The sequence below is a fragment of the Xenopus tropicalis genome, chromosome 1, assembly GCF_000004195.4.
Source record: "Xenopus tropicalis strain Nigerian chromosome 1, UCB_Xtro_10.0, whole genome shotgun sequence".
Taxonomy (NCBI): domain Eukaryota; kingdom Metazoa; phylum Chordata; class Amphibia; order Anura; family Pipidae; genus Xenopus; species Xenopus tropicalis.
In genome coordinates, this window is record NC_030677.2 from 113,767,153 (window position 1) to 113,911,331 (window position 144,179).

General features: G+C 39.5%; 5 protein-coding genes across 10 annotated transcripts in view; 2 read left to right on the forward strand and 3 right to left on the reverse strand.

The window, feature by feature from the left end:
- Positions 1–1,714: 1,714 nt before the first annotated feature.
- On the reverse strand, positions 1,715–27,608 carry mau2 (MAU2, sister chromatid cohesion factor). Of its 3 annotated transcripts, none has more exons than XM_012961796.3 (19): positions 27,311–27,607; positions 25,648–25,665; positions 24,334–24,399; positions 22,785–22,880; positions 22,577–22,671; positions 20,934–20,961; positions 20,004–20,159; positions 18,743–18,889; positions 18,182–18,272; positions 17,127–17,230; positions 16,967–17,044; positions 15,780–15,845; positions 15,393–15,476; positions 13,770–13,819; positions 12,997–13,074; positions 12,767–12,878; positions 11,845–11,935; positions 10,689–10,816; positions 1,715–9,719 (listed from the first exon to the last, which is right to left on the reverse strand). In XM_012961796.3, the coding sequence occupies exons 1-19, from the start codon at positions 27,569–27,571 to the stop codon at positions 9,645–9,647; spliced, it is 1,824 nt and encodes a 607-aa protein (XP_012817250.1). In that variant the 5' UTR covers positions 27,572–27,607; the 3' UTR covers positions 1,715–9,644.
- A 3,798-nt stretch (positions 27,609–31,406) lies between these two features.
- sugp1 (SURP and G-patch domain containing 1) lies at positions 31,407–60,762 on the forward strand. The gene is given in 14 exon segments (NM_001015943.2): positions 31,407–31,428; positions 34,595–34,766; positions 37,847–37,944; positions 39,311–39,526; positions 43,700–43,823; positions 45,013–45,116; positions 48,689–48,800; positions 49,867–50,177; positions 51,533–51,639; positions 51,872–52,049; positions 52,181–52,287; positions 52,777–52,922; positions 58,045–58,174; positions 60,458–60,762. Coding segments are annotated over 14 exon segments (1,854 nt in total). The 3' UTR covers positions 60,485–60,762.
- Positions 60,763–62,744: 1,982 nt separating this feature from the next.
- On the reverse strand, positions 62,745–68,042 carry borcs8 (BLOC-1 related complex subunit 8). Its single transcript, XM_002936328.5, has 4 exons — positions 67,908–68,042; positions 65,501–65,613; positions 65,352–65,416; positions 62,745–63,848 (listed from the first exon to the last, which is right to left on the reverse strand). Exons 1-4 carry the CDS (start codon positions 67,942–67,944, stop codon positions 63,737–63,739), a joined length of 327 nt encoding a protein of 108 aa, XP_002936374.1. The 5' UTR covers positions 67,945–68,042; the 3' UTR covers positions 62,745–63,736.
- A 43-nt stretch (positions 68,043–68,085) lies between these two features.
- On the forward strand, positions 68,086–79,320 carry rfxank (regulatory factor X associated ankyrin containing protein). 4 transcript variants are annotated; one of them, XM_004911024.4, is made up of 9 exons: positions 68,086–68,175; positions 69,471–69,614; positions 69,721–69,798; positions 70,731–70,796; positions 71,278–71,378; positions 71,578–71,703; positions 73,081–73,147; positions 75,484–75,564; positions 76,964–79,319. In XM_004911024.4, the coding sequence occupies exons 2-9, from the start codon at positions 69,473–69,475 to the stop codon at positions 77,014–77,016; spliced, it is 714 nt and encodes a 237-aa protein (XP_004911081.1). In that variant the 5' UTR covers positions 68,086–68,175; positions 69,471–69,472; the 3' UTR covers positions 77,017–79,319. The 4 variants fall into 4 exon arrangements, with proteins under 4 accessions (XP_004911081.1, XP_002936373.2, XP_004911080.1 ...); XM_002936327.5 differs by having other exon boundaries at positions 68,089–68,175; positions 69,718–69,798; XM_004911023.3 differs by lacking the exon at positions 68,086–68,175 and adding an exon at positions 68,182–68,212 and having other exon boundaries at positions 69,718–69,798; positions 76,964–79,320.
- A 62,100-nt stretch (positions 79,321–141,420) lies between these two features.
- Positions 141,421–144,179, reverse strand: part of nr2c2ap (nuclear receptor 2C2-associated protein) — a 5,199-nt gene continuing 2,440 nt past the window's right edge. Inside the window, 1 exon segment of the mRNA NM_001016306.3 lies at positions 141,421–143,584. Coding sequence (NP_001016306.1) covers positions 143,477–143,584 — 108 coding nt within the window. The 3' untranslated portion in view covers positions 141,421–143,476.

A 144,179-nucleotide genomic window follows, 5' to 3' on the forward strand; every position in this document is an offset into this window, starting at 1 on the left:
CGTGCACGCTTTGACATGTACGTGCGCTTTGACGCACGCGCACCTGGACACGCGTGCGCAACGTCCCGCGGACAATGGGATGCGCGCGAGACCGGGACGCACGGGTGAGTACCCTGACACCCCGGTATTGTGGTATCTGAAAAATTAATATAGTTTAAAAAAAAAAAAAAACACCGGTATTCGGTATTAAACGGTATATCGCCCAGCCCTAGTTTATGGTATAATATTTTTTTTTATTGTTTTGTTTTATTTTATAACTCTACCTTGATCAGGAAAGGGATCCCTTATTTAGAAGCCTGTTTCCCCATTAGAGAAAAGGCACACCTTAGACTCCCTTTTAAGCAAATAATTCTAATTTGTAGATTTCTTTTTACTCTAATAATAAAACAACATCTTGTACTTGATGAGAACTAAGCTGTAGGCATGCATCCATGTGGTGGCAATCCTACAGAGTTAATTGTTTCAAAGATTTTTAGCTCTTAAGGCATGATGGTCAAAACTATGGGTCTGTAATACACCAGTTGTTGTGGTCCCTTACAGCTTAGCAAGAAATCTCCACTCCAGTGAGCAATGAAGTGTCCAATCAGACAGCACCCCTGTACTGCTACAAATAGCAGCACAAAGCCTACAAGGTCAGTGCCACACAGTGATTTCTAGATGCTGACAACTCTTTTCAGGCTGGGCTGGATGTGAACAATGGATCCACTGAACTAACAAATACAAATAAAATGTTTAAAAATTGTCATGGCCTCATTACCTTTCCTCTTTAAATATAAGATAGGTTTTGGTAGTTTATACAAATTTTATAAATATTTTCAACTTGGTTCACACAGGAACACTCAGAACTCCTAACCAAAATTGTTTCCAAAATAAACAATTAACATGACAATCTCTTATGGAATTCTGCCCTAGTAGCTACATTTTCATGGTAGAATGCTTTAAGGGGTGGTTCAGGTTTATGTTAACTTTTAGTATGTTTTAGAATGTCCTATTCCTAGCAACCTTTCAATTAGTCTTCATTACATATGGCTTTTAAATATTTGCAGTCTACTGCCAATTTTCAAATGAGGGACAACAAAAGGCAAAAGAATTGTTTGTCTCTGGGGCCACAATTTTTAGTTAGTTACCTATGTCATGCTTGAGCAGTGCCTTTGTGGGGACGACCCGCTTCTTTCAGGGTAATATCATAAAAATTGATTTTAAAGATTAGTCTACTGTTGTATGTGATATACAATAGGTGTTAAAATTATTTAAAAAGGAATAGAATGGAGGTATAATGGATTTGTTACAGTGGGTCACAGTTTTGACACACACTACTGTACTGCTGTATTAGACACCCTGGGATTCTGTTAGTAAGTATTCTTCAGCTTCTTCCAGTTCTCTAGCCCATCCATGTCATCTCACATTTAAAGCCAAAAGAATTCTTTGCAAAGATGTTTATCATGTAGAATTATTTCAAGTTTCCCATTTGATTATTTGGTGCTTAGGGCATATTGTTCAGATACTGTATGCTGAAGTGCCCTTGAACCCCAGTTTTCACTTTTTCATAACTTCACCTGCCTCTAATTAGAACACCAGTCATGCCTCACTGTGCAAAGATTAGCACTTAAACCAAAGTATGCCTTTCTTGGACATTTTACATAATACCACATAACAGCAAGTTACAGTGAAATTCCCCCCTTATGAAAATCAAGAATACAAGATACACCTGAAATCCTGAGATGTAGTTTTGATTTTATTTTCTATACAAACATCTTTACACTATCTACAGAAAGTAAAGCAGAGCATCAATAGTCAGAATAAATTCAAAATAATACTAAATTAAAAACTTTAAAAGAACTGTACAAGTGATTTGCCCATTGGGGAACAGGGCAAACCAATCAGAGTAAAGTAAGTACAAACTATAACACAAGATACATAAATTAAAATGTCTAAATTCTGCTATGCCTTAGAGATGGATTTTATTGCAATATATTCTTGCCACTGCAACAATCTGCAATACAGTTAGGGGGTTGTAGCTAGCAATCCAATGCTACAGAACTCTGCTGGTGATTAGAGGTCGACAGATTTAGCTAAAGGCAAACTATGCAATTTAAGTGTGGTCTGTATTGTAAGGTAATTCTCACAACGATTTTGTTAGTCAGCAAGTTAACAATGCCTTCCCTTTGGCAAATAGCAGCAACCAATCAAGCACATGTGTCTCCAATCATGTTACTACCTACAAAAGGTATCTCCAAAAGTAAGGCCCATCTGTACAGGTTTTGCCTGAAAATGTGTGCAGGGGGAATAAAGACTGAAGAGGACACCACTTCAAGACTATACTTGTGTTCTTTCTCCAAAATAGATCTAAAACCTCAAAAGATCAATTAATATGAAGACCATTAGATTTGAAAAGCTTCTGGACCTTAATGTCACTGCACTTTGGGAAGTTCTGGCCTTACAGGCATGCCATACTTGTGGGGAACTGAGTGGTCCACTATGGAATGTGATTGAAAGACTGTATGATTTAAAGCCAATCTCTTTTCCAGTAAAGTCACGGCTACTGAGCACAACATACGAAATCTCAAGTGACATTACCCTTACGGATGTTTCAAACTCTTAGGCCTACAGGAGAATACTGTTGGGCTATATATATATATTTTCTAATAAATGTAGATCCATGTGTTTAAATCACCAGGTCTAGCTTAACCAATCCACAAGCAGTTACTAAAAAGAATTATACTTTTGGTTATATTAGTTGAAACATATAAAGGGAATGTCTTAACATTTTAATATTTCACTGTCATTTTTATAATCCTAGGGTACAGCACAAGGACCCCTTAGGCACATATCCCACAGGCAAATAATGATTATTCTGTAACCAACACTCAACAGTCCATGCAGAGGATAAAAAAAGCAGTTGAAACCCAGGTATGTGAGGACACTTTTTCAAGAACACACCTTATCAGCAGTACACCAACTGCATTTTGCAGTGTCAATTACATATTTTATGACCATATTATGAAAGGTAATGAATCACTTTACATTAAATTTGATTTATTTAAGCAAGCCTGTATGACCCTCCTGCCACTGTCACACCTGAAATGTTTGCATTTGCATGGTTATTCTTGTTTGAGTGCTAACATATTTCATTCTGTAAGCACATGCATGGAATTGGGTCACAGGAAGAGTAAGCTGAAATGTGCTGAAAGGAGAGAGTAGGTTCATTAGGCTTAATAAGCTTTAAGAGGTTTCAAGTTGAGGTTAAAACATAACAGGAATAAGAAAGAAACACTTCAGTTCAAGCAGATCTGTTTGCTAGGTCATGTCTCTTAATACTTTATTGCAGCCTATAACTAGTATCATTTCATTCAACAAAGCCCAACAATACAAAGTACTGCAGACCTTGAAAAACACTATTTTAGATGTTTTTAAGAGACTACTAAAGTATGACACTATGACACTAGTTACCTTCTTAGAGGCAGCCAAAGCTGGCATACATACATAATAATATATATATATATATATATATATATATATCTGCCCAGTGACCAAATAAGACTGGTCTGAAGGCTTAATGACTGCATTAACATTCTGATCACACAGCATATCCACGTACAGCTGCCTGTAGCCACATGCTGTCCCCCCACATATCCAGACATCTTACTTTACCGCAGTCATAACTACTGAAAAGACAATAGTTTTAGGACCATACACATACAATGGACTGACTTGATCAAGATTTGCACTCTTGATGATAATCCCGCCTACCATGTTTGGCCACAGTAGGTGCCATAATAAAGTGATTTCAAAGAATAACTTTATTACGGCAAAACCTATTTGATATTTTACAAGTGAAACACTAACATAGAAACGTTATTTTAGAAACAGTTCAGTCCATAAAAAGGCCTCATTTTACATTTCAGTGTTTCAATCTCCTCACCTCTTAACATGACATAACACTGTCTAGCAGGGCAAGCAGTCCTCAATATATTGAAAACGAGGGGTAAATTCAGAGTAACTTTAGATAAACTAAATACTGTTCAGACCGCTCTTCTAAACATTTGCAATTTATTTATTTCCCTTTTATACTAGGTTTTTACACTGTTAATCTTATTAAAGAGTAAAGCACCCTACTGTTTTTTTGTCTGGGCAGCTTAAAGTATACATTAATGATGCAGAGCAACTTAAGGGGGCCATACACAAGCAGATTTCAGCTGCCGATTTGAGTGTTTCAAGCACACAGACATCTGGCCAAAAATTGTCCAGATATTGATCGGGCAGGTTTGATTTTTCCTGTTGGATCAGGAACAGCATTGGCTCGTGGATACAGAGTCCTTGGTCTGATGGCACCTATGCCTGCTGTTTTAATTGGATCACTTGGCCCTTGGGCCAAACAATTGAATTAGCCCAGGTAGGCATATTGGGGCGACCTTACCAAACGAGTAGATCACATGTATGGCCCACCTTTACTCCTCTCTCTCCTGATAAAATTGAGCAGAGTCGCTAGCTGCATCAGAAATAAGCATTTTTTTCTTTTAACAAAGCCAATATCATGATTACAGTTCATCTGTGAAGGGATGCCAATAGGTTTTATTATTGATAACATCAGTCAGAAATAGTAACCTAGACCAATGAAGAGGAACACCTCCTGGGGTCTGAGGTCAGTGATTGTAATCACTGGAGAGTGCCTAACAAATTGACACCTTCCCTTCAGTGATCCCTTCAGTAAGCAATCAACACAATGTCAGCAAGATATAGTGAATATTGAAAAGGCACTTTTCAAAAATACTGTTATCACAAGACAATAGTTTTCTGTCATGTACCCTTTATTAAACAGAAAAAAAAATCTGTTTTTCTTAAGGTGCTTTTGTTTGTAGCTTGTCAAAATGCTCCCTTCTTCACGGTTTACTATATCAGATGTACATAAAGGAGAGGCACATGAATCAAATTCCCTCTCTTATAAGGGGGCAAGTTATGGACTCCACACTGGGTGTGAACTTAAGAATCAATATTTGTCTGAAAAAGGCACTTCATAATATTTATGTGAAGGATTCTGTTAGGAAAATTGATAAATTCTCCAATAAATGTACTAAGGACATTTAGTAAGGTTTTTTTCAGAGATAATAGCCTAGTTTGTTTTAATTTTATCTCATTACAACTTATATATTTTATTTACTTTTGTAAAATGTGTAATTTGTTTGTTTCTTCATGAAAATAAAAATCAAGAACATAAGGAATATATTTAAAAAAAAATATATTAGAAGTCACCTTGAAGTCTACTGATCTATTTATATTGGGATATTACTCTAGGGCAGTTATAGTAGAGATTACTTAATTTGCAAGAGAGTACAGGAGGAAGATCAGAAAGCAAAGGGAATATAATGTACATTAAGGAAAACTAAATTATAGGAAAAGCCTTCTTCCAAAAGGAGAAATAAAACTCCAAATACTTCCAGAGCAACATTTTTTTCTCTCTCTCAATATGGTGATCAAAATGGCCACCCAGACAACAGCTTTCCATTCACTTAAATGGCAAATGTGCTGTATATGGCACGCACTTTGGTAGTAGGCAGATATTTCGCAGCAAGTTTCCCATTGTGTTTCCAAATCTACAGTAAAAAAAAAATCCTATGTGCCTGGGCTGAATACACAAGGTATGCTTTGTAGGCAGTTGAAATTGAATGGGAAACAACAACACAGCCACTTCTAGCATCTCCTTTTAGCATAAAAAGCTTAACAGAAATGTTTTCAGTCTAAAAAGCCCCAGTACAGGATCTGTCAGACATTTCCCAGTCACTTAAAGACACAACAAGGAAGCAGAATTTCAGAGTTTAAGCCATTTTTAAAACTGACAAGCATATGAAGCAATGCATGACAGGCAAATGTAAAGATAAAACACAGCTGACCAGTTGTACAGTGTCAGAGAGCATGGTCATGCTCTTGTATTGAACTTTTTCTGTTATTGCTTTATTATCTAAGGTTTCACATACACTCCGATATTGCAATGGGATAAGTAGAGACATGGGTCAAATCTGCATTCATATATTGTTTCCCACATGCATCAAACCACTGACTAAAAGTGCATACACAAATGCAGTCCATAATCCTTTGACTAACAGCAATGTAGAATCAAAGTTACTAGAAAAACAGTAACATAGCACAAGTGACATTGATTTTATTTTTCTAGATTACGTGAATGGAAAAAGCCTGCTGCTAGGTGATGCATGAACTTGTCATTTCTATATACACAAAATGGAAGCTAAGGGGCCACATTTCTTCCTGATGTTGCAGTACCAGCAAAAAAGTGCCTATGAAACACTGCCTTGATTTTATGTCAAAAAGCATAAATCAGCATGTTCATGGCAGCGAAGGAGCATTTGTGGGTAAAAGGCACCATATTTACGAATATGGGCGAAACCTTGTGCTATCATTTAGTGACTAACAGAAATCTGAAGGGGAAAACTACAATTTTATTTTATGTTAAAATAGTGCAGTTACATTCCTCCCTGCCAAACTCAAATGAGTTAATTCTCACAACTACACCCACCAATTCATCGGTTTAGTACATTAGAAAATACTCTGGCGACTGAAGGGCTGTCATATTTAAGAACATGGGCTCAGACATTTTGGGTAGATGAGGATGTGCAGTCATCTATAAAACATGGGCTAGCAGAATCTTAAGTACTGCACTTAGAAACCCATAGATCAAATCCTAGGTAGAAAAAGGACACTGCAACACTAATACAAGGTTCTCCTATGTATTTTGTATCATTTACAGACATATACATTTTAAAAGGGGATGTTAACATTAAGATTAACTTTACTATATTGTGGACATTGATAGACTAAGACATTTTCAAACTGGTCTTCCAATTCATGTAAAATGTCAGGCTGTTAGGTGTTACTAACTAGTCCAACATAAAAATCAAAATTGTTTGTTGACCAACAACAAATTGCCACAAACATCAACCCCTACAACATATTAAATCAATCGTTCTAAGATTAATTACAGCTGCTATACGAACTGTGTAATAGTTTAATAATGGAAATGCAATAAAAAGTGCAAAGTAACCAATCTAGACCAATCAACCTTTAAATATGTCACTGGTAAATATTACCTGCTGATTGGTTGACCCTTTTATTACATTTCTCCCTAAGTTAGTTGATTGTTTTGTTCTGCAGTTCCAAAGTTATGAATGTAAATGGCTATTTAGATAATAGGTTTACAAAAATATCAGTACCATCACTTTGTAGTCAACTTACCAAGTTGCAAGTAGAAGAGCCAAACTGATTTTAATAGAGAACTATGGTTGCTAGTGGATCTGTCTTTGTATCACATGAAATCCAGATGTACAGGATTTTTAAATCATATCTATTCTCTGGTTCTCTCCATATAAAGGGAATGACCTTTACCTTTTAGTAGTAAACAAAGCTCACTTATGTTTTTTAGCTCCAGATACACAGGCCAATGTTGGCTGCTAACATGACCAATCCAGACTGAGACAGCAGAGCACGGGCCCCTGTATTAAGCCTAAATTATGACCTGTCAACAATTATATTAAATGAAAGGATCCTAAATGGCCAGTAAGAGTTTGTTGGATGCAGCCCCCAGATTAAAGGGCAGATCAAACATCAAATAACAAAAAGTATCCCAAATTCAATGCAAAATTGCAATTTAAAAAAAATCATATACACTGTATATATATATATTTGAATGAAGATGTGATTTTTTAAATTGCAATTTTGCACTGAGTTTGGGATACTTTTTATTTTATGACCTGCCCTACCAGTATCTTAAAGGATCTGGCAACCATCTATTTAGCTTTGAAAAAAATTGAAATGGACCCGTTATGATTTCTTATTTACTTACTAATCATGTGGACTGTCTGCTTTCTTCAGCAGGCTTTTTTTTTCTTTTATATAGAGGCAGAGTAAAGCGGATCTGCTCTTGGGCGCCCACCTCAGTAGCTCCATTGACAGACCTGGCATCGGCCTGTGTGGAGCTACATAGAGCATATCAGCTCAAATATGCGAATGTATGCATCTTTGTGCAGATGTGCACTTTGTGTAGCTTCACACAGACCGACACTAGGTATGTCAATGGAACTATGGAGGTGTGCACGTAAAAGCGGACTGACTGTCCTCTATAAAAACCACCTGTGGAGGAAAGCAGACAATATGCTTAGGTGCTTTTGCCCTTAGTCACAAGAGACCAAATATAAAGACCCCTCATAATAATGATCTGCTGGGAAAGTTAAAGGAAGGGTACTGAAAGTTAGCTGTGTACACATTAGCCATTCTATCTGATGACTAGAAACCGTTTACAAATTTGCCCACTGTTAATTTTTTTTTTTATCAGTGAAAAGTGGAACATTCTAAATATTTATTACATATGATGGGAATTAGTTTTAAAACAAGCAAGCAACACCAGCACCTTTAAGGGTTTGAAGCAACTTAATTTAAAGTGCCAATTACAAGTCAGTTTGCATGACAAACACAAACTGTGACCTATTAAGGGTGAAACAGAAAAGATATCCTTATATACCTTTAAACATATTTGCCTGTTGGACATGTGGCTAAAGCAAACTGTGCCTGTAGCCTAAAACATTACCACGGAGAGAAAATGCAGCATGAAAGAATATTTCCCCCCATACACACAAATATATACCCAGTAGATTCACCATAGATCCACAAAGGATGGCTGTAAAATTAACTTATTAGTAATAGGGGGGAAACAGGATGCAAAGGAAAGGTATTCAAAACTTCTTTAAAAAAAAAAGAAAATCTTCAGGTTACAATACTTACAGGTATCATGATAAATAAAAAAAGGATGATAAAAGTAATTCCTGATAATTTAAAAAGTCAGACCTCAATCACGGCTTTTTTTTTTCTCTACTGAACATATCACCGTACTTTTTAAAGAGTCCTGAAACATTAACCCCTTCCATGACCACTAGCTGTTCCTTTGCTTAGTTATGCCAAGAGAATTAGTGGGATCTTGGCATATAAATATCTCCCGTCTAAGGCTTTTCTTCAACCTAAAAAAACTATATCCAAGTCTCAAAAAGGTTCCTATCCCCTGTGAATATTACATATTGATCCAAAAGGAAAAAAAAAAGCGTGAAGGGAAAACTAGGTCCCTCACAAAACCGTAATTCAGTAAGTAGAAAAGTCTTAACATTGATAAATTTAATATATATATTTATGAATATAAAACAAGCTAAAAATGCCCTTCTCTGTTAAATCTGTTAGGGAGGAGGGATACAAATACACTGAAGGCAGGTGTCAAACAGGATGCCAATTTGCAAGACCTTCCTCTATTCCTTTTTTTTTTTAGTGCTGTAAGGGAGGTGTATCCTCAACACACCATAGACATGGAGGATTAATCCGGCGACTCCTGCATAATGGAGTGTTTTCCAACAGGTAGATCTGCCCCAAAAAACGTCTCTGAAAAGTGACCCTCTAACAAGTTTGTTTCACCAGGTGTACTGATTGCCATTTGGGATCTACAACAGTATCCAAAATCCAGAGGCAATGTGCTGAACTCTAGCAGTGCTCCCAAGAATTGATTTCTGTTTTTGTACAAACTCTCTGGAATCAGTGTAGGGTAGTTTTTGAGTGAATGCTGGATTAGTCTTAGCATTTCACTGGGGTTGCCATTCTCACAAAAGACTGGCCAAGCTGGTGGTGGGACCATTCTGAGCTTGAAACTGTACTGGAGGTGAGCCATCTGTCCACTGAAAGAAAAAAAACAACAATTGATCTACCAGTCATTCAAGGCTATGCATGTTAATATAACACTGCAGTCCCAGGGGCAATGAACTGGCCAATTTATCTGTACACATGATCAGCTGGCAGCTACAGCTGTAGCATATTGTTGACAATTCTTAAAAATGTACAACTGTTGTGTGTACAGTGTCCCATTAAACATCCTTAACAGCTACTCTACAAACCCAATACAATAAATGTTAGTGTTACTACAAGCTTTCTTACATGTCTTTCATACTCAGAAAAGCAAAGTTTTATAATGTCATCTATATCTAAGCAGTAGTAAGAGGTGAATTAAAAACACCTTTGTTAATTAAGAAGCACTATACTTCCTTGTTCAACATGTATTTAATGAATAGGACTTCAATAATTTTGACTGTTGTAATCGTAAAAAAACTATGGTTCTACACAGACTGAAGCTATGCCATGTTTGGTCTTTGTGAGGTAAATAATTAGACCATCAGTACACAGAATGCAGTTGTGCAAAAAAAAAAAAAAAAAACAGTTACAGTAAAGGGTGAAGGTTGTATGATGGTAATCTTAATTATCTACTTTGCAAGGACCAAAAATGGAGTAGCTTCAGTTTCCCTGTTTACCTAAGAATAACAAGAACAAATATTTTGTGATTAAACAATGGGTAAAAAGTTTGCTTAGCACAAGCCCTACTCCTTGCACTCATGTTGAACAAGGGGATATATACTGTAACTTTAACAGTATCTTGTGTAATTTAACAAAATGTCTACTTTGTCCAAGGCACAACTATCTGTCAAGCAATGTCTGTTTAGCTTTATGTGAAGGTTTCAGGTATGTTAAACCTCTATAGAGGTCTCCAATCTAGCTATAGTGCAGAGAAGGGCACACAATGCTATCAAAATGTCCTCATGAAAGAAAGGGAAGAAATTCAGTCCAGCATTAAAATAGGTGCCACTCATACACACCGTGATCAAATTGTGTTCAGGAAGACTACAAGCTTCAATGTGATCCTGGAGAAGCTGCTGGGAGAAGTTTTGGTGCATTTGAGCTGCTTCATGTGCGTCAATATTATTACCACAAGCCTTGTTCAAATCTTTCCATGTAAGGAGTAAAAGAAAGGAAAAAAATAATAAATAAGATCACAACAGAAGAAATATTGGTTACCATCTATTCAATATCTCAAAGGACATGTCAACCCCAAAAATAAGATTTTGTCTAATAAAAGAAAACATCATTCTAAGCAAAAAATAAATATGAATTTATTAAAAATATTCAGTGCTTTTAAAGTTATTTGTAAATGTTATTGAAAGCAGCATTTGCTGAAGCTGGTTGTTTCTTTTTAAACAATGTTGCAAAGGTCAGTCTCCTCCAGCAAGTCAGGTCTGTAAAATCTGCTGGCTTGTGTTACATTGTTTCAAGAGTCAGAGCCACCACGGCAGTGAATAGAAAGGACAAACAGTTTTAATAGCAATAATATATACAAATAACTCAAAAACCATTACAAATTAATACAAAAAAATTACAAATTTGTGATGAATGTATATAGCAAAGTTGTAAAGTATATTCTGAGTTGACTTGTCCTTTAAAACAAGTCTGATGTGTACCTACGCCTGCCACCCAGCTGGTGTTTTACAGCCTAGCCGGTAAAGTCCCTGCAGCAAGTAAATAGAATTGGTATAAAATCCATGCGTCTGTTGCTGCTCCACCAGACATGTACAGTATTTTTTAATAAAGTCAGATAATATACAGCTTCCCACCATCCTTGACTACAGATCTTTGATTTCTGAAAGCATTCTAATATTTCAGTATAGCATAAGGTTATTTTTTTTTTTTTTTTTTACTTGTGTTTGCATGGAAAAAGTTATTTGGGGATGCCAAACAAGGATTGTGATAGCCCAGTGTGGACTGCTAGCCTGCAGGAGGCTTTGTTTGGAGTAAATCTGTATCTCTATGCTTCCAAAACTTGCCTCCAAGCCAGAAATTTATAACTGGGCACCTACGTTGAGGCCACTGGCAGCAACATCAAAGAGTGTGGTGAGCAACATGTTGCTCAAGAGCCACTGGTTGGGGGATTACTGGGTTATAGCAAACAAATTAAGAGTACAACTTAAGAAAACGTACCTCTCAAGAGAGCAGAAGACCAGAGTTGTACAGACATGTCTGGAATCTTGCTTGCCAACTGCATGGCTGGGACTACCATATTGTTACTTTCCTGGTAAAAGATATAGATATGTTAATGCAACAGTTGCCACTATCATATTAATAAAGCTTGTGGCCCTTAGGATTTAATCAAAACTGTGAAGCTGCCCTGTTAATAGTTCTCTACTTCAGCTAAACTATAACCTCTCTCTGCATGGGTACAAGAAACCATGCAAATAAGAAGGGCAAATTTAAACCCTGTCTTAAATTAACTATATTTTCTTTAAATAAAAGCTCATTGAAATACACTGGTATAAATTATTCTGCACTGTCAGATTCCTTTTTATCTATATATTCGTATTTATGTGCATTTACATTATCAGCTGACAAACTTCTTTGAATCAGTTATGGCTCACAAGTGCAGGAGGCACATATACATATGTGGGAGTCTACTAGCTGGAGTACTAAAAAGCTAAACAAGTAAAAAACATCATTCCCAATACTCAAATTTCATCATCAAAAACTGACTGCTAAACATCAGAAATTAGACAACTTTAAAAGCTGCAAGTCAAGCAAAAGCATTACAAATAAGCCAATACAGTCACAGTACAACCATCAATTAAAATACCCCTTAGGTAGCAAATTTCTTCCTGATACAAAATCTCAAAGAAGTGTTCCCATACTCCCACACAGCCTGCTAGTTTATAAGGCCAATATGCCCTTCTCCCATTTAAATAATCAAAAAACTAGTTCTAGAAATTAGTGTACTCTTCTCATGGTTTCCATTTTAAATTATCTGATGTTGCTATTTTCCCCTGTTTACTGTATAGCCAACACAGAAAAGAAAGGCATAGTCTTCCTAGTGATGAATGAAAAAAATTAATTCAGCAAAGGTAACACCTACTCTGTGGTTCCCGAGTACATAAAAGATGTGGCCTAAAAGAACCAAGGAGCAGGCAGTCAGCCGGTTTAGGTCCTCAGCATTTGACATTTTTAAGGTTTCACGCAGAAATCGCCTACAAGAGAAAGAGAAGGGACACTTTAAATAAGCACTTATTTCTACAGGTTAAAAAAAAAAAAAAACCTATATATATATTACATATATGTTTTGTTTTTTTATTAAAAAACACTTACTTTGCTTCATTATATCTGCCTTGGAAAAAAGAAAAGAGCCCACGGATGTAGAAGGCCGCAGCACGGAGGCAGTGAGAACTAGAATGGAAAGAGAAAATTATTCTACCTATATTATATAAATATCTAGTAATTTAAGCTGAAAATCAATATATGTAGCACATATCTTACATTAATGTATATCATCGCATCTTCATGCATTTGGAGAAAAGATGAATTCTTAAAATGCCTATTACAAATTTAGCTGGTTACTTGGTTGTCTATGGAAACTACCTTGTTAGAAGGTATTTAGAGAGATCTATAGTTTGTAAAAAATTAGTTTTGTACACAAACATATATACTATTGTTCCATCTATCAGGAAACAAATGAACTGCCAGAAAAAAAAAAAACATTTCAAAGGCATAGCAACACCAAAAAAACAAGTGTTTAATAAGTAATTAAAATATAATGTACTGTTGTGCTGTGCTTGTAAAGTTGTGTGTTTGCTTAATTAATACAATTATCGTTTATATAAAGAAGTTTCTGTGTAGCCAATAGGGCAGCCATTCAAGTAAAAATAGGGCTAAATGGCACAGGCTACATAGCAGATAACCTGTGTAGAATCCTGCCCTCTGTATTCTACAGAGCATATTTGTTATCTGCTAGGTAACCTGTGCTTTTTCTCCTTTACCACCTTTAAAGGACATGTAAACCCCACACACTCAGTGAACAGCCTGTTTAATATAAATAAATAAATAAAATATATATATATATATCCATAAAAATAACATCTTACCTGACTGGAAAATTATGGTCTGGGTTTATCCTTTCTAGTAAACTATAAAGCTTGGGTGGGGGAAAAAAAGAGAACATTGTGTTATTTTATTGGGCATGTAACTGACTATGTTTAGCATTTATAACTTACTAAATGAGTACAAAAAACACCCTCTCTACACCCATTTGTTACATCAATTTTAAGTTTTCTTTATAGAAAAATTTCCCACATTGATAAATATTTGATAAAATACTGTACATGGATTAATACCACAAATTAATACCAAAATAAGGTTTTATGTGGCAATAAATGTAAGAAAGATGAAGCTGCAGCTCAACTTTTTCCTTCTGGATGGTGCAGTTTTCTCCTAAACGAAAATAACCTAGATCAACCCCCAGAAACACTGCACAATGGGCCTGATTTACTAAAGTGCGATTTAACGTGCGCTATTTATAGCGTGCGTTAAAATTTTTACCGCATCTTAATTTTGGCGATTTTTCGCACGATTCACTATAAGCATACTCGCGCTTTTTTACGCGCGATATTGCATGCGTTATTTAACTTGCGAAGACTATTTCAATGCGGTATTTGCTGGTACATGTGCTAAATTACGCCCGCGAATAGTCACCGCATATGAATGGTAGCTTAGAAATAGTGTATAAAAATTGTCGCCGCATATAAATGGTGTATATAAATATTAGCCACATATAAATGGTAGCATATAAATGGTATCATATAAATAGTAGATGCTTATAAATAGTAGCCACTAGTGATGAGCAAATGTGTTCTGGTTATCTTTAGTGAAAATTAGCAAATCTTTCGAAAGATCCACGAAACAGCAAAAATGTTGTGCGGGCACTCTAGGGGAAACACATACTTGAATAAATAACACTGTAAGTCCATATTTTATTGCAAAAAATCATTTACTGTACTTTTGTATAATTTTTCGCCTGCCTGTAGTAGGTGTTAATTTTCGCATAGCCGAATGCGATATTTAGCGCGCAAAAGTTATAGTGAATCATGCGATCGTATTCTTTTCAGCACGGAAATGAACGTATGCGGTAAAACTAGCGCGAGAAATACCGCATGCGAAAATGCGACTTATCGCATGCGGTAATGCTGTAGTGAATCGCGTCTTTTTTTCCACAAAAAAGCGTGCAATAAACTTTAGTGAATCAGGCCCAATGTGGCTTACTGGCCCAATAAAAAAAATGTTTATCACTTAATTATCTTAATTATGCTTTTGTCCTTTTTTTCTATTTACGTGAAGTTTGTTTTGATGTGGCCAATAAAAAGCACTTAGGGCAGTAGCACACGGGGAGATTACTCACCCGTGATAAATCTTCACTATTGCGGGCAACTAATCTCCCCGACATGCCAACCCACCCGCAAGAATGTAAATCGCCGGTGGGATGGTATACGCATTGCTTCGGTTGCCCGAAGTTGCCTTGCAAGGAAACTTCAGGTGACTTTGGAAAACCGAAGCAACGCGTAATGACTGAAACATACATACTGGTACATGCACATAGGAAATGAACTGGGGATGCAAGAGAATGGCAGATTTGAATGGACTCTATTGTGTCTTTTGGTTAGTGATTTTTCTTGGCGTGTTAAAAATTAAGAAAAATATATCAGTCAGCTTACCTCCTGGTGCCTGTTTCCCTCTCTGATGTAAACACTTGCTAAATTTGTCACTATAAACGTCCACAACTCCTGGTGCGTTGTGAGCTGGGGAGATCAATGTCAAAAATAATTTATAAAGTTAACCGCACAAAAATTCTGCGTACAAGTACAACAGTAGTAAAGGTTTTAAGATTAGGCAGAATTAAGTATTTTTTCACATGAATATCTCCCTATATAAGAAAAGGCTAATGGCAATACAGAAGAAAACAAGTTTGATAGCAATATATGAACTGCATTGCATGCTTTGTAGGGTTGTCAGGAATATCCTTATAAGGGCTTGTCTTGATTTTATAGGAGGCTGTCAGTTTGGATCATTACAATGTAAAAACCTAGGGCAAACATACTTACCCTTAGTGCTGTTGTGAACTGTGCTTCTGCATTATCCATGCAATTTACAGAGATACAGTATAAGCCCTAGGACATAAATACAATTAGAAAAAATAAAGTGTGGGAGCATTTTAATTTAAAAGCTGGCAAAACAAATATTGTCATATGTTACAGTATATTAGTGTTTAGCACACATATTAAGGTAGATAAATCGCCACTTATTGATACAGCTCAAGTACACAGGTTCGATGGGGTTTAATGCTAGGTAGTCTCAAGCCAGCTCTCCACATGCCTCATATGTTAGTGTAATTAATGGAAGCATAAGACTGACTAAAGTTTAGCCAGTAAAGAAGGCAGGGGCCTTAGGTTGTAGCCAGTGAGCTACAAATCACTTTTTTAGCATAAAATAAGAGTTTGATAAAGTATTCTGGTATGTTTATAAAAAACTAGATCGCTTATTACACACCAAGGGGGAGATTTATTAAGACACGAACGCTCCGAGCGTATTTTCAGCGTTTTTTTCGCGCTTGCTCGACTTTTCGTACACCCGCGCAACTTTTTCGTACGCTTGCATGAAAAATTAGGATTAGAAGGTTCTGTCACTGTTTACAATTGTTCGGTACGAAAATTTTGTGACTTTCGGATCGCCAATTCGATATTATCATGACTAATAAGCTTTTTCCGTAAGCATTTTCGTGATATTTGCGATCTTCAGAAATTATCGTATCCAATCCGAATTTTTCGAACTCGTGTTTTAATGAATTGGCCCCCTAATTAGCACACTTAAGGAGAGATGACTTGAGGTAATGCTAGGTTGTCACTAAGACATTAAACCACTGTTCACCAGAACTTCTCGATTAATGGGCATACCCACAAACCACAGAAAATCAGCAGTGAGGTGATAACAGAGGGGACAAGCAGAGGATTTACTTGGAAAAACCCTGTGTTATTTATCAGCTGAGTAATAGTAGAGAGAATTTTAAAGTTGATTAATCTATCTTGTGTTATAATAAGGAAGTTTTACACAAATCTGTGGCTTCCTCCCAGATATTCTTCAAAATAGTCAGTATAATTGCCTGCCACTTATGGTGTGCAAGATCGAATGGGGAAGGCACCATACTTTAAATATTTAAAACACCATAAGCACTCTCCATTGGAAAAAAAAAAGTAGAACCAGTGATGTGGCTCCATAACTATTTATTACTTACCAGTAATGTGTGGAGTTGAGCTGCATGGTTAGAGAACAGACGTGGAGACTGCTGGCAGAGCTGGCATACCTGGGATATCTGAGAAATAAAGACAGATGTAAAATGAAAAAGATTTCACAGGCATCTGCAAAATTCTCTATTACCAGTTTAACATCTCTACCTCTTGTAAAGCTGTGGCTTTGTGTCCTGTCACAAGACGACACATGATTATATGTTCCAAAAGGATGACTTGGAAAGAAGATAGGATAGGACTGCTATCCAGCACTGAGAAGAAAAAATATTGGTTAATTTAGTATTCCAATGGTACACAGGGCATTGTGTCAACATAGCTGAAAATTCACTACAAAATTCCCCAATGCATGGGAGTTAAAAAAAAACAAAAAACCCCATCTAATTAAACATTAAAACCAACAGAAAAAGCTGCTTAGAATAGGTCCATCTTAAATACTGTTAATTTTAAGAATGAAAGTCTGACCTGGTTCCTCAGTTAGAAGTTAATCCTTTCCTTTGCTTCCTTGTGCAGAGTGAAGGCCTGCCCCCACTTCCTGTTCAGTTCTCTCTTCAATTCGACTACTCTAGTCAACCTGGAGAGCCTTCTGGGCATGCCTGGAGGCAGCAGGAGCCAGTCTGTGCATTAGCAGGTTTTTTTTTGTTTTTGTTTTTTTTGATGCGACACCTGAACAGGAAGTAGGGACGGGGCTTCACTCTGCACAAGGAAGCAAAGGAAAGGATTAACTTCGAGCTGAGGAACCAGGTCAGACAGAATGCTGGGACATTCTGGAGGCTGTTTAGAGTAATTTTACTGATATGAAAAAAAAAAAGGATTACCGGTACTTATTCTTTAAAAGAGGAAATATACCCCCCCAACTAAACCAATTTAGTTGAGCCTATTTAGAAAAAAAAACACACATCTGAACTTTCAGATATAAACATAAATGCATTCTTGTTTTACAAAAGCATACTTGATTTCACAAATTGAAAGACACCACCATAACTCCAATTAGTTGTTTCCCAGGATATGTTATGCTGAGAGTGTAATAAGGTCTATGTAAAAATAATACACATTAATATTTGTATCTGGAAGTTCATATATGTACCGGTTCTACATAAAGCCACCAGAAAAAGCTCATGCCAAAATAGGAGGTATATTTTCCCTTTAAAGACAGAATGCATTAACAGAACACAGAAAGGTAAAGGTTAAGTAAAAAAACTTACTTTTGAGTTTCTCCAGCTGCATAAGAGCCTTGTCTGTATATTTCTGAGCCTTTTCTAAATATCCAGCCTGCATAGAATGCATGACTGTTACCTGTAGGTGGGAATACAAGAGAGATACAAGTTTATACATCAACAGTTATATGATTAATATTTGCTAAAACACCACCACTATGATTAAGAACCAATAAAGTTGCATTTAAAATGTGTATTAACAGGTTTCATTAACCCCAAAAAAATCCAAAACATAATAAAGCACAAAAATGCAAGAAGGGAAAAATAAAACCACAATAAGAACAGTTTTCATAGGGAGCATACAGCAGGGTAGATTTTACAACAATGGTTGAATTATACCGGTTCCTGCATTTATACAGTCATCTGCTTACAGATATTACATTAGGAGGCAGTTGTATCATTTTAGTTAAACAGAAATAATTATTAGTTACCCGCTACCAGGTTTTCCTCAATCATAAAAACCCATGAACAAAACAATCTGTAAATATTACATTATACCTGAATAAGAGATGCTCCATTTCAGGTGGTACAAAATTAGACCATTCTTACCAAATAAACCAGAACACACATGTGCTCTTTGGGAAGCCAGTGGAACAAGTCAGCTGGATTACTGGGTAAAATCTCATCATCGTGCAGAGTTGAAATAGTTTGAATGCATTGTTGCAACTGTTTAAGGCATGGTTTTACACTTTTAACCTGCAAGACAAAGTTCCAAATCATAAACACTTTATATTCACTGGGGAAGCAATATAAAGAGAAAGGACATTCTGCATATATAAAAATTAAATGAAAGATAACTCTTTTGGGCTGCTTCTTAAAACTAGGATCTAAAAAAACATTTTTGCTTGACGGCATATGTACTTGACATTCATCAGCTATTTTCCACCTACATCACACAAACTTATACTTGTAAGAATTCCCTGTTTGCTCTCTGTCTAAAGTACAATTTTGTTCTCTGAAATAAGGTAACTATTTTCTAGGAATGTTTAAGAGACAAGAATATGTAACAGAATACATAACAGAATATGTATTATATATTCACCTTGTTTTATTTTACTGTAATACATAACCATTTAAAAAAAATCATTGTATGTTTACATTAAAGGACATTTGAGGTCAACCCTCAAAAATAATTTTTGCCTAATAAAAGAAAACATTCTAACCAACTTTGCAATATATATTCATTACATATTTGTAATGGTTTTTGAATTATTTGTATAAATAACTGCAATTAAAAGCAGTGTCTGCCTGTCCTTTCTATTCTCTGCCCTGGTGGCTCTGGCACTGGAAACAATGTAACCCAAGCCAGCAGATTGAATGACCTGTCTTGCGGGAGAAGGCTGGCTTTTGCAACATTGTTTAAAAGGAAACAACCAGTTCAGCAAAAGCTGCTTTAATAGCAATTACATTTACAAATAACCTTTAAAGCACTACAAATATTTAATAAATTCATATTGAAAAGATCTTTATAATTATGTTTTCTTTTATTAGGCACAAAATTATTTTTGGTGTTGACATGTCCTTTAACTGTTGATACGAAAACATGAATTACTGTAAAGGTGCCAGTAAATGTCAGAGCTGAATTGCTATGTGACTATTTACTATATCAGTTTTAGCCAAAGTGCCCATGCATCATAGAAAGGCACCTAAGCAGCTCAGAGAAATTATCCAATATTTTCACTGATATGTCTCAGCAGGTCATTTCTATTAACTGATGTGATGTTTAGTGTTTCAATTTTACATCATAATATATACAAGCAATTCATACTTATTTGTTAGTAGAGCATATTTCACCTTCTGAATAACATACCTGCCCTGCATCCAAATAATGTGTGACTTGCAAAACAAGGAAGAAAACTCTCAAGGATTCTTTTTGTATGGGGTTACCCTGCCAGTTCTCCACAATCTGTCCACACAGTGTAAGAAGCGGATGCACTTCTTGCAGCTTTCTCTCCATCAACAAGAGCTGAAACAGTGGAAGACTAGTAAATGCACACAACTGAAGCAAGCACCCTTACAAAGCTAAACGGGCTAATTTAGCACAGGCGGTCCATTTTAAACTTTTAGATCTTTGCTTTTACTTTATAACTTTTGGTAAACTGGACAAAACTAATTGCTCTTTGGTTTTTACTGGTAATTGCAATAAGACACACCTGTGGCCTGAAGATCAGTGACCTACAAGAGTCAGCATCTATAAAATATGTAAATAAACTTTCACTAACGTGTTTATTGTTGGATATCTTGGTGGAACTAAATATATAAAGGGCAGAACATGGCATATCACAGCAGAACTTACTATATAGAAAAGAACCACTGCTTGCTTTTTTTTTTTTTTTACGGACTCACAAGAATATAGGAGACTTGGTCAACTGAGGCTGCCCACTTACTTCAGCTAAACCTATTTCATAAACAATTAAATGAACCTGATAATGAGCCTGTGCAAATACTCCCAGTGATATTACTGCCTTTTGTCTACTGGAGTTTTGCAGAGTGCTAAACATGGAATATCTCACAGCAATAAATTGTATCAGAGATGTGCCTGAAGGATTTTTCGAAACTAATGCATTCTGTGCGTGTTCCAAACAATGAAAACAAACATTATACAACTTACAACACAGTTTTACTCTCTAAAATTGTGTTTTAGGTTGCACAAAGTATTTCTTGATTTTACTGCAATGCTGTTGGAAAGTACTATATGACTTGTCTTCCCTTGTACACAAAGAAACTGTAAGACACTTACCATTCCCTTGCTGAGTAGGAACAATGCCCTGAAAAAAAGTACAGAAATTAAGTCAATGCTGCTTAACACAACACACTTTAAAAGCAATTTCTCTGCTCCACAACCCAGACAGTGTCCCAAATCAAACCCTTGCCAGGTTCATGGCACACACAGGTATGCAGATTATGACACACATGGAGCATTGGGCAATCAAAGTATGGCACACACAGGCAGCTTGGGCAGGCAAGTAAGGCACACACAGGCAGTATAGGGCAGGCAGAGTATGGCACACATAGGCAGGGTAGAGAAGGGCAGGAGACAGGGAAAGCTATCACGATTTGCGTCATACTCTGCCTGCCCTTTGACCCTGTTACAATCACTGGGGGGCATAGGGCAGGCAGAGTATGGTGCGTGCACAGGTAGGCCCGTTGGACAGCACTTAATTTTGATCAGCACACTGATTTGGCCAGCCAAATGGGAAGTCATTTCATACTGGCAACAAATTCTCCTGTATGTCATCGATTTCATGGTTAGCAGAAAAATCCCATACACTTCTCTTAAAGAGTAAATTCTCCTTTTGCAGCAATCCTGGGGCTCGCATACGCAGTTAAGAAAAGAAGCCGGCTTCTCTCTACTGCACATTCCTACAAGACTGGAGGAAGAGGAATGCTCGCATACACCCCAGAAGGTGCAGTTTTCTCCTAACAGGAGAACTGGCTGGGGGTTTTAGATTAGCTATTACAATCATTGGGAAGTGTCCAACATTTTGAACATTGTGATTTCCTTCTCCTTTAAATACAATGAAGGAAAGCAATATCTGACAGCCCAGACTCCCATACCCTTCCAAAAAGCAGGTTTTCCGAAATCTGGAGAGGATTTCAGCATTGTACAGTTCAGAATGTTTTTCAAAACGTTTTCATTGCTAAATGTGCTTACTAGCCATAGACATGAGAATAGGAACCAAGCAGAAGAAACTGTTAAGCTACAATGTGACTTGGGTCCTATCGAAAGTACACTGAACAGGAGAAATAATTGGTTATCTGAAAGTAGTTCTATCTTGTATTACTAGCTCCTTCTGAAAGCTCAGAATCAGGCACAATGAACTGAGATGGCTGCCTACACACCAATATTACAACTATTAAAAAAAAAATATACATCTGTTGGTTCAAGAATAAAAATTTAAATTGTAGTGAATTATTTGCAATGTAAACAACGTCAATTAAAAAAAAAAAAAAAAAAAAAAGTACACCATAAAAATCATGGCAGAATCCCTTTAACACTTTTTGATTTATATTTTTTGTTGGGCAGCTGCAAGGCTTTGAAATTTTTACTCTTATCTTGTTGCTTTGACTTAATTATCCTTGTAACCAGAAAGCAGTTTGTATGCGAGAACAGCATAAGAATAGCAGACAGCCTGAACAGAAAGATAAACTATAAGTGGACAATGATTGAAGGTTCATTCTGTCATTTGGCTGTGCGGGTGAACCAGCATTTTTAGTTACAGGCAGAAAACATGCATTTTATTAAATTGTACAAGTTGCTTAGAATACATTAACGAAAATATAATTGGTTTCAAGGTGAATTATCCCTTTAGAAGTCTGCATATATAGCACCAGAATACAACAAAATTACTCCAGCCATAAAATCTCTAAAAAGCATTTTACCTTGTATATTCAGAGCCAACTACACGTGCATACTCTGCTCCAACTCCTAAGAGGTCACACGCTGACACCAAATCCTTTTCTAGAGTGTGTAGTTGCTGCAAGAAAACCAAAGGTAAGAGTATTTCTTCAAAAATGCCCTGAAGATAAGCAAATACAAAACAGGTAAAATGTTTGCTGTAAGAGATTTGGAAGTAATTGTGAAACTCACAGCTAGCTGGAAGAGTAGCCTGCAATGCCAATAAGGAGTCTGCTGGGAAATCTGAATCGCTTTCCGCAGAAGAGGTTTAGCAGCATCCACAGAGTTCTGGAAAAAAAAAAAAAATACACAGTTTAACAAGAAAACCTCTGGGTACTGTAGTCTGGCATCTATTATCCAGAATGCTCAGGATCTGGGGTTTTCCAGACAAGGTATCTTTCTGTAATTTGGATAACCATTCCTTAGATCTACTAAAAATAATTTAAACATTAAATAAATTCTATAGGATAATTTTGCCTCCAATAGGTAATAATTATATCTTAGTTAGGATCAAGTACAAGGTACTGTTTTCTTATTACAGGGAAAAAAGGAAATCATTTTTTAGAAAAAATGTAATTTGCTTATAATGGAGTCTATGGGCCTTTCTGTAATTTGGAGCTTTCTGGATAACAGGTTTTCAGATAACATATCCCATAGCTTCAAAAAGGAAACTTTATTATTATCTAGATTAAAGGTTTCCAAACTTTTTGGCTTAAACTACCCTTCTGTACAAAATACCACCTTTTTGAACAATTTTTCTAATATCTTGCACGAAACAGGGTTGGACTGCACCGGAAAAAAACCTAGTGGGCCCACTGGCCCAAGCATGATCCTAGCTGCCCTCCCTCACCCAATCAAGTCTACTTATGCGCACTAGCGGGATGAACAGGGCCCCGGGCCGCTGGGTCTCCCTGTGAGTGACCTCAGAGGGACCCGGCGCACAGCCTCTCAGCACTTTATCCTGCCTGCATACTGCTCGTGTCCCACCAGCCTGCCCATGTCCCCGCTCCCCCAATCAGCCTGAATATTGGGCATCTCAGTTGTGTGTGTGTCTGTTTTAAGGTTCAGTGACATAAGCAAACTTGCTGTTGAAAAGTTGAGTGAAGTACACAAAAGTCATACAGCAGTCACACAAGAAACTGGGCCAAACTGTGCCATCTTACTCAAAGGGCTCTAAAATTGTGAAATCTAGGCCTAACTCTTTTCTGTATTGTTTTGCCAACACTCATTTTTTGTTTTTTTACAATACATCAAGGCAACCTTAAGCTACAAGACAAGACAATTTTTACCTTTACAATTTTTAATGAAACACCAAAACATTTAAGTATTTTAAACTAATTAAAATATAATGCACTGTTGCCCTGCACAGATAAAAATGGTATGTTTCCTCCAGAAACACTGCTATAATTTATATAAATAAGCTGCTGTGTAGCCATGTGGGCAGCCATTCAGAGGAGAAAGGGCTCAAGTTAAATAGCAGATAAGCTCTGTAGAATATAATGGCATAATCGTTATCCACTATTTAACCTGTGCCATTTAGCCCAATTTAATTGCCTCCATTGCTACACAACATCTTGTTTATAAACTATAGCAGTGTTTCAGAAGAAAACAGATCAGTTTTACTATTCAAGAATTTAATATTTTAATTACTTTTAAACATACTTTTGGTGTTACTGTTTAAGTCTTCTAATGAGCAGAAATCCATGTTTTACACAAGAAGTATGAGCCACTAGTAACTTACCTCCTGACAATATAGCTCAGACAGAAGGCTTGCTGCTTCAAACTTCACATCTTCAAACTGTGGTATCTGAGGGCAGCAAGTTAAAGAAAGAAAGACTGGGGAATGATAAAAACAGCGGCCACACCAGGATTCCATTGATCTATATAGCCAAGGAAATAAGCAGGCAGCCCCAGTAGGGGCTTAAACTATACTAAATCTATGACGTGCATCAAAATCTTGATTAAAGGAGAAAGAAAGGTAAAAACTAAGTAAGCTTTATCAGAAAGGTCTATGTAAATACAGCCATAACCACTCACAGAAATGATGCACTGCCTTCTCTGTCAAAATATTTGTTGTGTCTGTAATTCATGTGCCAGAGACACACAGCTCTCTGCTCTCTCCCCTCTCCTGCTCCCCCCTCTCTCAAGAATGCTAAGAACTCACTCCCCCCTTTAGGAATGTGGATCTGAGCCAACCAGCAGGAAGCTGACTCAGTCTTACAAACTATGGGAGAAAAGACAATGCAAAACCCTGTCAGTGTCACATTGCACAAAAACTATTACAATTAATAGCAAAGAGGACCAAATATACTAAATGAAGCCCATGGCCCATATATTGGGAATACTCCCAACCTAATTTCTTTGCTTAAAATATGTTAGAGCGGTGTATTTATAAATGTTACTGCTAGCTTTCAGAAACAATATCCTCTTCCAACATAGGATGATGATGCATCAAGTGACTTGTTGATAATACTCCACGGGACACTAGGGACAACAAGCGGACATAAACTGGCTGAAAAAATCTTACGGGCAGGTGTACAGGGCACTCTGGACTGCCTGACGACAAATACCTAGACAAAGATCTGCTATATATCAAGCACACAGATTTTGTGCTGATTTTGACCTTATCTAAAGCATTGCACACACATTTTTAAATGTACACTCAGAAGAGGATTTTTACAAACACAGCTGAAACCGCAAAGGGAAATCTCCTTGCTTTGACTCCTGACAATGTTGTATGGCAGCTGACTTTACTTTACTAAAAAGGCCTAAATGAGATTTAGTTCCTGTAAGTTTTAATAGTAAGACCCGCTTTAAAACCAGTTGGGTGAACCCCTTAAGGGCTCCTAGTTACACACAGGTGTTTCACCCTGTGTTCCCCTTCCCCTGCAGTGATTCTCTCCTGCCAGATAGAAACGTAGCCTATTCTTCTGGATCTGACTGTACTCGTTCAGGTGCAACACAGGGTGGACGTATCGAGCTGCCCTTAAGGCGCATCCTACGGGGTGAGGGGGATAGGACAACCAGTAAGTTTGACCCACAAACAAAAGGATACTTGTTGCGATATTAACCACTGCAAGAAAACAGAAACAAAAGTTCAGTCTTAAAATTCCAATGTTCCTATATTCCTAAATTGTGATGTGGTTTCAAAAATGGATTGCTTTTAATATATCTATCTGGAGAGGTGAAGAGGCATAAAACTTTATGTCTCCTAACTCTGCCCAAGCCATGGGGTCATTGACTGTGTAAAATCTTGCTGATGTCACTATGTCAGCCTAATCAGAGTGGGGTGGGAAGTGGCCCCTCAGCTAAATATCTATGCAACCCTACTTTCTAGGGAGATATATTGAAAAGTCCATTTTAATGAAACCATGGTGCAAATATTCTTATATTGGCAAATTTACTTATGTCTTGAAGCTGAAATAAGGGTGAGCATCCCCTTTAAAGTACATACAATACAAAGCAATAATGACACGTTCACACACAAAAAAAATGTCCACTGACACTTGCCAAAGTCGACACTCCAGCTTGGTGAAAGGCTCTTCCGCAGTTATTTTATTCACACTGGGCTGAGAGTGGCGCAATTCTTCCAATAGTCTGGAGTATTGTTTACATTTTTAATTAGCCCATGGATGGACTGTGCCATCACCCAGCCCAGGGTGACGGCAACAACTGCAGAAGAGCCTTTAGCTATGTTTGAGCTTCGTAAGTATCACCGGGCAAGAGGCAGCAAAGATTTTTCATGTTACAACTCTTCATTAATACTAGCACATTCCTATGGCATTTCATAGCAACATGTCAGTATCACTTTAAACACAACACTATAAACAAATAAGTGATTTAGTTGTACAACCTTGTGGCAGCGGTTACTGGCATAACAGCCAAAGAAAGTAATTTATGTTGGGTGATGTTTATAAAATACCCTGCTGCTACCAGGTTCTGAAGAACAATTTCTGTCTGCACCTTTGCTTCAATTTTTAATGTGTTGTAGCTAAATCTATTCTAAGCAACTTTTCAGTTAGTCTTCATTACTTATTTTGAATGCTTTGGGAATTATTGGCTTGTATCCAGCATGCTGTTGTTGAGGGTCAGTGACACCAGCAACCAAAAAACAAACAAAAACCACAAAAAACTTTGTTTTCTTATTTTAATTGCTGTTTTTTTTGGGGGGGGCAAACTAACAGTTACCTTTTTTTGATACTGAAACTATTCCATGGCTGCCAAGGCAATTGAAACTTAGGAACAAGTTAACAGTTTACACTCCAAGGCTAAAAGACTGCAGAACAAAACAGGTGAATAATAAATAAATGAAGACCAGTTGTAAATTGTCATAAAATCCTTCAGTCTAAATGATACTATGGGTTACTGCTAAATAAATGACACCTTTATTCCCTGACGTCTTGGATAAAAAGCAGTAACCCAAAAGGTTAAGGATAAGTGAAGTACAAGACATCATTAGACACGAGAGATATTGGATCAGCTCTGACGGGACATTATGCTCTGAACTCAATGGCCAGTACCTCATTTTCTCTCAGCTGTATTAGCCAACCTACTCCAAAATTCCTTCTTACTGCCACTTATACTACAGTCCTTAGCAAGACAACCCCCCATTTCTGGGGCACCAAATTGCCGCTTTACATTAAGATGCATCCCTGGCACACTCCCCCTACTTAATTCCTTTTCACCCAGTACTTCGAAAGTTGCCCTTGCCGCCTCACCGCTTTCTCCAGGTGCTGCCGGGCCAGCTCGCTGTTCTTGGTATGATGGTACAGAACCGAGCCTAGCTGCAAGTGAGTCCGGGCCTCAATGCGCTGCGAGGGCTTGAACTGGAAGACGGCCTGCAAGCAGTGAACACACAGTCTGATTTTGGGCGGACTGGACGTACGAAAGTGTTCGGCAAAACCCAGCAGCGCCAAGTACCACGACTCCGAGGCCTCAGCCTGCGGAGCCACTACCGCCGTAGCCGCCATCACTGACATCAACAACAAGGCCCCGTACCCTCCTACCCCCTGTCCAAAACATCGCGAGCGCTAAGCCTGAGGATTTATGGGAAATGTAGTCCTTCCGTGCCAAGGCTGGACGGGAAAGTTTGGAGCGTGTATCAGAAATAGCTCAAAAATAGTTATTAATTAAGTATAAATAACCACGTCATGAGCTGGCTGCAGTGGGAGTCATGGCACATTTTACTGGTTTATTTCTATTTTTTTTTATTTTCAGCCCGTGTGCTTTTCCAGCGATTTAGGGTAAATGTTGACAGTTCTGTGATGAGCTACGTAAAACAGTTGTAATTAAAAGTTGTACATTCCTGGTATAGTTGCCAGCTGCAATGTTATCATTCCTCATTTTCTTCTTTTTTTTTTGAGTTTTAACTTTTTTATTGAAGATAACAAAGTGCATGACATATACCAGGGGTCTGCAACCTTTAAGACATAAAGAGCCACTTGGACCCGTTTTCGAAAAGAAAAAAAAACTTGGAGCCGCAAAATCATTATAAAACAAATCTTAACACCCCCTATAATGTGCCAGAGTCCAGGCCCCCCTATAATGTGCCAGAGTCCAGGCCCCCCTATAATGTGCCAGAGTCCAGGCCCCCCTATAATGTGCCAGAGTCCAGGCCCCCCTATAATGTGCCAGAGTCCAATAGCCCCCCTATAATGTGCCAGAGTCCAGGCCCCCCTAAAAGTGTGACTTACCTCCTGAGAGCGAATCACGTGCCTTCCTTCAGCCCGGTCCTCCTCTTCAGCGCAGCGGCAGTCTGGCGGCGCGATGACGTCATCGCGGTCCGGCGGCCTCTCTGATAGGCTGCCGGCCAGCGGCAGCACACACATCATCTTCCGCGGCGAGCAGCGCCTGAAAAGCCACTGAAAGACTAGTGACTAGTCTTTCAGTGGCTTTTCAGGCGCTGCTCGCCGCAGAGGATAGCCGCCCTGACCGGAGCCGCACCTAAGGCTAAAACAAGCCGCATGCGGCTCTGGAGCCGCGGGTTGCCGACCCGTGACATATACAATGACATTTCCAGTTGTATATAATTGTGTCAATAAAGAGTACAATTGTTGATCGAAATTGGTTTTTACATGTTGTTCCTTAAGGGGGGAAAAAGGGGGGTGGGAAGGGGGATTGGGTAGGTGGGGAGGGATGTGCAAGTCAGGGTCTTATTTTCTTCTTTTTTATACATTTTCTAGAGGATAGAAAATATTTGGAGGCTACTATAAGGTTGCCAGATTTTTAATGTAAAATCCGAGGACAGTTGTAAAATTTTTATTGTTTACTTTTTGCCTATTTCCAGTGTCGGACTAAGATGCCAGGGGCCCACCAGGAAACCTTGGACTATAGGCCCACTTTCTAAATTATTATTCCTCCCCTTCTCCCTCAACCCCTTTATTGTCCAAGTCTCTTTTCTCTATCCTTCCATCTCTTTTTTTCCCCACACAGAAATAGGGAATAACCATGCAATTGGCCAAATAGCTAGAAGCAAGAAGGCCCACTGAAACCTGGGCCCATTGGGAGTTTTCCTGGTATCCTGGTGGGCCAGTCTGACACTGCCTATTCCCAATTTGCCACACATGCACACAGTGTCACGAAGTTCAGTTTAATGAAGAACAGAACATAAGTATTTACTGATGCCTAAGGGCTCTGGCACACGGGGAGATTAGTTGCCCGCGACAAATCTCCCTGTTCGCGGGCGACTAATCTCCCCGAGTTGCCATCCCACCGGCGTAAATGTAAGTCGCCGGTGGGATGGCACACGCTGCGCAGGCGATTTTGGCAAATCGCCGAAGTTGCCTCGCGAGGCATTTTCGGCGATTTGCAGAAATCGCGCCGCTGCGTGTGCCATCCCACCGGCGACTTACATTTTCGCCGGTGGGATGGTAACGGATGGCAACTCGGGGAGATTAGTCACCCGCGAACAGGGAGATTTGTCGCGGGCGACTAATCTCCCCGTGTGCCAGAGCCCTTATACTTTGTGGGAGCTGTCACTGCTGCTGTAACATTGCTGCTGTTGTTGTTGTAACACCATACAGACTGTTACAAAGGTTAGGGAACTCTTGAGTATTACTAATGTATTATGAGGGATAATGTATACCCTAGTGTAAATCAAAAGTCAGGGAGCAGATTTGTGACCTTACTAAAGTTCCAGAACAGAGAACGCTAAGTATGACTTAGGCATTACATGACATTCTTTATTCTCTATTGTAAATGAAAAAGATACTTGAATTCATGGATGATATATGTGAGCATTTAAAAGCTTAAGACTGAGTCATACAGGCTAGGGAACTCTGAAATATCAGTTATGTATTGTACTTGATAATGTATTTATTACTATAAATTATAAGGATATTAGTATTTAGATTATTTATGATCATACACAAATTTTAGACTAAGCTTTACAGGCCAGAGAATTCTAAGTATCGCTAATGTATGAAGAGACTTTTTTTGGGGTTGTGGGGTTGCCATAATAAAATAACATAACTACATAGGTAATATAAAATCTTACCATCTGATTGAATTTTACTGTCCATTTTTATTTTTTATTATATGTAGCACAGACAGACAGACAGATTGCATTCAAATACTGTGTGATACAAGAGGCAAAGGCCCTGCTCATTAGAGCTCACAGTCTTAAAGAAATAGTTCACTGTAAAATGAAACTGGGTAAAAAATAAAATAGACTGTGCAAAATAAAAAAATGTTTTCAATATAGTTAGTTTGCCAAAAATGTAATCTATAAAGGCTGGAGTGGGCAGATGACTAACATAATAGCCAAAACACTACTTCCTCCTTTACAGCTCTCTAAGCTGTTACCAGTCTGTAACCCAATCAGTGACTTGAAGGGGTCCATATGGGACATAACTGTTCAGATGGTTTATTAAATCTGACCTTTCTGCTCACAAACTAAATGAACAATTATGTCCCATGTGGCCTCCCTAAAGTCACTGAATAACTAAGAGGTTAAAGAGCTGAAAGCAGGAAGTAGTATTCTGGTTATTATGTTAGACATCTGCTCTGCTTTTTTTTGGTTGTATTTATTTATGCTCTCAACACAAATTGTTCTGACACCTGAAACAATGTAGCAGAAGTCAGTTGCTTAACAGATTTGGAGAACTGATTCCACTACATTGTTTCAAGAGTCAGAAGTGATAAACAAACACTGTTTTTAATCACAATTATATTTAGAAATAACTTTAAACCCATTAAAATGATGTATGAAAAAGTTTTTGACCATCAACTTTAATTCTGTAGTCCTACAGCATGACTGAAATAAACATAGATGTACCTATATACTCATCTTTGAAACTGACTTAAGAAACACTGCACAAATATTAGAAGGCATTTAAGTTTTACTACCAACAATGTGCAGCATCTGTTTGCACTTAATCTCCACAGGCTTTTAATAATTAAAGAAAATATTTTAAAAATGAATAATTATTATAGGCTCACTAAAAACCTTAGTTTGTGCGATTTTTTGCGTTTACTGTAAGGCCAAGGTTGATGGAAAGCTCAGGAATTAGGATGAATTTATTCAGAAACGAACATACAAGGACCAGGTCATTTGTGAGGTAAATCTTTATTGTTCCCTATTTTAGGAAAATGAAAGCATTTCGTCTTTGGAGATCTTTAACCCAGGAAACTCAGATACATAGAGAATGCTATTTAACCGTAAAGTAAAAGTAGAAGAAGCCATCTGTAATGCTTCATACAAAAGTGGCAATGTGTTAGCCTTGTCCGGACTACATTTCCCAACCTGCTCCACGTTGGACCAGCATCCCTCTTGTAAGGCGGTGGGTGGGATCGTTTGATATAGGGTTTAGCAAGATGGAGAGAGCGAAGGCTCCAGGTAATATAGGCTGTAAAAACGAGTGTCGAGACGAGGGTTTATTTATTTATTTATTTTTTAAAGTAGGACTATTGCGGTGTGTGATAGTGATTTTGAAAAGGGGGTGGGGATAAGAGGCCCGGTGAACCTCGCAATGGCTTATATTTGGTTTTATGTCGGGATATGTTTATATGAGGTTGGCAAAGTCACAAGCATTGGCCCAGTCAGTATTTTCTATGTGTGCTGCTTTTATATCTCCCAGTACAAGCATTGTGTGCTATGTCTCTTTTAATCGGGGTTACCAATGGCTTTTGTTTGTTTCCATATTGTTTTGTTTCGTTTTTTAGCTGTGTTGGGCAAACCAAAGTATTACCATGCTCCTGGGTGAAACTGTAACGCAGACATATTAACACACTGTGTAATCACAGTCCCAGCCCTAGTGCACTTTCCAGTCTAAGGTCCCTATAATGCACATGTTCTAGCATCATATTTTATCAGGCGCCATTTAATATCCCTGTGTGTCTTTAGATTTTGGAAGGATTCATATGCAGTAATGGTGAGAAATGTAAAGGAAAACGTTATCCCCCAAACAATTTATTGCATAAAACAGCTCATATCTAAACCACTACTTCATGTAAACAAACTGTTTTCATAAAAATATAGTTTTTTAGTTGTATGTGCCATAGAGTAATTCAAAATAGAAAATAGCCATTTTAAAAATTAAGGCCTGCACCTTGGGATCATGCACACAAACAAAGCAAGGGCACACATACATGTTAGGTCACACATACATGTTAGGTCACACATACATGTTAGGTCACACATACATGTTAGGTCACACATACATGTTAGGTCACACATACATGTTAGGTCACACATACATGTTAGGTCACACATACATGTTAGGTCACACATACATGTTAGGTCACACATACATGTTAGGTCACACATACATGTTAGGCCACATCAGCCAATTAATGGACAGAGTTCTGTCTTTTACTCTCACTTTTCCCTGTTACTGTTAGAGATGTGTTTTTTCTAGTCATATGATCTCTGAGGGAGCACACAGCCCATCACATAATGGTTGCTCAAGGGAAAAAAAGGATGTAAAAGGGCTATATATATATATATATATATATATATTATTCCAGTTTGGTAAAATACTTTAATAGGCTGCTTTAATATGATATCTGTTGGCTAAGTATTCATTCTGGGGGTGTATTTTTCTTTTAATATGACTAGCGCCCTGACAAGTACAACACCGCCTGATCATGTACGTAAGGCTAGGAACAGGAGTACCCAATAACTAGGCCACAGGCAACTAGATCTTGCACTGACTCTTGAAACAAAGTAGCTGAAGTCCGTTCTCCTGTATTGTTAATCAGATGGCTTCTAATGCATTGTTTCAGGAATCAGAACCAGAAGTGAAGAGACTGTAGTTTAATTTACAAATCTAAAATTTACTTTCTAATCATTGACAATATGTATGCACCAAACATCATTCTATGTTTTTCTTTCTTTTGTATTTGAAATGTAGACAACTTGCTAAAAACGTTGAAATATTAAGCCAACACAACAGGACTATTTTAAGGGGTTGTAAATTCAGAAATTAAAAGTTAGTTTGCAGGTTCTCTGTTTAAAAAACATAAAGCTTTCATAAAAAAAATCCATACCTGTTTTCATTAAGGACGGGATCTCCTATCCTGTTCTGGTGGCAGAAAAGCAGTGAGCAGGGTTGTTTCTGGTGGCAGAAAAGCAGTGAGCAGGGTCGTTCCTAGTGGCGGAAAAGCAGTGAGCAGGGTTGTTTCTGGTGGCAGAAAAGCAGTGAGCAGGGTTGTTTCTGGTGGTGGAAAAGCAGTGAGCAGGGTTGTTTCTGGTGGCGGAAAAGCAGTGAGCAGGGTTGTTTCTGGTGGTGGAAAAAGCAGTGAGCAGGGTCGTTCCTAGTGGCGGAAAAGCAGTGAGCAGGGTCGTTCCTAGTGGTGGAAAAGCAGTGAGCAGGGTTGTTTCTGGTGGCGGAAAAGCAGTGAGCAGGGTTGTTTCTGGTGGCGGAAAAGCAGTGAGCAGGGTTGTTTCTGGTGGCGGAAAAGCAGTGAGCAGGGTTGTTTCTGGTGGCGGAAAAGCAGTGAGCAGGGTTGTTTCTGGTGGCGGAAAAGCAGTGAGCAGGGTTGTTTCTGGTGGCGGAAAAAGCAGTGAGCAGGGTCGTTCCTAGTGGCGGAAAAGCAGTGAGCAGGGTTGTTTCTGGTGGCGGAAAAGCAGTGAGCAGGGTTGTTTCTGGTGGCGGAAAAGCAGTGAGCAGGGTTGTTTCTGGTGGCGGAAAAGCAGTGAGCAGGGTTGTTTCTGGTGGCGGAAAAGCAGTGAGCAGGGTTGTTTCTGGTGGCGGAAAAGCAGTGAGCAGGGTTGTTTCTGGTGGCGGAAAAGCAGTGAGCAGGGTTGTTTCTGGTGGCGGAAAAGCAGTGAGCAGGGTTGTTTCAGGTGGCGGAAAAGCAGTGAGCAGGGTTGTTTCAGGTGGCGGAAAAGCAGTGAGCAGGGTTGTTTCAGGTGGCGGAAAAGCAGTGAGCAGGGTTGTTTCAGGTGGCGGAAAAGCAGTGAGCAGGGTTGTTTCAGGTGGCGGAAAAGCAGTGAGCAGGGTTGTTTCAGGTGGCGGAAAAGCAGTGAGCAGGGTTGTTTCAGGTGGCGGAAAAGCAGTGAGCAGGGTTGTTTCAGGTGGCGGAAAAGCAGTGAGCAGGGTTGTTTCAGGTGGCAGACAAGCAGTGAGCAGGGTTGTTTCAGGTGGCGGAGAAGCAGCGAGCAGGAAGCAGAACACATTTTATTTTAAAAACTATAGATTTTGTTAATGAATGTGTATCAAGGACAGTTTTATTTTTTAATAGAGAACCTACAAACAGATTTGATATTTTAAGCTGGCACAACAGAGCTATGTAACAAGAGTACCTACCTTTTGTTTAAATTAATATATACCGTAAGTTATTGGGGAACTCTTTAGCACCCCTAGTGATTTTACTTCCTCCTTTTTTAATATACTCTTATTCCTTCACAAGAGTTAAATCTGTGTTTCTACATTATGTTTAAATGAATGAGAAAAGAGTTTTCCCTTGTGAGGGATATGGGATAACATTCTGGGCTGCCATGTAAACCAAGTAGTTCTGTTGTGTTACATATTTTTTATGTTTCCATACAAAATATTCAGGGGTAAGTGCAAGATGGTTTGCCTCCACACGACCAAAACCAGTGAAGCCCAGCACATATATTCTTTATCAAGAAGAACTGATAGAGAAGAAGAAAAAGGAGATTGCAGCCAAAGCCCAGCATCAAACCAAGCAGCCGCAGCCACAGCCAAGTGTAGCACCTCAAGATTCAGTGTGAGTTATAGGAGCTGCTTACCCAAATATCATGCATTGCTTCATTTCATGTGTCAAAAGTTCAGTTCTATTTTATATTTTGTTTCCTGATTGTCCCAAGTGACGTGGACAAACAAGGTGGCCGCAGATTCCATTGCCAAGCTCTGCTATTTGGCCCTGGGTCTTGCCACAGTTCGTCATTCTGTGTAATTCCCTTCATGTCACATTGTGCCTATTCCACTTTCTAACTTGTCAAATTTAAAATAGCTGCTACATCAACCTGTTTTGAAAAAAAATCATTTAAATCCTATATTTAGTTGCGAATAGTATCCAGAAAGGACATCAATTATTTATTGTTTTATGACAAATATATGGTTAGTTTAAATTTGAAAACAAACACATTTCAAAAAAAGTTGGGGCAACAAAAGAATGGAAAGTTGTGTAAAGCATTGCAAGCAAATATTACAACAATTTAAATATATTTGGGGATTTCATCATCTATGATACGTAATTTTTGAAAGATTCAAGGAATCTGGAGAAATCTCTGTACGAAAGGGACAAGGATAAAAGTCTGTATTGGTGGGCCCTCAGAAGGTTCTGCCTTCGTCCCTCTCCCTCCCCCCCCCCTCTTCGAGCATGGATAATTAATGCAGGCAGGCTTGAGCGCTCTGTTGACTGCAGGACTCTCCCCTTACATTAACAGATTAGCAATGGCAGGTTTTTAGAAAAAAGTGTAATAGGCATCAGTATCGCTTTAAATAAACCCAATAGGATTGTTTTTCCACCAATAGGGATTCATGCAGCTTAGATCACATCAAGTACAATTACTGTTTTTGTTTTTCTTTAAAACAAGAGGTAATACAACACAGAGGGGAACATGCCCCTGTCCCTTCTTTTTTTTTTTTTTTTAACATGTTGCTGGTAGGGTTGCCACCTCTCCTGCACGGAAACTCTGGGCAGGGAGGCGGGGCGTGATTTCACTGGGCAGGGCAGTGACATCATCGGTGGAAGGCAGCTGGCATCACAGGGCAAGGCTAAGAATCCATGCTCCTGGCCAAACTGAATCCTAAAAATCACATGACTTTTTGTTGAAAAGTTTTCACTGTGCAGGGAGACCTTTAACCCTTCCGTAACTTAATTAGCATATGCTAATTAGGACTCAGGATTCAGTTCGCTATTCGGAGGAATCGTTTACAAAGGATTCAGGGTTCAGCCGAATTAGGTGGATCCCTAAAATAAATGACTTTTTGAATTTTATTTTTACCACTGTTGTCCTCATTATTGATGTTCTCTGCAATCAAGCTGTTCTGTTTATAACTAAGGGACTTCAAGCCCCAAAATGAATCACTTGCCAACAGAAAAATATTGTGGGAAGGTTTGCAATTACATAAATGTAGTCATCAATGTAATCATCACTGTCTGTGTGTTTATGCACCATTTTTATATAAGGCCATAAAATGTTTTCAGTAACTAGTTATTATTTATTTTTTAAGTTTTAATAATGGCGTGTGGAAGCCATCTCTTTACATGTTGCATGCTCCACTGCTTGTCTCAGGCGTTATTCAATGCTAATTTTTTCCTCTTATTGCTCTTTCAAAGTGCTATTCTCACTAGATGGCATATGAATGCATTTTTAACAGTGCATTTTCTTTATTGCAGATTTTCCAAAGAAACAAAACTTTTTTTTCTTTTTTTTAAACAGAGGAAAGAAGAGGAGGTTGGGGCTACGAGCAGAGCCCCTGAGGGAGGGGGTGTGTGGGGAGGGTATGGTGGGCTTCCATGTGTGCCTTATGCATTTCTGTAATTATTCAGGTTTGTGCCATGGTCTGTTGTTGTGTCCTTAAATATTGTGTCCATTTCCATGTAGTGTAACTATTGGGTTTCCTTTTGTTGTGCCCTGTTTGGGAGGTGTGTTAGCCTTCACAGTCAGTGGACGTCTGCCAGCCATTTACCCCATATCATGCTGAATTTATGTTAGCTTTTGGCTGGGGAGAGTGTCATTGACCAACTTTTTCCAAAAGCTCAGGGTGGGGGGTGCCGTTGCTTTCCAGGTCATTAGGATGGCCTTTTTGGCAAAGTGCAGGATTTGGAGAAGGCATAGTTCCTCATATTTATTAAGTGACAGTCCTTCTATATGTCCTAGCAAGCAGAGAGTGGGAGAGTGAACATTTGGGAGTCCCAGTACTGTGGCACAACAGGTCCGTGTGAAGATGATTTCTTAATGCAATCTTCCCCTGCCTTCAGGTAGCCTTATGTTTGGAAGGGTAGTGGTGGGTTTGCAGCGTCGGAACCCATTACCACTGACTGCATATAATATGTTTGGGGATAAAATTTCCGCTGCCTATGACTGTATTTAGGTTTTTCAGGGTGTGGGTACTCTCTGCCTTCCACGGATTCAGGTAGTCTGAGGCTAATGCCATTTGCTATGCATATGTTAGCTGGCAAAAAAAAATGCTTTTAACCACCCACTGTACTTTTTATTGACCTAAATTGAAACTGCTTAACATAGCAATAACAGATTGTTATTGGCCCACAAACGTGCATTTTATTAGCCACCTGTACTAGCAGTGTTTGACAAAACACTGTGTGCCACAGTCCTAATGTCTGTGGCAGATAAAATGCTTAATACAACTCCTTATAGTATTAAATAAAATGCACTTTGTCAAAATGCCCCTGCCTGCCTGTCACCGCTTCTGATAGTATCAGATGAAAAATGCTGTGGCTGATGCATATAGAGCAGTGATAGTGCTCTCCTCAGAAAAAAAAAATGCCTGGGAATGCCCTGCTCTCGCTCTTTACCACTCAAAGTGGATCCAAAATGTTTGTCCATACTTTCCAGTAATTGAGTGTTCGGGCTTTGATGTGCATCATTTTGACTTATGTATATTGTGGTGGCCTACTCTGACTGTAAGCAATTTGGCGTAAGAAACCCAGAGACAAGTAAACCTTGGATATATCTGATACACCAAGTGTTGAAATCATCTTCCTTTGCCTTTAGGTAACAACTTAGATTAATTTGGTCATCATTTGGCAGTAAGACACCATAGTGTCCAGACATCTGAATTATTAATTTTAATAATAACTTTTTATTTTTCTTGCAGCTCTCAGAGTGCATCCTCATCTGCATCCAACAAGTTTGCAAATGATGGCAGCTTCTTGCAGCAATTTCTCAAGTTGCAGAAAGACAAGTCAAGCAATGGTCAGTTTACCATCATACTCCCATTATAGTGCATGCTTATTGCTGGTTTAAAGAGAAACTGAAAGACATTTCTGAATGTGAAGTGTTCTCAGATATGCAAAAATCGTTTCTGTATGGTGCTTACCAATATTATTTTGCCTGGCCCATTTTAGCACATTACTGCAGCAAATTAACAATGTGCACCCATGGTTAATAGTTTAAGACATCGCTGGGTGACTATGCTTAGAGGACCATAATGGGTATTTTTGCTACATACAGTGTGGCATGGTAGTTTTGGGCTCTTCTGATATTGGGCCAGAATATGCTCCCCTTGTAATTCTTTTTTCATCTAAACTGAAATCTCAGATGTGGAAAGTTAGCCATAACTTTTGGAAGCACACATTACCCACTTTATGTACCATATGCTACTTTCAGGATGAAGCTGACTTAAGGTGGCATATACACTGACTTCGGCTCATTTGGTGACCTCAGCCTAATTTACCAACCAAAACTGGGATAATTTAATCATTGGCCCTGTGGTCCTCGCTCATTGGGGTTTTCAATCCTGCCTAATACATATTTGTCTGACTAAGTGCAGTGTATGATTCAATCTACAGCAGTGACACTGAATTAACAACAAGCTAGAGCCGTAGATTTTATGCTTACGTGTTCTTGGTTCCACTATGGATACTTCTAATGACAGATAAACCATACTTGGGCTTAAATCTGTGCACTTTCCATTAAATCAAATAAGCTTCACATGATTAAACACTTGTTTGCTGTGACACCTTTAAAGAGGCAAGCAGCAGAACTGGGCACTTTTGAATGGAATGTAAAATTTGTGGTACATATAGATTTATATTCAGCCAGTTGGTACATTCTTAGCAACTTTTCCATTTTTTTTTTGCATTTGTCTTCTGCCTCTTTCCAGCTTTCAAACAGAGGACACGAACTGGCAGTAAAAAAAAAAAAAAAAAAAACTATTGCTCTCTGAAGCTACCTTTTTTTTAATTTTTTTTTTAGTTATCTTTCTGTTTGGGCTCTGTCCTATTTATATTCCAGTCTCTCCTTTAAACCGCTGTCTAGTTACTAGGCTAAGTTGGACTTAAGCAACCATAGTTGCTTAAATTTCAAACTGGGCTTCTGAACAAAAAGCTAAGAAATTTAAAAAAACAGAAAAAAAATCGAAGTTGTAAAATTTTCTAACATAACAGTCTAGTCTACATCATAATTTAAAATGGAACTACCCTTGAACAATAATTTATTAGGAGGCAATTCCTGTCCTGTGGAGCTAATGTTATAACTAGGTCTGATCATAGCATAGGTAACTCATTAATATCATGAATAATTTTTTTTTAAAGAAGATCATGCATTTTGTTTCCTTCAGAAAACTTATCAAGCTCTTCTGGAAGCTCAGGAACCTCTCAGAAAAAGCCCATCTTGATAGGAAAGAGGCATGGGCATATAGAAAGCATGCTGAACCAGATGAAGAACTATTCCCATACAAAACAGACTCCCACATTGAACAGGCTTAGTGTCTTTAAGTCTCCTGAAGAAGATGATGATGATGAAGAGGATTATGAGCAGTGGTTGGAAATTAAAGGTAAGCAGAGGAAACAGCTCAATAGTAGTAAGTCAGTGAGGTTATGTTAAAATTATATTTGTACTTGCATACAAATGCACAATTAAGGCAAGGTTTTTGTTTTTTTGTTTGTTTTTGTTTTGTTTTAAATTTGTTTATATCCATCTTTAACACTTTATTGCTGCACCTCAGTATTTTAATTGAGACATATAGCATAACTAAATAGCCCCCTCTTATTGAGGAGTGGGATATTCAAAGAATTTCTGCCACTTTAACTTAAGGAAACTAGATTTTTTTGAGGAATATTAGATTTAATTCTTCTTGCCTTCAGTGGTAATGTGTAGAATATATACTCTTTATGGCATCTGTGTTTATACCCCTTAATCTATAGTGCTCAGTTCACTAATATCATTAGGATTCTTTGAGTGTTCATTGTAATCCCTTGTTACACACTAAAATTGACTGGCTTTAACCAGTGTTCAGTTGTGACTGAGTACAATCTGATGTGAGAAATATAATTCTCTGGTGGAATGGTGTATGAGCAACATCAGGGGGTGTCCAAACCTTTTAACAATGTGGGGTTTGCTTTTGGGATATTACTGTACAAGACATGAAAAGGGGAACTTCCTAAAATTTACACCAAGGAAAAACACACTGTATTTAAATGAAAACACCCATTTGTGGAGGCACTTTTATTAAACAATGTGAGAAGTAATTGGAAGTGTTACATAATGGGACTGGAAAACATGTCTGTGATCTACTGGAAGATTACAATGTATATATATATATATATATATATATATATATATATATATATATATATATATATATATATATATATATATATATAGTGTGTGTGTGTGTGTGAGAGTTTTTCTCATGGAATGCTCCTCGCCTATCCTTGGATCCTACCATGGATATTGAACAATTCAGTACATTAGCAAAGTACATGTATGGTATGGCAATACCTTTTCCCAAAATGTGCTTTATAAGTACAGTTTTTGTTTTTGACTGATATGCTTTTTATATGTAATAAGACTATTTGGCTTAAAGCAGGGGTCCCCAACCGCTGGGCCGTGAACTGCTTGGCACTGGGCCGCCGCTGTTCCCCCGGAGCACAATGTGCTGCACACCGTAAGGCGGAAATTTAACACACATCGCACATAATGGTGCGAACGAACGCACCGTAAGCAAAGTAGGAAGTGCAGAATTGTAGAGAATGTCATTGTATACTGTAGAGTTAAGCATTCCCTTTTACCACCAAACTTTACAGTTGACTTTGCACATTCAGGCAGGTAGTGTGTTTCTGTCAAAAAGTGCAATTCATCACCCCCAATAGTGCATTTCTGCTACTTCATATTCCAGTAGCGATGATATTTACATCACATCGAGCACCGGCATTTTGCTTGGTGATATTATGCTTGTATGCAGCTTCCAATCCAGCAAAAAACATTCTTTGATGACTTCTAGTCTTGATGCTGCCAGGGAAAGTTTGTAATTCGGTAGTGAGTGTTCCAATCTGAGGATATGTCATTTAGATCGATGAATTTGTGTGGCCAAAATGGGCCTATATATTTTTAACTATGTAGTGTATACGCAGTGTTAAATAGATTTTTAAAACATATTGGTAACAAAAGTGACAAAGGGGCAGTAATGATATACTGTATATATACTCGAGTATAAGCCGATCCGAATATAAGCCGAGGTACCTAATTTTACCTAAGAAAACTGGAAAAACTTATTGACACGAGTATAAGCCTAGGGTGGGAAATGCAGCAGCTACTAATAAGTTTCAATAATCAATTTCATTGGTATCAACAATGTGTTCAACTTTAAATTACTGTAATTAATAATTAACAGTATTCATCTGTACTAGCAATGCTGATCACATGATATGGATATACCTGATCAACATTGCTAATAATGGGAAAAACTGTACTTAGGTACTAATAATAGGTAATTATTGATTGATTAAAGTTAAATACACATGATATGTGTTTAACTTCAATCAAGTATGATTAACTATAATTAGGATCCATAGGCATCTACTATGATAAGAACCGTTATGTTATATACTGTATAAAGATATATATCTATATGACAAGTACCTGGAAGATGAGGCCATAATTAACTGAAGGGGCGTGTGATGTCAATTCCGCCCCAGGCGGTGCACAGAAGAGCGCACAGGTAGAAGGATAATGCTCAGCGCTTCCTATCACAGCACCTAGCTGTTGTGGGAAGCAGAGAGCATTAGAGAGCGGGACTGAAGAAACTTTAAATTGCGAGCGCCGGTATGTAAGACTGAAGGAGTTTTTCACTGTCCATGCTACGCATGCGTGTGGGGCTTTAGAGATGGTTGCGGGCAGCCTGTCGTGTTGGCGGGGTCAGTGGGAATCACTAGCAGGGGGTATACTTGAGTATAAGCCAAGGGTGAATTTTTCAGCACATTTTTTGTGCTGAAAAACTCGACTTATACTCGAGTATATACGGTAGGTCTTTACAGTTGTCATAGGAGCTCCTCACCTTGGATTCTGTTAGAACTGTCCGGGACAGTGCACATGCTCAGTGTGCTCTGAGCAGCTGTTGAGAAGCTAAGTTTAGGGTTATTGCAAATTATCAAGCTGAAAATAAGGCTGGCCTGTCATATAAACTGATGCTACAGGTCTAGTTATTAAATTCTGATGCTAATTGCACTGGTTTCAGAGCTGCCATTTACTTATTATGATTGAATACTGAATTATTTACTAATTAGCCTTATGTGACATTATGTTGTGTATATATACAGTATATTGTGCATTGGTTTCTAAGCTCAGTAAATCTGCTGTTGCCTAGGGCTGGTACTGTACAACATTTCAAGCTTTAGTTCTCCTGTAAGGTAAAAGGCTTGAAAGGCAAACTTGCAACCACATACAACATACGGTACATGTGTGTGTATATAGCAAGTTAATGTTTGCTAAATGTCACTTCACCTTTTTGATGCTGTCTATTATTTTCAGTTTATTTAACATTTGCTTTACTTTTGTTCATTTTTCCTATCTTTTTGTTCTCCTCTTCCTTTGTTTATTACCTCATCTTGTTCACATATTCCCCTTTTCTGCCCTTCCTTTTACTGTCTATCCTTTTCTGTTATTATTTTTCTCCTCTTTGTTTTCTCTCCTCTTTTGCACCCTTTTTGCAGCTCATCATTCTCTTCCTACTCACCCTACTACTCTGCCAGCATTTTATTCCGATTTCTTCACCTTGTCCTTTCTTATTACTTAACCAGCTTTGCTGTTCAGACCCCCAATATTTTCTTCAGTTTTTCATTCTCTCTTTAGTTGTTCCTTTTACTTTTGAACTTGCCATTTTTAATTTTTTTACTTCTGCCCTAGTTCCTTTAACTTATTTTTATTCTGGCCCGCTCTTGTCTTTCCCTCCCTTCCCTTTTGTTCTTGTTTTATTATGCTTTGTTTTTCCATTCTTTGTGTAGCACCAATAAGCAGAGTCTCCATTCCATATCTTTGGTCTAGCAGCACAAACCTTTCTGTTGGTGCACAGGGCTGCAGAAGTTGTAGGCTCTGTTTGGTTTATCATGCCCCCATGTCTGACAAAATTGTTGAAATCGCATTGCCCCTCTAGTGTTAAAGCCAACCACCTGAAAATAGCACCAGCAGTTGCAATTGTTTGCCATTTGATGCCAGAAATAATTAGAGCACAATAAATTTGCCATATACTGTAATTCTAAGCAGCACAGCTATCCAGATGATTTGGCCTTTTACAAGTGGTCAAATTTATAAAAAAAAAAATGGCCATAAGTCACAAATTGTTATGAAACTTCCAAAAGTCTGTGTCACATATTGATTAGCACTGTCTGGCCAGCATACATGCTCTGAAAATGTATCTATATGTGTTTGGGCAGATTTATGTCTGTGAATGTTCTTTTTCTTGTCAGCTAACCACAAAATATAGCTGAAATATGGTGTTTGATAAAATAATCAAAACACTGGACAAAACATGATATTTAGAGGTCTTGTATGTATGTGTGTAAGAGTTTTTGCTCAAAGCGATGCTGGGAGAGTTACCCAAAGAGCTTGCATCTTTTATTGTTGTCTCACTTGAGCTTCCTTCCTTTCCTGTGCATCAACCCTAGCAGTTAAATGCCTGTTGACTGTTTGCTGTGTGAATTGAATCCCAGTACTGACAGCCTCCTTAAAGTTTCACCCCCAGAGGACTCAGAAATCCGAAAGGTTGTGGAGAAGTTAGCCCGCTTTGTAGCAGAAGGGGGACGAGAGCTGGAAAAAATGGCAAAGGAGGATTATAAAGACAACCCAGCATTTGGGTAAGTTAGCAGTTACTGCATTCTTTTTCCAAACTGATATGAAGACAGTGTTCTATCTGTGTTTTCTAGTTCTTCAGTCTTTAAAATTATTTTATGAACTTCACATTTGTTTTTCTAAAACCTGACAAACTTTGAATGAAGATTTGTACCACCATGCATGTATATAGCAACATATTTTGCCTTCAGATATTTAGAAGTGCACTGTTTTAATTTTATAGTGGTACTTAAATATTAAAAATACAGGATTGAAAATTGTAGACAATATTCAATTCAATTATAAATTCTGTTTAGGGTGGATATCCAACTCTATAATAGTTACTTTTTTGCCTACATTAGACAGCAGTCATTAAAATAAGGCAATCCATTCTAAACATTTTCAAATTCCAAAGCCAAAACAGGTTGAAATTGGTTCCCCCAAGAAAATGGTATTGTTTATCTTTATTGAATTTACTCACCAGGAAAATTTCTGTTATGTTTAAAGGGCTTTCTTGCTTATACATAGGCTTATACACAGGCCACTTCATTTTCACCCAGAAAACTTCATTATGATTTTGCATTGAGGAGGGACATGCCAAAAAACATTTTATTATGATATAATAAACATGCAAGGATGGTGTTCAACTTGCACTTGCTCTATGGTGTTGTTTACTCTAAGGAGCAGATTTATCACCCACTTTCTATGCGTTCCTGTGGAATTTTTAAAAGTGTATTTATCAAGTGGTGAACTCTAACTTCTACCCATTCATAAATACACTTTTAAAAATCCAACAGGGATGAAAAAAATGGGTAAGTTTTTTCATGGTAAACCCTGATCGCACATTTTGATAAATCTGCTAAGTGTTTTGGAAGGGTGCAGATCCCGGCCATATGACTTATAACTGGCCAGGGTGTGCCGGTGCAGTTTTACATGTCTTAAATTTTCTTATGTTGACCCATTCTGCTCTAGACTTTATATTGTGTTTTTAGATCCACTTTAGGTTTCTGACAGAAGGGTTGTTTAGCTGGAGTTTCCATTGATGCATAGCACTTGTATGTCTTCTTCGAATGGGGGGAATCTTTTAACTGCCCCCCCCACTGACTCTTTGGAAAGCTAAAATAAACATAGAAATACTTTATAATTTAACAGTTCTATTTATTGATAATAGACTTTTTTTTAAAGCAATAAAGCTTTTCTACTTCAATTTTACAGATTCCTGCATGACACAAACAGCCGAGAGTTCCTCTATTACAGAAGGAAACTGGCAGAGTATAAAAAGGAAAGCAAAGACCCACAGAAAGAGGCAGCCAACAATGGTAAGAAAAAAAAGTTGCATAAAGATAGAATGGAACTGAAATATATTAGGAAGTCAAGATGCATTTAGCAAGTAGTTTTAAATCGTGTTAACAAAACTTATTACACAGAATAAGCAAGCAATATATTTTGCCCTTTTTAGGTGTGATTCGGAAATATAATTAAGAGCAAACTTCATTAATATGATTTCCTGCATTAAACCTAAAATATATAATTAAAGAAATATTAATGCTTCTATTCTACGTATTGAGATTATTCAAGCGTAAATACTCTCAAAATGTGAACAATAAGAAGAGTGCCCTTAATGCAGAATAATTGCTAATTTTAAAATGTATTGCAGACCATCAAACACAAAATTGTTCGGGGCCCTTAATGCCCTTTCAAGTGTCTGGTGGGGATTGATGCATCTGACTTAAAGACTCTGGCAGTGTGCTCAAACAACCAACTTGTGTTTATTAGTAGATAATCTAATTATCTACCTTGCAAGGACCAAATATGAAATAACTTCAGCTTCTCTGTTTGCCCTGTTAAGCTCAAAAAATAACATAAAACAATATTTTTGTCATTAAAACAATAGGCACAATGTATGTTTAGCTCAAGGGCGCAGGCTCCATTAGGCAAGTTGAAATACTAAGGCTGCAGCACCCCTGAAGTTACCAGGGCAGCAAAAAGCAGCTTCTGGTAACTTAGAGCTAAAATTCTGGTAACTTACAACTGAACTTTGGCTCTGCTTCTGCAGAGAACGATATTGCACTCTCTGCACTAGTGATGCAGCCCTTTCTGATGCGAGGGAGGACGACGTCCCATAGGCCACCTCAGGGCAGCACTAGGGGCTGCAATTTCCCTGCTCAAGCCCTATTCATTGTACTTGTGTTGAGCAAAGAACAAGGGAATCCCCATTCACAGACGGTTTCAATATGATAGGATTCCTGGGAAAGCTATGTAAGAGTTTGTTTATTCCCCAGACGGGTGCATTTTTTTTTTTCCTAAACGAAGCATCAGTTGTGCAAGAAACTTGATGCTTACTTTCACTGAGTGGTACTTAATATTGATGCTGGTTCATCAGCCTGACCCGGTGCATTGGCATTACACATATCTCTCCTTTTAACAATACAGTATGGGGCGAGACAGGTTTAAGCCAGTTGAGTGCATGCGGAGGAATAGTGAACAGTTTGGCTTGCTACTGCCTGTGACCCACTAAAATAGTGTTTTGCTAGCCCAAACCCGCACATAACTAGTAACTCATATTGGTGTCCCCAGTGAATAGAACATCCTTTGTTCTTTGTGACTCGTTCGGAACATCTCTGTAGATAATTTATGGGTAATAGTTCAACTATTTGAAGGTCTATTATCTATCTCTAATATTGTTTAACATACTGATGCAGAGCCCTGTCAACATGCTTTAGGGCTCTGGCACACGGGGAGATTAGTCGCCCGTGACAAATCTCCCTGTTTGCGGGCAACTAGTCTCCCCGAAATGCCATCCCACCGGCGATTGGATGGCATACGCGGCACCGCGATTTCCCTGAAATTGCGGAAGTTGACTTGAGAGGAAACTTCCGCGATTTCATTTACATTTTCACCGGTGGGACGGCATTTCGGGGAGATTAGTCGCCTGCGAATAGGGAGATTTGTCGCAGGGCGACTTATCTCCCTGTGTGCCAGAGCCCTTGGGGCTCATTTATCAACTAAAGGTATGTTTGCCTCCATGCAGTAACCCACAACAACCACAGATTTGCATTAGTTGCGTAATTTAGTTTTTGTCTTTTAAATTGCCTTAGCCTTATACTACAACATTTTTTTGCAGCCTGTGGATCTTTTGAGTAAGTAACACTAGTAGATCAGTAATTCATAGAGTAATTCTGACTGACATGCTTGTAAATCACTTGTGATCCTTTGTTAAAGGAACAGTAACACCAAAAAATGAAAGTGTTTAAAGTAAACATATAAGGGTTGATTCACTAAAGTGCGTTAATTTTTATCGCACGTTTTTTTGCGTTAAAAAAGACGCAACAATTCGCGCGCCATTCACTACAGTATTATCGCATGTGTTTATTTGCGCGCAACCGCATGCGGTAATTTTAATGCATGTGTTAATTAGCGCGCGAGAAAAGAATACTAACGCATGATTCACAAACACTTAGACGCGCTAAATATCGCATTCGACTATGCGAAAATTAACACCTACTTGAGGCAGGCGGTATTTATAGAAAAGTACAGTTAATGAGCTTTTGGCAATAAAATATGGACTTTGCAGTGTGATTTATTCAAGTCTGTGTTGGCCCCAGAGTGATGCAGCCGCCAGTTTGCCGCATATAAATAGTAGCCGCATATAAATAGTGCATATAAATAGTAGCCGCATATAAATAGTAGCTGCATATAAATAGTGCATATAAATAGTAGCATCTAAACAGTAGCCACATATAAATAGTAGCATATAAATAGTAGCCGCATATGTGGCTACTATTTATATGTGGCTACTATTTATATGCTACTATTTATATGTGGCTACTATTTATACGCGGCGACTAATAGGCGTTAATTAGCGCGCATGCGGTAAATGCCGCATGCAGCATCGTGCGTAAATTAACGCAAGTATGCTTATAGTGAATCGTGCGTTAAGTGGCGAAAATTTAGACGCAATAAAATTTTTAACGCACGCTATAAATAGCGCACTTTAGTGAATCAGCCCTATAATGTTCTTTTGCCCTGCACTGGTAAAACTGGTGTGTTTGCTACAGAAACACTGCTATAGTTGATATAAATACCCTGCTGTGTAGCAATGGGGGCAGCCATTCAAGCTTGAAAAAAGGAGAAAAGGCACAGGTTACACAGCCGATAACAGATAAGTACTGTATAATATAATTGGAGTTAATTGGTTATCTACTATGTAACCTTTGCCTTTTCTCCTTTTTTTCAGCTTGAATGGCTGTCCCGTTGACTACACAGCATCTTATTTATATAAACTATAATAGTCTTTCTGAGGCAAACACAGCAGTTGGACAAGTGCAGGGCAACAGTGTATTATACTATAATTACTTTTACACAATTTCATATTTTGGTGTTACTGTTCCTTTAGGGCTCTGGCACACGGGGAGATTAGTCGCCCGCGACAAAACTCCCTGTTTGCGGGTGACTAATCTCCCCGAGTTGTCATGACCCGCCATCCCACCGGCGAACATGCAAGTCGCCGGTGGGATGGCACACGCGGCGGCGCAATTTCCCGAAATCGCCGAAAAAGACTCACGATGGCAGGGGAAGGCAACTCGGGGAGATTAGTCGCCCGCGAACAGGGAGTTTTGTCGCGGGCGACTAATCTCCCCGTGTGCCAGAGCCCTTAATGCTCTGAAAATACCTCCATAGAAAGAATGAAGTTACATTTGTTGGCAGGATGATTAGTGAGTCTGTCACCTTTTTATGTGTGCAAACATATGGTTCATTATGCTGCCATGCAAAGCCGAACATTTAAACTTCTGGATACATATTAAAATACTGAATATTTACTAACCAGTCCCTGGGTTTGCATCTTTATATATGTAAATGGTGGTTTCTTTTCCCATTTTCGTTTTCTTAGATGATGAAGAAAGCAAGATGTTTGCAGAGAAACTAGCCAGATTTGTGGCAGATGGGGGTCCTGAGGTAGAAGCTATTGCTTTGCAAAACAACAGGGAAAATCCTGCCTTCAGGTACCTGACAATGCTCAATAAATTGCATGTGCAGTGAGTAGGCATATGTGTAGTGCACAGGGGCACAGCCAGGTCTGGACCGGGATTCAAAATGGGCCTTTCAAGTACACAGTGGCCCAAACAGCCCCTCACAGGCCTGCTAAATAGTGACTGTCTATGGCATCTTACAGCAGCCCCAAATTGCCAGGCTGGGCCTGGGCACAGCAGTTGCAAAGGACATTCTGTAGTTGCTCTTTAAAAGCTTCCTCTAGTAACCCTTAGTCCAGTTCTTTATATACTCACTTCATAAGTATCCCAATGTAAAAGGGAATGATGGAAAGCATGGGACACTTGTTAAAAACACATGAAACAGAAGCAGGTCTGTATATAGAAAAAGGACGGCATATTTTTTTTGAATCTAATATGTACACATATGGAAACTTATGTCTGTTGAGACACTTACTTATGACGGGTAAGTCCTTTATAAAGGGACACATAAAATCCCCCAGTGTCCCCTATAAAGACAACCCAAGGCAGGTGAGGTAGGAGATAAAGGTATATAAATATACTATATATGCAAGGTATAAAATTGAATATAAAAGCCTAGTATAACATCTTATAAAATCACAAGGGCCTGACATGATAGTGCTGACTAGCTAAGCCCCCACATGCACTTTGCTATTTGTACAGCTGTAACCACAGAGCACACAGAAAGTTGTAAAAGGGGTGTCTCATACTTTTGAGATAAGGTATGACATCTTCTATAAAAGACTGAACCTTTCAAGGTCTCATTTGGAGCTGTTAGTGACACATTTCAGTTGCCGTTCTGTGTTGCTGAAAGCTTCCACAAGACTCTGTGTTTGATTAATAAATAAATAATTTCATAAACTGAGAACCTTGTCTCAGGGTCTTGTTGTGTAATAAGGTTCTGGTCAGTTAAAATTACCAACATGTTGAATGTTTCAACAACTAGCAATGTAGTCTCTATGGTGTTTTTTTTGGTTCAGTGTTTGTTCTTGTTAGATAATACTGTTTGTTTATATATAAATATGTTATAAATATTATTTGTTTTCAAACAATTATGCAGATTTTTGTATGACCAAAATAGCAGAGGTTTTAAGTGGTATAAACTTAAATTGGAGGAGTATAGACGAGCCAAGCACCATTCAACTGATCCTCCATCGGCAACAAATTTCAAACATAAATTAACCCCAGAGACGAGCAACTCTGCACTTCCATCAACCTCGTTGCAGACCCCCACAGTCTCCGACATTGTTAACACAGAGCAAACAGCTATGAAAAGAAAACGCAAGAGCCGTTGGGGTCCAGAAGATGACAAAGTGGATATGCCACCTGCAAATGTATCAACAGACCCTCCAGATACCAGCCTTTTAACTGGTAAAGCACTACTTGTACCTATTGTATTCTGTTGTAAATTCAAGCGCTTTTGAGTAGAAAAAAAATGTAGCATGTAGCAACATGCTGAGTTAGTAAGTTTTTGATTGTAGATTTGTATTGTTACCTTATTAATTAAATAAAATGAATATGAAAAAAATAAAGGTGTTCATACACATTGTGATCGTTTGGTGAGTTCGCCAAATAAACATATTGTTCCTGATATGGCCACCTAGGGTGGTTGATATTGGGCTAATTCGATGGACGAAACGATCAAATTAAAACGGTGAGTCACACCAAACACCATATCAATGAGCTGATGCGGTCCCCGATCCGATGGGAATATCAGACCTGCCCGATTAAAATCTGGCCAATTTTAGATCTGCTAAATTGGTCTGAAGGACCCGAATCGAATCTTTCTATGTATGGCCACCTTTAGTTATTTGATCCTTTGTGTGTGACACTTTATCTAGTAATTATTGGGAAATAAATGCTTTGGTGACCTAGTGTGGGATGGTTAATGTTCCTTGTCCTTTAACCTATGGGTAAGGATACAAAATTGGGAAATTGGAATCCCATTTTGTTAATGGAAAGGTCTCTTATAATATGAAATGTCTTCCTACAATAAAAGGAGTATTAAAAGCAATACTGTAGCTTAATTTTGGTGTCTGGATTAAAAGGTAAAGTAGAGGAAAAGTTAATGACATTTGTTTTACAGCTGCTGTGCTGCTTTTAAAGTTTTTGCTTTATACATGTTCACCTCTAACTTGCACATCATGCAAATCAATTGTATAGGAAGGGTGCTACAGGTGGCCAACATAATGTAAACGCTGTTAAGGGAAAACTATACCCCCAGAATGAATTCTTAACCAATAGTTAAGTGACCTATTAAAGAATCACATGACCAGAAACAATGCAGCTCTAGCATGTATATGTGCCTTGGCTTGTTTGTGTGCACTGTGAATCCTATGATCCTAGGAGGCAGCCCTTAATTCTTAAAATGGCAATTTTCTATTTAGGAGTACCCAATAGCACATACTGCTAAAAAAAAAAGTATATTTTTATGAATATGGTTTATTTAGCTGAAGCAGGGTTTCACATATGAACTTGTTTATGTAACATATTTTTATAGAGACCTACATTGGTTGGTGGTATAGTTTTCCTTTAAAAACAAGGGCTATTATTAGACTTAAAGCTGTTCTTTAGTTAAGATGTACCAGCTTTAAATTTGTTAGAATTATTACAATAAGGATTTCCTTGGTTTTACTGACTGTACCATAGCAATATGCAATGTAGTCATATGTTCTGTACTGTAGCTGTGGATTGGAAACTGATAACTTGTTTTTCCTGCTCTACAGCTCAGGATCTAAAGGGCCTTGGGTATGACAAGGGCAAGCCAGTGGGACTGGTAGGAGTAACTGAACTCTCCGAGGCCCAGAAAAAGCAGCTGAAGGAGCAGCAGGAGGTAGGAATTTTGATGTTAGAATGTACCATTATTCTTTAAAGCGACACTGCACCAAACTTATTTTTCCCTTTATATTTTTCTATTTAGATTATGAGGTGAAATAATCTCTCTTGGCTTAACTATCTTGACATTTTAGTACTGTACTACTAGCTGTAGTTCAGGCTGGCTGCTATTTTTACTTTTGTTCAGTAACTGTTATACCATTATCTTCTTGCTCCTTTTTCCTGCTCAGATGCAGCAAATGTACAACATGATTATGACACACAAGCGAGCTATGCAGGAGGTGCAACTTATGTGGGAAAAAGCCATTAAACAGCACCAGCATGAGTATGATAGTGATGAAGAGGTTGACAATGAGTTTGGGACATGGGAGCATCAGCTGCGTCGCATGGAAATGGACAAAACCAGAGGTGAGTGATGGGACTGATAATTCCTGTGTATCTTCCTCAGCAGAAAAAATTGATGGCAGTAACTGGCCTTACTTTAGTATGCATAGCTGATGGATCTGATTTCATCTTTTACTTTTTTTTCTTACTGATAGAGTGGGCAGAGGAGCTGACAGAGATGGGACGTGGGAAGCATTTCATTGGAGATTTTCTTCCACCAGATGAGTTAGAGAAGTTCATGGAAACTTTCAAAGCTCTGAAGGTAAGAATTTAAGCTGGCCATGTTTAAACAAACATTTGCTGCTGAAGCCACACCAAGTTAGTAGCTTATTGACTCTTGTGTTGAGAATCAGCCAGATAAGTTAGGAAAGTTTTTCTAATAAGCACCCGTTTTGATCCAATTTACCACAATACTCTAACAAGCTGATCTATTTGCATATGGCAAGCTTTAGACTAGCATTGGGTTCAGTTTTGTCTAGGGCTTTATTTCAGTTTGGACTTCTGATAACCTTTCAACCCCCTTGCAGTTTGGCCCATGTACCTACGCAGGCCTAGCGGAGGGCCCTATTCACAAAGCAGAGGAGCTGCTTACTTGGTCTGAAGGGGCTGAAATTAGCAGTTTAAATCTGTAATGTATGTCTGCCTTAATGGCCTGTAAGTGAAATTTGACTTGTAAATCACAAATATCTGATAAAATCTGAAGAATGTTTGCTACAATACTTCAGTCTGCTATTTTCTAACACCATTTTAGGAAGGTCGGGAGCCAGACTATTCTGAGTACAAGGAGTTCAAATTGACTGTAGAAAACCTTGGATATCAGATGCTTATGAAGATGGGTTGGAAGGAAGGAGAAGGCTTGGGGACTGAAGGTCAAGGAATCAAGAATCCTGTTAACAAGTAAAGCTGTTTTCATTTTTCAGTTAATTGGGATTATCATAACTAGAGGCACTAGAGGACACTGTCAGACTTAGTAGCAAGCCTTTACATAGGGCCTTTCTAAACATATTCAGAAACTTGAATACTTGTTTCATTGTACACAAATTGAAATATCAGTCTTTTTTTTTTTTTTTTTAATTTAAAAACACTGAAGCTCAAAGGTAGCTTTTTTCCTTTCTCTAGCAGGTGTCTGTGGGACACAGGGCAATCCACACTCACCAGCATACCCTGGCCTTTCCACTCTGTTCCACCTGGTGCACTGCACAATATTAAGAGAGACTTTGGCACTCTCCACCACGATCCAAATAGCACAACAATACCGGCACAACAGGACTTATTTAAGCAGGATATACCCTGCTGATATTTAATAGCAGCAAACCATGTAACGTTTCAGGGGCACGCCCCTTCGTCAGACATATCAACCAGTGCAGCAGTGCAATATTTAAAGTTGTAGCAGCAATGACATCACATATTTAATTAACTCATTTGTTCCCAATAAAATACATAAAAACAAGGGGTTAATTAGTCCATAGTCCAAAGTCCTTTACCCCTTATGCTAATTTGAAAAATACCACCTGTGAAAAAACAATGCAGTATTTGAACTATAGCAGCAATGATATCACACATTTAATTAATTCCTTTGTTCCTGATACAATGCATAGAAACTCAAGGGTTAAGTAATCCCTAGTCCAAAATCCATTATCACTTGTGCTGTATGTGAGAATTACCGCCCAAGTGGATAGACACTGAAACCAAACAATGTTGCAACAAAGCAACTTTGAAAATTGTGGCAAGTAACATTTACATGTAACACAGGAGTTTAATAAGAAAGAAAGTAACTACTTTACCCTACATGACAGAAGGTGTAGAATCTGTCCCTGGTATAATAAAAATTCTGAATTTTGAATAAAAAAAAACTGACTTTTGGGTAAACCCTTAAAGGTTCCAGGTGAATGTAAACTGGTAGCATTCAATAAATTATTTCTATCCGTGGATTTATTATAGACTGAAGTAGTAAACCCCGATTCTGTATAGGTGATATCAACATTTAAAAAATGAAGGCAAGTTTTATTTTCTTCCACTGTAAATTTAATTGTAGAATGTACATCATTTAGGTACTCCATAAACCTTTGCAACTGTTCTGTTCTGTTCCTGTCCACAAAAAAAAGGTAACATCTACATACCGCATGTATGATTGGATATAGTGTTTGTACTCATTATTTGAAAATATGTAAGTGGTCTTAAACCAATCCATAAAAATGTTGGCATATGCTGGCACCATGTTCGCACCCATGGCGCAGCCTTGCAGCTGTAAGTAAAGTTCAGACCCATAACTAAAATAGTTATTAGTTAAAACAAATTCCAAAAGGCTGCAAATTAAATTGATCTGATGATTAGGTAATTTAGTGCGGGCTAGATACATGCATGTACTATGTATACCCTCACGATGTAATATTGATGTATATAAGTCCTTGACATCCAAAGAACATAGTAAAAATTCACCACTTGGGGGCACTATTTCAAAAAATAGTGCTCCCAATCAAAAAATTATGTTGTATCCTTAAGGCAAGGTTTTAAAGGACATGTAAACCCCGCACACAAAAATGTAATCAGTGAACAGCCTCTTTGAAATCTTTCAATACCTGCCACACTGGTTGTCCAGAGGTTAATAGTAAGGCTGCAACATCCCCTTAATCACTTAGATTTCCTTTTCCTCCTGTAACCCACTCGGCCCCCTCTCTCAGTTGTTCTAAGCTCAGATTACTAAACACGCCCCCCAGTCTAGCAGCCAGTGAAGAGATGGCATTGCTGGTTCCCATAGAAACTCATCTCTAGCTGTCTGCTTCAATTTTTTTCTCCTGAGCTCAGCTTTACCATTACAGTGCTCAAACAGAGCAGAACTTTTATCAAAGACAGTTGTGACTGTGTGAGCCTGTATTCTTGATGAAATGTATGCTGAATAAGGGTCTGTGTGTGCGTATGCTGTTTGCAGATTTAAATGTAATTGATTATGTATCAGAGGAAAAATGGCCACCGGGGGAAAGCTGCTATTTGCTTTAGGAAAATGTGATTGTGCTGGCAAGCGAAGGGGATATATGCAGTACAAATGATGCCATTTGGGTGGGGGAGATGTGCCCAACTGATATATATTGTAGGCAAATGTAGGCTTTACATGTACTTTAATGTCGGCAACACTTCTTGTAAAAATAAATCAATGTACATAGCTAAAGGCTGCAATACAGACCCTACGTTAGACGCTATGGGTCTGCCCGGTGGATTGACAAGATTTTTATGAATTTTTGGTAAAAAATAAATGTATGGTACCTTTGTGGGACACAGGCACCATGGGGTATAGTAGGTACCAGCAGGAGGCAGGATACTAGAATAGGAAGAAGAGATCCCTCCTACCTGCTGCTATACCCCCTTGTACTTCCTGTCTCCTTGTGGGACACTAGAAAAAAACTGGGGAAGGCAGGATCATCTCACTCTGAGTTTCTTTTTCTTCGGCCAGATTCAATCTGGCAACAGTGGTTGTCCTAGAGGTCTCCAACAGGAGCTCCTCTATCCAGGCTTCCCCCTACGTGGGAAAAAATGCAGGACGTTGGGGCCATTGTCGTAAGCTTAATGCATACAAGCCTTGCAGACACCCTGCCTCTGCTGACAGAGAGCAGAAGCTGCCCAGCATGTCCTGCCTTGCCATACAGCTCTGCCTTGCCGCCATGCCTGCTCCCAACCTTGCCATGCTACCAATACTGCCCCGCACAGCCAGCCTTGCCTCTCTCACTATCTAGCCCTGCCTGCCTATGTACTCATGGACTTCAGCACCCTGCACCGTCTCTCCGGCTCCCCGGAACCCGACAGAGCGATGCGTTCCACTCCCTGCACTTGCGATGACGTCAGCCTCTTCGCTGGAGCGCACTTTCGCAACCATTTTCTTTTTGTGCGCTTCTCTGCACCTCCTCCATCTGGATCATATAATTTTTCACGCACCGCTCTCCATTCTGAATCGGTGAAGGCTCCTACCACTCTCCATCCTGACACAGGCTACTCAGGCAAAACGGGCTCACAGGGACCGGTACCCTTTTTTCTGTATCAGCAGAAGCTAGGCGCTAGCTGCAGGGAGAATAGCCATAACAGGTGGGGTGGGGTGGGCTGGCATTCTGGCTGGTGGGCTCCTGTCCTATTCCAAGACTTTACTTACTACTTACATTTTACTGCTGTATTGCACTGGCACTGGCACCTCACGGGCACTGTACTGACCCTGTACTAGCACGGTACTGGCGCCATACTGACACGGTTGTTACTGCACTGGCATTGTACGGACACCGTTCTGGCACAGCACTCATACTGCACGGGCACGGTACTGGCACCATACTACTGCAATACGCTTTATTATTTCCTGCCTTATTCTTCCCGGTACTCACTTACTACCAGAGTCATGGCAGAGGGCAATTCAGAGGGTCCCTTTTCCAGGGGGGCCTCAAGCTCCTCCAAAGTAAAATACCTTGCCTGCGCCAGGTGCTGCAAACGCCTCCCTTCAGGCAGAAAGAAGCCACTATGTTCCTCCTGCACCAAAATTCCAGCTGAGACTGCTTCTCAAGCCCAGGACCCTATGCCTTTGGTCCAAGCCGAGGGATGGGCCTTTTCCTGCAGAGACGCACGCAGCACAGCCACAGGCCACGGTTTTCATACAGGAACCTCCATCATGGGCTGTCTCTTTATCCACAGGCATTCCCAAGCTGGCTGCATGCCTGGACAAGCTATTGGACAAGTTGGATCGGGAAGATTCGGTTCCCCGAACCAAATCCCTTAAACGTCATGTCCCTCTTCACTCTGAGGACTACAGCGATTCCAAATTACCTCAGCCACTTGGGATGGGCAATCCCTAAGTGAGGGTGAAATTTCCGATGACGAGGACCGTGCTGACACCGAGGAAATGTCCAAAGCCCCATCGGAAGCGGTAGACTCATTGCGGCAGTCATATCCTGCCTTGACCTCAAGCCTCCAGAGGCTCAGAGTTCAACGCAATCTCTCTTCAAGCATCAAACGAAGCTACTATCCATGTTTCCCACTCACGATCAGCTGGATAGCATCATTCAGTCAATTCATGTCCAGATGTCGAGACCCTCTAGCGTTAGCAGCAGATGCCCTGATGACCACGTGGGACTTCGACCTGGCTTACACCTTTCCACCTCTACCTCTTCTTCCAAGAGTCATCAGAAAAATCAGAACAGAAAAATGCACTGATAGCTCCACATTGACCCAGAAGAGCCTGGTTCACCGAACTGGTGGCTCTCAGCAGATCAGATCCATGGCGTCTGCCCCAGACTCCCGACCTTCTCTCTCAGGGGCCAATCCTCCATCCCAACCCAGCCTTCCTGAATTTGACGGCGTGGTGATTGAGTCGATAGTCCTCAGTCAAAAAGGCTCAGGGTCGGACTGGGGGATGCAGGGCCCATCGGGGCTCCCGCCCCCACCTGACGTCCACCCCAAGCGCGTATAAATTGAACACGTCGGGGGAGGAACAGTCAGAAGGGGGAGCGCCGTCAAGGGACGGACTGGCCCGCCGGGTCTGCCTGGTGGATTTTTATGAATTTTTGGTAAAAAATAAATGTATGGTACCTTTGTGGGACACAGGCACCATGGGGTATAGTAGGTACCAGCAGGAGGCAGGATACTAGAATAACAAGAAGAGAACTAAACCCCTCCTACCTGCTGCTATACCCCCTTGTACTTCCTGTTACTCAGATAGTTGTATGAAACTTTTTTTTTTCCATCTTGATAATTCTTCTTCTCTTTAGCAAAGCTCCCCCATCGAGGAGCTGCCTTACATGTCTCATGCCCAGATCTGTGTCATAGAACGGGGTCTTTTAGGCTGGGTGAATCCATATTCTCTCTAAATGTCTACTTATTTAGAAATATTTTACTTTGAGTCTGTACAGCTCCTCCAAGCTACGGCTCAAATACATATTATAAGGTATAAGATAAGCCACTTGTATTAATTTATTTGTGATTTTTATGGTAGTTGTGAAAATGGCTGATTTTAACTTATATATTTTTTACTCCCTAACCTTGTTCTTAGGGGTACTACGGCAGTTGATGGTGCAGGTTTTGGCATTGACCGCCCTGCAGAGTTGAATAAAGGTGATGATGAATATGATGCATTTCGTAAAAGAATGATGCTGGCATACCGTTTCAGGCCCAATCCACTGGTATGTACCACCACTCTCATTTGTCCGAAGGCACAATACTTGTATTGTGGCATGCAATATGGCATTACTATACCCCCCGAACTGTCCCACTTTCCGCTGGACAGTCCCAGTTTTTATACCGCATCCCGCTGTCCCGGATAGTTCAATGAATGTCCTGCATTTACATAATAGATTACGGAAATGCAGGATGTGTTGGCTGGAGCCAGGCGCTCTGGCTTCTTCTGCTGCTCTGCTTCTTATGTCGCTCCTTGTACAGCGGCGACAGGCCCTTTTATAAGGTTGCGCCCTGTGCGTACGTGTGACATTAATACGCACGGGGCGCAACCTTATAAAAGGGCCTATCGCCCAGCCGCATAAAGAACAGAGCAGCAGAAGAAACCGGAGTGCCTATGGGGGGTACTTTCTATGGGGGGTACTGTCTTTGGGGCACTTTCTATGGGGGGCACTGTGTATAGGGGGTACTGTCTATTGGGCCTTTGGGGGCACTGTATATGGGAGTACTGTGTATGGGGGGGGGCAAAACTGGTACATAGTTATAACTCACTTGTAACTGACTGCCTTCTCTCTATATTAGAATTTTATATGTAGGAGTTGCTATATTGTTTTCTTTAGGTAGTACAGTATGAGGGTATAGCACATTTGCATCTGATCCCACCATTTCAACCATATAAAAGGAGTATTTTTTTTTTTTTAAATGGGGCATGGTAATTGGGGCGATGCCAAAAAAAATAGCCGCGCTGCTCGCGCCAAGTCACTTTGTCCCTCCTTTCATTTTTCAAATGTTGGGAGGTATGCATCACCACATATGCAACCCGCATACATGGAAGACAACTGAGGAATAGTAGAAATGTTGTTTAGTTTAAGAGGGAAGTATTCTTTCAAGTGATCCCTCTGTGGAACCTATGCATAGTGTACACCTGTGTTTACTTTCAGATATACAACTGCTCTTTCAGATATAAAACCGCTCTGTGCAAAGTAAATGCAAGGCTTTCTGAACTTTTGCACCTACAGATTACTGGTACCTACATCTAGCATTGTCCCCCAGCATGTAATGAGATACACATGGGCCAAGCCAGCTTTCTGTCCCTTGCACTTTTATCCGTCTTTGCTGTCCAGTCTTTTTACCAGTGTAAATGTTGCATAGGAGCAAGAAACAAGGGAAAGATGTATATAGAAACTTTGATAGCTGCTATTTGCAATACCTAAGAACCATCTAAAGAATAAACAAGCTTTGTTTAAGCCATTACAGAAAACGTCAAGGGAAGTAGTTGTTTTAATGGCCAGGTATGTTAAACATACCACTCTAAGAGGCATACAATCAAGAAGCCTATTTGAGACTTGCTATTTTCTATATATGGTTTTCATTTGTGCTTCCATGAGCTGCCAGTGTTGTGGTGGGGCGAGGTACTGCATTTTCCAGCAATAATTACCTACAGGCACAGAAGGCAGTTGTCATAGAGGGCAGTTTCAGGTGCTGTGGTGCCACATGTTGGGGTACCAAAAAAAAAAAATTGGCAGCCTATAGTGAAATTAGTAGATATTTAAGCATTTGTTAGAAGCTAAGTTCAGGAAAATGTCATAATAGAATCTTGCAGCTCATTGAGCTCAGATTTGTTTAGGCAGGTAAAGGTGTGTTAAAACAAGTATATTTGTCTTTGCCCAATCTATGACTAGGTGTATAAAGGGACTTATTGTAGGTGTGTTATATTATTCCAACCCTGGTCTTCTGGCTGCTCACTAGTCTGCCATTGCTATGGGTCCTGAACCTGAAATCTGGAAACATTGTTTAGATTTTGACGATTGAGTTTTTCCTTCTCTCTTGTATGCTTATTAGATCTTACATACAGCATGACATATTTTTGTTTTTCCTGGACGGAGTCCTTGCTGGATAATTCTTGTCTTTCCTTGTCCTTAATAAAACTTATCAACACATTAGCATAGAAATAGATGCCCCATATAAATTTCCAATGAGTAAGAAATATTGGTTCCATCTAGTATCTGAGTTCACATTTCCTCACTGGGGGACACAAGAAAGCACTATCCAAAAAGCCAGGAAGAATGCAAATGAGAAGCTAGTATAATAGTTTTATAGATCATGATTCCTTAGTTGTAGGAATGCTGATGGAAAAACCAGATTTGAGAATACAAATTTGAATAAAGCAAAATAGCTCTAGTAGCAAATGCCAAGGAGACCTTAAAATAGAAAACTTACATAGTGTGTGTTCACATGGCAGTTTGAACATTTTATAGACTTATTGATAATTAAAAATTCTCTGTTTTCAGAATAACCCCAGGCGTCCTTATTACTGAAGGTTCAGCACAAGATGCCTATTACGGAACTGTGATCTCTGCAGAAGTCTCACCATCTCCCTTTCTGGGAAAAAGTGTTACTGTACTTTGAGTTACTGGATGGGAGAACCTTTCTGTCTGATAGTATGTAAGGACTGCTGCTAACTTCAGTTGGCACACATAGCAACCACATGTACCTTATGCATTCCCTCACAATTAGCTGTCACAGAAAGACTACTTAATAAATCTTTTTAGTTCACAAACTGTCTGTTCAGTCATTTAAAAAAAAAAAAAAAAAAGTAAATTTAGATTCAGCCAATAATAGGCTCAAACGTTAGAAATACTGTATATCTCTGAGGAAAATGCAGAAATTTCTAGAATACATAATAACTAAATGATGTGATGATGCTATCATCCAAGAAAAACCTCCCCTGCAACTGTACAACCTATTATTATTTCCTGTAGTATACTTTTCATATTTTTCAATATTTTAATCAAGTATATTTCAAATTCTTGTATGTGTTTACAATTTAATATAAACTGATTTTGCTTCAGAACTAAAATCCACTCATGAACTACACCACTTACACTTGCAAATATGGCTTGCTTCCCCTTACCTGACCATAAAAACAGAATACAGTTGGCGTCTGCCGTTTTAGGCAATAGTCTGTTTGGGTGCTTCAAAAGGTACATACATTATCAAAATCATGTATTGCTATTGCATTATTTGCCAGTAAAGTTTGCTGAAAATGTCTCTTGCTTTTTGACTACACGTCTCCATCCAAAAAATAATCTGCCCAGGGCAAAACTAATTGGAAATTATCATTCAGCAGCTGGTAGGACACATTCTGTTAAATCCACAAACCCAACTCTGCCACAAGTAGAATGTAATTATAATGATCAGTTGCAACCAAATGGAAACGGAAAATCCATTTAATATTTTTTGAACAAAATTCAGCTCCCAGGAATGAAATACTTTATTAGCCTAAGACAGTGCCATACCCTGCCTGCCCTATGCTGCCTGTGGGAGGTGAACCTGGCAGGGGTTTGTTAGAATTTGTAAAGTCATTATATGGTCCCTAAGGTGTGTAATTATGTGCTGGGGGTTGCTGTGCTATCCACAGGGAAGGAGGCATATAGATTTAAGGGTATGTCTTAATATGATATAATTCTTTCACATATGAATCATAGTTGATATCCCCACAGTGAGCACCAAGCATTTCGGTTTTTGCTGCACTACCACCAATAATTAATTAAAAAAGGGAGTGGTCAAAACCAGCTTCCATTAGCGGCCCTCCACTATGTATGATAGAGAAATTCCGGCTCTTGGCACCACAGAAGTTGAACAGCATTGATAGTGTATTACCAGTTAGTGAGGAACTTACACACTTATAGTGTGCTTACACACTATATTAAGAACCTTAGAGCAAACACATATCAGTTGGAATCAGTGCTGGGCCTAGCTGTCCATGCGCCCTAGGCAACCCTGTCAGGTACCCTGCTACCCACTTGTACGCACTTGCGAATTCATGTGTGTTTACCGACGTGGGCAGTGGGGGGATAATGGCCCCAACCAGGCTCCTACACTATTACACCCTAGGCACATTCCTTTTCTGCCTACCCTTAGTTCCGGGCCTGAACGAAATGAAGTAATCATTTATAACTAAGAATAAAATGCAAACAATGCACCAGTATACCTATGAGACTATTGTAAAAGGCGAAAATAGGGGCTGATTCTGCAAAATCACTGATCTGCAAGACATGCTTGAGCTGTTTATACCCTTAAAGCACTTTGATTTTTGAGGAATTTGCTGTTTTTTTTTTTATCACTTTAAGTTTTAGAAAAGCTGGTCACAATAAGCATTGTAGAGTTTTTATGATCAGTCAACAAGGAAGCCATGATACTCTGTCTCGGCTCACATGGACCAGTTTATCACCCCTCTTAGTGTTGCAGTGTAATGCAAACCCTACCTCACCTTGTTCAATTATAGATTCTGGGTCCTGACGTCCCTGTGCTTTGCATAGTGGGTGGTAAACAAATTTCTCCGAAATGCAGAGGAATTTTAAGTTCAAGGTTTATTTTTCCTTTTTATTTTCCCTGTTTATTTCTTTTTTGTAAGGATTTTGTCTGCATAAATATTCTTGGAAAATATTTAGGCAAAAACTGTTTATGACAAACTCCTATTAAGGTATCTATATTTTATATTCAGTAGTTGAAGGTGACATACCATTTCTCTTCAAAGTATTTTAATGAACAGTAGTACCAATGGCCACATTATGATTAAAATTGTCATAGTTTACTGTGTTATTTTTCCATGCAATACGTTTTTCATTCTGTTACAGAGAAAACATTGAAAAGTCATACTTTGAAGTATGAATGGAAAAGGAATTTAACATGAACACTTTATTCATTCAAATTTTCAAGAAACAATATACACATCTGTATAACCTAAAGAATAATTCTGTCCTTTAGTTTAAAGAAAATTGGTAAAAGTAATTACCACTTTGTAGACATTAATGATGTCTAATAAGAAGGTAATGATAGCAGGCAAACAATGAATAAAATTCATTCATTTTTTCCTTAAAAAAAAAGGAGCACAAAAGTCACAGTTTCACTGAATGCATTGGTAAAAGGCATACAAATAAATTAAATTTACATACATATATATGTTAACCAAATGAACATTTGCTATGGAAGACCTTGGGGATAATTTATTTATTTAACAAAGGTGCTAACTTGCATCAGTGCAGTTACCCATAGCAACTAATGTCTTTGTTTTTGTTTTTTAAATTGTAAAAGATTGTTCAAAGGTAAGTCAGAATGTTTGCTGTGAATTACTGCTCTATTATAATTTGCACCAATCTTGATAATTTATAGAAAACTATCTTTCTTCTCTAAACATCATCATAAACATGTTGTAATATTATATTTCACAATATAATCATCAAGACTTGTCCATAACTTTATTTACCTTTTTTGTTTACAGTTTAAATTGTTAGAATTTTCACACTGTCTACATGAAATCTTTATAAACGGTTTACTAAAACACTTTACATTTCTTTATACAATTTGCCCTCCAAATCTCTCTGCTTCTTTTGATTTCCTGTAGCTGCTATATTATTTTTTAAAGGAGAATAGCAGCAAGAAATTTTTGCGTTTTTCATAAGCTGATTCTGTAGAAGAACATTTTCCCTCACAATTTATTCAGTTCAACATATCTAAAAATTAAAGGTGCAGGGAAGAGGAAGTGTTCTTAAAGTCTCTGACAGAAGCTACCGCCGACTATGAACTGCATTTAGCTGATGCTTCAGGTTGATGGCTTGTTTAAGAAGCCCATCAACGCTCTTGAAGTGAACACTGCTGAATGTCATACTCCTGACAGCACTGTAAAAGCAAAATAGGAAAAAAATAGTAATTAAAAAATAGTAAACACCTAGATGGAGGATTACAAGTCTCTTTCTGCTTTGAAATCCAATTTTTTAAAATTTAATTTTAAAATTTCACATGGGGCTAGACATATTCTTCATTTCCCATGTTGCCACAGCCACGTCACTTGCGCTCTAATAAACTTCAGTCACACTTTGCGCTGATAACCCGCGGAGTGGTTTAATTGCCTGTGATAGAGCTGTGGAAAAGTGATCCAGTATCTGCTCAGCAAAATAGATAACACTGGCTCTTTCTGTGACTGATCAATATATCTCTTCTTTTTAAATCACAACACAGATTGCTTCAACAGCAAAGGAAAGGAAATTAAAGGCAGTTGCCGCGTTCATCTCCTTAAAGGAACAGTAACACCAAAAAATGAAAGTGTATAAAAGTAACTAAAATATAATGTGCTGCTGCCCTGCACTGGTAAAAGTTGTGTATTTACTTCAGAAAGTCTACTATAATTTATATAAATAAGCTGCTATGTAGCCATGGAGGCAGCCATTCAAAGGAGAAAAGGCACAGGCACATAGCAGATAACAGAAAAAAACACTATTGTATTCTACAGAACTTATCTGTTATCTGCTATGTAACCTGTGCCTTTTCTCCTTTTTTCCAGCTTGAATGGCTGCCCCCGTGGCTACACAATAGCTTATTATATAAATTATAGTAGTGTTACTGTAGCAAACACACCAGTTTTACCAGTGCAGGGCAACAGTGCATTATATTTTTATTATTTTAAAGCTTTCTTTTTTTGGTGTTACTGTTCCTTTAAGGGCTCTGGCACACGGGGAGATTAGTCACCCGTGATAAAACTCCCTGTTCGCGGGCAACTAATCTCCCCAGATTGCCATCCCACTGGCGAAAAGTAAATCGCCGGTGGGATGGCAAACGCAGTGGCGCAATTTCAGTGTCTCGGGCGACTAATCTCCCCGTGTGCCAGAGCCCTAAGAGTGAAGACACACTGAGCTATTAGTAGCAGCTATTTTTTCACATCTACTAAACTCCAGAAAATACCCTGCCATAGGCAATACTGAGTATTGCCTCTGCTAAAACACACAGACAGACAATTATCAGTAAATGATCAGCATAGTCTATTTTAGTAGCCACAACAAGTAGCTGCTACTAGTAGCTCTGTGTGTCTTCACCCTAAATTAGATGAAGATGATGCCCAATTTCATCTCTATAAAAAGAAAAAAAAAACATAACAAGCACTTATTTATTACTGGAAATCCCACATCTATTAATGTCGATACTAATACCACTGGTTTTAGCTCCTAATCTGCAAAAGCCAAGCTAATGTTGTCAGAGTCTGTATTTTATTGCAACAGATCATTAATTAGTGTTTTTTTATAGTAACATTGCAGGCTAAAGCAAATGGCTCTGCAAAATCTCAGACAATGCCCTACACTCTGGAACCATCATTGTTTCCGAGTCCCCAAACATGTAAAATTTACAAACCTGCAGGCATATTCCACTGTGTATATTGACCCTTGACTTTGTTCTTCCCAGTTCTGCATATCAGCCTATAAAAAGGAGACATGAAAAAGTAAGGGCTACTAAGCAGAGGTTTATAGTTAGAGGCTCCACATAATGACTGGTTTACTTACTTTATGCTGTGCTAGCTCTGGCAGAGACCTGCGGACGTGCTCCTGAAGGCGGTATAATGCCACAGAGGGCTCATTGGCAAGAACATACATGCTTTCAGTGAACTTATCCGTTACTAGAAGAAAACACAGAAGAACAATAAAAATAGTTCGCTATAATAAATTATTAATAAAAAAAATATATTTAAAAGTCACCAAGCAAGGACATAGGCCATACCATCTATTGCAGTCACTGCCCCTAGGGGCAAAGCTCAAGTAGTCCCAGTTTGAACCAATGCATTGGCAGTGACTGGTTCACAGAAGAAGATCTTAGGCTTTTGCTCATTCAAACCCTAAAGTACAGATTATAATAGAGGCATTTATGGCAGATGCCAAGGGCATCAGGAGCAACCAATGCTGCCCAGCCCCAAGAAACTGATTATAACGCCTGTAAATTACATAATTACATGTAAAGAAAAAAAAGTCATACATTTTTCTGCAGAGAAAAACTGTAGAAACTAAACAGAATGTGGATATAGTATTACTTTGGCAGAGCTAAATAGATTATTATATATTACTACAGCAGAGAAAATTATTTTTTTTAATACTTTCCAAACCTTCACCATAATTTGCTGTGTATCAGTGCCCATTGTGCTCTACTGTAATGTGTTGTTTTTTATTTTTTTCCAAACCTATGAAAACCAGAAAGTACTTATGGAATGGCACAGAACCTGCTAGTTCTAGTTGAAATCATATTGGAAAGAAATTACCCATTTCTGCATTGTATCCATAGCATGTTATTTTTATTAAGCTCTATTAACATATTACAGGTAGGGGATCTGTTATCCGGAAACCCGAAATCCAGAAAGTTCCAAATTACGGAAAGCCTGTCTCCCTTAAGCTTCATTTTAAAGGACAACGAAAGGTTAATATAAATTAAAAGTAAGGCTAAAGGCATTCTTTTAAAGTACTTACTGCATATCTAAATTCCCAGATCCCTGCTTGCTTCTCTGAGATATGGTGCTGGCAGCCTACAGCAGTGTGAAGACTACAGTGATATCACTGAAATCTCTCTGTCCTTCCTGTAGGCTGCCAAAAGTGTGGCGTTTTTACTAAACAATAGAAGGACCATTGGGCAGTATGCTTTTTAAATTTTGACTTGCATTCTCCTTTAATCAAATAATTCAGATTTTAAAAATTAATTTCCTTTTTCTCTCTAAAAATAAAACAGTGAGCCCAACTAAGATAGAATTAATCCTTACTGGATGCAAAATAATCATATTGGGTTTAATTTATGTGCTATTGATTTTTTAGTAGACTTAAGGTGGCCATACACGCACCGGTAATATCGTACGAAACCTCGTTTCGTACGATATTCGGTGCGTGTATGGTATGTCGGCGAGTCGACCGATATCGCAGGAAGCCATAGAAGGCGCCTGACCAAAATCTCCCTTCAGTGCTGAATCGGCAGAAGGAGGTAGAAATCCTATTGTTTCTACCTCCTTACCTGCCGATTCAGCCCTGAATGGTGTGTGGCCGATGGTCGCACGGAACATCATCAGATCGCCACGTGTATGGCCAGCTTAAAGGTATGAAGATCCAAATTACGTAAAGACCCCTTATCTGGAATACCCTTGGCCTCGAGCATTGTGGATAACAGGTCCTACACCTGTACCACCATATTATGGCAGCAATTTACAGATACTGATAATCATTCACATAAGCCCCTGCCCCAGTGTTGGACAGTAAAACTGGTGCAGTCAGGGACATAATTAAAGAGGGAAGAGACCCTGCAACTGGTGCGGCACTGCATAAGCAATTTGGATATATGTTTATGAGAACTGCCTTCTTCACAAGTTTAGAGAGCCCCAAAACGATTTTGAAATGGGATAGTGTCTAAGGCAGTGGTCCCCAAACAGTGGCTCGTGAGCAACATGTTGCTCCCCAACCCCTTGGATGTTGCTCCCAATGGCCTCAAAGTAGGTGCTTATTTTTTCATTCTTGACATGTAGGCACGTTTTGGTTGCATAAAAAGCAGATGTACTGCCAAACATAATATCCTGTAGTCTTCCAGATACCAGGGGCTACCAAATAGCCAATAACAGTCCTTATTTGTCACCCCCAGGAACATGTTTTATGCCTGTGTTGCTCCCCAAGTCTTTTTACATTTGAATGTGGCTCACAGGTAAAAAAGGTTGGGGATCCCTGGTCTAAGGCAAACAGACTGTTTCCACTCTTAAACCTAGATCATGGCGAAGTATCCATGTGATCTTTATTCCCTGCAATTTATACTGTTTCTAATCAATATTTCATATCACACGCCCAGACTCCAAATGTCAAAGAACCCAGATATGAAAAAGGGGGAAAAAGATCAGCAAAGCCCGTTCTCTGCGCATATTGCTCTATGTGTTATGCAAGGGAACTTTCTTACCTTTCTTTACTTTTATTTGCATCTCCTGCTCTTCCATATTGCTGCCTGTCACTGTGGTGCGTCACCTTTTGACGTCCGACTCCAACACTTACAATAAAGGTTCCGCTTTCCGTCTGTCTCAGTGTGCTTTCACTATAGTAATGAAAGAAGACCCAGCCAATAAGAAATATTCTGGTATCTCCCAATCAGAGGACGTTGTGAAACTAACCAATCAAGAAGAGGCGATACGTCTTTGATCCAGGAAGTGTTCGATGCTGTTCTTGCCAAGGTAGACTTTCGTATTAACTCTTGTAATGCTTATGGGGGTAGGCGTGTATATCTTTTTTACAGAGCAGTTGTTTTAAAATGCTCAGGAGCGCTGCACTGGAGAAAAATGTATTATTACCGCGTTAGTTATCAGATATTTTAAGGATATGATGAAGTGATGAAGTTGCAGCACATGCAAAAGACAACATGAATTTTGTCCTGCAAATCTTATACTGCTAAAACACTAGTGTCCTAGTGGATCCTTAGCAATGTTGCTTTTTGTGTTTTTATTAACATTGCAAACTTCCTCTTTAAATAGTTATAGCTATTAATAAATGCATCAAACATGACTGTCCTTGCAGTATAGGTCATAGATGTGGAACAGATGACACGTATGTTGCAAGACTTATCTAGACTGTTTGCTGGACAGATTAATAATATATATCTTAAGGAAAGAAGTATTTTGCTTTATATTATGTCAAAAAGCTCACAGAGGTGATTGGGTTACAAACTTCAGTCATAAGACTGATTTATGGAAAGAATAATATATGAGAAGCTCAGTGCAGCAGTTTGATATTCATTAACGAGAGGAAACATTTGTTGTTCCTGCTGTTGCAGAATAAATTACAGCAATACTTACTTAAAACTATGCCAGCAGTAACCAGATTTTACCAGTGCAGGGTGTACTTTTAGTGAAGTTATCACAATGGAACTGTTCGTGAACACTAGTACTTTTGTGATCTACTAATCACCAGTTGCATTGTAAATGCATTAGGGTGAAGACACATGGAACTACTAGTAGCAGCTACTTGTGGCTACTAAAATTGACAATGCTGATCATTCTCTGATAATTTCCTCTACGTGTGTTTTGTGGCTACTAAACTAGACAATGCTGATCATGTACTCATAATTGCCTCTACGTGTGTTTTAGCAAATGCAATTCTCAGTATTGTCTATGGAAAGGTATTTTCTGGAGTTTAGTAGCCGTGAAAAAGTAGCTGCTACTAGTAGCTTGGTGTGTCTTCACCCTTACATTGCACAATGCAAACAAATGCATTTGATGCAGGTGCAGTAAAAGATTGAAACCAATTTACATTTTTTTTTTTTTTACTGCAGGTAGAATATTTAAATCAAGTCTTGTGTTGTCATGGGTTACTGCCCTGGGGTCCACTATTTGCTAATGTTATGTATGTTCTCTTTGTAATGTGTACACACACACACAAACACATCTTTTTACATTAGTGTTGAGGTGATAAATATTATACAAATCAATTATACTCATAACAATAACTTGACTCAGACTTCTCATTCTTGTAGTTATGGCAGACCAAATAACAACAGAGGATGGCATTGTCCCCATAACCTGTGTTCCTAACCATAATAATGACAGCATAATCATCCCCCTTTATCCACAAGCACAAAGTGGCTCAGATGTGGAGGAAGATGTTCTACCGCTTAATGGTAAGGATTTTATATAGGAGAAGTTTGACATTTTTTTAAATATAGTACTTATGAACTGGTGCAGATTTTTGTGTAGCTGACAAAATCTTTCCTTTCGATGCAGCAGGTCCCTTACAATATTCCACTACCCTAACTAACAGGCAGCGGGGAAACATGGTATCTGTATTGCCAGCCACACTCGATTGTGAGTATACTGTGGAATTCATACTTTTTAAGGGTGAAGACACGCTGATCTATTAGTAGCAGCTACTTGGATCATGGTCATGGATACTAAAAAAGACAATGCTGATCATTTACTTAGAATTGTCTCTGTGTGTGTTTTAGCAAAGGCAATTCTCAGTATTGTCTATGGCAGGGGATTATCTGGAGTTTAGTAGCCTTGAAAAAGTAGCTGCTACTAGTAGCCCAGTGTGTCATCCTAAATCTGTGTTAATCATTGAAAATCTTTAATATCTTAGTGCAGTAGATATTATTCTTATCAGAACGATAAGCCATCCTTTGGCTACTTGAGGATGGTGGCAGTTGTAGCACAAAGTAATTCACCAGGCTGGAAATTTGGCAGCATTATTTACTATTCTCACATAGTAAAGCTAGCACAACTTGCAAGTATTGGTTTGTTGCCAACATCATATATGAGCTTTGTGCTGCCCTATCTGTAGAGGACTATATCTATACTCTAATGCTGTGCTTGTCAAACTGTATTTATAATCCTCAATCTACATCTAAACTGAGCTTCAATCAGATCTTGGTTTGGCTGTATATAGGGCAGGTCAATTACACAATGCAAATGTGCTGCTGACTCAACTGGGAGTTGTAGAGGGGTACTGTGAGGAGGCAGCAGGCTGTTTTGGTTCTTGCATGCTCATCCACTCAAGGAAACTTCGAGCGACTTTGGGAAAACGAAGCAACATCCCACAGTATGCCATCCCACCGGTGATTCACATTCTTGCCGGTGGGATGGCATTGTGGGGAGATTAGTTGCCTGCGGTAATGAAGATTTGTTGCGGGGCGACTAATCTCCCTGTGTGCCACTGCCCTAAGGTCTTCCTGACATATTATATGTAGCTCTTGGTAGAAGATCTCTTATGATTAATTCTGCTTTCAATCTCTCTCCAGCTCTGTCTGTACAGCAACTTGCTGCCCAAGGGGAGCTCACCCAGCTGAAAGAATATATACAGAAAGGTAAGTATCTAAGGCATTTAAAAGATGGACATAACATGCTCTATTTTCTCCTGTGTAGGAAGAGAGGGAGACAATATACCATGGTTCTTCTGCACTCACTCTACTGCACTCACACTTATATATCTTGATGGTGAAATCCACTTGGACAACCCAGTGCTGGTACAAGAATAAAAACCCCAAAATAAATACATATGTTTATTATCATTTATGCAATGCCACAGGAAGTTCTGTTTTTATTAGCTGTTATCTAGAATGAATGGGAGCATTTCCTGCACTATTAAAATGGGGCTGTGTGTTAATATGTACAAGCTCTGTAATAAAAATATATACTGTTTCCACTAGATCGCCAGTTTTAGGGGTAAGAGTTATGTCGCTCACCTGTCCTGCCTTGTATTTCTCAACTGCTTTATATAATATGTATATAAATATATGCAGTAGATCCATTCACTTGCATAACCCTACAGACATTTTATAATTTCAGATAAGGCATTAATCAACTGTCCAGATGAGAGAGGTTTTACCCCTTTGATGTGGGCTGCTGCTTTTGGAGAGATAGAGACTGTTCGCTACCTCTTGGAGCTGGTAACACTTTGCAAGATACAATATAGTTTTTATTGCTGTACAGAATGTAAGACATTGGCTGTGTGATACTGCGTTGTAGGATTCTGTAGGCATCTGTAGGGAAGATTGTGGCAAAATAAATAAGCCCTTATATCTGCAATCAATGATTAGACTGTTGGGATGAGCATGTAAAAGTAATATAAAGCTATTACCTCTACAGGGAGCTGATCCTCACATTCTTGCCAAGGAAAGAGAGAGTGCATTGTCTCTTGCAAGTACTGGTGGATACTCAGACATTGTGACGCTGCTCCTGAGTAAAAAAGTGGACATCAATATATATGATTGGGTAAGATATCATAGTGTGGATTTGTCTCATTAATACTGAGCCTTGAGTTTTGCATGTTGTGCCCCATGCAGAGTAAGCGCTTATTTTAAGAATTCTCATATGTGTACTGATATTCATAGGAGGAGGTCAAGAGCTTACTTATAGCTAAGCTGGACCATCAAATTTTTCTATTAATAGACAGCTTCAAAAGGAACAAAAATATAATGTGCATAATTACAAATGTGTAAAACAGAAGCTCAAGAGAGTTATGAGGAACAAAGTAATTTTGCAGCTATGAAATGCATTTATATATAATAAACTGTATTGTATATATTTGTTACTGAAGCAGTTGCACAAAAATAATAGAAGGGCATCTAATCTTCCCCAAAAGTAGTTTTTTATTGACTCACTAAGGTCACACCGGAAGTCATCTCTATTACAAAAATGACTCCTCATTTAAACTTTGTTGTTCATCTAGGTTTTACTAAATAACTGCTGTTAAAGACTCATCTTGATTTTAGTTGATAAGAGACACAGCAGTGAGCACTTTTTAGTTTAAAACATGGGTCCAGGTCTCATGCCATTCTATTATATTTCCCTCAACATACTTGTCCAGTTTGCCCGCACACTTGAATATCCAGAGAGTAAAAGGATAAAGTAATTAACTTTAATTCAACTGACGAAATTTAAAATTGGTCCATACATAGAGGGCTGATCATAGAGTTTAGACTAACATAGCTGTACAGACAAAGATTTGACCGAAGAATGTTCTGAATGTACACCATATAGCTGAGTTGTCGGTTAAATTAAAAAAAAAATTGAAAAATGAAATATCATTGTGAGAAGTAACCGTAAAACATTTACCATCACCCTAGTCCTTTCTGACATAATTTCTATCTATATATTCAGTCTTTTTTCTATATTCAAGTCTATCTTTCTTTCTAAGCTTTTATTTTGGGGGCAGTTATCCTATTTATTGCAGTTGTCTTTAATAGTAACTATGTTTCCTTTTTTCACTAAGCTTAATTGACATGTAAACACTGCATTCTCCTACTATGTTTATAAGATTGGCACATCTCTCCCTCTGTTCTCTTTGCGCCAGCTTTCACTCGGCAGCCATTTTTCCCATCTGACATTATCAGTGACATTTACATCCTGCAAACAGCAGATGTGCGTTGTAAAGTTGATGCAACGAAGAATGCAGACTGTATCTCTGTGAAGCCTTAACTCGCTTCAGGATTTTAGAAAGCAGCTTACAGCAAATTTAAATATTTACTGTTTTTTTCAAAAATAAAAACATATTTAAGTTTAGAGTTAGTTTAAGTATTTATTGCCTTCCAAAGGCATAAACGTCTTTAAACAAAATCTGACCTCTTTATTATGTTTTCTTTGTTCCAGAACGGAGGTACTCCATTACTGTACGCAGTGAGGGGAAATCACATGAAATGTGTGGAGGTTTTGCTAGGTACTTAAACAGTACATCTGTGTATATTTGTAAACTTGATGTTTTCATTATTCATATCTAGGTTAAGCTTCTTGAAAACAATATCTTCAAAATAATTATTGACTCCTCAAGCTATTGTTTTGTGATTGCCAGTGGCGATTCTGGGGCTACTTCCACCTCCCTCTCTCCCACTCCGCACTTAGAACTTAAAGGGGGACCTGTCACCCAAAGAAATTAATCCAAATCATTTTCTATCATGAGTTAGTTAAGCAAAATAAACTTTACTTACACTATATAAATTATATAATTTTTTCCCCTTTAGGCATTCAGACATTTTGTTAACACTGTTATTAAGGCAAACTTTGTATCATACCAAAATCTTATGCATTTGCCATCTAGGTGATATCTAGGAAGTCCTGAGTGGAAAGTTCAAGTATCTGAACTGTCAATCATATGTTGGCTGCCCCTCCTCTATGCCTTAGGCATAGGGGTAGGGCAGGAAATATATGACTGACAGCTAAGATTTTTAAATCAATTTATAACAGGAATGGATGATTAAAGAAAAGAATTTGGGTTTCATGTTTTATTTTTAAAGGACTTTTATTATACAGCTTTTTATGTGTCAGTGACAGGTCCCCTTTAAACATCAGAGATTAATTTTCTTTGTCAAAAAATTACCAGAGGAGACTTTTTGTCCCTGTCCCTGCCACAGAACTTGGGGTAACATCTCTTTATGTCACTATGAAGTCTCTGAAAGTAGACTTTGGCTGAACATAGGTTGGCATAATGCTTGCTGCTTCTTGTCTTCTATTTTTTAGTAGTAGCAGCTACTTTTTCACATCTATTAAATACCAGTATATATCTTGCCATAGGCAATAATGAGAATTGCCTCTGCTAAAACACATGTAGAGACAGTTATCAGTAAATGATTAGCTTTGTCTATTTTAGTAGCCACGACAAGTAGCTGCTACTAGTAGCTCCATGTGTCTTCACCCTAAGGGGCTGATTTACTAAGACACGATTTCGAATCCGAATTGGAAAAATTCCGATTGGAAACGAACATTTTGCGACTTTTTCGTATTTTTTGCGATTTTTTCGGCGTCTTTACGATTTTTTCGTAAAAACGCGAGTTTTTCATAGCCATTACGAAAGTTGCGCAAGGTCGCTATTTTTTCGTAGCGTTAACACTTGCGCGCAAAGTCGCGCCTTTTTCGTAGCGTTAAAACTTAAAAGGCGCGCCGTTTCGTGCAAGTTTTAACGCTACGAAAAAATCGCGACTTTGCGCAACTTTCGTAATGGCTACGAAAAACTCGCGTTTTTACGGAAAAATCGTAAAGACACTGAAAAACTCGCGTTTTTACGCAAAAATCGTAAAGACGCCGAAAAAAACCGCAAAATTACCGATCATTACGAAAAAAACGCAATCGGACGCATTCGGCCCGTTCGTGGGTTAGTAAATGTGCCCCTAAGTCTTTCTAGAAAAATGGGCAAAAATTACAATTGCAATAATGGCACATAGTTATACAAAATTAAAATAAAGTCCCAGTTTTACTTAATTGCACACGCACACAGTTTAGGACATTTGCAAGGAATCCCTGGGACCACAGAAGATGGCGGAGCAGCGCTTGATGGAATAATACCCCAATCTGGTGCCCTTATTAGAGAAGAGGATCTTTCCTGCTACCATTGGTTCGTACCCAGATATTCAGGCAGAAACAGAAGAATTCTGTCCCTATCTGATGATTCAGCACTAAATACTTGCCGGTGCTCGGGCTCATCAAAATTTTCCGTCTGGCTCGATCAGCAACACACTGATATCCCAGTTTTGTACAATATGCATGTATGGCCACTTTTAGGTTAGCAATTATATTCAGTGATGGGTGTGTACGAAAATTTCACTAGTGTTAAATCCTTTATTTGTCCTTTTAACTGTTATTACTCAAAAACATGCCTCTACAACTGAATTTGTGTTTTTCATAAGCAGTGGATAGAGTTTAAGTTCTGTGACGGCTTAGAAATAGATACAGTATTAATAAATGGAAATTTTGCTCAAGGATATTACAACAAATTGGATTTTTGGTTTCACACAGCACACAAGTAAATGCTTTTTGCAGATTGGCTGACATGCATTTTTAGAAACAGAGCTTTGTACCTGCTATTACATTGCAGTGCATGTTCCAGAAAACTTTCAGTAGCATTGACTGAAACGTTTGCTATTTTCTTCAAAAGGCTGAATTTTGAAGGAAAATGAAAGTATATTTTTATATTCATAGAACTCTCATCATTCTCAAGGAGCTGATATAACTAAATAAGTATTTATTAAAATGTGCGTAATAACCATGTGTTTTCACTGACAGAACGAGGTGCTGATTTAACCATGGAGGCTGATTCTGGATACACCCCAATGGATCTTGCTGTGGCTCTGGGCTACAAAAAAGGTATATAATGATGCCCTTGATGGTGCTTGTACAGATAGAAAGAAATAAGAATAACCATACATATTTCATAATTTCATAATAAACAACGTATGTTCAGCAGAAGTCCTATTTATTGAACTAATGTTGAAAAACGAGGCATGCAGCTTGTTAAAGGAGATATCCAAGTGGAAACTGCATTTTGCTAACTGAAAGCAATTGTAAATTTAAATATTATTTAATATGTTGCCATAGTTTTAATGTTATTCGTAAATGTAATTGCAATTGACAAGATTATTTGTTTTACATATTTTTTTTATCCTGCACTTACTGCTGGATTTGACTGCAACAATGTAGAAGTTTTTCAACAGGTCAGTTAAAAAGCTGACCACTGCTACTTTGATTCAGCAGTCAGAACTAGCAGTATAGAGTATAGCTAAAGACAGAGAAATACTGTTTTCACTTACATTTACAAATAACTTTACCCTCTTAAATTTTACAAATTGTAAATATTTCTAAGTTGGTTGGGATCCCTTCCTTCCTTCTTCTTTTTTTTTTTTTTTTTTTTAAACAGTCATGCGATGCTTTACTGCAGAGCTCTGTCATGGTTGTGACAGATCCTACCTTAAATACATTAGGTCATTGCAGCATAGCCTATAGGCATCACAGACATCAGAGCTGGTCAAATGTGAGGTGCGCCCAAGATGCACCTCTGCCTTCGATCTTCCCCTCTTCAGGGATTATGCGTGCCAGGGGGTTGATGTGGAGCAGGAAGGTTTCCCTTTCAGATAAATAGAAAGCAACTGCCAGTGGGCAAGGGTATTATGGCCATGATTGTTCTCCCTGAAAATATGCTACAGGTATCGGACCCCTTATCCGGAAACCCAGTATCCAGAAAGTTTCTAATTACGGAAAGACCATCTTCTATGAACTCCATGTTAATCAAATAATTAACATTTAAAAATGGTTTCCTTTTTCTCTGTAATAATAAAAGAGTGCCATGTACTTGATCCCAACTAAGATTTAATTAATCCTTATTGGAGCCAAAACAATCCTATTGGGCTTAATTACTGTTTAAATCATTTTTTAGTAGACTTAAGGTAGGAGATCTGAATTACAGAAAGACCCCTTATCCAGAAAACTCCAGGTCCCGAGCATTCTGTATAATGGGTCCCATACCTGTACTGAGATGATAAAAAAAACTTGAAAATCATTATTTTATTTTAAAAATAAAATTGAATCACATAAAAAAATTGCAAAGACCTTACTTAATCAGCATTAAAAAAAACACATTAAAAATGAGGGATTGAGAGATGATAGTATCCCATTCATGTAATAACATTAATGCAACAAATGGGGTTAAATTTGCCATATAATGTTTTATGCTGTAGATTTGCAATTAATCTCTCCCATATTTTGCCAGTTCAACAGGTCATTGAGCATCACATTCTGAAACTGTTTCAAAGCAAAGACTAATATCCTGCAGTGGGACTAGTAGAGGAGTGTACAATATTATCTGCAAGAACAAATACTGTCTAGGGGGATCAGAGATTGAGTGCATATGGCCCTGCTCTGGCTGTGATAAAAGCTGATCTTACAATATGATTTTAGCAACCTGTGCCTCTGGACCAGACTGCACTGCAAGCATCACCCAAAGAGAATGGACTGCTTTCCTGGGATGCATTTTAAATATGTACATGATTGCTGACATCATGGCAATATGTCTACGTTTTGTGAGAAAGAGCAAAAGCCTAGTATTTGTACTCTTCCTAATCAATGTGCCTTGTGTAAAGAGAGATTATTATTATTATTATTATTATTATTATGGAAAATGGGAGAGGTAAGCAATTATGTCCACAAAATTTCAGGTACATATGAAGTGCAGAATGAATAACTTCTAAAACTAAAAAATAATGCAACTACTTGATTTGTATTTTTCCATTTTGCTCTTCTGTACATTCTTGTGTGTTCTCATTATTACATTGTGGCCAAGTTCCTTGTGTTTCCATGAATACAGTGATGTTAAGAGCATATTCGTGTAGCGGGCTGAAAATGTGGCATAGGATACTCTAGTTTCATATGCATGGATACAGCCATTTACAGGCTCAGAGGACTATGATATTTTTTGATCTTAAAATTCTAAAAGAAGTACATTGGTTGTACTATTTTATAGTGAAATAAAAGTTATTACATGTGAGATTCTTTGGTAGATTCTCTTCAAACTTTTCACTGACGGAATATGGTAAATGCTGAGCAACTAGCACAGTTTCTAACTAATGAACAGTTCCTGTGCAGCTTGTGATCTGGCTACTATGGGGGGCTCTAATATGACTACCCTGGAAATGGACCTAGGACAAGCATTGCATGGATACTCTTGTGACATGCATGTTTGATATTTTTTCATTAACAAAAATTGCATGTCTAACCCTGATGCAGAATGCTCCAATATTGTTCTGCCTCTTAACTATAAAATTGGTTCAATACACTACTCATGCTATAGCTGAATGGAATAAGCCCAAACCCTAGGAATATACTGTTGTTGCCACTGAATTGCATGTCATAATTTAGGGTGAAGACACACATAGCTATTAGTAGCAGCTACCTGTCCCGGCTACTAAAATAGACAATGCTGATAATTTACTGATAATTGTCTCTACGTGTGTTTTAGCAGAGGCAATTTTCAGTATTGTCTATGGTAGCTGCTACTATGTAGCTCCATGTGTCTTCACCCTTTGGCTGTATGTGAAGATTAAAGATTTTTAGAACATGGAGAAAGCAGGTGCCCTTATTTGATTGTTGTGAAATGCTTGGGATATGCTGGTGTTGAAGCCGATTGCTAAAATTAACAGAACCAAATGACCTTGTATTAATGTTTGTCTTTAATCAGTAATGATTGTACAAGTGACATTGCCTTAACTTCTGTATCCTCCTCCCCTAAGACATAGGAATGTACTTTTTTATTCACAATCTAGAGACAATGCAGCAGTTGAACACATACAAAATTACTATGCATTTTATCTTTCATTAAACTTGATAAAAACCAGGCCCAGACTGGTCTTCTGAAAATAGGCTCTGGCATTTCAAATACACAGAGGCCCAAACAGCCTCCTACTAGCTCACGAAATATTGACTAACTGTGGTATCTTACAGCAGCCTCTCTGGCGTTTGCCAGAATCGACAGATTGCGAGTCTGGGTCTGTTAACTATATTAAAACCGCCTATTACTGATGTAGAAAAACTGTCAATGACTTGCCTAGGTACTAGACTAGAAGGCAACATTCCGGAATAATTAATTGCCACTGCAGATTGCAAATGAGGATTATGAATTTAAAAAATTATTTTCCTCACAGCAACCACAACAATTTGATCTTGTCCCTTTATATTTTTTGCAAGACTAGATAAGTTCAGTAAAAATTTAATTTTGAATAAACCTATACCTGTTGTATAGTGGCAGTGAACCCTTTTTTTTTGTACAGTGTGCAAAACATTTGAGTCCTCCAAAATTGTGCTACACAGGTCTGATAAAATGTCTGTACCTGTGTTAGTGGATTTCTTCTAGAAAATCAGTTTTGCTGTGGGATGTTTATGCTAATAATAAAACAGAAATCATTGCCAGAAATAATACAGTGCTTTGCCATACATTATTGCAATCAGGTGTTTTGCAGAGTACAGGAGTCAGGATTTAAAAAAAAAAAGATTTTTCTACAACTTACATTTTAATGGTTTCTTTTTTAAAGATAAATATTTTGCTCCTTGTAAAATAAAGAATATTTGATTTTTGTGTGGTTTTTTTGTTCATATATTGTACTTTAATAGCCCCCTTCTATTTCTTTCCTTTGCCCCTTTGCAGCTCACATTGGGAACCAAAGAAACAAATTACTAGTAATAATGCAGCACCTTAATGGCAATTTAAATCTATTTTAGCTTTGCTACACCAATACAAGACATTATAACATTGTAATTTCTGTCCCTTAATTAAAAAAAAAAAACTACATTTACTTTTTAAAGTTTAGTCCTTATTCTGCAGGATAGAACCTTTACCACAGATCTCTCCCATAGCCAGTTTTATTAGAAACATTGTTTGCACAGGCATTTTATTATTTGTAAAATTTATACAATGTTAAAGCAGGGCTTTAGTTGCCCTTTAAACTGCTAATGGATGACCAATATTCTACCTTCCCTTTCCTCAGGGAATACCAGAAAGTGCAAATAGCTTTGTTGAATTCTTAGCATTAGAATGCAGACGTGTTAAGGTTCTCATAGATGCACTGATATTATTGTACGAAACGAAATTTTAAATGAAATTTGTGCGTGTATGGTGGGTGGACAAGGCAACCAATATCGGCAAGAACCTTGGATATTGGTCGTCTCATCAATCAGCCAGGGTGGAAACTTTTGATTGGGTACCTTTTGAAGGCAATTGGTTAATGCTGAATTGTCAGATAGGGTACAACTCTATTGTTTTTATATGCATATCTGGCAGGAAAGATTGTTATAGTAACGTGTATGGCTGCATTTTGAAAAATTACCACAATAAATGTAGTTTAGACGGCTGTTAATTAAAAAAGGTTCTTTAGCAGGTTTTTAGTGACTTTTAGTTTATGTACATTGCTGTAGCTTTATATGGGCTTTATACAAGCTTTGTTATTAACTATAAAATCTGTTGTGGCCAGCAGAGTATATAACACAAAGCTAATGACTCTATATGATAGCAGTTGGGAGATCAGTTCTGTATATTTTTCTGTATCACGCGAATCTCCACAGAACTTCAAGTCTCATTTGGCTGTCTAGTCCTGTTTTGTTCATTATCTTTTATGATGTATACATGTATTCATATATTTCACTGTAAAAGTGGAATCCATTTGGCGTAAACAAAATGTTCTTAAAAAAGCCCAGAATGTGTAAATTCTAAGAGCTGCTTTTGCTCATGGAAACACAGATTTGGAAACTAGGGTTCTGTGGCAGTCTATAAAACAGAAGGAGGAAGAGGCCCCACCTAGAGGCTGAGCTTGGAAGTGGCGAATTAGGCAAGGTAAATAATGGATGTCTGGGAAAGGTTTGCTAGAATCAGTTCATGTGTCCCTAATAAGCCTGGAATTGTTGAAAGGCCACAGAAAATTTTCTTTTAATTAATTATTTTTTTTCCTTACTGTTTTTGCTTGTGTTCACAAACTTTGATCCCAAAACATTTGTCAGTCTCTAGCTCTATCATTAATGTTTATCTTCTACAGGTAGGATAAAGTGTGGCCATGTCTTAATATACTGTCTTGTGGGGCAGCATCACAAAAGTGACCTCTTTTGACGATAACTGTAAATTTAGCCCTGGACCCTGAAAATATGTTTTTAAATCATTGATTTCTCTTTATGCATTTTTCCAGGTATTGTTGACATCTCTGCCCAACAAAAGTGACCACGTAGCCATAAAGGTCATATAGAAGAGTGAAAACATTCAACCTACTAGGATTGACACAGAGGCTTGCATGCCGAAGATGGCTGCTGGGTACCCATACCTTTGCCATGCATATGGATCATTCCAATCGCAGGTATAAGATAGTTTCCATTAATGGGTTGTATTTATCAAAGAGAGAATTAAAACATGCCACAGTTCACCAGAGAGAAATTCTATCACTTTCATTTTTATAGGAGTTTACTAGGAGTCTAATTACGTCTGTTTTCATCTCTCTCTCTATTTATGTATAACTCTAATTTTGCATCTATCTATCATCTGCCTATCTAGTTTGTCTTTCTGGTTTTGTTTGTATTCATTTGCACCAACTTCCAACACAGTATATAGTAGAAATGTTTATCAAGTCTCCAAGTTGCATTTTTTAAGTGTGTGCAAAGTGTGTGCAAAGTATTCCAATGAACCCTGATCATTTGATCATCTTCATCAGGATAATGTGAAATTCAAAGACAATAGATCAACTTTCTGGTTTTAAAATAAAAAGCACTTTATGAAAAACCTGCAGTCAGCCATGAGTTTGGGTCATATGTGCTTGTGCTTTAGATGATTTTTTTCTCCTACCAGCAACATGCTGTATTTGTTATGGAGTATGTCAGCGGAGTATGTCATGATAGGAATAAGGCATAACAGGCAGAGCAGAGCAGGACCTAGAGCAACTAATGCATGGATATTATCGCACAAAACAAGGTTTTGGACAATATTCCATACCTGTATGGTGGATTGATAAGGCGGCCGATATCGCAAAATCCTTTGATGTCGGTCGTCTCGGCAATCGCCAGGGACAGGACATTTTAATTGGGTGCCGTTGAAGGAGGTGTTGGAGTGCATGGGGAATACACAAGGCTGAACTAAGCAGTTCTGAAAATCTGTGGCACAGATGGACAAAAATTGATAAAAAGGGGGAATTTTTTATATGCAAAACTTCATAACTCCCTGAGGTGCTGGTGATACACTAAATGATTTAAAAACAGCCACCCTCCTCCAGCCAGGGTCAGTGCCTTGGCAAGCATGAAGTTTCATACAAGTAAGCATTTAAAACCATGTGCAAATCAGCCTCCATTCATAATTGTTGGCTGTTTATGTACTGGTGTGTGCTATGCACTTATCCCATCTCAGACTAGAAAAAATTAAATGCTGGGGGACTGTCACTGTTACCACATGCAGGTGGTACAGATGGGATCCAGTGTGTCTTAGAAACATTAGTGTACTTGCAACTAATGTTACCATTCCAAGTTTTAAAAAGGGATATGAATTTGTAAAATGGGCATGTTATTTGGGGGGGGGGGGGGGGGGCGACTACAGAGTGGACGTGTTGATAACATTTTTGCCGCTCTACGTGTGACAGATATTTTTGTCCCTCTTTCTATATTTTCAGTGTTGGGAGGTATTGCAAAAGGAGCTGTGCAATTGGGCAAGATAGAAATCTCATAGGGTGCATTTCCTGCATTGTTAATTTTGAGACCTTATTAATTATCTTAGTGTGCAAGCAAGGTTTTAATTAAGGAAGAACAATAAAGTAAGAAAATATATATTCATTAGAAAGACTTTAAATAATGTATTTTTTTTCAAAGATTCTACACAGCGGAGATGGTGTGTGCCCTGCAGTTTCTTCATTCAAATGGGATTATCCATTGGTAAAAGCAGCAAAAATCCCACTTGCTATGTTTTTGCAATTATTATTTTTTATTTCAGTTTAAGCTGAAACCTATTGTTTTCTCAAATAACACTGCTTATAGCGGAGAAGAGTTTAAAGGAGACATATTACCGTATATACTCGAGTATAAGCCAAGTTTTTCAGCCCCAAAAAAGGGCTAAAAAATTCAAACTCGGCTTATACTCGAGCCAAAGTAGAGATCCCCTGCCAGTGCCAGACCCGCCACAGCCACCAGAGCTGCCGCCGCAGACCTGCCGCCAGACCCGCTGCCAGACCTGCTGCCAAACCCGCTGCCAAACCCTCTGCCAGACCCCGCCGCCAGACCCCCTGCCAGACCCGCCGCCAGACCCCCTGCCAGACCCGCCGACAGAGCCGCTGCCAGATCCACCGCCAGGCTTCCTAAGACTGCGCTCTTCTGCGCGTCAGGCGGATGTGACGTCACGCGCCCCCCTTCCTGCACGCTTCTGCCCTGCCGCGCTCCCAGAGACATCAGCAGCTCAGCAGCACCAATTGTGGTAAGAGTGTAGTGGAGACAAGTATGCTCACAATGGCTTGGGTATGAACTGCACCATACACTTTAATTGCTACTTTGCATTGCTCTACTTTGCACTTATAGAGCTAGTTTACTGGGTTTTTTTTTAAATAAATATTTAATAATATATACCAAATTGATGCCTCAATTAATGTCATTTTATTGGAATTTATTTTGATTATTGAAACTTAGCAGTAGCGGCTGCATTTCCCACCCTCAGCTTATACTCGAGTCAATAAGTTTTTCCAGTTTTCTTAGGTAAAATTAGGTACCTCGGCTTATACTCGGGTCGGCTTATACTCGAGTATATACGGTACCTTCTGATCACTGGAAATCAATTAACTTTCAGCTTTTTCATGTCTGTGACAGATGGATGCCATCTTGCCCACAGTGGCAGAAGAACTTCTCCGTGAAATTAAACGGAATTATCAAGAAACATCACAAAGTAGGTTGAATTATGCTGTAAGTGCAGATATATAGAGTAGTTTTGCACCAAATCCATCTTTTTTTAATTTGCCCAAACCCTCTACAAAAGTTAAAGCTAAATCTGGACCCCCAATTTTCATATTCAGATTTGAGAAAAATTGTGTCACCTTCAATAGAGTCAAACAGTTTTAAGGGGTTGGGTTTCCTTTGGCCAAAGTGTTAGCATTTGGCTGAATCTGAATCCTTCAAGAAGTGGTGGGATTTGGTCAAATCCTAAACCAAATTCTAAATTTGGGGAGTAGGAATGCTCTGAATCCCTATTTTCGAGATTTGGCCAAACCAAACCCCAAATTAGCAAATCTTTCGGCTGAATCCTGATTTGAATCAGAACCATAATCAGAGAATGGAAGGAGGGGGGGAGTCCATTTGGGGAAACAGTACTCAGTGAACGACTGGCCACAAATATACAGAATGCATATGGTTGGCCACCAACCATATGCATTCTGTATATTTGTGGCCAGTCGCTCACTGAGTGTACCGGATTGGCACGTTAAAGGTCAGAATTAAAGAAATGGGAAAGGACATTAAGGGGCAGATTTATCAAAATGTGAGTTTAGAGCATAATACATAAAAGCTCACCCAGTTTCTATTCGTTCCTATAGGATTTTTAGAAGCGTATTTATCAATGAGTAAAAGTTAGAGTTCACCATTTGATAAATACGCTTCTACGAATGCCATAGGAATTAATGAGTTTTTTAAGTATTAAGCTCTAAACTCACATTTTAATCAATCTGCCACTAAGATTGGTGGATGGAGTAAGGTAAAGCATAGCATAGGGCATGGTGCATTACAGGGAAAAGGGGATTGCATAACAGAAGAATTTAGGGAAAGGATGTGAGCAGAGGGAAGTGGAAAGCAGAATATAAACAAAAAAACTAAGAGGAAAACAAAAGAGGGGAAGTTATGAGAGCAGAAGAAGAAAGGAAGTATTGACATGGAGAGAATAATAGATTAAGGTAGAAGTAGAAGTGTATAATAAATATAATGTGAAAGCATGGGGTAAAGAAGCAGAGGCGGAACTGAGGAGAAGGAATAAGGAGGAAGAAAGTACAGGTATCAGACCCCATATCCGGAAACCCATTATCCAGAAAGTTCTGAATTACAGAAAAGCCATCTCCCATAGATTCCATTTTAACCAAATAATTCACATGTTTAAAAATGGTTTCATTTTTCTCTGTAATAATAAAACAGTACCTTGTACTTGATCCCAACTAAGATATAATTAATCCTTATTGGAGGCAAAACAATCCTATTGGGTTTAATTAATGTTTAAACAATGCTTTTAGTAGACTTAAGGTAGGAGATCCGAATTACGGAAAGACCCCTTATCTCGAAAAACCCCAGGTCCCGAGCATTCTGGATAACGGGTCCCATACCTTTATTGTAAAGGGAAGAAAAGGAAAATGAAGTGAGAGAAAGAGAGAAGATAGGTGTGAAAGCCTGGAGAGTAAGACAGTAATGAGAAGAAAACTGGTAGGTAGAAGAGGTGTACAATTAGTAAGAAGAGCACAGTGGACAACATAGAAGAGTGGGCCCCATTTTGCTTTTAAAGGGACAGTAACACCAAAAAATGAAAGTGTATAAAAGTAATTACTATATGATGTAATGCTGCCCTGTACTGGTACAACTGGTGTGTTTTCCTTAGAAAGACTACTATAGTTTATATAATAAAGCTTCTGTGTAGCCACGGGGGCAGCCATTTACAGGAGAAAATGCACAGGTTACTTAGCACATAACAGATAAAACCCCACTATATTCTACAAAGCTTATCTGTTATCTATGTGCCTGTGCCTTTTCTCCTTTTTCCCAGCTTCAATGGCTGCCCCCGTGTTGACATAGCAGCTCATTTATATAAACTATAGTAGCGTTTCTGTTGCAAACTTACCAGTTTTACCAGTGCAGGGCAACTGTATATTATATTTTAATTACTTTAAAACACTTTCATTTTTTGGTGTTACTGTTCCTTTAAGAGAAACATAGACTGATATCATCATGATGCCTTTATTTGTATGCTCCCCATGACCTAACATCGTTCCATTCTGTCAGGGTATGCTGAACTGCACTCCGAGCGAGATTTAGAAAATTTAGGATGTTCTGAAAAAAAAACCTGTCAAACTAAATGTTAACTCTAGGAAATACCCCTATATAAGTGAGTAACATGAAATGTCTAAAAATTGTATGTAGAAAACCAGCTGGCAGTGAGAGGGTTAGAGCCAGTGTCAGGGCTAAGCCTGGTACCTTTTTTTGCGTTTATAAATAACACACTTTGCAGCCGTACAAAATTGTTTAAACATTCTTTTTGAAAGGATTTTTTTTTGCATTGAATGTTGTCATTTGTAATCATCAAATTGTTCCTCTGATGATCATTCTTTGCTAGTTTATTATTTATAAGTGTGTCACCGCAATACGTAGTTTGTCACTTACTCAAGTTCTTCTGGAAAATAAGCAGTGCCTGAATTCTTTGTGTATGGGAGCCATTAAAAAAAATCTAATCTGTATATCATATATTTTCCCAAGGTTGGACCTCTGATGTCACTGGTACCCAGCACTGATGGATTAATCATTGATAAAGCAATGTAGTGTTAACATAAGGACACGTGTAAAGTGGCTTTATCATCCCCACATCGTTTTCTGTGGGAACGGTCAGTGTTTGGCCAGAAACCTGTGTATTCTGAAGCCCCTAAAAATGTTTTTTTTTTTTTTTTTTAAACTCTTTGGAGACCTAGAAGCGAAAACTGAAATATATAGAATATTTGGCAGCCACTTCTTGGGGTAGATTGCAACCTGCTGTCATTTTTTGCTTATGACTGACTGTAGATCAGTGAATGATTATGGTTTTATTATTGCAAGGAACTTCGGAATTAATGGATATGTAAACCCTGAAAACAACTTCCTATACAAAATGCTCAGCACTCTTAAGCACTTTTAGAACTTACATGAATTATACAAATTATTTCATTTATGAAATATAGACAATTTTGAAATATTTTAAACTGCTATATAATATAATCAATATTGTAACAAAATTGCCACCTGCTGGTCATTCTATCCTATTGTCCACAGTCGGGAAAAAAAAATAACTCTGAGCAAGGAAATTTGGGATATTTCTCTGCTTAGAAAATTGTTAGACTCATCTGATGTTTCTCTAGTCAGTAATAAGCAGAGCAACATAAGAACACATAAAGTTTTTAGGAGTCATTTATGAATCCTTGGTGTGCAAAAGCCTACCCCTAGTAATGTCTTACAAAGCACTCGTGCCACTGGGGTTGCTACTTTTTGATGTGAGTGCCGAATTTTTCATCTGGTATTTATTTCAGAGAGCAGCATCAAGATGTGCAGCTCAGCCCTGTCCGTAGGCAGGCAGTAAGGACAGGGCCCCAATGTGGTCTGCGCCCTCAGCCATTCCCTCCTTACACCTCTAAATGACATGCAAGGGAGGGACGGGCGCCTACCTGTCTTCACCCCACCCACCCCTTACTAATGCAATGCTGTATTAAGGTGGCCATACACATTCAGATTTTAGTCTTCTTATGACATATGTTTGGATATCGATTGTACATTCAAATGCAATGAACTAAAACCAACATTCAGACTGAAATCGTAGGATAAAGTATTAAAAATAACAAATCAGAGGATGTTCTGTACATTAAAGGAGAAGGAAATGTTAGGCACCCCCAAGTGACTTAAATCGCCTACCTTTTATCCCGGGCTGGTGCCCCTGTTAGGAGAGAACAGCACCAGCCTGGGGTAGCAACGATCACTTTCTCATTCCTGTTCGTTGGCTCGCGCGCGCGCATGCGCAGTAGAGTGAAAGGCCGAACTTAAACAACAAAGTCAGCTTTTCACTCTACAACGCATGCGCCGGCCCACGGATTTTGCCGGCAGAAGAAAGAGGAAGGAGGAAGTGCTCGCTGCAGGTACCCCAGGCTGGTGCAGTTTTCTCCTAACAACAGGGGCACCAGCCCGGGGTACAAGGTTAGCAATTTAAGTCACTTGGGGGTGTAGATATTGGTGTTTTAGATTTATGCTATAAACACATATATTTTAGTTATTATCAAAGGACAAAGATTTAGAACAGGACACAGGCACAGAACAACTGCAATTGTAGGCCGATTTTAGACATGAAGACCAGAGGTCATTCTATTTACTGTACATGGGCCTTAGAATGTTTACATAGGACAAGGAATGCATCTGTTGTCTCCTGTCACAAGTATCCCCAGTACAAGGTTAAAAATGTCACAAATAGTCTCAGAATCACCAGCTGCACAAATACCATTTGGGACACTGTGCTGATGTAGATTTCTTTTACCAGAGAGATACCTTTTTGGGCTATTGCGCTGAGACAGTGAGACACTTAAGCCTTTCCTAAAGAGAGACACAGTTATTCTAAAACAAGGCTTATGATTGGCTGCCATGGGATCAGCCCCATGTAGGAAGAAATGGTTAAATGGCAACATTTTTGTACTTGAATTTGTTCTCCTCACATCCTCACGAGCTTTCAGGATGTATGAGCTATTATTTAATACTCTGTATTGTAATACTCTGTATTAATGTATACCTCTAATAAAGCTGTCTGGTTAATATCCTTTGTGAATCTGAATGGTTCAGCTCAGGCCCAGGGGGAACTTCGGGGCCAGGCTCGATTTGAGTAAGTATTTATTTAAGTCCAAGAGTGACTTACTCATTGTGAGCGAGAATCATATATCCCTAGTGGAGGATTATAGGAGTATAGATACGAGCCATTATAGAATTACGACAGGGGGTGCCTTACATTTTGGCACACCCAAGTGACTTAGCCTTTCCTTCTCCTTTAAATAGTTGGCAGACAACAATCTTACAAAAGTGACATCCCAAAAATGCATAGTAGGTTCCCCAAGGATATCGTCAGATACAAAATACATGCGCAGATTTTAATCATTATCCAACCACAATTTTGAAACCTGACCAATCTATGTTACGAAAAATAGTGGGATTATAATATGGAGCCCACACATGGTCCGAAAATTGTGCGAAACATAGTTTTGTACCGTTATATCTGTATGTGTGTATAGCCAGCTTTAGTGAAGGGAGTCGCAGATCTCTGCAGTCCAAAGCAGAGTGAAGAGACCTGCAGCTATTTGCAGTGTACTGCGCAGTGTGCACAAAATGAGCACTTATATTATTATCTAACAAAAAAGAAACTTTAGGCTATTAAATACGCATAAAGTAGCTTCATGCCTCATTAGACTTAGTTTGCCTAATATAGATTGCTTTTTCCAGAATATTGTATTTATAAAGCATTTTTAATGAATCTGCAAGTTTTAAATTAGTCTCAAACTTGTATCAGAAATTATTTTTCTTATTCAAGTTTTTTCCATGGATCAGCATACTGGCACCATAAAGAATAGTAGATTGGCCCACGACAAAGGCAGCAATAAATTCTGAGGTGGCTATTTTATTTTTAAACAAGGTGGGGTTAGTAAAATGCTAACCCAGAATATTACGACAAATATTACTTACTAATACTACTGTGGATTTAATTAATAGACTGGCCCTTCTTTCCTTTGCCCATGGTTTCATTTTCCCAGGAAGAGTGTCCTAAAGGCTAATTCTCTTCTCCCCAGAGAGGTTAGTGGTTTTCAAATCCAGCTCATATTAGCAAAGGTGTAAGGTTTTCTCCTACTAAATGGAGATACTCCTGCATTCCTGCTAGAATGAAACAACAAACACAGCACTTCTAGGTAACATTCTAGCAAGGTCAGTTTTTTATTGCAAACCAGTTCAGTATGACAAGAATATTCACATCATATACCGTGTGTTGTATATTGTGCAGGTATCGGACCCCTTATCCGGAAACCCATTATCCAGAAATTTCCGAATTACGGAAAGGCCATATCCCATAGACTCCATTGTAATCAAATAATTCACATTTTTAAAAATGATGTAATTTTTCTCTCTAATAATTAAACAGTAGCTTGTACTTGATCCCAACTAAGATTTAAGTAATCCGTATTGGAGACAAAACAATCCTGATGGGTTTAATTACTGTTTAAATAATTTTATTAGCAGATTTAAGGTAGGAGATCTGAATTACGGAAAGACCCGTTATCCGGAAAACCCCAGGTCCTGAGCATTCTGGATAATGGGTCCCATACCTGTACTGTTTGTGAATGCAGTCATGGGTGATTACATGAGACCGTATTTAGAATAGGGTTTTACTTTTGTCGGGTGACACATAAAATATGAGATTCAGAGATTAAATCAGTGGTATTCTGTATTTTATTATTAATTTTTTTATTTTGTTTTGCAATAGATACAGAATAAATCTACATTTGTTGCAGGGGGTGGACATCTCACCTTAGACCAGCATCTGACATGAGAGTTAACCTACAAATAAAAGAAAAAAAATGATAGGAAACAGAAACTTATTAAAACTGTCTTCCATGGGTCAAAGAAAATGAAAGTATATAAATCTTTGAGCTAAAACATGTTAGTGGGGACATCAGTTAAGCATAGAAATTGTGAACCTTCATTCTGTTAAGGCCCCTATATTTAATCCAGGGATCCCATATTTTCCTAAAGGCATCATAGCGCTCCGATGCAATGCCAGTGAGTCGCACTATTGCTAAATAATTATATAACCTGATTTTAACTTGTTGAATATCTAATAAATTTGTCTGAAAATATATTCTTAATTAGTAAACGCGTATATTATTCCCACCTGCAATGCTTTTATGTAACATTGCTTCAGCCGGGGATTTCTGATATATAAGGTCTGTAACACTAGTAATAATAATATAAATCCTGGTCCAAAACCTGGTAGCTTTTGGACAATGCTACCCAAGGTATTCTGTATTTTAATGACTTCTGTCATTAAAATGTTCTGTGGTAGCAGAACATTTCACTATTGAAGGGGGTCATGGAGAGCCACCGTCTTTGTTTTGTGGGCCAAGGTGCACAAGCTGCAAAACAACATTCTGGAGTTAGCACTATTTGCCTGGTACAGACTTTTTATGGCACTACAAATGGGCTCTAGTGAAGACCTACTTCTATTTGCCGCTATTGACAATATTACTATTTCTTATCTAATTTTGGCATGTTATACAGCAACTGGGGAGATACCCTTTACCTTTTCAAAATGACAATACAGTTAAAGGGACAGTAACACTAAAAAATGAAAGAGCTTTAAAGTAATAAAAATATAATGCACTGTTGCCCTGCACTGGTAAAACTGGTGTGTTCGCTACAGTAACACTTCTATAATTTATATAATAAGCTGCTGTGTAGCCCTGGGGGCAGCCGTTCAAGCTGTAAAAAAGGCACAGGTTACATAACAGATAAGTTCTGTAGAATACAATAGTGTTTTATCTGTTATCTGCTATGTGCCTGTGCCTTTTCTCCTTTGAATGGCTGCCTCCATGGCTACATAGCAGCTTATTTATATAAATTATAGTAGACTTTCTGAAGTAAATACACAACTTTTACCAGTGCAGGGCAGCAGCACATTATATTTTAGTTACTTTTATACACTTTCATTTTTTGGTTTTACTGTTCCTTTAATGGCTTTGAGGGGTCGAGTAAATATGTACTTTTGTTGAGAGACCTTTTTTTATATATTGAGCAAGGAACAATGCCTTCTTGAAATGGCCTGTGTGGATGTCGTCCCTATCTGATATATTTGGGCATTTCTGTGCACGTAAAAAAGGTAATACATTCTTACAAAATGCTATTGAGTTCTCTATTAAGTGCTGGTTTAATATTATAGAGAATTGGTCGCCTTACTGTTTGCTTCAAATGGCACGGGGGGAAGTTCAAGGCAGAAAGCACAGTGTACTTGCATCCTTGTTATTGTTTCTGAAATGACTTTACCTCGGCAGCTTGAAGGTATTATCTTTCTGTTGCTTGAATATTATTACAGATTCCCTTTGTAAATCATGTATTTTGTTTAGTTTTTCGTATTGCTTGTTTAGATGAGTTGTCAGTACGTCAGCCTCTTCAGCAACACAACCAATAGGGAATTTTAACCAAAATTATATTTATATCTTTTTATTTGTATTTAATTCAAAGTCCTCAGTTCACTGTTGAGTATCTAATCATTAAACTTGCAAGCCGAGCACTGGAATAATAGTCCAAACACAAGTTAGAGATGAGGTTTGTGTATCCATTTCGTAGCCGGCTGACTGTCATAGCTATTTTTTTTTCCTTCACTCCATCAATGCTCCTTTTGTTTGTACACATTTCTTACCTGAACTTTTATTTTTATGCCAAGACATTGTGAGTTATTCCATTATTAATTGAAAGCAGCCACCCATTTCTTCTCAAACACGTCTACATTCTTAGGGCTTCAAAGGTCTGGAGCTGTTCATCGTCAATAGATTATTATGACTAGCACAGTATGGTCTTTAAATTGTAGTCTGATTACCTGTGGATTTATTGTTCACTGGGATTTTAGAAAGGAAATACCGGCCGAGACTGACTGTGGTCTACACGTCTTCCTACCAACTTATGTATTAGAACTTTACCCAGCAAACTAAAACCCTTGACTAAACAAGAGCCCTCAGCATGCTTAACACAACAAATTAGACAGAAAACCAATGAGCAACCACTTCTATTGGTTTAGGAATATTTAGTATGTTGCTACAGCATTTTACTGGAGAAATAGCCAGCAACTACAAAGATCCTAGTTAGGAGCAATGGCATGTGGGACACTTTGGCCACATCTCATTGTAGTGGAGATCAAAATACCTATGGAGCATCTCACATTGCTTCCATTGACATCCCTTGGTAGTGCAGAGGGTAGCTCTAAATGCAAGATTATCATCAGAAAATGTGCCATTTTGTTTCAAGATTAGAATTGGCCTGGGTAACCCACTAAACATCCCCTTGATCTTTCTTTTGTGGGCAATATTTTTGCAACCCAGCATGCACACTGGGGTGTGATGTTTGTGCAATTAAAGAATTCCCTAAAAGTGGCCATACACGTACCAATTTTCACTCTTTTGTGCGACCATTGCTGAATCGCCAGATAAGGAGGTATAAACAATAGGAATTCTACCTCCTTCTTCCGATTCAGCCCTGAATATACATTTAGTTGGGCACCTTCAATGGCGCCCAATCAAAATCTTTTAACCCACAAGTCGACTGATATCCGCAGCCTTGTGCGATATCGGTCGACATGTCGAGCCGCCATACACGCACCAAATATCATACGAAACGAGGTTTCATACGATATCATTGGTGCATGTATGGCCAGTTTAAGTGTATAGCCTTGCATATCTAGCCTGTATAGGGATAAATCAGAACTGTGCTTGGTCCACTACAGGAAAGTCTGTAATTAGCTAAGGGGCAGTTAACAAATCGGTGGTGCTCATTTATCAACATTAGGCAAAGATGCACCTGAGCAGTAACCCTCAGCTAATCAGTAATTAGCTTTTTTTTCAGTCATCTGCAGGTAGAATAATGAAGGCAAATGTTTGGTTGCCATGGGTTACTGCCCAAGCCTCGTGAGTCTTTTTCGGCGATTTCCCGAAATTGCGCCGCCGCGTGTGCCATCCCTCCAGCGACTTACATTGTCGTCGGTGGGATGGCAGGGGAAGGCAACTCGGGGAGATTAGTCACCCGCAAACAGGGGGTTTTGTCGCGGGTGACTAATCTCCCCGTGTGCCAGAGCCCTTAATGCCGGCTGTTACTATAACAAGATTTGTATTGGGCATAAGCAGCCTGTTGTCGGTGTAGTGACGACAGCTTCTGTTTGTGCCAGAATAACAATAGGTGTAAGGAGCCAAGTTATAATTGTAAAAGGTGAAATTGCTTTCCATCCAAAAACTGTATATAATATACAGTAGCTCCTCTGTTTGGAGTAGGTAATTAAACTGGAGACAAAGGCTTATAATATTTGAGTTATTTAGCTGGTTTCAGCTTGATGAATCCAACAGTAATAAAGTTTTGGATGCTTATATCTCTCAGATCAATATTTTCTTGGAAGTAGTACCTTGTGAAAATAACTCATTTGGTGTTGGCATTGATTCATTGAAAGATACAAATGACATCATGTTTTAGACAATAATTCATTATTTACTTATTGGCCCTTAATGCATTTTTGGGAAATGTACTTCAGTACTACTTTCTTCATCTTGGAACAACATTTTTTACATTTGCAGTATTATTAGGGAGAATATTAGTTAATATTTTAAAGCATGTTTTAGTAACTTGGAGAAAACTATATATCCATGCCTCTTATACCCTTAATGCAGGGGTGGCCAGACTTTTTCATTCCGCTGTCGACTGATGCCGGGGAATGGGGAAGTGTGGCGTGAATGCGTACGTACGCGATACAGTGTATGTACGCATTCACGTAGCACTTCCACATCCCCGTCTTCATTGCAGTCCACCAGTTTTCCACGGGGGATCGACTGGTGGACCGTCATCGACGTACTGGCCACCCTGCCTTAATGGTACTGCACTGGGCAAATCCATAATAGAGAATGATCTTACTTGGAGCCCTTGTAGACTTGGCTGTAACAAGCAATGACACTTAGCAGCTGCAAGGGCAAACAAGGTTTTCAGCTAGAATATGCTATTCAGTTTTGGTCTCCAGTGGTCAAACAGAATATTATTGAATTAGTGAGGGTCTAAAAAAGGGCAAGGAAGCTAATAAAGGAATCGAAAGCCTCAGTGATGAAGAAAGACTGGCCAAGTTGGGTCTGTTTATGCTGGAGAAGATGCGATTAAGGGAGCATATGGTAACTATGTATAAATACGAAAGGGGATCTTGTAATTACTCAAATGCTTTACTTACCAGTAGGTAGTAACTATTCTGGTTAGAAAAAAGGCAGTTCCATGTAAATGTTTTTTTAACAGTGACAGCTGTGATGTTGTCGAATTCTGTTTTTGAACCAGTCATATTGGCTGATGTATTAGATAGCTTCAAGAAGGTGTTGGATGGCTTTTTAGCAAGTGAGGGAATACAGGGTTATGGGAGATAGCTCACATTACAAGTTGATCCAGGGACTGGTCCGATTGCCGTCTTGGAGTCAGGAAGGAATTTTTTCCCCTCTGAGGCTAATTAGAGAGCTTCCGATTTTTTTTCTTCCTTTGGATCAGCTAGCAGTTAGGCAGATTTCATATAGGCATTAAAGGTTAACCTTAGTTACTATGTTATTTCTCAGGCTGCTTGTATTTCTTCTTAAAAATGTTCTCCATGTTTCTATGCAGTTAACTACAGTCTAGAAAAAGTACTCCAGTGCTGCATCACTCAGGGCTAATTTAATGAGCATGTGTTTCTTTATGGTTTTACAGCACAATACACATTTCCTTTCCTGTACAAATGCAACAAAAGCATTAATAAAAATAGATTCTTTAAAAAAAAGCTGCTGAACCATGACAGAGAATGCTCTGTAATGTTGCACTGTGGGTAGATTATATAATTAGATGTCTCTACTTAAAGGACAAGCTAAGTCACTTGGGGGTGCCAAAATGTTAGGCACCCCCAAGTGACTTTAATCGCTTACCTTGTACCCCGGGCTGGTGCCCCTGTTAGGAAAAAACAGCACCAGCCCGGGGTATCTGTAGCGGAGTGCTTCCTGCTTCGTTTTGCAATGACTAAACAACAGGCGCATGCGCAGTAGAGTGAAAAGCCGACTTCTCTGTTTAAGTTCGGCTTTTCACTCTACTGTGCATGCGCGTGCGACCAAAGCAGAAAGGAGGAAGCTGCAGGTACCCCGGGCTGGTGCTGTTCTCTCCAAACAGGGGCACCAGCCCAGGGTAAAAGGTAAACGATTAAAGTCACTTGGGGGTGCCTAACATTTTGGCACCCCCAAGTGACTTTGCCTTTCCTTCTCCTAAAGCAGATCATTAATCAATGTTTTCTCACTCCTTTTGTGTGCTGAATTGATTCACTTATTATAGGCCTGCTGATCATTAGAAGACATTTATCACATTTTAAAACAGAAACTGTTGCTTTTCTTAAGAGTATCAGTGTAGAGAATTGTGATTCCCTCAAGAAGAAGACTTTAATATCGAAATTACCTATTTCATGTTCTCCTCATTCAGCTTCAAGTTTTGCTGGTTAAAATTATTGAAGTTGTAACAGTAATGGTGCAAACTAGCTTCTTACTATATCTAGGGGCTCTGTTTCATTAGGGGAACTCCAGTTTAATATATAACTTAGAGCAGTGCTGTCCAACTTCTGCGGTGCCGAGGGCCGGAATTTCTCTAGCATACATGGTGGAGGGCCGCTAATGGAAGCCAGTTTTGACCACTCCCCTTTTTGAAACCACACCCACTTCAAACCACACCTATTTTAGCACAATGGTGGTAGCACAGCAAAATCCCAAATGCTTGGTCCTTACTGTGGGGATATCAACCGTCATTCATATGTGAAAGAATTATATTATGTCATATTAAGACATACCCTTAAATCCATATGCCGCCTCCTCCTCTCCTGTGGATAGCACAGCAACCCCCAGCACATAATTACACACCTTAGGGACCATTTAATCGCTATTTCCAACTGCAAACAAACTCCCACAACAAACCCCTGCTAGGTTCACCTCCCACAAGCAGCATAGGGCAAGCAGAGTATGGCACACACAGGCAGCACTCTGCCTGTCCTATGCTGTCTGTGTGTGCCATACTCTGCCTGCCCTTCCCTGCCTGTGTGTGCCATACTCTGCCTGTGTGTGCCATACTCTGCCTGCCCTACCCTGCCTGTGTGTGCCATACTCTGCCTGGCCTCAGCTGCCTGTGTGTGTCATGCTCTGCCTGCCCTACCCTTCCTGTGTGTGCCATACCCTCCCTGCCCTATGCTGCCTGTGTGTGCCATACTCTGCCTGCCCTATGCTGGCTGTGTGTGCCATACTCTGCCTGCCCTTAGCTGCCTGTGTACAAAATGAACCTTCACCCTTACTCCCTCAGCTCTCCAATAATCACTCACCGCTCGGTGCACAGTGCTCAGAGGGATCGGCACCCTCTCCACAGACTCCAAACAAACAGATAGCAATGGCACTCAAGAGCTTCATACGGGACTCTGCCCTTAAAATTCTTTATTGTGGAAATGCAACGTTTCGAGGCAAAGACAGCCCCTTTGTCAAGCATAAACATACGTGAAAGTGACGGCAATATATAACCATTCATTAACAATGATTGGCACCAATCAATTTAAACATATTAATAGTACAAACGTGATAAATCATTGAAATTTTATACAAAATACCTAATAAACCTTGCCACACTTTAAAAAGTATATACATATAGCAGAAACATATTAAAAATGTCCAATATTACTTCATAAACTTAAATCTATTACCAAGTGACAAAAGTGTTTAATCAGTGAACCTAAAAAATATCATCGGTTTCAAAAATGTCTCAGTGCTTGCTCAATGAGCATGAATACATATCCAGTTTCAAAAGTGATTCAGTGCTGAAGAAAAGAGCAGGTCTTGCCAAATACTAAAATAAAAAACAATGTTGCTAAGTTAAAAACGTTACAAAGGTTAAAACCCTTTATCCATAAATTACAAAGTTGCAGGAAGGAAAATAATTCTTACCCTATTCATAGGTGAAAGAAAATATCTATCCCTGCAGAATGTCACAGAAGCATATTTATCTGAAATAAAGCACATAAAACAAAAAATTTTTGTTAATGTCCTATAAGAAACATATTAAAGGACATATTAAATTCATCATTTAACCCTTTAGGGTGGCGAGATTGCAACAGCCAGATCCAATAACATTCTCTTTGTGACAATACTTTTTTTTTTTTCTTGTCCCTGGGTAAACACAATTTTCTCTAAGATCTGCCACCGTACTTGTGACACCTGATATTCCTGTGTGAAAAAATGCTTGGCCAACAAAATTTTTTTTTTGTTAATCTCAGTACTGATACCATTTAAAGCTTACACAAAGGTAGGCCATCAAAGCAGCCAGTCAGGTGGGGGGTCGCGGGCCGCCAGTTGGACAGCACTGACTTAGAGTAATGGAGTTCCATGATGCCAATAATTTATATGTAACCACAAAAATGAAACGGCAGGAGAATTTTACACCTAAAACAAATGATAAGCATTAAAGGACAAGGAAAGTCAAAATCCATTATTAAATAGTACTACTATTGCTCTGTAAAAACGCTTTATTTCTGGCTTGCCTAATGAAAGATTTACAGAGATACACTTACTACAAACTTGTTTTAGTGAACGGCGCCGCCATCTTTAACAAAGCATGCCCACTCCCTTTCCCTCAACATCTCTACTGTGCATGTGTCCCCGCACCTGCCAGCACACCAACTCCCAGCCCACCTTCCTCCCCCGCTCCGATCATCCCCCCCCACGCCCGAACCTGCCGACTGCCTCTTGCTCTTTCAACTCCGGCAATACTGACAACTCTGACAACTCCGGCGACAACTGCCAGCACACCAACCCCGCTCCGTTCAACCCTCCGCTCAAACACCCCCCGCTCCGCTCGCCGCTTCACTAGAACCCCCCGCCGCTCCAATCACCGCTCAGCTCTGCTCCTCCCCCCCATGCCTGCCTGCCCGCACCTGCCGACTGCCTCTTGCTCTGGCAACTCCGGCAATACTGACAACTCCGGCAAAAACTGCCAGCACCACCCCCCGATCACCGCTCCGCTACCACCCCCCTGCCGCTCCAATCACCACTCAGCTCCGCTCCCCCCCCCATGCATGCTTGCCCGCACCTGCCGACTGCCTCTTGCTCTGGCAACTCCGGCAATGCTGACAAATCCGGCGATACTGCACTCACATCACCAGTTGCCCCCCCCTCAGATCCCTGCACCTACCGGCTGCGCACACCAACTCACAGTCGCTCACCACTCACTGCTCCTGTGGCGTCCTGTACTGTGTCGCCATGGCAACCGCGCATGTGCTAACTGAAGATCTGGTCCCAGAGTCTTTGCAGGAGCGTTGCATTACGGGAATCTTCTCTACCCAGCTCAGTGTTTTTTCTTAATGTTTGGCTTCAGATCTTCTGAACGGGAGAAATATGGGGAGACTTAAGGGCACTGTTGGAACAACTGAAGATATGCCTGCAGCTTGAGATTAACTCTTTACTAGCCTTTCCTTCTCCTTTAATGATAACCAATCATTTTTTCCCCCTGCTCTTTGTTTAATGGGCTCTGCTGCAAACAGAGGAACATTAGCTTTAAAAACTAGTTAAGCACCTCTAAACTAGTGTTAACGTGTTGCAGAATGTAGTCTCTGCTGTTTGTGGCACATGGGGCAGATTTATCAGAATGTGAGATTCTGAGTTTACCACAGAAAAATTCAACTACTTTCTATTTATTCTTATGGGATTGTTAGAAGCGTATTTATAAAATGGTGAACTCTAACTTTCACTTATTGATAAATACACTTTCAAAAATCATATACAATTCACTTAGGAGTGAATAGAAAGTGGGGGGACGTTTCTGTGGTAAATGCTAAGGCTAATGTCACACAGAGAGCATTAGTCACCCATTATAGATCTCGGCTACCACAGGCAACTAACTCACTCTGTGGGACATCAGCCTAATCTCACATTTTACAATATCTGCCCCATAATATCTTTTATCCACATCATATATTGTATGATCTGCATCACAGTATAAATATATGCAATAACTCGTACATTTTTTAATTAATTTGGTAAAAGTCCTGTCATGGTGGTGTCATCTAAGCTAGGCTAAAATAACAAATAAATGGGGGGCCTGTAAAGCACTGTCTTAGGCGATACCAGATGTGTACTTCGCTCCTTGCTTACATTATTAAATGTGGCAGTTCTATCTTTTCTCTGCTTGGATTATTGTTATTAATTACAGACGGCTTATTTGGTCTAAATTTGTAGAGTGACACACTGTATATAAATTCCTATTACCCTGTTACTAGTGCTGATGAAGCCATTGCTAGCAGTTCACTTTTTAAAAGAGAAGGAAAGGCTAATAAGGAGTTAATCTCAAGCTGCAGGCATACCTTCAGTTCTCTCAATAGTGCCCTTAAGTCTCCCCATATTTCTCCTGTTCAGATCATCAGAAGCCTCATAGAAAAAAAATTACGCTGAGCTCTGTAAAGAAATTTCCCATTATGCCTTGCTCCTGCACCAAGACCAAGACCGGTGTACATGCGCAGTTAGTAAGACTATGAGGAAGCTTCGTGCTGATTGGCTCAGATCCACATTCCTATGGGGGGTGAGGGAGTTCTTAGCATTCTTGAGGGAGGGGGGAGCAGGAGAGAGGAGAGAGCTGCATGTCTCTGGCACAGGAACACAAAGAGACAAGAAATCCTGTTTCTTTTGATAGAGGACTCAGTGCAGCATTTCTGTGAGTGCTTCTGGCTGTATTTACATAGACCTTTCTGATAAAGCTTACTTAGTTTTTACCTTTCTTTCTCCTTTAAGGCAAACAAATGTTACGTTACCCCTATGTTGAGACAACTGCAATATACTACAAAAGAGACAAAATGAGAGAACAAAATACTGGTCACTTATATACTACCAGGAAAATATTACACCCCACATATAATTAAAAATCAGGACAAATTAAGATCCAAAATCATTTAGCAATCCTTTAAAAAAAAAAAAAAAAAAAAAAATCAGTACCATAACTATCTTGCACAAAATGTATCCTTAGATGCAGAACAAATCATAGGTCATTTCATTAGTATTATTTGTCCTGTATATAAGTTCAAAGTATTTATGTGATATATGTGGTAGTTATGAAAGGGCAAAACATAGTTACAGTGGTGTGAAAAACTATTTGCCCCCTTCCTGATTTCTTATTCTTTTGCATGTTTGTCACACAAAATGTTTCTGATCATCAAACACATTTAACTATTAGTCAAAGATAACACAAGTAAACACAAAATGCAGTTTTTAAATGAGGGTTTTTATTATTTAGGGAGAAAAAAAATCCAAACCTACATGGCCCTGTGTGAAAAAGTAATTGCCCCCTGAACCTAATAACTGGTTGGGCCACCCTTAGCAGCAATAACTGCAATCAAGCGTTTGCGATAACTTGCAACGAGTCTTTTACAGCGCTCTGGAGGAATTTTGGCCCACTCATCTTTGCAGAATTGTTGTAATTCAGCTTTATTTGAGGGTTTTCTAGCATGAACCGCCTTTTTAAGGTCATGCCACAACATCTCAATAGGATTCAGGTCAGGACTTTGACTAGGCCACTCCAAAGTCTTCATTTTGTTTTTCTTCAGCCATTCAGAGGTGGATTTGCTGGTGTGTTTTGGGTCATTGTCCTGCTGCAGCACCCAAGATCGCTTCAGCTTGAGTTGACGAACAGATGGCCGGACATTCTCCTTCAGGATTTTTTGGTAGACAGTAGAATTCATGGTTCCATCTATCACAGCAAGCCGTCCAGGTCCTGAAGCAGCAAAACAACCCCAGACCATCACACTACCACCACCATATTTTACTGTTGGTATGATGTTCTTTTTCTGAAATGCTGTGTTACTTTTACGCCAGATGTAACGGGACACGCACCTTCCAAAAAGTTCAACTTTTGTCTCGTCGGTCCACAAGGTATTTTCCCAAAAGTCTTGGCAATCATTGAGATGTTTTTTAGCAAAATTGAGACGAGCCATAATGTTCTTTTTGCTTAAAAGTAGTTTGCGCCTTGGAAATCTGCCATGCAGGCCGTTTTTGCCCAGTCTCTTTCTTATGGTGGAGTCGTGAATACTGACCTTAATTGAGGCAAGTGAGGCCTGCAGTTCTTTAGATGTTGTCCTGGGGTCTTTTGTGGCCTCTCGGATGAGTTGTCTCTGCGCTCTTGGGGTAATTTTGGTCGGCCGGCCACTCCTGTGAAGGTTCACCACTGTTCCATGTTTTTGCCATTTGTGGATAATGGCTCTCACTGTGGTTCGCTGGAGTCCCAAAGCTTTAGAAATGGCTTTATAACCTTTACCAGACTGATAGATCTCAATTACTTTTGTTCTCATTTGTTCCTGAATTTCTTTGGATCTTGGCATGATGTCTAGCTTTTGAGGTGCTTTTGGTCTACTTCTCTGTGTCAGGTAGCTCCTATTTAAGTGATTTCTTGATTGAAACAGGTCTGGCAGTAATCAGGCCTGGGGGTGACTACACAAATTGAACTCAGGTGTGATAAACCACAGTTAAGTTATTTTTTAACAAGGGGGGCAATCACTTTTTCACACAGGGCCATGTAGATTTGGAGTTTTTTTTCTCCCTTAATAATGTAAACCTTCATTTAAAAACTGCATTTTGTGTTCAATTATGTTATCTTTGACTAATAGTTAACGGTTTTTGATGAGCAGAAACATTTAAGTGTGACAAACATGCAAAAGAATAAGAAATCAGGAAGGGGGCAAATAGTTTTTCACACCACTGTACATATGTTAAGCTATGCATTCTATGGCAATGGGGGGTATTAGGGATAAGACACAGCTACTTGTTGCAGCTACAAAATAGGTTATATCTATAATTGCTGATAATTTTCTAATTGTCTGTTTTGGGAGAGGCAGTTACAGAGAGAGATAAAATGTGGGACCTGCACAGGGGCGGGCCAAGCCGACCGGGCGCCCTAGGCAACCCGGTCGGCCAACCCCGCCCACCTCCCCGCATGCGCGCCAAAGCACAGGAGGCGGTGCAGGGGGGGGGGGGGGGCGATTAGATCGGTCATTGCCTCCGGCGCTAATGACAAGCGGTGGAGGCAATGACAAAGTAGCACTAGGGGTAGGCAGGAGAGGCTCCTGCCTGGCGCTTCTCAATCGTTGCGCCCTAGGCAGCTGCCTCTTCTGCCTACCCCTAGTTCCGGCCCTGGACCTGTATCTGATCCTTTTCTGGTTGCAGGTTTCCTTGCACTCCCTGTATCAAACAGTACAGTGATTGGTCTTATATACCCAAGAGATTAACACAGTGCTCACATTTTGCAATATGGACTTTTGGTGTTGCACATGTCAAAATTGTATGTACAGATGTTTATATACCCAGTATACACTAGGGAGGGTGGCTTGAGTGGGCTATTGGGTATTTAAGACCAATCACCAGGTGTGTTATTGTAACCAGCAAAAGTGGAAAACACATTGGGCAGGGCAATGGAAAATCATTAGAAGACAAATATTCCACGCATCTCACACAGCATAGCAGCTCTCTCGTTCCTGTGCATGTCTCTAATACTGTTCTATGTTCTGTACACAAACTGTAGTACTGAAAAAAAAAAAAAATCATTTTTTATACTAGCCATATTTTGTGTTCTCTTTGCATGGAGATTTCTTTTGTAAATTCCTTTTGTCTTTCTATTTGCAGTTACTGATGAACTCCTTCTCTGGTAAGTAGCATGTAGCTGATTTCCTATACAAAGCCCTGATTGTTACAGAAGAAATGGTCAAACCCTTCCTTGTCACTTACCTGAGAGTAGTGACTGACTCACAGTAAGTGTCACAGTACAGGGCTGATAAGCAATTCATTCAGATTCACATTACTGCATCAGAATGCAATAATCAGCCCTGTAGCATTATCTTGTATGACAAGTGCATTTACCCCAAAGCTTCTCAGTAGCTGCCCAGAGCACACTATTTTGCAGTGCAGCAGTAAAGAGAGACAGCAGTTTCTCTGAGCACAGCTCAGGAGGCTGAGGAGAACATGGGAAGGCAAGGAAATGGCTTGCCTGATGTGAATTATATTCTTTATCCATGATGGCATCCCTTTAGTTTGCGTCATACATGTTTTTTTTGTTTTTTTTTCTAGATTAAAGTTCATCTTTGGGCCTACGGCACTGTACGCGCTGGATTTAGTTGATCAGTGTTCAGTGAGCCACGTGACAAGTCCAAGTGGAAGGTCAACATTCCAAGTTAGCCAGCTTATTTGTGTTCCCATACATTATAATGACTACAAATGGCTACTGTTCTGGTTTGTTGAGAATATATGGTTTGGTCATCCTAAACACGCTGAAGTACTTCCTTAAGCCCATCCTTCCATTCATTATTGATACCCAAGTCCTGATGATGTTTATTTTTGTATTTGGGCAGTGATGCTAAATATTTAGAATCTGCTAAAAATCAGCACCATAATTGCCCTAAACACACAGGGCAAGAAACATTGGAGGTGATCACAAACAAAAAAATCCTACATGCCTAGACAAAGCTGGATGTTAATGCAATTAAAAATCTTTGGCACCATTGGAAAACTGAGCTGCATGAGTGACATCCACCTAATATGAATGTCATGAAGCAAATTTGCCTGCGGGAGTGGGCTTACTGTAAATGACTTCCCAACAGTGTGCAATGCTTACCCCAAAAGACATAAAAACTGCAATTGCTGCAAAGGTTGACTGTACAGAATATGGAAGAACATGGATTAGATAATTATGACAGCATAAGGCATATTTCTTTTTTTTTTTTTTTACATTTCATTTTATAAAATAAAACCGGATAACCAAACAGAGTTGGACAAAGGTACTTTCTCAAGGCATCGTAGTTTGATATAACTCTTATGTCTGCACTTTTAAAAAACCCTTTGCATTTTCCATAGACTATGCTGTGTCAGGTTCTGACCTTATGAAATCTGTGGAGGCACACTGCTCAAAGGTTTTAGAAGAAATCAGAATACTGACAGGCCTTTTTTAAATGCAATTTTTGAGGAATTTTGAATGAATAATAAATCCAGATTCACATAAAAAAATATGCCCATGGATAAGGTTAACTCTATGTTGGCTAAATGGGAAATATATTATCATCCCTTTAAAAATACTTCTCTCCGTTTGTAGAGTTTATTTTTGTCCAAAGTCATCAATAATTATATATTTAGCACCAACATATTTTGCATACTTTACATAGACTATATATCATTCACCTCAATCCCTGCCCCAGTGGAGCTTACATTCTATAGTCCATATCACTCTCAAGTGAAAGAGTAATGCTGGATACCCAGATGAAACCCAAATAAGCAGGGAGAGAACATAAACTCCAAGGCAACAGTGCTAACCATTACACCACATGCAGCCAGTGAAACCAGTGGAGTGGAGACTGCTGAGTTTGTTTATAACATAAAACGTTGTATGCCATAACTGAAGATTTATTCAGACTCAAAGCTATAAAGTCAGTATTTATTCTCCAAAAGAAATGTTTTTTATGTGGTGTGTAGTTTGGTATTAAAAGAATTATCAAGAAAATCACCCTTGTTTTATGGTTTGTATATGTCCCTAATCAGCTTGAAAAAGGAACTAGAATGTTCTGAAAGCTTGCTATGGTTATCTTAGTTAGCCAATAAAGGTATCATCTTTATACCACTTTTGTTATTTTTTATTTCAAAAGGGTTACCCTGTAAACATTATATGTCCCTACAAAGTCTTTCCACGAGTGCTATAAAAATGCCCCAGCAAAGTTAGCTTTTGATTTCTGCCAGTCATTGCTTTTGGACTCAGATCACTTATTGGGCAGGGGGCAGCTATGTATTGTTTCTGTAACGCTATTCAGACTTGACAGCCAGAGCTCCATACATAAAGAAAACATGACTGTAAATGCATAGCAGAAGTGAGTAGTGGGAGAGAAGAAATGTAAGGGAAGGTGGCAGGTAAAGGGCATAGAGCTGAAGAAGTTGAGTACAGAAGGGGGGTAGACCAGTAGGGTTTGGGAGAAAAGAAAAAAATGGGAAAGAGAAAGGGATTGTAGAAGAGAATTGTCAAATGATTATGGGAAAACTAAAGGAATGTAATTATCTTGGCACTAGATACATTAGAAACATAAGATGCACAACAGTTCTACAGAATATTTATATTGCTGCTTGCCTATTTGTTTTTGGACTTTAATAGGAAACCCGAGTGCTCAGAAGGGAACCCTCACAAACATAGAAAGACCTAACAAACTCCATTCACATAGAACCCAGGTCATAACAGAAGCCAAGTGCTGTGAAGCAATGCCACACTAGCTGTTCTTTATTAACCCTTTCCCTGCCAAGCACGTAGCTCCTGCTGGCATAAAAAGATGTTAAGCGCCAAGCATGTAGGAGCTATGTTTTCTTTATCGTGCGCTCGTTCTCTACGCTCGCTGTTTAATCTGATTGCAGAGAACGAGCGCAAGGTAAAGAACCCCCTAGGGAACGAGTAGAGGGGGGTTACTAGTGGACCCTGGGGCGTGATCGCCCAGGGGCCCCATGGGAAAAGCCTGACACGTGGATTCTACATGTCAGGCTATTGCTACCCCCCCCCCTTCCTGAGCTCCCCAGATACACACACAATCACACACTTATTACACTAATACACACTTATTCTTACACTTATACACACACACATTTTGGGGGGGTTTCACACATTGACAGCACTCACACTTACTTGCACACACACATGCACACAAAACACATTTTGCCATGTGTACACACACATACACACTTATGCAATTTTGTAAAAAAAAATTTTCTTGCCTGAAAAAAAAATGTTTTATTGCCATTGCGGATAGCATATTTGCTAATCGCACTGCACAATATCTTTTGTGTATTATTTTGGTGTATTTATTATCTGTGATTTTGGTGGATTTTTAGTCATTTTATTGCATTTTTAGCCATTTTATTGCATTTTCAGTTATGCATAGTTGTTGTTCGCTTGACTTTGTCTGAAAAACTAATTTGCCCAAGCCAAAATACTCAAACTGTGATTCTGACTGCAGATATCACTAGGAAAAAAAACCATTGATTTTAGGGTTTTTTTTGGATTTTAGCAATTTTATTGCATATTTCTCATTTGTTCTTTGTTACTTGTCTTTGCACATGGACATTTTGTCTGCTGTATTTCAATTTGGGTGCCTCTATACACCACATAGTTTGGTAAATCTATGCATATAGGGCATCAAACTGTTCAGTAGACCCCTGGCATCCATATTTAGGGTGTTTTATGTTGGTACGTTATGAAATGTGGGGGTACATAATGGGGCAAAATGCAAGCTTTGTGACGATTTTCAGAAATGTTATAAAAACCGTTCTGTTTAGCATAGCTTTGTGGTTTGGTAGTTTGCAGTAGAAAGATGTATTTACCCATTTTTGTTTTGTCAGAATGTGTATTTTTGGAAAATATATGGTTTTCTAGGGTCTCCATACTGTTAGGGGGTCTTATGGCACATAATACACATACCGGGTGCAAAAACTGCACAAGCCGGTGCGTCATTTGTGAAAATTCATATGCCCTATTTTTACTTGGGTGCCCCTGTACCCCACATAGTTTGGTAAATCTATGCATATAGGGCATCAAACTGTTCAGTAGACCCCTGGCGTTCATATTTGGAGTGTTTTATGTTGATACGTTACAAATTGTGGGGGTACATAATGGGGTAAAATGCAAGCTTTGTGACGATTTTCAGAAATGTCATAAAAACCGTTCTGTTTAGTATAGCTTTGTAGTTTGGTAGTACTGGGTGCAAAAATTGCACAAGCCAGAGCGTCATATTTGAAAATTCATATGCACTATTTTTATTTGGGTGCCCCTGTATACCACATAGTTTGGTAAATCTATGCATATAGGGCATCAAACTGTTCAGTGGACCTCTGGTGTTACTATTTGGGGTGATTTGCCTTTGTATGTGTAACCCTTTCTTGGCTGTAACCAAGCTAACAGCACGGCTAGATAGGTCTAGAGCACGGGGTACACGCGACTCAGTCCTTCAGGATGGGCCTTCGCTATGTGGAAGTAACCAAACAGAGCTATGGTGTTTGTAACTACAACCCACTGTAGCTGTGTGCAGTGCAGAATAATAAATGGGCGCCAGAAGGTTCTTGCAGTTGAACAGTAGAACTGGTTTATTTTCAGGGACAATCAATTTGCAGGGTTATGCAATATACTCACATACATCAGTTTAGCATAGCATTTCTGTGAGGACAGCACAGAGAGGGTGCACACCTGCTCCTCCCAACTCCTCTTGAGCCTGGGCAAGATCAGTGCCACCGGTTCAGTTTCCCACTCTCTGGAACAGTCAGCTGGATACCACACTCCTCAGGCCCCACGGCAACTCTGGATCAGGGTTCACACACTACCTGCCTCCTATGTCTAAACCGTGGCCCTACGCTAAGGCAACAGTGCCTATCTGGAAGGGTACTCCCACAGCTACTTTCCTCTGAGCCAAACTGCTCGTGCTTTCTTCCCTCACTATCTCACTTTCCTAGAAAGTGCTTCACAAAACTTGCTATCTAACTGGTCCTCATTCACGGGGTCACTGTCCCCGACTTCACCAGAGTGGATGACAACACTTCGGGGCACAAGGCTTACTGGGGCCTAGTTCTACTTCATGCTCAGTGGTCCTTCCCTTGTGAGCAAAGGCAGCCAAGAGCCAGACCCACCCCCCTGCTAAACACTATATCTGTGTCCCAAGGGAGTGGTCTCCCTGTTAACCAATAAATACACACATGAAACTCAAAACTGATACATGGGTCTTTGCCTAGTAACAGCACAAAATAGGAAGCTGCAGGGTTTAAAGCCATAGGGACTAGTTAACCCTATGGATCCCTACATATGCAAGAAATTGTGTGAGATAAATGTGGCAAATTACAACATTTTTAGGCGATTTTCTGAAATGTCATAGAAACCACTAACTTTAGGAAAGCTTTGCAGATTGGTACTTTTGTGTAGAAAGGACTCTTTACCCATGTTGGATTTTTCAGATTGTGTACTTTCCAAAAATATATGATTTTCTGTGGTGAGTGTACTTTTTACTAACTTTTACTAACCAACAGTTATCAAACTGTTCAGTGGACCCCTGGCGTTCAAATTTAGGGTGTTTTATCTTGGTACCTAATGGTATGTGGGAGATAAGATGCTGCAAAGTGGAAGCTTTGAGGGGATTTTTGGAATTGTCATCAAAATTGCTAACTTTAGAAATGCTATGCGGCTTGGTATTTGGAGTAGAAAGGCACCAGTACCCATTTTAGATTCGGGGGAATGTGTATTTTCCAAAAGTATATGGCTTTCTGGGGTGATCGTACTTTTTTGTAGCGTTATCCCACACAAAATGATGTAAATGTGTTGATTTTGCAGAAGCTGAAATGACAGATCATATGGGGTATGTTCACATTGGGGCCCCTACATGCCACATACTTAGGTAAACCTATACATATTGGGCATCAAACTGTTCAGTGATCCCCTAGCGTTCAAATTCAGGGTGTTTTATCTTGGTACCTAATGATACATGGGAGATAAGATGCTGCAAACTGGAAGCTTTGAGAGGATTTTTGGAAATGTTATCAAAAATGCCAACTTTAGGAAAGCTTTGTGGCTTGGTACTTTGGCGTAGAAGGACATGGGTACCCATTTTGAATTCAGGAGAATGTGTACTTTCCAAAAATATATGGCTTTCTGGGGTGAGTGTACTTTTTGTAGCTTTATCCTATATAAAATGATGTAAATGTGTTTATTTTGCAGAAGCTGGAATGACAGAAATGATAGATTATACAGGGGAATGTTCACATTGGGGCCCCTACATGCCACATACTTAGGTAAACCTATACATATTGGGCATCAAACTGTTCAGTGGACCCCTGCCATTCATATTCAGGGTGTTTTACCTGGTTACTTTATGACCTGTAGGAAATAAGATACTATAGACAGGAAGCTTTAAAGCGATTTTTAAGAAATTTCACAAATTTTGCTAAAAACCAGTAACTTTAGGAAAGCATTGCAACTTGGTAGTTTGGAGTACACAGGCAGTTCTACCTATTCTGGAGTATACAGAATCTGTTCTTTCTAAAAATGTATTATTTTCTGGGATAAACCTTCTGTTAGTGGAATTTTTTACCTTGAAATCTAAAGTATGCAGCTTTCTGAAGCAGTGCTTTGGAAATTTGGTAGTGTACTGCTGGGACTGCTGGGACTGCTGGGACCTATACAAGTGAGAAATCTCCATAAAACTATATATATTTGGTATTGGCACATTTAGGAGACATGGGACTTTCCAAATCAGTTGTATTTTCATGCATAAAATAATTTTTGTTTCTGTTGTATGTGTATATTATGGAAAATATAATTTTTTTTTTCATTTTTTAGACATTTAGAAGCCTATATCTTGTTACAGAATTGGAATTACACAAAAATTCCACCATATTTTGAAAGCTTAGGTTGTCCTGAAAAAAACGATATATAGTTTTCCTGGGTAAACTAAAAGTCCCCCCAAGGAAAAGCCCCTAGAGTGAAAGAGTGCAAAATGTTCAATAACTGTCTGGCAGTAGAAGTTCCACTTTGTTAAAAAAGGCTGGCAGTGAAAGGGTTAAATAGAAACAACCAGAAGTTCAGAAGATGCTGCTTTCAATAGCAATTACATTTACAAATAACTTTTAAAGCACTAAAAATGTTTTATGAATTCATATTGGAAAATTGCTTAGAATTATGTTTTTCTTTTATTAAGCAAAAATTTATTTTTGGTGTTGACTTCCTTTAAAGTGGATTGTTAGAGTTACCTTCTAGCATGTTACAGAATGGCCTATTCTTAGCAACTTTTTAACTGGTAATTTTTTATTCTGCCTCTTTTCGGCTTCTCAATTTGGAGTCACTGACCCCAACAGCCAAACTAGTATTGCTCTGTGAGGCTACAATAATATTGTTTTTGTTACTGTTTATTACTTATCTTCTTGTTTAGGCCCCCTTACTATCCATGTTCAAGCAACTTCCTGGTAGGCAGGGTAAATTGGACCTTAGCAACTGGACCTTAGCAACTTGCTGAAGTTCTAAATTTGAAAAGCTGGGCAAAAAGCTAAATAATTCAAAGAAAACCATCACGAAGATCAATCGCAATTTTTCGCAAAATATCACTGTCTACACCATACTAAAAGTTAAGTTAAAGGTGACCTACACATATAAGAGATAGCCAACCAAATGGTTATGGCAGGAGGCTGCTTTAAATGCCAGTCACCTGTGTTGGGAACAGAAAATGCAGGCAGCGGGTTCTGTTCTCTTGGACTTGGTTGGACAGTTGCACTCATCCTGGTAAATAAGTTATACATTTCCAGACAGAATAATGCTGGAAAGGTGGTACAGTGTTATTAGTGGAGTACCGCAGGGGTCAGTCCTTGGTCCTTTGTTTTTTAACTTGTTTATTAATGACCTGGAGGTGGGCATAGATAGTACTGTTTCTATTTTTGCTGATGACACTAGATTGTGCAGAACTATAAGTTCCATGCAGGATGCTGCCGCTTTGCAGAACGATTTGACAAATTTGGAAAACTGGGCAGCAAACTGGAAAAATGAGGTTCAATGTGGGCAAGTGCAAAGTTATGCACTTTGGTACAAATAATATAAACGCAAGCTATCTACTAAATGGTAGTTTGTCGGGGGTATCCTTAATGGAGAAAGATCTGAGGGTTTTTGTAGATAACAAGTTGTCTAAAGCTGGCCATACACGCACCGATAATATCGTACGAAACCTCGTTTCGTACGATATTCAGTGCGTGTATGACAAGTCGGCGAGTCGACCGATATCGCAGGAAGGTGCTGATATCGGTCGCCGATCGGGCCAGTTAAAAGATTTTGATCTGGCGCCATAGAAGGCGCCTGACCAAAATCTGCCTTCAGCGCTGAATTGCAGAAGGAGGTAGAAATCCTATTGCTTCTACCTCCTTATCTGCCGTTTCAGCCCTGAACGGTTTGTGGCTGATTGTACGATCTTTCGTGTGACCGATGGTTGCACGAAAGATCACAAATTGCCACATGTGTGGCCACCTTAATTCCAGGCAGTGTCATTCTGTGGCTACTGAAGCAAATAAAGTGCTGTCTTGTATAAAAAGGGCATTGACTCAAGGGTGAAAACATAATTTTGCCTCTTTATAGGTCCCTGGTAAGGCCTCACCTTGAGTATGCAGTGCAGTTTTGGGCTCCAGTCCTTAAGAAGGATATTAATGAGTTGGAGAGAGTGCAGAGACTGCAACTAAACTGGTTAAGGGGATGGAAGATTTAAGCTATGAGGTTAGACTGTCGAGGTTGGGGTTGTTTTTTCTGGAAAAGAGGCGCTTGCGAGGGGACATGATTACTCTGTACAAGTACATTAGAGGGGATTATAGGCAGATAGGGGGTGTTCTTTTTTCCCATAAAAGCTATCAACGTAACAGAGGCCCCCCCTTTAGATTAGGGGAATGGAGTTTCCATTTGAAGCAGCGTAGGGTTTTTTTTTTATGGTGAGGGCAGTGAGTTTGTGGAATGCCCTTCTTATTGATGTGGTAACAGCAGATTAATGTTAATGCCTTTAAGAGGGGCCTGGATTAGTTCTTGAACAAGCATAGTACCCAAGGCTATTGTGATACTAACATCTACGGTTAGTATTAATGGTTGTATATATGGTTTATGTATGTGATAGTATGGATTGGTAAGTATAGGTTATGTCAGCTAGGTTTACTTGGAAGGGTTGAACTAGATGGACTCTGGTCTTTTTTCAACCCTATGTAACTATGTTTCATTTGGCCATACAGTTATTTGGAAAACAGCTTAAAGTTTCCTAAGGTTTTGGTAGAGTTTGTGACAAAGTGTAAGTTTAGCCTTTTGTGGGACTGGCAGTCACATATGTCTTGTTAGTTGGGTCTTTGCCTGCTGTCCTAGGGTTGTGGGGCAGGACCTGACCAATTTTCAGTAATTGCAATAATGTTGTGTTTCAAATTCCCACAACTACTTTATTAAAATAGGAACCTCAATGCCACTGTCTTCTTTGAATCATCCAGATCTCATTCCTTTTCCCAGGTAAGTCTATCCAGATACTTCTTTGGTACCATCTAAAGCTGGCCATACACGCACGAATGGTATCGTACGAAACATTGATCGATTAGCCGATTTGGCGGGTTAAAAGATTTCGATCGGGCGCCATTGCAGGCGCCTGAGCAAAATCTACCTTCAGGGCTGAATCGGCAGAAGGAGGTAGAAATCCTATTGTTTCTACCTCCATATCTGACAATTCAGCCCTGAACGTCTGTGGAGGGTGGGAACGATCTTTTGTGCAACTGACGGTCGAACGAAAGATCGAACCTTAACTCTTAATGTTCACAGATACTATTTAGGGCCTTACAACGTTTGGGAGTAATGTTGTAGTAATAGCACCCTCCTGTTTTTTTTTTGTTTACCATATAACAATTACTGGGGAGCTCAACGTCAACGTGAGGCTGAAATACCAAAGCTACATTTTACTTGCTACAGGGTGTTAAGTTGTAAAGGTTTTTATATGTTTAGGGTTTGAGGTTACCCCAGTGGTAGCAACTGGAACTGCTGAAACCCTTCTTTTTCCAGCCAATGAAAAGCACCCGGCTGGATGCACAAAGAGCAGTAATGGGGAAACAACCCTGGGAGGATGACCTAGGCTACATATCAGACGACCAATGGAAGGAGGTGTTAGTCTCCCCAAAGAGGGTGTCCATCAACTGCAGGCATGAGATGCTTCAGCTGTACCTTATCCACAGGGCCTACTATACCCCGGAGAGACTACACAAAATCTACCCAGAATCCTCCCCCTGTGTAACAGGTGCAAGGCAGAAACAGGTACCCTACTTCACACTCTGTGGGCATGTCCTCTGCTGGCAACCTACTGGGCCAAAATCCTAAACAAACTAGGTGCAGTGATAGATGCTGTCCTCACCCCTGTCCCCAAACTATGTATACTTAGTATAACCTCTGACCTAGAAGTGAACAACAGCCAAAAGGCACTCCTTGCTAAGGCGCTTTTCCAAGCACGTAGGCAAATTACCCTTAATTGGAAAGGGCAAGCTGCCCCGTCCTATAACCAATGGCTAAAGGCAGTAAATGAGGCATGCATGCAAGAAAGGTACTCGCTGTGCAAGAAAGGGAAGGTTGGCACATTCCTCCGCACCTGGGGGAGCTGGATAGCACACACAAACCTTTAACCCGCCCCAAGTGTACATATAAGTAAAAGATCACTACTACCCTGGGTCTCCATTAATATGCCCCTGTATTCACACCTAAAGTACCCCATCCGACAGAGTGACAGATCAACTTCTAAGATATAATATGTATGCAATGTGTGATCTGATGTTAAAAATATCCTAGAAACATGCTGTAATTGCAAAAACCTGTACAATTGTCTTTTTGAATGCCAATGTAGATGTGTATGTACCATTGTCAAAGCTTTGATTTCAATAAAAACTACCTGAAAAAAAAAAAAAAAAGAGAAACAGAGAGGAGATACTCCCTCTAAGTGTAGTAAGTCAGTAATTCCCTTAATATGAGTTCCTGTAGACACCTCAATCATTAACTATAACACCGTGCATGCAAAAGTATGTTAGTGAGTCACAACCAATGTGTTAATCCCTTAGGTAGTGGCTACTCACAAGAGCAATGTATGTATGTATATCTTTATTTATTTATGAAGCACTACTTATGTACGCAGCGCTGGGCAGTAGAATACATTAATACAAGCAGGGGGTTAAAGATAATAATATATAAATACAAAGTATAACAATAAATACAAGATACAGTTGCAATAAGTTGAGTCAATGACACAAGAGGATGGAGGTCCCTGCCCCGTAGAGCTTATAGTCTAAGTGGTTGGGTAACATACAGGCACAAATTGGAAGGTAAAAGTGCACCAGGTATGGGCATTTGCCCTTAAGCGCAGGACTAGCCAAATTAGTGTTTTAGTGCTCCAGAAGGTAGCATCTGAGTGTTTTTTTTCCCTACGGAGGGATTCAGGAATAGAGTTCCAGAGGTAAGGGGGCAGCGCGATAGAAAGGTTTAAAACGAGAAAGCCCAGTGGGTGTGGATGGTGTAAAAAGACAATAAATCGCTGGTGAGATGGCATATGCGGCGGCGCGATTTCAGTGAAATATCAGTGTCTACACCATACTAAAAGTTAAGTTAAAGATGACCCAATGGTTATGGCAGGAGGCTGCTTTAATCGCCAGTCACCCGTGTTGGGAACAGAAAATGCAGGCAGTGGGTTCTGTTCTGTTGGACTTGGTTGGACAGTTGCTCTCATCCTGGTAAATAAGTTATACATTTCCAGACAGAATAATGCTGGAAAGTCTGTGGTACATTTGGCCATACAGTTATTTGGAAAGCTGCTTATAGTTTCCAAAGTTTTTGGTAGAGTTTGTGACAAAGTGTAAGTTCAGCCCTTTGTGGGACTGGCAGTCACATATGTCTTGTTAGTCGGGTAGTTGCCAACTGTCCTAGGGTTGTGGGGCAGGACCTGCCCAAAGACTAACAATGGGGGGGGATGTTACCACATAACATAATTACTGGGGAACTCAACATCAATGTGAGGCTGAAATACCAAAGCACAGGAAGCCAAAGCTACATGTCACTTGCTACAGACTGTTTGAGGTTACCCCAGTGCTAGCAAGTGGTAGCAACTGCTTAAGCCAATGAAAAGCACCCTGTTGGGTGCACATAAAGCAGTAATGGGGGACCACAACCCCGGAATACTTTAAATTTAATGCTATTAAATGTAGTGACAGATGGGGCCCCATGTGCCACAGGCCTTAGGTCTCATTGTACATAAATGCATAATTTAGCAGTCTCCAGCAAACAGAGAAAGATCTGGCTATGTGGAACCTAAATTTATATACAAAAATGGGAACTGATAAAACTAAGGTACTTTCCAAAGTTGGTGGTTCTAACAAGCACAAAGCTAAAGAGAATTAACTTGCATGAAGACAGGTCAGCATGCTCAGGCTAGAGCAGGGATCCCCAACCTTTCTTACTCGTGAGCCACAGTCAAATGTAAAAAGACTTGGAGAGCAACACAAGCATCATAAAAGTTCATGGAGGTGCCAAATAAGGGCTAAGATTGACTATTAGGTAGCCTCTATGCACACTATCAGCTTACAGGAGGCTTTGTTTGGTAGGAAATCTTGTTTTTGTGCAACCTAAACTTGCCACCAAGTCAGGAATTAAAAATTAACTAGAAAAAGTTTGAGAACAAAAAAATCAATAAAATTCAATGGATGAAATCTGATTGGCTGTTAGTGGCCCAACCCACTTTTCCAATTTTTGAACTGCAGTCCCCCAGTGACCAACTGTGCAAAGTTTGGGGATTTAGGCATAAAAATTGTGAGACTGACAGCATTTTACACTTCACCATTGAAAGTAAATGGGTGAAATGTGATTGGCTGTTGGTGTCTCCGCCCACTTTTTTTCCTAGCTTTGAACGGCAAATACCCAGTGAGTAACTCTGGAAAGTTTAAGTATCTGGAATTAATACTTAAGTAATGGCATCAGTTAAATATAAACCAATGAAATGTAATGGCTGGTAATAGGTTGGCTGTTGGTGGCTCCGCCCGCTTGTTCTAACCCTGAATATGTAGTCAGCCAGTGACTGACTGTGCAAAGTTTGGGAACCCTGACATTAATAGTGTGAGAAAGGCAGCATTTTAAATTTAAACCCAAAAAATTCAATAGGTGAAGTCTGATTGGCTGTTGGTGTCTCCACCCACTTTTTAAAACCAAAAAAATGCAGTTGCCTAGTGGCCCTGGTGTTACTACTGTGAGAATGGCAGCAGGTTGAATTTCCCCATTGAAAGTCAATAGGTAAACACTAATTGGCTGTTGGTGGCTCCGCCCACTTTTTCTTACCTGGTGCCTAACTCTGCAAAGTTTGGGGACCCCGGTGTTATTACTGTGAGAATGGCAGCAGGTTGGATTTCCACCAAGTCAATAGGTAAAATCTGATTGGCTGTTCATAGCTCCACCCACTTTTGGGCATCCAACAATCATCATATTTTCATTCAGGCTGACCCCATGACTGTGTGATTCAAGTTTGGGAGTGTAGCCTCAAAGCTGTAAGATTGGCAGCAGTTTCAATTTCCCCATAAAAGTCAATGGGTAAAATTTGATTGGCTGTTGTTGGCCCCTCCCACTTTGCATTTAAAAACAAAAAAACAAAAAAAAAAGCTTAACCCTTTAAGTGCCAGCCGAATTCGTCATTTCGGTTCCCCCCAGTGCCAGACGTTTTTTAAGCATTTTGTACTCATTCGCTTTAACAATGTTTTTTGGTAGGAAAACCTCCATGAAACTAGGGAAATTATATATCGTTTTTTTCGTCACTAATTGGGCTTCGACATACATACCAAATTTTATAACTTTTCTGGAGATATGATGTGTATTTTGGGTGAATTATGTAAAAAAAAAATAAAATTATGAAAAATTTCTGTATATTTTGAGTTTTTTTTCCATAGAAAAGTTAATTTTACAAACTTTTTGTTGTTGTTTGTAAAAGCCCTGATACTCCCAAGTCCAACGATACCAAATATGTGGTGGTACCCCACAGTTCCTGTCCAGAAGTAACCCCCAAACTAAAGCAATACTTAGTACAATATCACACCAGAACAAAGCGGAAAAGCGCTTGTAACAGTTGATGCAGCATAACTTATATGTAAATCTAAAATATCCCCTCATGTTTGGTATCTTTAGAAACTACAGACCTTCAGGTTTCTAGGTGCAATGTAGTTTTCACTAAAAAGCCAAATACCTTTTGTCAGTGCATTGTGAAATTTGGAAGTTTTTTTGACATTTTTTTTTTTTTCTAAAACGTAAACTTGGACGCATGATCAAATGTGGATTTGACAAAAAAAAATCTCATAAAAATTTTCTAACAAAGGCAAATTTGAAAGACAAATTTCTACTGAATAAAATGATGCCCCATATGTATGGGTGCACATAAAGACATGGGCACCAAACACTCCAAAGCAGGGGCAATGCACAAGGGCAATTACAGCTAAAAATGTGGGTGCTGTGCTCTATGTGCACTACCTGCAGTTTTTCAGTGTTAACCCCCCCTACTTGTGAAATAACCCCCACAAACTATATATTTCTGAAAAGTGCACACCTTCAGCTATTCAGAGACACCACTCTTCTCTTTCTACATAGAAAATTGTGGCCGCAGTCCCTTGCAGAAGTCAGCGCTTTGGTCAGAAATCGAGGAAAAAACTGATAAAAAACCTAGATTTCTCCCCAAAATCTCCATGGCAACTACCAAAAACTTACTAAACATCAATCTGCAAGTTCCCCTGAATAAAACAATACCCCATATGTATGGGTGCACATAAAGACGTGGCCACCAAATGCCCCAAAACAGGGGCAATGCATAAGGGCAATTTCAGTTGATATTTTGGGGGCTGCGCTCTATGTGCACTTCCTGCAGTTTTTCAGTGTTAACCCCCCCTACCTGTAAAATAACCCCCACAAACTATATATTTCTGAAAAGTGTACACCTTCAGCTATTCAGAGACACCACTCTCCTCTTTCTACATGGAAAATTGTGGCCGCAGTCCCTTGCAGAAGTCAGCGCATTGGTCAGAAATCAAGGAAAAACCAGATACAAACCTAGATTTCTCCCCAAAATCTCCATGGCAACTACCAAAAACTTACTAAACATCAATCTGCAAGTTCCCCTGAATAAAACGATACCCCATATGTATGGGTACACATAAAGACGTGGCCACCAAATGCCCCAAAACAGGGGCAATGCATAAGGGCAATTTCAGTTGAAATTTTGGGGGCTGCGCTCTATGTGCACTTCCTGCAGTTTTTCAGTGTTAACCCCCCCTACCTGTAAAATAACCCCCACAAACTATATATTTCTGAAAAGTGCACACCTTCAGCTATTCAGAGACACCACTCTCCTCTTTCTACATGGAAAATTGTGGCCGCAGTCCCTTGCAGAAGTCAGCGCATTGGTCAGAAATCAAGGAAAAAACAGACACAAACCTAGATTTCTCCCCAAAATCTCCATGGCAACTACCAAAAACTTACTAAACATCAATCTGCAAGTTCCCCTGAATAAAACGATACCCCATATGTATGGGTACACATAAAGACGTGGCCACCAAATGCCCCAAAACAGGGGCAATGCATAAGGGCAATTTCAGTTGAAATTTTGGGGGCTGCGCTCTATGTGCACTTCCTGCAGTTTTTCAGTGTTAACCCCCCCTACCTGTAAAATAACCCCCGCAAACTATATATTTCCAAAAAGTGTACACCTTCAGCTATTCAGAGACACCACTCTCCTCTTTCTACATGGAAAATTGTGGCCACAGTCCCTTGCAGAAGTCAGCGCATTGGTCAGAAATCAAGGAAAAACCAGATACAAACCTAGATTTCTCCCCAAAATCTCCATGGCAACTACCAAAAACTTACTAAACATCAATCTGCAAGTTCCCCTGAATAAAACGATACCCCATATGTATGGGTACACATAAAGACGTGGCCACCAAATGCCCCAAAACAGGGGCAATGCATAAGGGCAATTTCAGTTGAAATTTTGGGGGCTGTGCTCTATGTGCACTTCCTGCAGTTTTTCAGTGTTAACCCCCCCTACCTGTAAAATAACCCCCACAAACTATATATTTCTGAAAAGTGCACACCTTCAGCTATTCAGAGACACCACTCTCCTCTTTCTACATGGAAAATTGTGGCCGCAGTCCCTTGCAGAAGTAAGCGCATCGTTCAGAAATCAAGGAAAAACCAGATACAAACCTAGATTTCTCCCCAAAATCTCCATGGCAACTACCAAAAACTTACTAAACATCAATCTGCAAGTTCCCCTGAATAAAACGATACCCCATATGTATGGGTACACATAAAGACGTGTCCACCAAATGCCCCCAAACAGGGGCAATGCATAAGGGGGGGGCTGTGCTCTACCTGCAGTTATTTAGTCTAAACACCCCCATACCTGTGAAATAACCCCCACAAACTATATATTTCCAAAAAGTGCACACCTTCAGCTATTCAGAGACACCACTCTTCTCTTTCTACATGGAAAATTGTGGCCACAGTCCCTTGCAGAAGTCAGCGCTTTGGTCAGAAATCAAGGAAAAACCAGATACAAACCTAGATTTCTCCCCAAAATCTCCATGGCAACTACCAAAAACTTACTAACCATTAATCTGCAAGTTCCCCTGAATAAAACGATACCCCATATGTATGGGTGCACATAAAGACGTGGCCACCAAATGCCCCAAAACAGGGGCAATGCATAAGGGCAATTTCAGTTGAAATTTTGGGGGCTGCGCTCTATGTGCACTACCTGCAGTTTTTCAGTGTTAACCCCCCCTACCTGTGAAATAACCCCCACAATCTATATATTTACGAAAAGTGCACACCTTCAGCTATTCAGAGACACCACTCTTCTCTTTCTACATGGAAAATTGTGGCCGCAGTCCCTTGCAGAAGTCAGCGCTTTGGTCAGAAATCAAGGAAAAACCAGATACAAACCTAGATTTTGGTCAGAAATCAAGGAAAAACCAGATAAAAAACCTAGATTTCTCCCCAAAATCTCCATGGCAACTACCAAAAACTTACTAAACCTCAATTTGCAAGTTCCCCTGAATAAAACGATACCCCATATGTATGGGTGCACATAAAGACGTGGCCACCAAATGCCCCCTAACAGGGGCAATGCATAACGGGGGGCTTTGCTCTACCTGCAGTTATTTAGTCTAAACACCCCCATACCTGTGAAATAACCCCCGCAAACTATATATTTCCAAAAAGTGCACACCTTCAGCTATTCAGAGACACCACTCTTCTCTTTCTACATGGAAAATTGTGGCCGCAGTCCCTTGCAGAAGTCAGCGCTTTGGTCAGAAATCAAGGAAAAACCAGATACAAACCTAGATTTTGGTCAGAAATCAAGGAAAAACCAGATAAAAAAACCTAGATTTCTCCCCAAAATCTCCATGGCAACTACCAAAAACTTACTAAACCTCAATTTGCAAGTTCCCCTGAATAAAACGATACCCCATATGTATGGGTGCACATAAAGACGTGGCCACCAAATGCCCCCAAACAGGGGCAATGCATAAGGGGGGGCTTTGCTCTACCTGCAGTTTTTCAGTGTTAACCCCCCCTACCTGTGAAATAACCCCCACAATCATATATTTACGAAAAGTGCACACCTTCAGCTATTCAGAGACACCACTCTTCTCTTTCTACATGGAAAATTGTGGCCGCAGTCCCTTGCAGAAGTCAGCGCATTGGTCAGAAATCAAGGAAAAACCAGATAAAAAACCTAGATTTCTCCCCAAAATCTCCATGGCAACTACCAAAAACTTACTAAACCTCAATTTGCAAGTTCCCCTGAATAAAACGATACCCCATATGTATGGGTGCACATAAAGACGTGGCCACCAAATGCCCCCTAACAGGGGCAATGCATAACGGGGGGCTTTGCTCTACCTGCAGTTATTTAGTCTAAACACCCCCATACCTGTGAAATAACCCCCGCAAACTATATATTTCCAAAAAGTGCACACCTTCAGCTATTCAGAGACACCACTCTTCTCTTTCTACATGGAAAATTGTGGCCGCAGTCCCTTGCAGAAGTCAGCGCTTTGGTCAGAAATCAAGGAAAAACCAGATACAAACCTAGATTTTGGTCAGAAATCAAGGAAAAACCAGATAAAAAAACCTAGATTTCTCCCCAAAATCTCCATGGCAACTACCAAAAACTTACTAAACCTCAATTTGCAAGTTCCCCTGAATAAAACGATACCCCATATGTATGGGTGCACATAAAGACGTGGCCACCAAATGCCCCCAAACAGGGGCAATGCATAAGGGGGGGCTTTGCTCTACCTGCAGTTTTTCAGTGTTAACCCCCCCTACCTGTGAAATAACCCCCACAATCATATATTTACGAAAAGTGCACACCTTCAGCTATTCAGAGACACCACTCTTCTCTTTCTACATGGAAAATTGTGGCCGCAGTCCCTTGCAGAAGTCAGCGCATTGGTCAGAAATCAAGGAAAAACCAGATAAAAAACCTAGATTTCTCCCCAAAATCTCCATGGCAACTACCAAAAACTTACTAAAACTCAATTTGCAAGTTCCCCTGAATAAAACGATACCCCATATGTATGGGTGCACATAAAGACGTGGCCACCAAATGCCCCAAAACAGGGGCAATGCATAAGGGCAATTTCAGTTGAAATTTTGGGGGCTGCGCTCTATGTGCACTACCTGCAGTTTTTCAGTGTTAACCCCCCCTACCTGTGAAATAACCCCCACAATCTATATATTTACGAAAAGTGCACACCTTCAGCTATTCAGAGACACCACTCTTCTCTTTCTACATGGAAAATTGTGGCCGCAGTCCCTTGCAGAAGTCAGCGCTTTGGTCAGAAATCAAGGAAAAACCAGATACAAACCTAGATTTTGGTCAGAAATCAAGGAAAAACCAGATAAAAAACCTAGATTTCTCCCCAAAATCTCCATGGCAACTACCAAAAACTTACTAAACCTCAATTTGCAAGTTCCCCTGAATAAAACGATACCCCATATGTATGGGTGCACATAAAGACGTGGCCACCAAATGCCCCCTAACAGGGGCAATGCATAACGGGGGGCTTTGCTCTACCTGCAGTTATTTAGTCTAAACACCCCCATACCTGTGAAATAACCCCCGCAAACTATATATTTCCAAAAAGTGCACACCTTCAGCTATTCAGAGACACCACTCTTCTCTTTCTACATGGAAAATTGTGGCCGCAGTCCCTTGCAGAAGTCACGCTTTGGTCAGAAATCAAGGAAAAACCAGATACAAACCTAGATTTCTCCCCAAAATCTCCATGGCAACTACCAAAAACTTACTAACCATAAATCTGCAAGTTCCCCTGAATAAAACGATACCCCATATGCACATAAGTACATGGCCGCCAAACCTGAAAATGCATAATATTGGGGCTGCACTCTATGCACCCCTTTTTTTTTTGCCTGCACCCGAATGAATGGAATACGCTCGGGTGCAGGCACATGTAGCCGATATACGCATGAAAACGCGTGAGAATGCAAAGTCTCGCGTTTTCATGCGTATATCGGCTACATGTGCCTGCACCCGAGCGTATTCCATTCATTCGGGTGCAGGCACAAGTAGCAGGCGTAGGGCTGAATTTTCGGCAAGCGTTTTTCCACTTGCTGAAAAAATCAGCCCTACGCCATGTGTGGCATCAGCCTAACCCTTGGCAATAGAAACTACCAGAACAATCTTAGCACCTCTGGACCTTTCTAGAACAACTGAAATCAAATGAAGTTAAAATGGAATAAAACCACTAAAAGCAATCAAAGAACAATAATTGCAATGAAATCGGTGATCAGAGCCCTGGATCCACCAATGTCACTGCAAAAGCAACCTTTTTGGGGCACTAAATACACAATAAAGAACAATGCAAAGATAAAACACCATAAAATCAGTAAATTCAAATAAAAACCGCTCAAACCAACAGAAGAACAATTATTGCAATGAAATCGGTGGTCAGAGCCCTGGATCCACCAACGTCACTGCAAATTCAGCACCCAATAGCAATACAAAAGTTATAGTGCAATAGAATAATTCAAAAACAGAAATCAATTATGAAAATGCAAAAAAAACACTAAAATGCAACCAAATAAATCAGATAATTATAGAGCAAGATCAGAAATAAAGTTTTAGTAAAAAAAAAAGACTGCCAGAGAAAGCAAAGAAAGAAAGAAAAGAAAAGAAAGAAAGAAAAAAAAAAAAAAAAAAAAAAAAAAGTGTAAGTGTAAGTGTGTGTGTAAGTGTCTGTGTGTGCTTGGGAAAGTTGTAAATAAGTGTGTATGTGTACAAAAGTGTAATAATGACAAAGATAGAAGAAGAAATGGAAAAAAAAAAAAAAAAAAATTTTAGACAGTTGAGATAGAAATAAGCAAAATAAACAGTGGTTAGAGAGTTGTAGTTCAGCTTACACAATGCAGGCAGGCGATCAGGGCGACCAATCTGGCAGGAAGGCAGCAGGAAGGCAGCAGGGGGGCTCCAGCAGTCTCACGTGGCAGCAGAGTGAAGAGGCGACGGCGGGGGCGGCGACAATTAAAGGGACAGCAGTGGACACGTCATCAATGCGTGTCCACTGCTGTCATTGGCTGAGGACCCGGATCGGCGGCGCTGGGGGACCCGGATCGGTAAGTATGACCTCTTATGCTCGTTGCCTAGGGGGTTGTGCAGGCTTTACAAGCGCTGCGCTGCTTTAAAAGCGAGCGCAGCGCTTGTAAACCCGTTAGTGCTGTAGGACGTAGATTCTACGTTCTATGGCACTTTGGTCCCTTGGTACCTAGGACGTAGAATCTACGTCCTATGGCACTAAAAAGGTTAAATGCGTAGGCACCCAGTCACTGACTGTGCAAAGTTTGGGAACTCTGGCATAAAACCAATAAAAATCAATAAGTGAAATTTGATTGGCTGTTGGTGTCTCCGCCCACTTTTCAAAACTAAAACTGCAGTCCCCTAGTGACCAAGTGTAAAAACTTTGGGAACCCTGGGGTTATTACTGTGAGACTGGCAGCAGGTTGAATTACCGCCAAGTCAGTAGGTAAAATCTGATTGGCTGTTCACAGCTCCGCACAGCTCATCATATTTTCATTCAGGCTGACCCCATGACTATGTGATTCAAGTTTGGGGAGTGTAGCCTCAAAGCTGTAAGATTGGCAGCAGTTTCAATTTCCCTATTAAAGTCAATGGGTGAAATTTGATTGGCTGTTGTTGGCCCCTCCCACTTTGGGGTCATCCAACAAATGTCACTATTTTATTCAGGGTGACCCCATTATTATGTTATTCAAGTTTGGGGGGTGTAGCTTCAAAGCTGTAAGAGTGGCAGCAGTTTAAAAATCTTCCCTGTCAAAGTCAATGGGAAATTTGGGGTGTTTGGAGCGGCGCCACAAAAAGACAGGAGGCAGGATCGCTTAGAAAAGCACAAGCAACCTGCTCCGCTATAGGGTGAAGAAGTGTGGAGAGTTTGGGTGTTGTACCCCTAAAACTGTAGGAGTAGCGTTTAGAAAATGGGGGGCGCTAAGAATAAGAAAAGGAAGCGGAAGAAGAAGAAGCGGAAGAATAAGCCAAAGTCGAAGAACAATATGTTGGGGTTTTCAACCCAACATAACTACCTGGTTTGGGGGCACTGAGAGCAACGTTCAAGGGGTTGGTGAGCAACATTTTGCCCCTGAGCCACTGGTTGGGGAACACTGGGCTAGAGGTATGCTGTATGCCTAAAAGTATCCAGACACAACTTTTATAGTCCTTGTCCTCGTATGGAACATTCTGCAGAGTTCCATGTGGCAGTCCAACTAACAAGCCTTGGTTTGGCTGATTATTCCCATATCTTTATGCCTTTCTAAGGCCATGGAACTCCTCACTGACTTCCAATATCCTTATATAATATGACAGGGGGCACATTTTACATTATTCCTGGGTTTTGTTTATTACAAATATATTCGAATAAACCTGGGAGTTTAATGAGTGCATAAAGAGATAAGGATGCTGGCAGGAAAGCTGATTTTACCATCTCATCCTGAACTGAGTATATGGAGAATAATGTTCCCCCTTTTTGTAAAACAAGGATATTATACGTCACCTAGAAAATCCATGGCCATGTAAAGGTTTAAGGATGAAGGTCAAAAGAACTCCTCCATGACTTCTAATATGCTTGTATTTTTACAAGCATACAGTATTTTTAACAATGCGCAAGTCTCATTGACTCATATGACCCAAATGACCACTAAGCACTGATTATAACTGATGGAATCATTAAGCACCATTCATATAGTGAATAATGTACCCCCTGTTGCAAAATATAGGATTGTAATTCACCAGGGCGTTCCTTGTCCCTCAGCCATATTACAGGAGTCAAACAATTACTACTGCAGCTGCCCACAGATTTTAGTAGTTTCACTTAGGGCTCTGGCACACGGGGAGCTTAGTTGCCCGAGACAAATCTCCCTTGTCACGGGCGACTAATCTCCCTGAAATGCCATCCCACCGGCGAAAATGTAACTCGTCAGTGGGATGGCACACGCGGCGCCGCGATTTCCCCAAAATTGCGGAACTTTCTTCTCAATACAACTTCCGTGATTTCAGGGAAATCGTGCCGTCTCGTGTGCCATCCCACCGGCGATTTACATACTCCCCTGTGGGATGGTATTTCGGGGAGACTAGTTGCCCGCGACAAGGGAGATTTGTTGCGGGCGACTAGTCTCCCCGTCTGCCACAGCCCTTAAGGTAATTTACTGGATTTATCTGTTCACCATTAAAAACTGCCTGAATAGCTCCTGCTTTTTGATGACTACAAGGATGACAGTCAGTAATGGGCTCAGTCTGACATTTATAAACTGTATGACCCCAGTTGGATTATTATGTCTTTGAACATTTTGGCTTTCGGGGGATTAGGAGTAAGGTGGTGCTATTTAACAATATTCATCATTCTAAAGTTGTTCGTCTTACTAAAGCTAGCTTGTGGCTACCTTGCACATCTTGTGGTTTACCCGAAGCCTAAATACCAAGTAAAGGAAACGTGTCAGCTCTTTGTGTATTTCACTTATCCCTAGAGCACTGACTTATCAGGTGAAGCAATGTCTGCCTTTCCCAGGGGTTTATCTGCTACAGGCAAGCTCTCTGTCTGCTCCATCTTAGCTTGGCTGGGCTCTCCAGACTATGGTAAGTGCATGGCCAAGTTTTTATTTTTTTATCTTTTTGTTTGTAAATACTCTGTCCAGTCTACTGTTGCAACCAGAGACAGGTTACATAAGGGACACATAGGGGCACATTTATTAAAGTATGACAGGTACGAAATACAAAAACGTTTTATTTGGTCGTACTGAGTGTATTTTTTGCGACTTTTTCACACATTTGCACAACTTTTTCGTACTTTGCAACAAAATCGTATTGTTGCGTACAAAAGTTTTGGATTCATTCAAGCTTTGGTATTGTGTCTTTCCTTGGGCCAGGTTGGAGCTGCAGAGTGCCATTTAGTCCTATGGGAGACTTTCCTTGGGCCAGGTTGGAGCTGCAGAGTGCCATTGAGTCCTATGGGAGACTTTCCTTGGGCCAGGTTGGAGCTGCAGAGTGCCATTTAGTCCTATGGGAGACTTTCCTTGGGCCAGGTTGGAGCTGCAGAGTGCCATTGAGTCCTATGGGAGACTTTCCTTGGGCCAGGTTGGAGCTGCAGAGTGCCATTGAGCCCTATGGGAGACTTTCCTTGGGCCAGGTTGGAGCTGCAGAGTGCCATTTAGTCCTATGGGAGACTTTCCTTGGGCCAGGTTGGAGCTGCAGAGTGCCATTGAGTCCTATGGGAGACTTTCCTTGGGCCAGGTTGGAGCTGCAGAGTGCCATTTAGTCCTATGGGAGACTTTCCTTGGGCCAGGTTGGAGCTGCAGAGTGCCATTGAGTCCTATGGGAGACTTTCCTTGGGCCAGGTTGGAGCTGCAGAGTGCCATTTAGTCCTATGGGAGACTTTCCTTGGGCCAGGTTGGAGCTGCAGAGTGTCATTTAGTCCTATGGGAGGCTTCCAAAATCATGCACAGAAGGATCAAAGTCAGAAAGGTTTTCCTGCCGTTTACGATTGTTCGATATGAAAATGTCGTGACTTGGATTGGATTGCCAATACAATATTATCGTGACTATTTCGATTTTCGTGATATTTGCGTAAGCATTTTCGTGATATTTGCGATCATCAGAAATTATCATATCTAATCCGAAGTTTTCCCATTTCGGGATTCGAACTCGTACTTTGATGAATGTGCCCCATAGCATAGCCTCATACCTTACAGCTAATGTATTTATATAGGTGCCAGGTGGATTAGGGAGAGGGGGTACAGGTATGTGCAATGGGTTGATTTGTTGCACTGCTGGAGTACTGGTACTTATTGCTGTGTGTTGTGGGATTTGTAGACTAAAAAATGTTCTATATATAGATCTTTGGTGTCCAGTCTGGATTAAAGATATTGAAAGGGAAAGGTTGTTAAGAAATGATCTTACCAATGATCATATTTGTAGCGTGTATGGCCACCTTTAGTTTGACTCTTTAAATTAGATCTGCAACGTCCCCTAAGAGCAGCACCCGGAATTGTTTTACTGAGGCACTCAACTGGCCTGGCTGCAATACCCCTGCAAGTGCTGTACCGCCAAAAAAACACTAAGGAGCCGATTCATTAAAACACGAGTTTGAAACCTGAATGGGAAAAATTCAGATTGGATACGATAATTTCAGAAGATCGCAAATATCACGAAAGTGCTTACGAAAAATCGTATTAGTTACGATAATATCGTATTGGCATTCCGAAAGTCCCAAAATTTTCGTACCGAACGATTGTAAACAGCGGCAGAACCTTTCCGAATTTTTCCCGCAAGCGTATGAAAAAGTCACACAAGCGTACGAAAAAGTCGTAAGCGTGAAAAAATTGGCGAAAATACGCTCGGAGCGTCCGTGTCTTAATAAATCTCCCCCTTATTCTGCTTTTAAAAATATTTAATTTATCTGACTTCAGTTGTCTGTATTTGTTCTTTGTAAAGCCAGAATTCAAGGCATGCGCTAAAGCCTTTACCAAGCACTGGGGGCATGTCAAACCCTATGAATAGATATTCCAACTGGAATAATAACTGGATACTGAGAAAATTGTTATACCCTGGCCAAATTGAGAATACCCCGACGTTTCAATGAATTCTGAATTCCCCTTGATAAAGGCTTTTCGCCAAAACATTGGAGTATTCTCATTTATCGCCTCCCTTACTGTTTTATTCACATTACGCTCATTTAGTGGTATGTATTGTATGTAATTAAATGTATTGTGATGTATTTGCAATGTTGTGCTATTTTGTGATGCTTTTAAAATACACTTTATATTTATTTCTTTTTTGATAATACCACCTGTGTGAACTGCTTTATTTGAGTGCAAGCTCTCTTTTGATTTAATTGCAGTTTTATGTACCTGTATGGGGGTATATTTGGGCTTTTTTGCACCTTACTTTATTTCCTAATATTGCTTGTTAGTGGGCCCTCCTTTGAGCTATATTGGACAGAACAGAAAACACATACATTCCTAGAAGGGAACTTTGCCTTTAAATCACATTTCCCATATTATAGGTGGAGCTTTTGCTACCAATTCTCTAAGACCTTTATATAAAAAAAACCTTGCACTATAATATTCTACAGGGTGCACAATGTATGGGTTTATCAGTCAGTTATAGGAAATAGCACATCTTAAATAAATAGCATATAACTTTTACTAGATATTTATTTACAAATGCAGCAATTAAATTGGCAAAGAAAAACAGAAAATCAGAAGAGAGCCTTTTTCTTGTTTTAAAATCTCTCTCTTTCTATTTACCATTTTTTTTTGGTTTAAATTGCTCTGTTTTTAAATAAATATCTATGGCTATTAACAATTTTAATTTATTCATTCAAGGCCTGCTATTTGGGATGCATCTTTTCCTGTAACTGATAAAGCAATTCTTTAATAGGCTGGATTTTTTATGGGTTTTGAACAATCAGGTTGTCAAATTAAGCCTATTCTTGTTTGAAAATGAAAATGCTTTCTGGTTGGTATGGTCAGTGATCATGGCAACCTCAAAAAAAACTGCAGTTTAAACACAATAGTTGCAAAACATAACTGACAGTTGTTTTAGAATGCCACCATATTAGTAGTAATGTTAAATTGCATTACCCTTCCTATATAAAAATAAAGAAAATATAATTTTTAAACCAAAATGGAACAGCCCCTTTAAGTCATATTAAGGTCAGTGGGAACGTAACCTTTTCTACTCTGTGCAAAGCAAACACAGCTTCCTCCTACAGTGGGGTTATTCATATTCATCAGATGCTGAAATGGAACAACCCACAGAGCGGCAAAGGAAACCTATTTCACCAGATGAACACTATTCTAATCTATTCTACTGAATCTGAACCTAGATGGGACATATTACCCTTACAGTGCCCAGGGTTTGATTTTTAAAAACATAATTTGAATTAAGTTAATAGTTTCCCCCTCTGTGCATTGAAATGCAATGGTAACTAAAACTAAGAGCAACTTCATTTTTTGAATGTTCCTAATATATAACCTCAAGTGATCTCAAACCATATTCGGCCGGAACTTACTAAGGAAGGGACAGATCTTTCAGAAAAATGTACAGTACCATATCTATTTATGAGGACTCATTATTAGATGTCTCCTGTGCATGGCCATACTTAGGCAGATTTATCAAATCACAAGTTCAAATCCCGAATGGGATAGATTTGGATTGGATACGAAAATTTCTGGAGATCGCAAATATCATGAAAATGCTTACGAAAAAATCGTATTAGTCACGATAATATCGTATTGGCGATCCGAAAGTCATTGATAATATCGTATTGGCGATCGTACCGAACGATTGTAAACAGCAGGAAAACCTTTCCGATTTTTTCGCACAACCGTATGGAAAAGTCGCGTGGGCGTACAAAAGTTTGCGCGGGAGTCGACAAATGTACGCTTCGAGCATTCGTGCATTTATAAATGTGCCCCTTAGTGCCCATACTCTTTTAGTTTTATATATCTCTGCCCTCAGTTCTGTATCTCCCCAAAGTACATGGAATATTGTGCCTAGTGAGACCATGGGAAGCGATACACAACATTTTGATTTAAACTGTATTTTACCTCCAGGGATTGCCAACCTATAAATAACTATATGCAGTGTGGTACTGGGATGCCAGGGGCCCACCAGAAAACCTTGGACCATTGGCCCACTTTATAAACTATTATTCCTCTCTCAACCTCCTTATTATCCAAGTCTCTTTTCTCTGTCCTTCCATCTTTTTCCCATACAGAAATAGGGAAAGACCATGCAAGTGGCCAAGTAGTTAGAAGCAAGAGGGCCCAATGAAATCTGGGCACACCGGTTGTTTTCCTGGTATCCTGGTGGGCCAGTCCGACACTGACTATATACCAATATAGTGGTCTCCATGGGGTTAAAACGCTAAAAGAGAAAAACCTATATATAAATATAAATCATTCTCATTTAGTGAAGGAGTGCATTCTGCACCTTGTAATATAATTCGAAGCAAGGTACAGCAATTCCCATGAGCGAACTTATGCCAGTAGGATTAGTAAATTATGCCATATAGTACCTGTGTAGTATTCTACAGTTTTTCAGAGATTATTTTGTATTGACTTGCCTATACTGGACTAGCAGAACTTTTGAGTTATCTGCAAAGGGACACATTACAGGTACCCAAACCATTATTTTGTAGAGCAAGGAAAGGATTAATTTACTATGTGGTGCCAGTATGTTAGTTAAAGTAGTTTTGGCTCATACATAGGATGTTTATAATGGACTGGCAGATTTCTCTGGTACAGCTTGGGTTAGATTAGTGATGAGCAAATCTGTCCCAGTTTGCTTCTCCAAAAAATTTTTTGAAAAGATTTGCAAAACAGCGAAAATGATGCGCGTCAATAAAAATGTGCGAGAATTGTCTGTGACCTGAATAAATCCACCAATGGCGAAACGTGGAAAATTGTTACAAATCCATGCCAGCCGGAAAAATCTTCCCTCTGTTGTCCAAAAAGCTTCTTGACGCGCCTGCACCTGGAGCCATTGTGTTGGCTTGAGCTATACTCATGGAGTTTCCTACCAAAATCCACTCTGTTTGCCTGACCCCAAGGCAACTCAGTGGCTCAGGTGCAGACACATCAAAAAGCATTTAGGGACATAGGGTCGGATGCAGTACTATAATGGTGTAGGTTTATAAAGCATCTTCACTTTATACCTGTAGGGCACATTCCTCCAGCCATCAGATGTTTTGGAACAGTCAGTAGACTGTACCTAGCAGCCAATCAGATATGTTTCTACTGCTTAGTTTTGAATATTAATACACTACTTAGTTTATAATTTAGTCGAGGGGGTCTGCCTCTGGGCAAGCCTCTAGCCACGTGCCTCATACGTCCTCAAACTCTTGGGGGGACTGCCTAGCGATGTTTATTAACTTTATGATTGGCAGTCTGCTATTTACTAGCTGTATCAATTGTTGAAGAGTGGGTGGCAGCTGACTAATCCTCCGCATTGCTACTGTGGGTTTGCCATGACAGAAGGTAGTTTTGGGGGTGTCCCTTGGTTTCCTATAGGGGCATTACTCATGGCTTCATTGAAGCCCGCTATAGTAGCTTGCAGTGCTGTCAGGGGCTTTCTGGATATGGATTGAGACCGCTATTAATGTACATTAATTGTGCAGCGTAGTAGTAGCGAAGGTGTGGAAGAGCCAGACTTCCTTTGTCATGTAGGGCCATTAATTAATTAATCTGTGTGTTTACTCTGGTAGGTTTATGTGTCCAGATTTAAAGAAACAATATGGAGTCAATTCGTTTAAAAAGTAAGAGGGGAAGCCACACTGGGGCATGCTGCACAACATTTAAAAATATTGGTAGGAATTCCATTTTAAACAGATTAACCCTGCCCCATACAGTAAGTCATAACATTATGTAATTCATCTGTAATGAAGAAAAAATAAATAAAATGCAGAAATAGGACCACTATAATTTAATAAATTAATAAACTTCCCTTCGTTAATAGATAAAATCTAAATATATAAAAACTTATCTGCAAAGAAGGATTCATTTTGGGTTGGTAATTTGTAGTGGAGGAGTCAGTATTCAATGACATAACGTAGGGTTTGGGGCAAAAACAAGTATGACACTGTGTATCCCATATGCTAAGGCTGAATCGTACAATCAGTGGCGTAGCGTGGGCTTTCGTCGCCTGGGGCCGACCGGAAATTTGCCGCCCCTCTATTTAGTTATTCTTAAAAAAAATAGACAAAATAAAAAAAGCAGCATTACATTTTTTTTTTTTTTGATTGAATTTGAAATGCGGTGCGCATGTCATAATTGTCAAAAGTGGATTCAGCTGTGCGTCCGTGGCTGCCCATGGTGGCAGGGCAGCCATCAGAAATCACGGGGCCCCTCCCATCAGTACAGGACACACAGACATAAAAAGTATTAGGGTCACCCTACCACAGTGCCCCCTAACACTATGCTGGCCAGGCCCCCCTAACGCTATTCTGGCCACGGTCCCCCCATACAACTGCCCCATAGACAGTACCCCCATACACAGTGCCCCCCACACACATTGCCTCCAATTGCCCATAGAAAGTGCCCCAATTTCCCCATAGACAGTGCCTCCAATTGCCCCATACACAGTGTCCCCATAGACAGCCCCCTCCACACAGTGCCCCCAATTGCCCTTAGACAGTGCCCCCAATAGGAAGTGCCCCCATACACAGTGCCCCAATTTCCCCATACACAGTTCCCCCATAGACAGTACCCCCCAAAGACCTTGCCCCCCCCACAGAAAGTGCCCCCATACACAGTGCCCCAATTGCCCCATACACAGTTCCCCCAATAGAAAGTCCCCCCATAAACAGTGCCCCCAATTGCCCCATACAAAGTGCCCCCAATAGGAAGTGCCCCCATACACAGTGCCCCAATTGCCCCATACACAGTGTCCCCATAGACAATACCCCCCAAAGATCTTGCCCCCCAATAGAAAGTGCCCTCATACACAGAGCCCCAATTGCCCCATACACAGTGCCCCCAATAGGAAGTGCCCCCATACACAATACCCCACAAAGACCTGGCCCCCCCCATGGAAAGTGCCCCAATTTCCCCATAGACAGTAGCCCCCACACAGTGCCCCCAATTTCCCCCATAGTACATACCCCCAACAGACCATCGGCGGCGGCTCCTTCTCTCTTACAGGCAACAGGCGCTTCTATAAGGTTGCGCCTCGTCGCTGACGTGTGACGTCATACGCACGGGCGCAACCTTATAAAAGTGCCTGTTGCCTGTAAGAGAGAGGGAGCCGCCGCCGCCCCTTCTGATACGCCGCCCGGGGCCATGGCCCCCTCGGCACCCCCCTCGCTACGCCACTGCGTACAATATGTGCGTCATTCTGAAACAGCACAAGTGATAGCTGGGGGCACAATTAGGGTTTTCACCCTTTTGTTATGTCTAATACTGGCCAGGGTGGGGGTATGTTTGCTAGGGGGGGAATCAGTGATGCCCAGGATGGGGTCATGAAGCAAATGGGGTCAGAGTTATGACATCACTGCCCACGTTATGTCTGCAGTGTCTGCAACTCCAATGCCAAAATTTTTTTATATTGCGGGGTGCACAGTCAAATTTAATTATTTAGCAAAAAAGGTTTCACGACCGGCACACCCTTTTTAAAAGTATCATAAGTTGATTGCGAACATAAAAATTTGACATTTCTGTCCTCAACAGGACATCCTTTAAAAAGGTCCTGTTGAAGACCGAAACGGCAGATTTTTTTATGTTCGCAATAAACTTGTACTACTTTTAAAAAGGGTGTGGCGGTTGTGAAACCTTTTTTTGTTTTATATAAATAAATTCAAAAATGGACAGCACACAAATTAAAGTGCAAAACATGTAATATAAAAAAATCACATCATATGTATATATATATATACAGTATATATATATATATATATATATATATATACACACACACACAGTATTTTTAATTTGTTTATGTATTTATTCATTTTATTTCTTGTATTCTTTTTTCATCCAAGAGGTAGAATGAGTCATATGATCCTGTAACATTTACTATTAAATGTGGGATCAAGAAACATGGGCACCACCCCAGCATTATATATCAGATGAATTTTGGAGGTGATGAAATTTGTTTTTTTAAATATGGGACTATTTGTTATATAGATGAATAAATAGCACTTTATGACACTCGCATTAAAGTAAAATGTATTAATTATAAAGTCTTACAACAGTTCTTTGCAATGATATATAAATGCCTCCCACTTAATATATGAAACATATATATATATTCTAAGATATTCATATATAAATATATAGATAAATTTATACGTTCACGGTGGGTGTGCATATATTGTGAGGTCTGCTGTCAAATGTGCCCAGGGGTAGAGGAAGATATAATTAGGGGTAATAGTATATGTGCATCACTCCTCTTTTCCATTTAAAACCTACATTAGCACTCACCATCATTCCTTGAGCTCTGCAAGTGCTTTCCTTTTCGTTCCTGTGACTAAACATGGCCATACACGTAAAGATCAGCTCGCCTGGTGAGGTTGCCAAGCGAGCGGATATTTTCCCGATATCCTCACCTACGGGTGGGCAATACTGGGGGAATTTATGCTAATTTGGTAATTTGGCCCTGGGGCCAAACAATCGAATTATAACGTCTGGAATAGCCGCAGTATTGGGGACTGCATCAACGAGCCGATGCAGTCCCCAAACCGACTGAATCTTTTAACTTGCCCGATTTCAGGCCAGATATCGGTCGGGCAGGCCAGTTGTTTCCCCTACACAGGCTAATAAACAGCCGAATCGGTCCAAGGGACCAATATCGGCAGCTACAATCGGCCCGTGTACCCAACCTGTAGCACCTAATATTAGCCCATGTACAGCCAGTTTTACAAATTACAGATGGGTATTATTAAAGCCAATATCCAGTCTATGCGCCAGCGTTTATAATTAAATAATTATTACTACCTCCCCCAACATTTCTTTTACGGGATGAATGCCATTTACTCCCATCTTTCTGGCATAAGACAACACTTCACCTTTGGTAAATCTTTACACTGGAGTGATAAGCCTGTGCTTCTGCCATTACCCTCCCAATATAATATATTCTCTGTGGCACCCAGTGGGTTTCCCTCAACGTCACCAGCAGCAGCAGCAGCCACCTCTTTTAGAAACTTATCAGTTGGCTGAACTGTCTTTCTAAGATCCAATATCCCCCAGTTTCACTTCTTGAGCTAGCTAACTCCTGGTGCAGCTGACCCTATATGTGTGTATAGACTGCAAGCTTCACTAGGACAGTCTTGATAGACAGTTTGATATAAATAAACAATATTTAGATAAAAATTAGGCATATTAATAACATTTTTTTAGTATTTCTTTTATATCAGCCCTAAAGCCAGTGCAACTTACAGTCTTAACTAGGGCTAGGTAAATGCAGAGACATCAAGTCCGTTCTAGCCTAGGCCTAGCCCTGTCCATACTGTCTACGTTTACAGATTATATAGTAACTATCTGTACAGAGATACAGCCCTGGTCAGAATTGAAGTCCAAAAATGGCTGGCAGCAATGCTAACCATTATGTTATTGGATTTTTAATCAAACAGGCCTTATCATTTACAAAAACCAGTTGTTACTTTTTGTTGTTTGTACATATGCGCTATAAAACAGGTTTTAAGTTGGTAAACAAAGTGGCTTTAGCACTTTGTAATGTAGTTTCCTACCTAGTTAATATTACAGCCAAAAATGTCCGTGAATTGGGAATTGCAGGCCCAGCTGTCTGTATTCAGTTAGAGTGAAATTAGAAGGTACCATTTTTTTGCTTCTGTGGAACTATAGCAGGAAATGTACAACCGTGGCTCTTATATCTATAACTTTGTTAGGAGCTAAAGGGGGCCTTACCGAATATGGACCAAAAAAGGGAACTATAATCCATGACTTCTGGCCACTATAGCCTTAGAAATATGCAGCCCCTGGCATTTTGAACCTATAGTAGTTGTGCTGTGTTCCTTGTGTGCCATGGTTCATTGCAGAAGAGTGTTAGGTACGATCTTGGGGAGGAGAAATTCCCAGTGAGTATATAGCAGGTGGGAAATGATCAAAATAGATGTCCCAGATGCACAAAAATTCCGCTTAGACTATTTTTATTATTTCTTACACATTTTGGGTAATCCTTTGTCAGGCTTGTCTGCCCAAAATATTATCTTGTTGCACTAAGACTAAAGAAAACATCTTCACCAAAGTGCTAAAGTGCTAGCTTTTTTACAAGACTTTATTATTTTTGTTACTTAATGACATTTCAAGAAAGAACTAAAGTGAGGAGGGTGAGCAAAAAGAAGGAGGTATTAAGAACGGCATTAACTTTGTTCATTACGCAGTATTTCTTGTTGATTATTGTGCTGTGGTCTCCATTTTTGCATCAAAATATCAGGTACTGCTGCACTGTTATAGATATTGTTTCCTTCTATAGTTTATATAAATATGTTGCTGTGTAGCCATAGGGGGCAGTTATTCAAGCTGGAAAAGTAGAAAGGGTTTAGGTTACATAACAAATTGCAGAAAAGCTCTGTCGGTTTTCTGGAATACATAGTATATACTGACCCTTAAGGTTAAGAATAGTGTTCTTTACAGCTCAAGGGAGTGAAGACACAAGTTAATTAGGGAGGAACAAACTATTGTCTGTTGAAGTAGAGTATAAAACATGCAATGAAGTTTAATGGTTGAAAAATGATTACAGTCCAATTAATTACACATTGTGCAGTGAACAATAGGATATGAAATTTGGCACCCTCAGATACAAGGTTAAAGATTTAAAGTTTATAAGGCCCTACTCAATCTGGCTGTGGGTTCTATATCCACAAAGATATGGAATTATACTTTCAATGGTTACAGTGAAACCTGACTGTATTTGCATTTAGGGGTGACCCTTCAGACATCCTAACTGTGCTTGCCATACATGAGACAGTAAAAATGTCTATAGTAAGAAACCACTACTACTTATTTTTCCTTTAGATTGACCCACACACACTCTCACTAAATCTGCGGTCCTTAATTAGTAAGGGTGCTTAATCAAAGCAGATTTAGCCTTTGTTGGTATGAAAGTGAATACAAATGGAGGCAGCAATAGCCATCACCAGGTTTGATTCTCCTGCTGCTAATGAAGCATACCCCCCCCCCCCCCGCCATGCCCTATAGCAGGGGCCCCAACCTTTTTTACCCATGAGCACATTTAAATGTAAAATATGTATTGGTTATTTGATAGCTATTTGGGCTTATGCTGTTTTAGGTGAGTAACCTGGGTCTCTGTCTTTCTGTCCTTAGTGTTGGGGTGGTATTGAGTAAATACTGTAAATGTATATATGTGAGTTATCCTACAGTCATATTTATTTTTATACTTTGGTTAAAGTTGGTAAAATGCATGTAAATATAAGTTTAAGTTGATGCATGCCCATTTTTTTTAAATATAATTATGGATTTTTGACTATTTAATATAGAACATCTGCTCTTGTTTTGTAATTAATATTTTTGTATGATTTTCTAAGTTGCTTGTTTTTCAATAAAAAAAAGGGGGGGGGGCAAACTACAGGAGGCTCTGCTTGACAGTACACATGGTCTTTATGCCGCCAAATCTTGTCTTCAAGTCAGAAATGCAAAAATGAAAACCTGCTTTCAGGACATTGGGAGCAACATCAGAAGGGTTGGGGAGCAACATGTTACTCATGAGCCACTGGTTGGTGATCACTGCCCTAAAACCAACAAGTGCAGCCCCACAAGTGCCTAGACACTTACAGAACCTTACCAAGTGCTTATGGAAGATTCTAGCAAGACATTGTTTATTTAAATTGTTGTAAAAATAATTAATTAAGAAATCCTTCCCAGAACAGGATTTTATGATGGCACTTTTTTTTTTTGACACACAGAGGTATGTCCTTAATATTCCACTGAGGTCAGAACTGATCTATGGGGACTGCTATATCCAAGAGAAGCAGCTCATTTGTTTAAGTGCAAATAGAGGTCAATGTTCAGAGCACACAGTAAAGGTCCCCATACACGGGCTGATTATAACTGCTGATATTGGTCCCTTGGACCGACTCGGCAGCTTATCGGCCCGTGTAGGGGCAGAACCGAGGGGCCTGGCCGACCGATATCTCGCCTGAAATTGGCCAGATATTGATCGGCCAGGTTAGAAAATCCAGTGGGATCGGGGACCGCATCGGCTCGTTGATGCGGTCCCCAAACCGACTGCCTCATGGCTGCAAATGTAATCCGAGAGGATTTTATTTTTTTTTAAGGTACTTGCTACCCGATATCGCCCACCCGTAGGTGCGACATCGCCAAGCGGGCGACATCGCCAAGCGTGCGGATCTTCCTGTGTATGGCCAGCTTAAGATACCTGTTACTGCCCTTACACCACATCTGTCAGCACTCTTTAACTCCTTCCTTGAAGGTTCTCCCATCCCTTCAACCATGCTAACATCGTATATTACCCTAATACATAAAGAGGGCAAAGACCCAAACCCATGCGCTAGCTATCGCCCCATAGCCCTATTAAACTCAGACCTCAAACTATTTACAAAGATCCTGGCCAACAGACTAGCACCCATAATGCCCCGACTTATTAACCTAGACCAGGTGGGATTCATACATGGTAGACAGGCCGGGGACAATACTCGACGAGCTATCGACCTGATATATCCTGAATAGAACCCAAAAGTCTGCGGTCATACTCTGCCTTGACGCTGAAAAAGCGTTTGATCGCCTAGACTGGCACTTTCTGTTTGATCTCTTACAACTAATGGGATTCAAGGGCCCTTTCCTAACGGCCATAAAAGCACTATACTCCAACCCAACGGCAACCCTCAAGATGCCAGGGGCTACAAATCTACCCATATCAATCTCCAATGGCACTAGGCAGGGATGCCCACTCTCTCCTCTACTATACGCACTCAGTATAGAGCCTTTAGCTACAGCCATCAGGGAACATAAAGACATTACGGGACCCAAAGTGGAAAACCACGAATTCTTAATCTCCTTATTTGCAGATGATGTGCTTTTAACCATTACCAATCCCATGATCTCTTTACCAAATTTACATAATCTCCTAGCTCAATATGGGAAGTATTCGGGGTATAAACTGAACATCCAAAAAACCGAAGCACTTACTATAAATATCCCTTCCCAGACACGGGAATTATTGAAATCTAATTATAAATACAAATGGAAAGATATTTCCTTGAAATATCTAGGGGTGCATCTCACAAAATCATACTCACAACTCTATAAGTGCAACTATGTACCATTACTGCAATCTATACACAACTTGATAAATAAATGGAGCCCATATACCATATCATGGTTGGGCAAAATAGCAGCCCTAAAAATGACGATACTCCCCAAGCTGCTTTATTTATTCGAAACTCTCCCAGTGCCGGTCTCAAACACAACCCTACGAAATATTCAAAAGATGTTCTTTAAGTTCATATGGGGCAAATCAAGGCACAGAGTGCCTAAAACGGTAATGATGGCAGGAAGATCCCAAGGCGGCCTGGCTGTGCCAAACATTATCAGATACTATGAAGCGGCGCATCTACGCCAGGTTTTAGGGTGGACCACATTTATGCCAACATCGAAATGGGCACTTATTGAATCTTTAACCTTGACTCCGACCCACCCAAACTCCCTCCTTTGGCAAATACAGAAACCAACCGGACTACCATCAAATACCCTACAGGCAATTAAATTTACCCTTCAGATATGGGACCGATGCTGCAAAAAGGCACCCTTGAAGGGATCCCTAGGCATCCTAAGACCAGTTCTAGCCAACCCTCAATTCCCACCAGGACTCTCTCAATCCTTTCAAAAACGTTGGAGCTCCAAAAATCTTTTTAGACTCTATGATTATATTAATCCCCTCACTAACAAACCATATACATTCACTGAGCTCCAAGGGAAACACCAAATCCTGGCGAACTGGTACTTTGAACATATGCAGATTACCCACTATATCCAATCTCTCGACATTAGATCAACCCTCCCTACTCCTCTGACCTCGTTTGAAAAATTGAGCACATATGGGCTACCCCAGAAAGCTCTAATATCTAACATTTACTCTATCCTAAATACATTAGCAGGGGACCCTTTCCCTAAACATAGATATATGATACATTGGGAAACTGAATTGTCTACCGCTTTAACATTAGACCAATGGGAAGATATCTGGGAAAAGAAAGAATGTAACATGTGTAAGGCAAAAGGAGAGTGTTTATAAAACGATATTTAACTGGTACCACACTCCAGTAAAGCTCAATAAAATATTCCCAGACATCTCAACCATGTGCTGGAGGGCATGTGGACAAGAGGGCACTCTCCTCCACATTATGTGGCAGTGCCCAAAATTGGCGGAATTTTGGAAGAACGTTAAGAGCATAGCTGCTAAGATTTTCTTCTGGGACATTCCCATTGATGCTGCCAATGCTTTACTAGGCGTACCCCACCCACATATCCCACATTCAGAGCAAAAGCTTCTAAATTATATATACACGGCAGCCAGACTGTCAATTACCTCCAAGTGGAAGTCCCTAGAATCCCCTAGCGCAGGAGAGGTCATATCCCGCATACAGGATATGAAATTACTAGAACAAATGACAGCAAGACTTAGGGGAACAACCCCGCAATATGAAAAAGTATGGTCAAAATGGGACTATTTTATTTCCCAAAATTATGCACTTCATAGGAACAGGCCTATGTAATAAGGGACATTACCTCACCTGCATTAACGGATAAGAGAACATAGGGACAAAGGTTATATTTTGACTCTCTCCTCTGGGAAACACTTTAGAACTGTTACTAGTACAACCGTATCTTATTTGTTTATTCCCCTGAATTTTCCCCCCCTTCCTTTATTTTATTTACATGTATAAAAATTTGACCTGACTTTACATCATACGATATCTGTTACTGATCATACAATGTATAATACTATACCTTGAAGAAACAAATACTGTATGTAAAAATTATGCTGTCAAAAACCAAATAAAATTTAAGTTACAAAAAAAAAAAAAAGATACCTGTTACTGGCAGAGTTTCAGTACTTCGCTGTGCCAACTACAGATCTGAGGAATGCACTTTTTGCTTTGATTCACTATATTTTGTGGCTACAGCCCTACCCCCCCATAAATTCGAAGGTCCCAGTTAGGGTGAAGAAACATACAGCTAGTGTGCAAAAATAGACAATGCTGATCATTTACTGATAATTGTCTCTACGTGTGTATTAGCAGAGGCAATTCTCAGTATTGTCTATGGCAGGATATTTCCTGGGGTTAAGTAGCCATGACAAGTAGCAGAAACATCCAATCTGTTAGTATCCTTTTAAGCAAAAATACATATAAAATAATCCCAATTTTTATGCATGTAATCTCTCTAGTCCTCTACTATTACTACAATCAAAGGATTATAAGGATATTCTAGGAGATACCACCACTGTATTAAACACACTTATGTTTCACAGAGGAAACCAGGTATGTATTAAATTAGCCTTTTATTGGTTAACACACAGAAAGAAGCAGGGCTGGGGAAAACACAGTGTTACAGGCTGTTAAATTAATGGCATAAGAACAAATATACTTCTCGGTAAATACAAATTGAACACAGATTTAGAACTCTCCTGTGGCTAATAGAAAGTTAAAATGCCATGTTGTGTTTTTAGTGTCACAATCCTTATTTTACATCTGCACCAACTTTTGCTCTTTCTCCCCCACAAGCTTGCAACTGAGCAGCATCTTGATATAACCACTGAATCTATAGGTCAGTGCTGCCCAACTTCTCCCTCTAGTGGGAAAAATACACTACATATTTTGGTGCCAGATTATATTAAAACAACATCTATCTAAAAATAAATCCATGGAGATTTGGGGCACGGGTGTCTCTAGGTCATGATACATTTTTTCTTTAAAAATGCAAATCCAGATGGTAAAATCTAGATTATCACACATCTCCTTTTTTTAGTTATTCCATACAGCTATAAAGGATTGAAGCTTACCAGCCTTATCAAGGGAAGTTCTCCTGCCTGACTGCTACTCAATCTATTGCTGACAGTGGGCAGGACTGGAGGGGGAGTGGGGGGGTGGTGGTTGTCAAATACCATCATGGCAGTATATTACACTTGCGAATACAAGAGTTTTGCCAGTTGGACTCCAGAGCTTTGCTTTGTAAAACATTGCAAACAGTGCCATCATCCTGGTAACAACAGCAGTAGCCAGTTAGCACTGCCGCTCAGGTGACAGAAATGTATTACTCTTCTTGCATTAACTGGCGCATGAGAGCAGGAACACACAGTCGCTACTCCGTGTTAGCAGACTGCACCTCCATTGTAAGCTCAGATGGTGCCACACAGCCAAGAGATGCAAAGGCCATATTAAAATTGTATTCAAAATATACATGTTTCAACCAACGATTCAATCATAACTCACCTTTTAGCATGCTGCTTGGATGCATCACCAGTATAAAAGTCTCGAGAAACAGCAGCTACAGGTAATAACCAAGAAATCATGATAACCAGTGACACTGTCTTAATTTAAAAAAACAAAAAAAACAGTAGATAGAAAAGCATGGCTTGGTTTGCTTCCAGAATCATGGTTAATGGGGGGGGGGGGGGGGGGGGGATTAGTTTAGGTTTATAGCCTAATATTTTCCTTAAAGGAGTTCATACATAGTTACAAAGAATTGCAATTCTGACCTTTGCATAGTAATTTAAAATGTTCAATGACTTTAATGTTATTTGTAAATGTTTTACAAACAGTCAAAAACCCAGTCATGAATTCTTCACTTGGGAAAATAAGCCATGTATCAGCAGCTCTTTAGCTCACATAGCATTAGGATAAAACAGACATTCCACACACAAGGGACCATGCTTTATTTATGAACAGTATCAATTATCCAGAAGATTGGGACCTGGGGTTTTCCTGATAACGTATCTTTCTGTAATTTGGATTATTACATTTTAAGTCTGTTAAAAAGTAATTAAACATTAAACAAACCCGATAGGTTCGTTTTGCCACCAATATTGATTCATGCAGCTTAGTTTGGACCAAGAACAATGTTAAGAAAATTTTGTAATGATAATAATTTGATTAAATGGAATCTATGGAGCCTTCCTGTAATTCAGAACTTTCTGGATAATGGGCTTCCGGATAACAGATCCTATACTGGTATATGCAAGGTCATTCCATTGCTGAAGGTTCAGGAATAAAGTCTGGAGGTGAGTGCAAGTGCAAGCATTTATGTTTTTACCACTCTTCAAAATTAGTAGAAAGTGTTGGCCAACTAATCCAGTTTTTGCATTTTACTATTCTTTCCTGAAGAGCTTCATGTATGGCAGTGTTATGTTTTATTTCCTAAATAGCCTGTAAGAGAAGAACCTGACAGCGCCACTTGATATCCCTTCATAACAGGCAGCAATGGTCCAGCCTAGAGAGGGGGCAGAATTGGATGTAATGTGTGACCCAACTTCTGTCCTGTCCGGAACAATCTGGGCAGTGTTGGTACAGTGCTTAATTCAGTTGCTGAAGACGTTGTTATATTTCTATCCAAGAACATCCAAATGGTAAAGCGTTATCCTCCCAAAGAAATCAGTACTGTTTAGAAATGAAACCCTGAGCTTGCTGACTGACTGCTCAGCAAAAGTAAATTTGTGAAGGAAAGGAGTTAAGAGATCAAACAGGAGCTCAATCAAGGAATACAATTTGCAATTAAACCAAAAATCTAGACAGTAATGCATGAAGTGCATCTTGCTATAGAGCAGCGGTTCTCAACCTGTGGGTCAGGACCCCTTTGGGGGTCAAACGACCCTTTCACAGGGGTCGCTTAAGACCATCGGAAAACACATATTTCCGATGGTCTTAGGCGACCCCTGTGAAAGGGTCGTTTGAAAAAGTTTTATGGTTGGGGGTCACCACAACAGGAGGAACTGTATTAAAGGGTCACGGCATTAGGAAGGTTGAGAACCACTGCTATAGAGACATATACCTATGGTGCCTTACTTTTTCATTCCATCTGAATGTGAAAAGTGATGTATGTGATGTAAGTGATGTATGTTTTTATATCTAAACAAGTTAATCAGTGTATGAATGTGTGTTAGTGTAAGGATGTTCTTGCATCAGTATGTGTGTAGAAATGCATTTGCTATGTGCGAGTGAAGGTTCTTTAAGAACTATATGAGTGTGGGTGTCAGTACGCACATTTCACCAGTGCCAAAACATGTTTATTGCTACCAATTACAGCCCCAA

Excerpts from the sequence above, each read along its gene's own strand:
- mau2 (XM_012961796.3), bottom strand. The coding sequence starts at position 27,571 with ATGTCAGTGATGGCGGCTACGGCGGTAGTGGCTCCGCAGGCTGAGGCC. Across the intron at positions 15,846-16,966 it reads CTCAACTCCACACATTACTG|GGCTTATACTGTATCTCTGT; the intron begins GTAAGTAATAAA and ends TTTATGTCCTAG. Across the intron at positions 11,936-12,766 it reads ATGTACTCGGGAACCACAGA|GAAAGTAACAATATGGTAGT; the intron begins GTAGGTGTTACC and ends ATCTTTTACCAG.
- borcs8 (XM_002936328.5), bottom strand. The coding sequence starts at position 67,944 with ATGGAAGAGCAGGAGATGCAAATAAAAGTAAAGAAAG. Across the intron at positions 65,417-65,500 it reads CAGAGCTAGCACAGCATAAA|GCTGATATGCAGAACTGGGA; the intron begins GTAAGTAAACCA and ends TCCTTTTTATAG. Across the intron at positions 63,849-65,351 it reads ACAGTGGAATATGCCTGCAG|TGCTGTCAGGAGTATGACAT; the intron begins GTTTGTAAATTT and ends TTGCTTTTACAG.
- rfxank (XM_002936327.5), top strand. The coding sequence starts at position 69,473 with ATGGCAGACCAAATAACAACAGAGGATGGCATTGTCCCCATAACCTGT. Across the intron at positions 71,704-73,080 it reads ACATCAATATATATGATTGG|AACGGAGGTACTCCATTACT; the intron begins GTAAGATATCAT and ends TCTTTGTTCCAG. Across the intron at positions 75,565-76,963 it reads GGCTCTGGGCTACAAAAAAG|TTCAACAGGTCATTGAGCAT; the intron begins GTATATAATGAT and ends ATATTTTGCCAG.